General features: G+C 41.5%; 1 protein-coding gene across 1 annotated transcript; it reads right to left on the bottom strand.

The window, feature by feature from the left end:
* Positions 1 to 23,677: 23,677 nt before the first annotated feature.
* On the bottom strand, positions 23,678 to 130,730 carry DCHS2 (dachsous cadherin-related 2). Its single transcript, XM_081021325.1, has 20 exons — positions 127,649 to 130,730; positions 82,222 to 82,413; positions 78,556 to 78,787; positions 69,560 to 69,796; positions 66,074 to 67,093; positions 64,095 to 64,282; positions 63,221 to 63,320; positions 58,241 to 58,398; positions 53,674 to 54,514; positions 52,042 to 52,281; positions 47,836 to 47,970; positions 47,339 to 47,548; positions 45,801 to 46,658; positions 38,783 to 38,893; positions 34,357 to 34,568; positions 33,335 to 33,486; positions 31,841 to 31,971; positions 29,383 to 29,669; positions 29,142 to 29,280; positions 23,678 to 28,119 (listed from the first exon to the last, which is right to left on the bottom strand). Exons 1-20 carry the CDS (start codon positions 129,455 to 129,457, stop codon positions 25,475 to 25,477), a joined length of 9,897 nt encoding a protein of 3,298 aa, XP_080877451.1. The 5' UTR covers positions 129,458 to 130,730; the 3' UTR covers positions 23,678 to 25,474.
* Positions 130,731 to 144,179: the final 13,449 nt, after the last annotated feature.

Raw genomic sequence — 144,179 nt, 5'->3', positions numbered from 1 at the left:
ACACACCAACCAAACAATACATTCTTTCATTAAGGGGTACATTTGTGCTTCTAGGTATGCATGCATCGAATGGACCAATGGGAGCAAAAGAGCCTTCACTAAGGGCTTCCCGGACCATTTCTCCTCTGGAAGACACACAACACTAATTCCTGTTGCCATAGACTTTCAAGAGCTTGAGACCTTTGAGTATCTTTCAATCTCAGTGACTCAGGGGGAAAATACCCCAAAATTTGTGCTTGTGATGTGTTCCGCCCCCACCATCAGTACTTTTATGCATACCAACTCCATATCTTAATGTCTAGCTATGTAATGTGCATCCAACGATCTGATTTTGTTGTAAATGGAAATAGACATAATTTTCCATGTTCACCCTTCCAAGTAAGTGCTTGAGAATGTAAAAAACATGAGCTCTGGGCAACTATTGCCTTTTTCATGCTAATTAGTGCAGAGCTTAGCAAAACGGATCGTTGTTGATCATTGGCATGGTGGTCTCCAGCATTCAGTCCAATTTAGAAAAAAACCTGATTGATGTGATGCTGAGAAGTTGGATGCGTAGGTTGAAAATTCCTCTGATGAAAAACTACTGCAGGTTCATGTTGCAAGTCTTCATGATTATAGTCTTACACATCTATAAAAAAACCTGAAGAATCCTTACAAACCCATTATCCTTTTCCATCTGTTTTATAAAACTCATCTTAAATCCGAAAAGCCATTTTGCAAGATAAAACAGATGAAGAAGAAATAGTTTGTGAGTTTAACTGCCTAAGCTAGCTAGCTAGCCTGCTTATTTATTTATTTAAATAATTTATTTAACTTTCAGCAGTAACAAGGAGCCTCAAAGTGATTTACAACAAAATTAAATAAGATGAATGAAAAATAAAACAGGTCATTAAAACATTTAATTAATACAGAGCATTAAAAACCAAAAAAGGCAGAGTTAGGCTGGATGTAGACATGTCAAAGAAGCAATTCAGTTAATCGTGTTGTAAACTCATACAGGGAAATAGGGCAGGGAAAGACGAGACTCCACAGCGCCATCTGGTGTCACAGTGTTATATTGCATATACAACACATATAAAACGCATTTTCTCTACCAATCTAGCTGAGTCCTTAATTAGGACTGAAAACATTTAAAAGCCAAGTGGAGTACAAATGTTTACCACCATCTGCCTAAAAGTTAGAAAGGCTGGGGCCAGACTAACTTTCTAGGAAAGGAATTCTGTAAGCGGGTGCTGTCACAGAGTAGACCCTCTTCTGTCTTTTCACCTATTTTGGTGAATCCCCTAAACATAGAACTCCTTGTCTAGGGATGGCTAGGGCAGCTTAAAAGGGGGTTAAAATAATCATTTCACCCATCAAAATGGTGGTTTTTGTGGGGTGGCCAGCTATCTGATCCCAGGTTGATACCCTGTTTTGATAGCTGATGGTTCCTAGGTTGCTTATGTAGCCACAAATATTTGGTAGAAAGAAAGAAAGAAAGAAAGAAAGAAAGAAAGTCACTTTTTAGAAGTCACTTGCATATGTGTCCCCATAGCAGGGTCCTGACCAGTGCCAAACCAAATAACAAACATGGTTCAGGGGCAAGTAAACAAAGGCTGGAGAGGCAAGCCATCAAGTGACTGAAAAAGGAGTAGCATAGAGCATCTTTCTGGTGGCATCCCCAAAAGTTGGACACCATGGGCATGCAATGCGCACCCAGTTATATGAAAAAGGTCAATATACAACTTCGCCCTGAATTTGACAGGCCTCTTTCGCAAAGGGTCTGGGCTTGGACTTGAGTGTCTTTACGTGGCTTGCATTAGCTACGTTATTGGATATGAGAGTCAGGTGTGATAGAGTGCTACCTCCTGGTATGCCAGGAGTACCCAGTACTAACATCACGAAGAGTCAGGCCATGACTAAACAACAACAACAACTAACATCACAGGGGCTTTCCTTAGCATAGTGACTCACTCATTATGACTTGTAAACTCTGCACAACACTAATTGATAAAGTTATAGACCACTGATATAGCATGATGCCCCATAAATTATCACCAGCTAACAGCAGCATCACTTAGGAGAGGAGCACCTGGCTCCTGCCTAGAATAACATTCAGGTGCATTGCAATTTAGCCCTTTCCTTGAAGCCACTCTGAGCAACCACAACTTATTCAAGCAAAATGCATAACATCTGAAGTGTATACAGTGGTACCTCGGGTTACATATGCTTCAGGTTACATACGCTTCAGGTTACAGACTCCGCTAACCCAGAAATAGGGCTTCAGGTTAAGAACTTTGCCTTCAGGATGAGAACAGAAATCATGCTCCGGCGGCGCGGCGGCAGCAGGAGGCCCCATTAGCTAAAGTGGTGCTTCAGGTTAAGAACAGTTTCGGGTTAAGTACGGACCTCCGGAACAAATTAAGTACTTAACCCGAGGTACCACTGTACAGCTGACTCTCCAACTTGCTTCCTGCCGAATTTCTACAGCCTTCAGTGGGAAGGAAGGGGTTTTTGTTTCCACACAGAAACAGAAGCAATGAAAATGTGAAGGCCAGCAGGGCATGTTACTAAACGGTCCTGGAGATATGTGGCAGAAATGCCTTGTGCTTTTGAAATAAATTGTGGCTTCCTTGCCAACAAATTGTAATCCATTTACTTTAGAACTTTGAAATGGCAGAACCAGAACACTTGGTAACAAAACATGTTAGGTCATTTAGTGCTTTTAAATGGCAGTGGTTTAATGACCTTTTAAATGTTTAAAATGAAAGGAAGTGTGTTTATATATTCGCTAGACCTGCTTTCCACAATACATTACATACGCCCTCCTCACTTTTACTGGACAAACATGTTTTTAACTTGACTTCAAGCATTTTAATTCTCTTAAGTTTACTCCCCTTGATATCATCCACGATCGGTCATTCTGCTCCATTATTTAAATTTTTCCCAGAACTAGTAACAAAGTTACTGTCCATAAAATATGAAAACAGCCCCCATGTTCTTAGCTGGGTGTATTTATTTATCCTTGGCCAGCCTTCAAGAGGGTTTAATCTAAGAGTCTCTTTCCAATGTTAAGTCTTAGACATGGCTGGTGTAAAGAAGAAAGGCTAACCATAACCAGCTGAGGCTAGGGAAATCACTTCTAGGGCTAGAGGTATGATTTCTAGGTTTGGCCTATCATCTATATTTTTAAATTCAGACCTCTGCTACACATGTAGTGTAGGATTCTGGTAGAATCAATAGGGGCTTCACAGATGCAAATGTGAGGTAAATATAAAACTAGAAAATATGTTTTATATTTAACCCCCCCCCCCACCACATTTGCATCTATGAAGCCCTCAGAGTGGTTTATAATACAGAATCTCATAAAATACCAACACCCCTATAAATGTAACAATAACATTTGCAACTATCCTTAAAATAACATAACAACAGCAGAAAATGGCCATGACTCTACAGTACTCTGAAATACATATATGGGACACATTCTGAATTATCACCTAGAAGCCTGAATGGATAAAAGTGCATTCAGCTGGCAATGGAAGGTCACCAATGAGGAGGACATTCTAACTTCCAGAGGGAGGGAATTCTGTAGTTGGGATGCCACTTCAAAGGCGGCCTAGACTACACTGCCCCTCACTCGCTGGTGGGGCTGAATAAGTACCACAGGGGGCCTCCCCCTGCTGAAATTAGGCTTGAAAGAAGCATTCTGTGGTAGCCAATAGAAGATCTTATGGCGGGTGTGTGGTGCTCAGCATACACAGTTTCTCTGATTGGCAAATGTGCCTGTGAGCCCCAAATATTTGTTGAACAGTAGTAGACTGTTGACACGGGAGCACTTTCTTACTTAGTATTTGACCACATGCTGGGTTTTGTATGGGATGGTTTTGTTAGAAAGTGGTTCCACGTCAACAGGTTAAGTCTGAGCCATGAAACATGCAATATTATCCCTGCATGAGAACAGAACCATTTCTTTCTGCACATCTGAATCACCCCTTAGGATACATTCGAAAACAGCAAGGTCAGGAATCTGGCATGAACTCAATACTGTATGTGTACCCTGATCCTAATCCTGTTCTTAGGAGATTCCAGTGAACGTTCAGGGACTTCCTTTCGAACAATACTTTTTAATATTTTTATATAATCCACTATTTCATGCATCTTCATAGCCTACTTCTCTCCCAAAGAAGGTGATGTGACCCAAAGCTGAAATTAAAATAATTGCATGGAACAAAGTTTACTGACCTCGATTAAATTTCTAGAGGTTAAGTTCAGTTCAATTCAAATTCTGGGTGAAACTTTAACATGGTGCCAGATTGTTATCTGCAGTTTGCCTGTTCTTCCCCAGTGTGGATCATATGGACAGAGAATGTGATATGCTGTTGCCACCATGCAGGAACCTCAGACATAAAAAGCAGAATTCACATCATATTTCATTGCACATTTTTATGTGAAACTGAATCAGGCAACAGATATTAGAACTGATGGAATAACATTAACCCTGTCTAGACACAATAAAAGGTACACTATATAACAGTATACATTTGATGACAGGGAGAAACAATAGATGTAAATACTATCTGGCTAACGTCTCCAATACATCTGTAGCAGACTTTTGTGGACGACGTTGATTTACAGCTTGTGTACCACTGTTGAGGATGTTCTTGCCATTTTTGATGACACATTTGAAAATAAGAACAAGATTACCTGCTAATGATCCTGGCTGGACCAGTTTTGCAGCGATGAGTAGGGTTAAGCATGCCGTTTCCAGGACTGAACAACTTCTCGTTTGAACTCCTTGACCCTTTGATCAGTTACCTGGGGCCGGGATTGCACTACAGATGGATCTGGCTAAGAAAAGCACAAAAACAAGCCTGTATTTTGCAACAGGGATAGCATGAAATTATTTGGACACTGAGCAATGGAACAAGTGTGACTAGGCTAACTGTAAACTGTTTTGTGCTATGTGGCAGCAAGCAGTTACCAGAGTTCATCTGGCGAGGACATGTGGTTAATTCGAAAAAGAAAAAAAAGAGGTTCTCGCATAGCCATCCTGCTCTAACCAGGAAACCCCAGGAAGCTCTAATCTCACGTGGGCTAATGTCTAGACACCAGGGCCAGCCCAGGACATTTTGCTGCCTGAGGCAAAACATAAAGTGCTGCTGTTCCCCCACCTCTGTGGACCCCCATCACCACAACCTCCTCTTCTGCAGTGCCTGCACTTCGTAGGTGATGGGGAGTAAAAGGAGACCAGAGAGAAGCAGGCAGTGGTTGGAAGCAGGCAATGGCCAACAAGCACAGGAGGAGGCATGTGGTGTGCTCCTCAGAGGCTGTATCTGCTGCCTGAGGCGACTGCCTCACCACGCCTCATTCGTGGGGCAGCCCTGCTAGACATTTTGCAATCCAGTGTTGAGAAAATCCAGAACATCTAATTCACTGTGTAGTTTCTTGAGAATGTACTTTGTTTTATGAGGTAATGGCTATGAAGCCTGTTTGTTTTTGTTTTTTTCATTTTGTACTTTCCCCCTCTTTATTTTACATTTCTCCCTGGATTGTTATTTTAACTTCATAATGAAGTTCTCAAAAATTAATTCTTTAAAAAGAAAAAAGAAAAGCTAGAACATCACTTTGTTGGGCCCTGGCAGGTTTTTGTTTTTTTTTAAAGTTCCAAAGCTGTTGGAAAAGGTTCAGAAAAGGACAACCAAAATTATGAAGGAGGTGGAGCAACTTTCCTATGAGGAAAGGTTGCAGCATCTGGGAATGTCTAGTTTAGAGAAAAGGCAGGAGTGCTTAGAATCACCCTTCAGACTTTCATAAATGTGGAAAGATTGGGGTGGAGTAGACATAGTGAGAAGGGCCAGTACGCAAGGCCTCATGCTCCATACAGGCTTGACCCTCACAGATTCTTTTGAACATCTGATTAGGACTTATTTCATGCAATAATCTAACACTGTAAGTCATTACATTCTGTTGCATGTCATCTATGAAGTATTGTCTAATAGTAGAATACATTACAAGTAAATTATAAATGTCATCAAATATTAAGCAGTGTAATCCAATGTAATACCCAGAGGTTTAATGCTTGCTGAACATGAAGCATGAATTTGAGCATCAATAAAGTATACAGTGCACGTTAAACAACAACATTCACCAAGGAGATTTTTGAGGAGAACTTTCGGGAGTAAGTTCGTTTCAAACCTAATTTAAAGAATGTTGTACTTTTGTGCACTAGGTAACTTTGTCCAAGAAGATGGCAGTAATTTCCTTTATTAACTTGTGTGATTGATTTTTAACAAATAGATCAAAAACATTCAGATCTGTTTACGTCCAGTGAAGTAGTTCACAAAGCAGCCATACATCTTCTCAAAGGTAGCTGTGCTGCTGTTGCTGTTAAAATGTGGGTTAGAAATTGTGGCTAAGGTCCAATGAGCCTTTCAAGGCAAAATAATGAAAGACAGATTGGGAGGCAAAGAAAAACTATCTTTTTTGGCAGTCAAAACCCTCGCCTGTGTAACTTTAGTTCACTAATTTTCTTCCTTTAAAGGTTTTTAGGCAAACTGTTGTCCACAAATGGGGTGAATGCAGACAACTCTTTACCAAATGCTGGGTAAGTAGCAATTTATACACTTTACATTTTGTGTACTTTTTGTTTCCTTTGTTCTTCTCCCCCCCCCCAACCCCATCCCAATAGTAGTAGAAGTAATACTGCAAATTCCTGTCAGAACAGCTTTTCTGTATAATGGTGCCCTACAAATTCAGTTAATGAAACGCACGATATTCCTTCACTGAGATAATCTGAAGAGGCTCGCTTAACTTTTTTGAGACAGGGCCTTCTCAGTGCTTACACTTTAGTATCTCTTCCTAGATAGGCTGGCTTCACCCACTCCCCATTTGATGGCTTTTAGCAGCTGTGCAAAGACTTTTCTTTTTTGATAGGCATTTAAAGTGCTTATTTTTAAAACATCCCTGGTATATTATTCTCAGCTGTGTTCTTCTCCTGCTTTTGTATTGGTTAGAAATGTTATATTCTGACTATATTTATTAGCTTATTTTTATGCTGAGCCTTTTTAATGGCTAGGCGGACTATTTTAAAATATATATATATATTTATAAAAAATGTTGGGCATGGCAACCTGGTTGTTGGGGTCCTTTGACAATTTTCCTTTTAAGAAAAGTTTGCCACACAGAAATCTGGGGAAGTAGGGGAACAGTAAAATTCTCCTCAGTAAATAGCAGGATAAGCCATGTATTTGCTTACTATATTTTTAGAATGCCTGTTATTTCAGAAGGATTTCAAGGTTGTTTCCAATCGATAAAACCTATAATAAAATTAAAATGAAATTAAAACTAGACTCATAAACACAAAAAATAATCAGAATAGCATTCTATTACTCTCCTCAAATGTTTGTATGAAAAGGTGAGTCTTAAGATGATGCTGGAAGGCCACCATCATGGGAGAAAGAAACACCTCCAAGAGAAGGGAATTCCACAAATGGGGGACCATTACAGAGAAGGCCTTATATACCTATTGGTGGGACCCTGCGATGGATCTCAGATGCAGAATGCAAGGCCCAGGTCAGCGTTCCTTTATTGCCCTCCGCCCATTAGATCTAATAGTAGCTTCTGAGGATTGATTGAATGAGGCAGAGATAAGATACCACCTCCCCTCAGCATCACTGCACTAATCAGATTCTGAGCCTCCTGCACCTGTACTGAAGTTTTGAGAAATGCTGGGAGATGTAATCCCATATTTTTCACATAATGAGTAGTTGGGTCTTTCAGCTGCCTCCCACACTGACACCAGCTTCAGCAGTTGACCTCAAGATGAAAAACACATAGTGCACGTGATGTACTGGCACATGGGGGAGGGACCCACCTTTCCAAGGCCAAGGCCGTTACTGCTTACCTGTGTGGGTGCATAGGCAGAATTGCCCTGGGATCCGCTGGTGAAGGGTGGGTAATAAATTTCTTATCAACAGCAGCAGCAGCAATGATAATAATAATGCCCAAACACAACCCTAACTTTTTCTGTATCAAAGGTCTTGTCGCAAACGAAGCAAATTGAATTTTGTACATATGCACATGAAGAGTACCAGATTTGCCATATTAACTGATGATGTGTTATTCTGTTAGCTCATCTTTATGCTCAAAGCCAGTGAGGTGTCTGGTTTTTATCATACTCTTAACGGACTGAAAGAACAATATGCAGTGCATGTACTACATGTATTTTTTTCTTTTTAGAGTGATCAAAAAGAACTTTTTATAGGGCCAAACAAAACTGTCAACATGTCCGTTGCTCTGCAAGCATTCCATATACCAATGAGCTAAATTCTTCCTTGAGTAATGCAGGTAAAATGCCATTTTATTGCAGCAACTTGTACTAGTAAATGATTGACCCAGGATGTTGTTTCTGCTACCATGCCATGTAATCTCTGTTACGTTGCATAATTGGACTGCTTAAAATATGCCATAAATGTAAGTTACAGCACTATAATTTATGAAAAAATGTGTGTTCATGGAATAAGCAAGGTGAATTATAACTATCCTTCCTGTAAGAGCTTTAAATCAGTGGAGTTATGTGAACTATGAATATGCCCAATTATACTTGCATTTTGAATTAATAGGCACTAGGTGCTAAATAAACTAACTCAATAAAAACAGATTGTATAGCAAATGAACTTTCACTGGAATGCCCACTTAACTACATTAAATTGCACAATTAAAGAATAAGAAATAGCAACCAGTGTGTCATGCTTAGTATTGCCTGGGGAACATGCATTCACGTTCACACACACACGCACATCCTTAGTCCATTTTAAGTAGAAAAAAAATATTCACAAACTGAAGTTTACTTCCCCACTTGCTTTGGGAGTGTTATTCAATAATATTATTGGCCTTTTAAAATTGAGATGATCAAAATCCTAAATACAGAAGAAGTTAGTCTTTGTGATCAGAATTGTTAACTGTGCTGACTGTAAGTGACTACTGTTGTGCTAAATTCACTAGGAAGAGATGGGAAGACATTCTTTTGTGAATTTCCAGTGGCCCCAGTATTCTTGAATCACTGGTCAAGAGTGTAAACTACAATGCTGTACTTCTGTGGCAGCACCAAGAATGTGTGTTTTGATATGAAATACCGGTAATGCAAGGGCAGCATGTGTAACAATCAATCTGTACTTCGTAGTTCTGACAAACATTCGAATAGGAGCCTTCATTTTTTCCTTCTTACACACATTTTTTCACCTCTGCAGCAAGAAAGGAGATGCCCAAGCTGGCGTTATACTTGGGGAGTTTATTTCTCCAAGATGAAAGTTCCACTTGGATTGTTCCAGTGAAGTGCAAAGAACTGAAAGCATAAGTGACTCACATTTCTTGTTCGTTTTATATGATGCTGTTAAAGAATTCTGAGCTCTTGTTCAAAACAATGCACTTCAGGTTCTAAGGTATAAACTTTAAAACTTGTCTATATTTAAGACCGTAAGAGTAGCCCTACTGAGTCATACCAAACACCTATCTCATCTAGTATTGTCTTCTTACATTGGCCAACCAAATGCCCATGAGAAACAAGCAGCAGGACATGAACACCATACCAACATCCATTTGTGGTTCCCAGCAACTGGAATTCAGGGCCATATTGCCACTAATACTGAGGGAAATGTAAAGCTACCATAGCCATTGATTGCCTTATCATCCATGAATTTATATAATTCCCTTTTTAATTGTCCAAGTTGGTGGTCATCACTGTATCCCGTGGTAACAAATTACCACGGTTGAACTATGTGCTCTGTGAAGAATTTCCTTTCAGCTCTCCTGAATCTCCTAACATTCAGCTTCATTGAATAACTTCAAGTTTCTTGAACTATGAGAAAGGGCAAACGTTTGTAAAATGGGTGTTCCCAAAAATAATCATTTACCTTGCTCAGACTTTGTCCAGAAGTCACAGTGGATTATGTGTTAGCTTCTGTAGCACATCAGGTGCAATTTGTTTACCAAGACTGTATTTCACATACTCTCTTATATGCAAACACTGAATGGGACAGCAAACCTGAACGCCATTTCCCACACATTGAGAGATTATCATAAAATCTCACAAAGACTAGTCAAATTTTGAAATTACCGGTACATGTATTTCTGTCAAAATATTTGGGATGTCAAAATACTCTTGCATCAGAAAATAAACAGTTGGACTATAAAAGAAAATCTTATCTACTCATTAGTAAGTCTATAAAGCTAAGATGAAACCAACCTCATGCTTTAGCGTCATCTACATTAGCAGGCTGAGCAACTTTGCTCCCTTTGAAACTGGTTTCAAATTACTTGCAGATGGCTGGAGATAGATGAAAGACTCTATAAAGGTGTTCCTTATTCTATTCTTTGGTCCCCAGACTATTGGACTATGTGCTGACACTTGGATGCTTGTCTTACAATATCGTTTGACATGTGGGATTTATGTGTCAAAATTTCAGTTAAAGCCAAGAAAATGTCAACTGGTAAGTATAGTGAAACAGCAAAAGGGCTGTGTGTGTTGTTGTTTTTTCAAACAAGGAAAAAAGGCAGAAGACAGAAGTTGGTGAGTGCCAAGTCTCCTTAACCCAGTACCAAACGCACGCAAATTCGAGTTGACTGCCAGCAAACTTGGATTCCTTTGGTGTGCTCTGCTGAGATTCCATTACTGCCTTTATCATTAAGAAAATATTGCAATAAAAATGGTACCTTTTCTCTTGAATCCATTAATAAGATAAACTTGTTGGTCCAACTCCAAAACCACTGGAGCCACATTTAATTTGCTGCTTTTTATGGATCAAGGTTTTGGTATGCTGAGATGTTCACTAACATAATGGGAAATTGCAGCAGCTTATTTGAAGAGGTTTTGGGATCTATAAGCCAGCCTTTACAGCCCCACCGTTTTTCATATATTCACAATTAAATGCGACCAAATTATTCTGTAATGGTTCACATGGTGGTAGACCATCCTCAGATGAAAATAATGAAAAGAGAAATCAGCTTACCTTTCAGCTTCTTGTATGGGGGGGGGGCAGAGCTCAATTCTGTATTAAGCCCAGGACACACACCCCTCTCCCAGCCAATGCTGATGTGCTAAGGAATGAGCCCCTGTCGGCTTTAGTGTTTGTTTTTGCTGGGGTTGGGGCATGGCTCCCACCTGAGTGAGAGAAGGTGGAGTTCTGCCAGAGTCTATGTGTGCATTGCTTCATAAAATATTAGGTGACATATTTCTTTATTCAGAGACAAAGAAAAGCAGTGAGCTAAGCAAACATGTGTCTTGCATACTGCAACCTTCACATGGTTGTTCGGAAAGGCAGTTCATTTGTCAGCGTTGTCCTCTGGCTTTTCAGGAGCTTCTCACCAAGAAAAAGAACCTTCAAGGAAGCTCTGCAGCTGTGGGATTTACCTGCCAAATAAGATGGAGTTGAGAGGCTATGAGGACCACCCTGATGGATCTGGCTCCCTATAGTTCAAGATCCACTTTCCAATAGTGGCCAGAGAGATGCTTCTAGGAAGACCACAGCCCCTTCCCTACTGTTTGCTCCCCAGCAACTGCTCAGAGGTTCATTGCCTTTGAAACTGGAAGTTCTGTACAGCCATCACAGCTAAGAGACACAATCTATCTTCTCATGAATTTGTCCTTTTGCAACAAAGTATTTTTTCTTTTCTGGCAATGCCAGTTTAAGATTGTGGATGCCACAAAAAAATGTTCCTTACCAACTTTAAGATACTTATGTCTCAGGTATTTCATAACATAACTCTGCTTTATTTCTATGGATTTAGTACAGAAACCTCTGAGATCTCAGATGGAACAAGTGAGGGTCATATTTCTGGGTCTTTTAAGGCCAATGGGGAAAATAGGGACATTAAATTTAGATGCTGTGTCTAGTTCAAACTAAACTTTTGTCCAAGATGTTCTTCCTATATCTATGTCATAAATCGAGGATCCATTCTGGATCTTATATGCCAGAATTTTGTTAAGTCATGCAATTTGGCTGCCATTTCTAATTCTTCTATGATTACTTGATGAATGCCATCTTCTTCTGTTTTAGGAGCTGTTTATAACTACAGCAGGCCAACATGGGCTCCTTCTCTTTACAAGACTTCTCTTCATGAGTCCATGCCAGCTTATGTAAATATTTTTGTGCCTTTCCATGCTCCAAATGAAACCCACTCAGGGGTTCTTCTGGTTTTGTCTGTTAGTTTTGTTGCAGCAAAGAAGTCACTTCAGCTTTTGGACTATACCTCAGAGGTTAGTAAATCTGTCACTGAACACAGCCTCTTAAATAAGATACTACTTGAAGATACTATACAAGAGAATTACTGTCTGTCTTCTCTGCACTTTGATTTAAGTCACTCTGGCTGCAAGTCTAATCCTGTCTACTCAGAAGTACGTTTCCCTGAATTCAATTGGGCTTTAGGAGGAGTTAGGATTGCAGCCTCAATCTATCTTGAAAGATACTCCTCTTTGGTTGCATGTTTGACTTTGAGATTGAATATGAACGGTTCCATAATTCACTTCCTCCACAGTAATTTTGTATATCCATACCACCTATGGAAGTATTTTTTATTTGTTTTGTATCTTTAGATATATGTGAAGGAGCTTCTTCTGCCTGTGGTCAACCCTTGAAGGAAGTGGAAGTGAATCAGGACTGATTCCAGGTCAAAGGCACAAGAGATGTCAACTACCCTGGCACTGTGACCTGTGTTGATGTTGGTTGTTAGGATCTGGTCTTTAGAACAGGGCATTATGAAGTGGATACTTTCTTATCAGCTGCTGAGCATTTCATATAAAAAACATTAGAATACATGGTTAGGCTTCTTCCAAATGAGAAAGCTACCATTACAAAGAAGGATGGAGAGAAAAAGAGAATATGTTTGAAGATTTTTCTCTGAGCACAACTTTATGCCAAAACTACTTTTTTAGGGGAGGTTGAAGTATGCATAACATTTGATGCAACAACAAGAGAAATACTGGAGTCTGTATGTCAGTGTTTGCTGCAAACAAGAAGCCTTTGCCAGAAAGGAAGATCTGACTATGTGTTTCTTGACAAAGATTCAATGGGCCTGCTAAATGTGAAATCATATAAACAATGTGAGCAAATAAAGTGCTATTGATGCCGACTATTTTGCAAAGGGGACAATAAGCATGAAAATCAAGATAACACAATGTATCAGTTTCACGGACACCATATATTAGAAACAGAGAATTGACATGGTGTTTTAATTTGGTGGATAAAATACTTTTGCTTGCCTCAAAGAAACCCAAGTTTATTTTCAATAACACTCAAAACCTATTCATGTTCGTCATCTGAGACACGTTCCCAAGAAAAAGTAGCAGACCATCTTGCTGCTAAATGGGCTTCCTATGGCATAAGAAGCAATTTTGTTAATATTGGAGATGGTTACAGAAGGTATGCAAAACGCTTTTCCGCACCAAGATCAAATTCACATTTTTCTATCAATTGCTTGCCCTTGGCAAGTAGTCTTGGGAAGCTGCTGATGAAAGAGAAACAGGATACAGAGTCTCCTCTTACTGTCCTTGCCTCTTAGTTCTATTCGTCAAATTTACTGCAAAGGGCCTATCAGCATAGTTTGGAAAAGAAACAGCCTCTGTGGCGACCCTCATCTCTTTACATAGGCCCCAGCCTTGAAGATATCAGTAGGATTTGAAATAAACTGAAGCCTATCATCAAACTCCGTGTAGTTACAGATTCTTGGCAGTTTTTCTTCTTCAGGATGTTTTAACCATCTGTACAAACAACCCAAAACCTGACTGTAAAAGGTCTTGGGGTATTGTTAAAGTAGAAAAGAAAGAAAAGAACTCATGGTGTGAAAGTCTGAAAACATGAATTTTATATTAGCCCAGTATTTAGAGCCACACAGATCCCTAAGATAGTAATAATAGCGTCACCATTCCTGTCTATAGAAAGGGCCTCCCAATATGTTTATTTCCTAGAAGTTGTGGAACTTTGCTGTGTACACACAGCTTCCTGTGGCAACAAATGTCCCACTGGCATGCATATTTCTATGGTGCTACCAAATATTTATAGGGCATGTATGCAAATGCTCCGTGGAGACATGGCTTGGCAGCAGTAAATGTGAAAATGGTCTAGATATCTTAGTTGATTACAAGCCAGAAGAGATTGGGAGCCAGCATTGCAATGCAGCTGCTGGAAAGGCTAATGCAATATTTGGCTGCATGAGCAAAAGCATAGTGTCCAGACCATGAAAAATAATACTTCCACTCTATTCTTCACTGGACAGGTCACATATGGAGTACTGTGTCCAGTTCCAGGCACGTTGTTTTAAGGAGGACATTGACAAACCAGAACATCCAAAGGAGAAGAACCAGGGTTGAGCAGTATGACAGAAGATAATAATGGGCAGATACGATAGCTCATCAGATATTGTAAGGGCTACCATGGCAAGCAGTACGCTCTCCCTTGCTGGAGCTGTTTTAAGCAAATGCTGAGCAGCAGTATGTGTTTTTGTGCATTGTTTAAAGACTAATTAAGTAGTATATAAATTGTAAAACTACATCCTGTATTGCAGATCCTGTCCAAGGTTGGACTACATGACTGCCTAGGTCCTTTCCAACCTATTCCAAGTATCTTCCATGTCCATTTCCAGACACCATCTTAAGCAGAGATCATTGGCCTTTGTCAGCTCAGTGAAACAGAGATGAGTAGATTGCACTTTTTCCAGTTATAGCAAATAGATGAGGAACTTGCTTCTGTGGAATCTCTCTTTAGTTTGTGTAGCCCTTTGGAACATCTGACCACCTTAGCAAAGTTTTGGAGCCGAATTATTTCTGGGCACCGGCGATTCGTTTTGCTATGCCAAACCAGCCTTTCTCAACCTTGGGTCCCCAGATGTTCTAGAACTACAGCTCCCATAATCCCTGACCACTAGCCATGCTGACAACTCCTTCTTTGAAGCCTGCATAATTCAGCACTTGGCTTTGACAGTCGTTAAACCCTATGCTTAAGGTCTGTGCTTAACACTTATTTCCAGCTATCTTTAATTTACAGAATAGTCTTCCTGAATTTTCTGGCAGTTGACACTACTACCATTTTTTTACCATTCGGAAGAAGTGTCCCAGGGGTTGATTACTCCAATGTGGGCACATATGGAAATCTGTTTTGCAAAATGAATTATCCCTGGGAGTATATTTCTCAAAATGAAAGTTTTGGAATAAAACAAGCACCATACTTACATGTCCTGAAGCTGCGCTGATGGACCTAGACAGTTTTGTGGACAGAGCCCAGAATTGGCAAGCCATGAATCCCAGGAGTATAGTTTGCCTGTCCATCATGGGTTTTCCCTACCAGAAACCACCAGGTCAACACATTGACTATTTTCCATTGAAGCTATTTTAGCTATCATTCCCCATCTAAGTCAGTTTGAATTACATTTTTAAATAAAAAATATTATTTTCTTAAACAATTTAATAATCTTTACTTCCACCAGGAAAACATTTGCTGCCATATCATCATAGAACAGTTTTGTAGTTTTATGGACAGTGACATTTTTTTGAACTCTTTATAAACTTCTACTGCTCAGCAGTACTGCTCCTGCATCCCAGTCTCACCAAATGTATGCCTGTATAACCTGAGCAGTACTTCTCTCTTCTGCCTATCTCTCTCCTCTCAAATGCTTGCTGGCCAAGATCCAGCAGACTATCCTGCCATCCTATGAGGAAGAGACAGATCCCAGTAAGTTTTTTAGGAGATAGAAAGATTATTGGTCTCATATCACAGTCTCATCTTGGGAAATGATGCTAACATATTTTAGCATTCTCCACTTAGCAAAGTCTTTCTAATAACTTGGGTGTTTGTGAACATATTCAGATCTCTAGATCCAACTGAATTACAGTTTAAATTTGGTTGGGTAAAGAGGAATTGCAAAGTGGGGGAAGATGACCCCCCCAAAGTCACAAGGTTTTCAATTTGAGTAATTCCAGTGTGACTGTGGTTGTCCTCTATGACCAATCAAAGCATGCCTGACCCACATTTTGGCATTTGTACAGTGGTGCCTCGCAAGACGAAATTAATTCGTTCTGCGAGTTTTGTCGTCTTGCGATTTTTTTCGTCTTGCGAAGCACGGTGTCGGGAAAGTTTTGGAAAAGCTTCAAAAATCACCAAAGTCTTTAAAAACCTCAAAAAAGGTTACCACACCGCGTTCTATGAGTTGCTCCTCGAAGTCAAGTCGCAACTGTATTAACGGTGTTAAGAAAAAGGAAACAAACTTGCAAGACGTTTCCGTCTTGCGAAGCAAGCCCATAGGGAAAATCGTCTAGCGAAGCAGCTCAAAAAACGAAAAACCCTTTCATCTAGCGAGTTTTTCGTCTTGCGAGGCATTCGTCTTGCGGGGCACCACTGTATATGCCAAGAAATCAAACTTAAATGATATTTAATCATCATATATGATGATGATGAGATTCCTGATGTAATTAGCAAGCCAATAACAAAAACTGATTTCTACAGTATGGGATGGACTCTTCAGACTCACATTGAATATGAACTTAATAAATAATGAATGAAATATTTGTAAATTGTTTGAACTTTGTAAATAGTTATTTGAGTATGAACTCTTGCCTGATTTACTGCTTATCAATTGGTAGTATAATTTTATTGAGCTTTACTACCATTATGTCCCAGTTTGTGATCAGTTCACACAATGAAAGGTGAGTAACATATTTATTTATGAAGTAAAAGAAATATACTATTCCCAAAACAATGCTCAATGGGGTGTATTCCTTGTAAGTGCATTTAGGGCTGCAGCTTTAAATACTAGCACAGAACTTTCAAACTCTTATATTCAGAGTCTTAAGATTTTTCAAAGCATGCAATGCAAATGTTAGAAATGGCAAAGCAGGCAATTTATGTTATTTATTTACTTTATCATATATCTCCCATGTGTGACCACACTCCAGCAATCAGTTATTAACTCAGTCAAGAAGATGCTGAACACTGGAATTCAAGCAAGAAATATATACCTGATTCAGGACTGGTGGGCCTTTCAGAAAAGAATAGCAATCATAGTTCAGCTTTGAATGTATGGGACTCATTTAAAGACTATAATAAGAAGCAAATTACCTCTGTGGCATCAGCTAAAAAGGACAGCCGAATGACAGATTAGAAGAGACAGAAAAGGAAATGAAGGAGTTGGAAGCTAAATAAGCAAGGTCTGAAGACCAAAAAGAAGAGGATCAAGTTACTGGAATTAAGAAAAGAATGCAATTTTCCAATTATATATGAAGCAAGACTTTTCTGCATAGTCATAGGGGGATAACAAATCCAGCAAAATAAAAGCCCACTCCAAACTGAATTACAATGAAGTTGTCTCTATGGCACTTATTCTGATTCCTATAGAATATGCTTTATTGTTAGAAGTCTCATCCAAAGGCCACTAAATCTATGGAAAGACTCTGCACCAACTGCATTTCTCTTCTCACTGCACTGAGGAAAAACCTTTTGATGTTGTGTTTGAAACCTATTTTGAAGCAAGGTGGCTTGATAAAAGTGCACATGGCTACCATATGCAATTTTATTGGGGGGGGGGGCAAAGGTGGGTTGTTATTATTAGTGGAGACCCTATTCTAGATGACTCCCAGTTGGGCACTTTCTGTATCAGTATACATACAGAGGTCACATCCATGCTATAAAGTCAAAGGACTCTTATACCATTTTAACAATCCTGGCTTCCTCCAAAGAATCTTGGAGGGACCTGCAGTTTCGTCAAAGGTGCTTGAAATACAGTGGTACTTCAGGTTACATACACTTCAGGTTAAATACGCTTCAGGTTACAGACTCCGCTAACCCAGAAATAGTACCTTGAGTTAAGAACTTTGCTTCAAGATGAGAACAGATATCGTGCAGTGGCAGTGCAGCGGCAGCAGGAGGCCCCATTAGGTAAAGTGGTGCTTCAGGTTAAGAACAGTTTCAGGTTAAGAACGGACCTCCGGAACTAATTAAGTACTTAATCCGAGGTACCACTGTAGTAGCTCTGTAAGGGATCTTCTAACAACTCTCAACACTTTAAACTACCTTTCCCATGATCCTTTGGGGAGCCATGACTGTTAACAGGGGAGTTCAAAATATATGGCACTGGTGCGACCTGGAGAGTGTAGCGATGTGGAACCTGCAGCCTTCCCAATGTTGCTGGATTCCCATCAGCCCCAGCCAGCCTGGCCAATAGTCAAGGATGATGGGAGCTGTAGTTCAACATCTGGAAGGTCAGAGGTTCCCCATCCCTACAATAGTAAACAGGGACATAAATTAAATATTCAAGGTCTCTGGTGTATTAAAAATTAGATCGAAACTACAGTTCTTTCCCTCTGAATGTCTGCTTGCATTTGAAAAATGAACCAAGTGCGCTCACCTCTCTTGGTGCGGCGATGTTGCTGGTCAGAAGAGGCTTCACTGGGGCCCTGATGGTGGAATTCAAACGGCAGTGCCCTTCCTGATAGGCGGAGGGGGCATATGCCCCCGCCGCCTATCAGGAGCTGGATCTTAGCTTGCCCCCTGCACTGGCGAATAGGGATGCAGGCTGGGACATGGGCAGAGCCAGGGGAAGAGCCAATAGAGCAAACGGTGGGCTTCCCTCGGATCAGCCCCCTGCCCATTTAAGCAGCCCACACCTGGGGCACGGCCTGTGTGTTCCTGCGCTGGGTTCCCCCACCCCATCCCACCCACCCACAGTTTACGCTGATAGGCAATGACTTTGCTGTGGCCACAGTGGTCGTCGTTCTTACGGGGCCGGGTAGGAATTTGCCCACCAAGCTAATTGGCACTGACCTGGTGGTTCTGCCTACCTCATAGCAATTCGCCACAACTGGTTGAGCATTGGGGCAATCCCTTGTTTCCGATGGAAGGAAGGTTGTAGCCCCCCGCCTGCCCCTCCAAACACTGGGGTATCCCATCAAAGGGATCCTGGGGGAGTGGCCATGTCTGCATGCCCAGGGGGGCCAGGGCCAAAGGCACTCCCCCAGACAACTGCCCCTGCGGGGGTCACCCTATTTGGTGTAAGTTTTAGGAACCCCTGCGTCACTTCTGGCAGGTGGGCCGGAAGTATTTAGATTGCCCCATGCCCAAGCCAAAACTTTTTCATCTGTAGTCAATAAAGCTGTGGACTGTTTTTACCCAAAACCCAGTCTGATTGGTTTTGGGTTTGGGTATGGGAAGTCCGATGCCTTATCCTGCAAGAGATTCTTGCTAAATCATAAGGGAATTCACTCCAATCTTGGCATACAAATGTGCACGCACACTCACATTTTTCTGTGTTAGATTCCAGGTTCTTGATGTCTCTTCTTCTGAAACACATTCCCCGCTGTTTTATATCCACTACACTGAAGGGAATCATTTCAGTGTTGCCAGTTACATCACTGGTACTCTGTTTCTTCCAGGTGCTGCGTATGGGCTGAATCCAAGTCCTCCTGCAGCCTGTTTGTCCTGGCAGGGTTGGTTCAAGCCACAACACTATTCTGTTCTTTGATTTGAATCAATCTTCAAGTTTCTTTGAGAGAAGATTCTGGAGAAATGTGACCATTTAGCCTTTAAGGATGCAGCAAGTTTAAGTTTAAGAAAGTTTATGTAAAACATATTTTTCTATATTACTTAAAAAAAAAAAAAAATCAGTGAAGACATTTTCCTCAAAACAAAAGACAGATTCTTTACTCTGAACAGGCAGAACCCCCTAAACCTGGAGTAAGGAAGCTCAGCCTGGTTCAGAGCATTCTGACAAGGGAAGGGATAATTACTATGAACATTCTGCTACCCAAACTTTTGCAAGGGGAGAAGAAGGATGCAATGCACTCATGTTTTGCAGCACATGAACTTACTAAACAAACCCCTACCAAACAAAACCTAAATGTTTATGGTCAATAAAATATGCACAGGAATAAGTCATCAGTGAGTAGCTATTGCACTAGTTGATTCTACAGCCATCACCTAGAGGGTTGGCCTTCTTGGTGTAAGACCAGCACAAAATGCTGCTAACAATTCATATGTCAAGAATGAGTCTGAAGCCTTCTCGTTTTCCGATCTTATCCTTAACAGGTGAAATTCAACTAAGTTTTGCTCAGAGTAGATGCATTAAAATTAATGACTAAGTCAGGTCCATTAATTTCAATGGCTCCACTCTGAATAAAATTTAGTTGAAACACCACCCAACAGATTTATTATTATGGTGTATATTTTTGTGAGGCAGAGCTCATGTATTAGACGCATAAAATATCACTTGAATTAGGTTAATATATTAGAAAGAAGAAAATGAAAAATGTATATTTTTAATTGAGGCCAAAAGGATAAGCAATGTAAAATAAATAAAAGAAAAGCTGTATGTATGTCACTGTACTAAGCAGAGCACTGTGAAATACTCATTCAGTTTGGAAACCAATTTTAACATCGGATGAAGTGGGTTCTGGCCCACAAAAGCCTTTGCTGCAATAAATTACTGAGTCTCTAAGTGCTACATGTACATTATGCTGCAAGCAACTCTTTGAAAATGACAGTGCATTTAAATCTGAAATGCAATAAATGCAGCTAAACTCTTTATTTGAAGCAGAACACAACTTATTTAGGTTTAGAATTTATCCTATATAGGCTATATATAGGGAAATCCCTGTGGTTATTGGCAGTGCTCTAGAAAAGGTTTACCCTACCTATGTCCTTTAGGAATTAATGAAATGTGCAGCACAAGCCTACATAGGCTAACTATGAATTAAAGTTTGGCATACTCACAGGCTCACTTCACTGCCTTAGACATAACCAACTTTCTTTAGATCAGCGATATGTTTTTCTTTGTGCAAAAAAAATATTATGACCAATAGATCACATTTTCTATTCATTTGGCCCTGAATTACACAACTATAATTCACTGGCTGTTAAGCAAGTCAATTCAGAGTGGCAACCCGCCAAAAACCCCAGCAAACCATCTTATTTTATAGTTTTTGCACTTTGGGCTTAATATATTTTTCCACTAACAAATCCTGCTCCTCCATCACTAGTATATACTGATCTTTTCTCTCTCTCTCCACTGATCAGACAATAGACTTTTTCAGGCAAGTGAAAACTAAACTCACAATAACTTAAACAAATTACATTGTTTACACAGAGAATAAAAAAGTGAGGTGAAAAGAGCTGACATATGATTTACTGCAGACTCTTTCCTTGTATATTCACATTTTTCAGTCCAGCCACACATGAGACAGAAATACATCTGCTTAATGTAGTTCACAGTTTTGGACACAGAATTAGTAAATATATATATTAAAAAGAAAAATGAAATAAAAAAAAACCTTGACGGAACAAAGTTTCTTAAGTCTGATTATCCCATGCAGCGTGTGGCATATATTTGCTAAAAAGGGGGGAATCGGCTTACAGCTAATGTTTTCAAAAAGGAATGCAACAATGACAACTAGATTCAAAGTCAGGAGGCAGACTGCAAGGGGCACCAATGCCTTGTTGGCCGATACAGAAAATGGCCATTTTGTGATGAAGATGACTGGATAAGTCCATTGTTTAGTGTACTATCACCTGCAAATACTAATCTAGAACATCTACCTGAAAGGGAGAACAACGAACCTTTAGCCTTGTCGTATCAGTTTTCCACCCTATTCTATAAATCAGATTTTTGAGGATCACAGCATGGTAATTCTGGGAAACAAAAAGAGCATGGGTGAAATCACTCACTGATTCCTGACAAACGTGCCTGGATATGACAATGGCATATGATGTTCTATTGACATCTTCTGTATACAAGAACTGGTTTGTTTCTGGTTTCATCCTCATGTGTTCACACGATAGAGAAGATCTCGGGGACAGATCGCTGTGCATCCACACTGGTATTCAGAATGCAAAAAGGGAGACAATGATAGTGGAAAAGAGAAGTGCAAAACCCAAGGTGCTGGGATAAGATTTGTTCATTTAAAAGTTCCAACAAAATCTTAGGTGTCTAGTGAGTTTCTAGCACTTGTCACCACTGACTGTTTACAGATGGAAGGTTTATTTTATTTTATTATTTATTTCAACAATGTACGTACAGCTGAACAGCTGTGCAGTCTCTAAGCAGTGTACTATCAAGTAACAAAAGATTTTAAAAAATTAAAAATATATATGCTGAAAATAACTATAAAAATCAGAGGACCTTACTGAAAATGACTGCTAAAATGAAAAGGTCTTAGGACTGCAGATCCCATGATAGCGGATGCCAGCCGTGCAGTTAATTAAGGATAATCTGGGAGTAATTATCCTTGCAAGGCCCCCCCCCCCCGGGTCGGGGAGCTTTCACTAGCAAATCGTCCGATGGAATGCGGGGGCAGGGACGCAGAGGGCACAGCACTGCATATATTGGAAACCCCCCAACGCGGTCACCATGAGCGGAGGTACTTTTGCTTCTTTTAAGATGGATCTGAATTTGGACTTAAGAAACAGACATGCTCTAAAGGAGAAAGATAACCTGCTAAATGAATCAACTGAGTGCCAAGGTTTTGATCTGGAGCGGACTCTTGTTGTAATTGGATTGCTATGTAAGTGAAGGGGAAGCTTTTGTTCTCTTTTTACATTGTATTTGCTTTGCTATGATTTGGCAAGCCTTCACTGAAGAATTAATTAATTACTAATGGAATAAAATTACTAATGAATTACAACTATATATAGAATGCAAGAGGGATTCAACAAGAACTATAATTTTCTTTACGGAGTACTGGAAAGAATAGACTGTGTGAAATACTGTGATGATTTGTGACATTGCCTACTAAAGAGGGCTCTGATTTATTTACGATTTTGGCGAGACACCAGCTTGTTAATAGATTGGAAAGGACTAAAGGAGATAAATGCTAGAAGTAAGCCAGGAGTCACGGCTGGATGCTGGAAAACTTTTGGTTTTGGAAAGGCAAAATGGAAGCTGTGGCATAATGAGAATAAAGTGCTCGAGGGAGGGGCAATGTTGAAGAGGATTGATTGATTACAACATGAAGGAAAAGAAGAATGTAAACAAATATTTCACACAGAAAACTACAAGAAATAAATTCCCTTTGCAAGTTAATGGATATGGATTTGCTAAATACGAACGAAAGTCATCACACCAGCGGCTGTTAAAATAAAGGATCAAGAGCGGAATTGTTGTATTTGGACTAATTAAGAGAAATGGTGCAGGACCAAGGAATAACATCAACTCCTGATAGCCGGAACATGAGAAGTCATTAAAAAATGTTGACTTCGGAACTGATTAATTGGCTCTTTTGATTGTATTATGATTTGGTATGATTTGGTATGGTATTAATGTGGATTGGATTGTTATTAATGAAAAATTAATAAAAAATATTTAAAAATAAAAAATGAAATGAAAAGGTCTTCAGCAAGCCTTAGAAGTAATGAGGTCTAGAAGAAATGATTAAAATGCATCAGGCATCTATAAAATGGTTGCATTTTAAAAAATAAATAAATCCATGTCCAAGCACCTAGGTTTCCTCCCCCTTCTCTTTTTTTGGGGTGGTGGTGGTGGTTAGAACATGTCTCTAGAAATCAAATTGCTAAATAATCTACAGAGGGTGATTATTTCAGTATGGCACATTCCAGCTGTGCAGAGATCTTCCAATGGTAGCTACTAGGTGACCTAAACTACATATATATGTGTATTTAAAAGAGTAGGTCTGGGGATAAGCTGTGACTGGAACCAGGCCTTGCTTAGAAATGAAAAATGTGTCAATTCTCTAAAATCAGTTTCCAATCAGGAGAATTCAGGACCATCTTCCTCTCTTACCTCTCTTCCTCAACTGCTTCCTTTAGTAGGGCTGGGTCAGGAAATGCCCAGTAATCCAAAGCCCTGGGCATCCTTACAGTTTAGTACCTTTTGTACATTAAAACCAAGAAAAATAAAAACTAAGTGTTCACAGTAGAAAAAATATAAAAATTATATTTAAAATACTGTTACATTATTTAGTTATGCAATTATACAAGTCACTGCCGTGACTTTACATTTTTGGTTATACTTTGTTATATACCTGTATGTATTTTGCAAATACAGAATTCATAAATTAACATCGCCCATTTCCTTTCTTTTGTTTGGTATGCTTTCATATCATGGGAAAACAACTCTGCTATGTGAGGGAACTAGTGTGGCAGATCTTGATAAGCTTTCATGCTTCCTATAGCAAGTCAGAAGTTACAGCAAAAGGTCCTGGCTATAATCCAATAAACCACACAAGTAGATGGATCCCACTGTGGGTATGGAAAGCAAAGAACCATGAGTACAAGCCAGTGTATCCCTAAAAGCCAGAAAATCCTGGCTGCACTCATATATCAGATAAATGTCACTCTGTCACTTTTCAAAGAGGTCCAAGGGAATGTAGAATTGCACAGGTCAGGGGCCTGAAAGAAGGCACTCCAGCGACACCGAATGCTTCTTTCAGACAATCTCAGTGTAAACTGCATTGGAGATTCACTGAAATCAAAGGCAAAAATACCAGATGCAGTAGTCATTCTACATCCACTAGGAATGTATCTTTGATTTGTTTTGCCATTCTGAATCTCTGTGATTCTACCATTTACTTCCAGTGTTATCTGGAAACAATGTTAATTCTGCTTTTTTATTCCTCCAGCCTTTAGTGGTGCCACTTCTACACAGAAGTAAAGAGGATCAAGATATTTTGAACCTTGAGCGCAGTCATTCAGAATAAGCAATCGTTAAATGTGAGCCCAGAGGGTCAGTCTAGCAAGCATTTTGTTCCATTGCTTGTTTTAGATGAGGCGGGGGGGGGGGGGACCGAACCTTTGTAGGGCCTTTTCGTATTCACCAAATGCCAATTCTAACTTATCCTGGTTTCATTCGAGGTAATGTAAACGAAGGTGCAAAGACATTTACTTATATACTGAAGCAAAAGAAAGCTGTAAAAATATTGGTAACTATATGCTGATTTGATACAACAAATATGCACACTCCGAAATGTGTGCGTGTCTGTAAATATACTTCTACATGCACTGAATATTACATAGCACCAACTTTTTTCTTTTCTTTTCTTTACTGCAGCTGAAGTGTGCTTGGCTCAGGTATCAAGAGTAGTTTGGGGGAAGGGACAAAAACGGCAATGCCTGTTGTGCCTTACTAGCAGCACCAGAGCACATGTTAGACCAGCTAAAATAGAAACTCTGTATGCTGCATGGACATCCAGCAAGTTCTACACATCCTCAACTATTCACCTGAGTTTAAGAGTAAGCATTGCGTGAAAGTTTCCCCCTAGATGTCTAGAACATACAGAACACAAACAGCTAATGTAGGTAAGTTCATAAGGAATGATCAAGGAGGTCCCTAACAGATCTGGAGTACATCCTGCAGTGAATTAATTAGGCAGGTAAAATGTTTAACTTGTAAAAAATATTTTTCTCCCTCTTACAGATATAGACATGACATGCAATGCTCGTTAAGGAATATGGCAAAAACATTTAGCCAAACGTTCATGTAACGCTTTAAGTCAATGATAAATAATCTATACTTGAACTTCTTCATCTGCTGAAAGTTCACACTTTGCCCCACCAGGGCATATCCCCTTCAGGTTAGGATGGGAGGCCACTGGAGATGCTGTCGGGGTCTGCATGGTAAGCAGAGACAGAGAAGGTGAAAAACTTGGAGTCATAGCAGATGGAGGATACCTCAGGTAATGGATGAGGGGTGAGCGGGGGTATTTCTTAAATGCCTGACCAGGCAACAGATTTGGAATTCGCGGGGGGACTGTCTTTAAACCAGGCTGAGCTACAGAAGTAATTAGAGGAGGAGGAAAGATGAAAGATTTCTTCTCCTTAGGAAAGCTATGCATTTTTAAGCTTTCATCCTCCAGTTCTGCAATATCACTGAACACAGATGCGAGAGGCTTAAATCTGGGTTCCCAATTAAGCAAGTAATCCCAGTTATAGCTGCCTCTGAGATCCTCATCAGAGTCAACTAGGGTAGCAAGAGATCCATAATGGGAGTTCTGATCATCAGGTATGAAGATATATTCTCTGGTGATGTCTGTCATGATGTCTTTTTCCTTCATCCCCAGGTTGTGAAGTGTTTCGGACAGCATTTTATTGCAAGCATACTTTGCATCACATTCTCTTCCCTCTCCTCCACTTCCATCTTGGAAAGGGTGGGCAGCCTCTATGCTTTGAGAAATGGCCACGACATCAGTCTCCTCGGACTGACATGAAAGCTGGTCAGAGTCTCGAGGAATTCCTGAGTCGGGTATACGTGAGCCTCGGTCACTTAAAGCTGATCCGGAACCCTTCCTGCAGGGATGCTCATTGATCCTCTTTATTTCCTCATCTTCTGCAGTTTCTCCTTCTGCAGAGCCATGGCCGCTGGAGTCTGAATGCCTACAATGGTTGCCCATGTCCCTTCTCTCTCTGATGCCTACCAAACTTAGCCACTCCGCTATGGTGCCTACTGGAAGGTTACCGGTTGCATGGATTTGGGATTTCCGGACGTCTTTAGGAGCACTATTCTCATGGTCTAATTTCAAATCAGCAGATGAGGGACATGGCATCTCTTTCTTCATGCTGGAGTTTGCAGTGTCTTTTCGCCTGAATCTAACAATAAGCACAGCAAGACTGATGGCCAGAAACAGGAATGCTACAGTAGAAGCGGCGATGCTAATAGACACCGTTTCCACCGGCAACATGGAATAAGTCTCTGGAGCTTTAGAAACGTTCACCAGAATTGTGCACGTGCTAGACTTCGAGTCTAGCTTTGGGCTATGAGCTTTTACAAGCAGTTCAAGAGTATCGCCTGCTCTCTTCATGCCGATTCTCTTCCTGTGGAAAGGTCTGGTCAAGTAGAGGGCACCACTGCTGTGGTTCACAAAAAAGAAGGGTGACTGTTTTAGCAAAGTGTAGTGAACAACACCATCCAATCCTCCATCATAATCTGATGCTGTGACTTTGCCAATCAACTGCCCTGCTTCATTCCTTTCAGGGAAATCAAAAAAATATTGGTCTTGGTTAAAGACAGGGTCAAATTCATCTGCCCCCTCAACCTCCACTTGAACGGTGATAGTGGCTGTTGAGTCGCTTCTGTCTTTGGCCTGAGCTATGAAGCAATACTTGTCCTGGTCTTCAAAATCAAGCGCCTGCTTGGTACGGATCTCTCCTGTCAGAGGATCTATGAAAAACATGTCATGATCTCCAGGAGTTCCATGACGAGACAAACATGATGACTGGATGGAATACGAAAGGTGACTGTAGGGGCCGGTATCAAAATCCAGTGCAGAAATTCTGCAGACAAAAGAAAAAGCAGGCAGATTTTCATGGATTCTGCAGTCCTGGGTGGGAAATACAAATATTGGGACGTAATCGTTAGCATCAAGGACGCTGATAAAAACTACAGTGAAGGCCACATTTTGTATGCCAGCTCCTCCATCAGAAGCTTGAATGGTGAGACTGAAATTCATTGTTTCTTCATAATCCAAAGCTCTGACCAGGTCAAGGGAGCCGGTTTTCCCATCTAAACGAAAGTGCCCCTTGTCATTTCCAGAGGTGATACTGTACGTGACATCTCCATTAGGTCCAGCATCACAATCACTAGCTGAGACAGCAGTAACATGACTGCCTACAGGGAAATTTTCCCTGACATGAACTTTATACTCCAAACTGGTAAATATAGGTGGGTTATCATTAATATCCAAAACAGTGATTGACACTGTAGCTGTGGCGTTTAAAGGAGGAGTCCCATGGTCAGATACAAGAATTAATAACTGGTAAGATGAACTGCTCTCGCGATCTAGAATGCTTCTCAACACAAGGTTTCCGGCCATTTTACTTGGAGATTCTGGCCCAACGATGCATTTTTCCACCTGGAACTTATTACTACCATTACCACCAATAATGGCATATTCAACATAGGTGCTGTCATGTGTCCTGTCATTGTCAATAGCTGAGAATGTTAGCAGCATCTCTCCAATAGAGACATTTTCACTGATACTGAGATTATACGATGGTACAGTAAATTGAGGGATGTAATTATTCACATCCTGGATCTGTATGAGCACTGAAGCAACAGCAGTCAAAGGAGGATTCCCACTGTCACTGGCTTCTACATGGAGTCGAATAACTGGATTCTTTTCCTGGTATGTCACTGTCTTAACCAGATATAGTGAGCCTAAAATAAAGTTTTAGAAAAACACATTTCAAAACAAACTTTCAGTAATAGAAGCATAATGGTTCAGTTAAAATCCCCCCTCCAGCATTTCCTAAAAGAAACAGTCGTCATTTGAAATGATTTTAAGGCAACAATCCTATACCCAACTGGGAGTAAACCACAAGAGTTTAAAACAATAGCAACATGTCACCTAATTCAGCAAGGCTGAACATTTTCTTTTCCAGTTGGAGCATACCTAGGCTATAGCGTAGTTGTTCCCAAACTTTCTTCCCCGTGGATCTCTTCAAAATTACTGAGGGTCTTGGCAGGCCATTTAATGCTTTTCCTGCTCACTGTAGCAATTGTAATCCACTGTGCTAAGTACTGTATGAATCTGAACTGTACTTTTATTGTTTCTTTTATTTCTTATACTTTTTTATTGTATTACAATTTGAATTTCATAGAAATTCAAGTTGTAATACAATAAAATACAATATAAGAAATAAGAGAAACAATAAAACTACATTTCAAAATCAATATGAATATTTAACGCAATGGATGTGTTGTCTGCCATCTTTAATTACAAATCCACAGACGTGCCAGGGACCAGAGTTTGGGCAACACTCCTCTAGTAGGCTTCCCAAAAAGTGTGTGTAAATTCTTTTGCAAAATTATTAAATGTGGCAGATCTCTTTATTCTTTATATTTCTGGAAAATCCTGCTTCTACTTGAATGCCTAAAGGTATGCTGTAATTTAATGTTTTTCTCGTTTGAACTCTTGAAGTAAGTAATAGCATGGCATGTTCAACAAACAGGTAAATAAACAGACTGCTAGGTGCTCATTACATGCCCTCTGTTCATCACTTAAATCTTCCCATCACCCGCTCTCTCAGTGCTGTCAATGCAATTGTATTGCAGATATGGATGACAATTTTGGCTGTGTTTGATGTGTGGATAACAAGAAGCTTCAATAGGCATCCCAGACAAAGCACTTCATATTGTATGTTCCACACTGCAAATTATTAAATATACAATGAACTCACCATTTTGTGGATCAACAGAAAATTCATCAGAGGGGGGAAGAATTCTGTAGGTTAGCTTTCCATTGTACTCTGAATCTCTGTCTGTGGCATAGACAGTCAAAAGAGCAGTAGCTACAGGCCTACGTTCTGGTATCATCACCTGAAAGGGGGTGGGGAAAGTCCACAGCATCTTAAGGTCACATGAAGAGATGTCTTCACAACAAAAGCTTTAAATTACTTACTGTAAAGTTTCTTTTCTTACCTGATATGCATCCTGAGTAAATACTGGTGGGTTATCATTAATATCAGATATAAATATCAGAAGTTGTTCTGTAGTTGCGTGCACAGAATCCGAAACTCTGACCAACAGTTCAAGCTGAGTGATTTCTTCAAAATCTAATGCTTTCACCAATGTGATTGTTCCATGGCATTGGTCAATTGCAAATTTCGTTCCAGGATTTCCATTCTCAGCAAAACTGTAGTGAAGGGGTGGTCCCAGGTCCGCATCATCTGCCAATACTTGCATCACCAGGGAGCCAAGTGGAGCATCTACAACCATCATATTTAAGAGTAAGACTTATTTATCACTGTTGTTCTTGCAAGCCCTCCAGAAATTTTCATCAACAAACTTTATGTGTACAAAAACACACATGCATAGTTGCCAGAAATCTTAGGAATATTTTAAGGGTAAGGTTAAATATAATGTGGATGACAGTACTAAACTGTGTATATGCTGTTAAATCCTCTAGCAAAGTTTTGCAAGAATCCCATCCCCACACTGCAAATAAGAAAAAACACTTGCTCAAGAAATAAATGGCATAATCTTCCCTCACTTCATAAAATAGCAGTTAAAAAGGTGGCTTATTACCTAAATGTTTATGTTGTGAACTGCTAGCTCTTCCCAGCGTTTTTGTATTTAGCTGTATCAAAGCTATTCCATGGCAGGGCACACATCTCTTACCCTTTGCAATCTTGGTCACAGGAAATGAAAAGCCAGACCTTTAACAATATACTGGCAACACAAATACACCCATGTATGTTTGGTGTTCATATGAGACCACTATTAAAAGGAGGAAAGGGGAACTAGTAGGAATGAAAAGCCAAAAAAAGAAGAAGAGGAAGTTAATAGCTTACTGGATGGAACTACTCTCTTCTTATGTCAGGAGTTATTTTGGAAGAATATAATTTTGTCCAGATGTTTCAAAACTGGTCCTTGTTTGACGCCTGAGTACAGTAATGAATATCTGGCATGCAAATTGCAGATTTTAAGGTCTAAAGTTCATCTCCCAGTCGATTGACAATTTTCATCCAGGTGTGTTCTTCAAGGTCAATTCGTCTGAGTGAAACTATAATTCTGGAGGAATAGCTACATAAACCAGATACGGATAAGCCAAGCTATTTCTGGATTATTGGCAACCCCATGTCTGGCTGGTGGGTGGCAAATGCATAAATGTTTTCCACTTCTGGGAGTGACATGCATCACCGCTGTGAGTGAAAAATCAAAACATAGGAAGAAATCTCAAAATGGACTTTATTTTTAATGGCTGATGTGTCATAACTCCTTCTTGTGCTGCTCTTTAAAGGCAGCAGTTCCAAGTCACATGGAAACTGTCCTTCTCTCAGTTCCCCAAAGTGGAGATGCTGGCATGGGGAGCCATAAGGAAGAGCCATTCCATGTGACCTCAAACATGTGGTAGAAAAAGAGGCCCTTGGAATAGCTACTGTGCCACAAAATGTAACATCAGAAGAAGGACGAAGCACTGGAACAAAATTGCTGAACATTCCAACACAAGCCAACAGCTTCAGTTGATTCACTGTGAAGTTACTTAACTTTCATAACACAAGTGCTACTTTAGTCAATAACAATAGAATTGAAAAGTTAACTGTTGGGAACTCTGGCTTAAGAACTGTGTTTCTTTCTCCAAAAGGGAAATAGAAATTGAAAATAAATCTTAGGAATTTGACATCTGAACCTCGCAGCAGGGTCTTTTACCAATGTTTTGAGATTTAATGCACCAGACCACATTCTTTTATATGCTGTTTTTAAGTTGCTCACAAATATAAGCTTCCCAGCCAGCAGAAATATGCCACAGAATATGTGCTACTCATAAAAAAAAAAAATTCCCATCTGAGAAATTTCCCCCTATTTATTACAAAGGCATAAAAAGACAGTGGCCCCATTTGCACAGAACTCTAAACCATGGCTTGACATGACAAACTGCAGCGTGCCCCAGGATCAAATGCTCCTCCCTCCCGTCTCATTCTATGGCATGGCTGCAAGTTCAAATTCTGATTCTAATTTTGGTTGACCACATCTTGTGATACTTCTGAGCCTTAAACTGTGGTTAATTGTAACTATGGTTTGTTAAAACTATGGCATGAAGTTGACTTTCAATAAACCATAGCTAAAATTAATTACGTGACATGCTGTGGTTAGTTTAAAACATAAGAGAAAGCCCTTGAATGAGAGGGAGGGGAGGGGAAAATGTGTGAGCACAAAGCTCCCTGTGGTTTATTCATGTAAGCATGAGCTAGCATTTTCTAACTAGGTGCCCTACAGATGTTTTGGAGTATGACTCCAATTATTCCTGACCATCCTAGCTGCCTGTAGTCCAAACAACTGAAGGGTGCTGGGTTGGGGAAAGCTGCAGTAAACTATGGTTTAGCAGGATTAGGTCCAAACCAGCACAATCTCTTTACTTGGTGTTTGCCATTCTTACTTTCAGGCAGTTCAACGATGCTGAACGGCTGGAGAGTTGGAGCATTGTCATTGATATCCACAACTTGTATCTCTATTGTGCTTGTAGCAGATAGTCTGGGGGTTCCTCTGTCAGCAGCTTGCACAACTAACCTGTTAAAAAGAGAGAGTAAAAAACATGTTCCGTATTTGTAAACCATGACTTTTTATCTAATTAAAAGTTACCCCAAAAATGATAAACTATTTCCAAAATTATCCTTCTGAAAATGGGGTGGGGTAGGGGAGAAACCTTGTAACTTTTATTTTTTATCATTTACATGACACTTCTTTTTTAACATGTGAGGAAGGGATTCAGTTCAAGAACGACAGAGGGTTAAACGGGAACTAGAACAAAAGGAGCGGGACTCAGGGCTGGCATTAACGCTTCACGGATGTCATGTGTTTTACATATTGTAAATAGGTTTAAATTGGTAAGCAGTATTTTTCTCTATCTCCCTTTGGAAGTATGTATTTTGTAGTGAATGTCATTATAATCCACTTCAAAGCTTGGGACAGGGCGGAATATACATTTGTTAAATAAATATGCAGAATTCATCTTCTCTTTCATCTCTGACACAATAACTTCCTTTCAAAAGTGACAAACAGCATTGTTTCCCATTATTCACATGACGGCGCTGAACACAAAAAGCTGCAATTTGATATGTGGAGTCTAATGCCATTCATCTACCACACCAGTTCTGCTCTTGAGTTTTTGCGGCTTCAAAATTGTCAGAACACATTACTTGAATTACAGACTTGCATTCAAAGTTTGTAAACATGCATAATTTCATATTTTGTCTAGAACATATATCAAGAAGGTACACATGGAGATATTTACTAAAATAATCGGTTTCTTAAGTTTCAGTGTGCAAGCACACACACACACACATCCACACACACCAACTTTCATAAAAAAAAACCCCAACGTTATATTCAAGACATTCAAATTTAAGCTTCTGTCAGCAGTTCCCTCCGAAGCTCTTAACATTTAACATTTCCACCCAAGTTTATTGTGTAGGTCAAAGAGGAGATCATTTAAACTTTGAAAAAGCAAAGTTCATAGCCCTATTGAATAATTTCCAAGACAATAATGCATACTCACACTACAAAGAGCTTATAACCCCCTATTTTCAGTAGCTAGGAGCATCATAGCTAGACACTGGAGGGACTTGTCAGGAGTGAACATGGACCAGTGGTACCGAACTGTATGGAACACAGCCTTACTAGAAAAGCTAACCAACAAACTGAAACTAAATTAAAGGAGGACAAATTAAAAGAGGATACCTTTACCCCGGGTGCTTCCTCTTCATTACATAAACAGACCAACAATACAACAACAAGAACCCACTGACAGCATATGAATTGCTATGGCTAACTTGACCCAACAACCCCTTCTTCCCCACCCTACCCCACACAAACAAACAAACACAAACAAAACTCACACCAGCTATAGATCTTGTATTTGTTATAAACAAACCTATATGATGGAATGTCTTCACGGTCTAGGATTGCATTTGTTGATATAATTCCTTGTGCTGAATCAATAAGAAATGCTTCATTTGTGTTGCCAGATAAAATGGAATATTCAATTTCTCTGTTAAGTCCAGCGTCATCGTCTGTCGCGTAGATCTGTATGGAGAGAAAACCCATCCTTATGCTAAAGCACCTAGCTCTACATGCTGGAGTAGAAATGAATCTCGGATGCACATGTGGCGCTTCCTGCAGTTTGTTTGTGTTGCAACTTTGCTTGTATTGGCCGAATGTATTATTTTCCCATGTATGTGACAATAGGTGCATGTAGAGTTCAGAAGGTATCCAACACAGCCCTTACAGCCAATCCTTAGAGCCAATGAAACTTATTCTCAGTGTGGCATAATCCATACATGGGTCAATGTCCCCTCATGCTTAAGGCTGCTGCAATGTCACATGCAGTAGCTTGCCTTGCATACGGAGAAGGATCTGAAAACTTAGAACAGCAGGGGAAATTACAAGTGTTGGTAGTGAGTGTGTGCATGCAGTCCCATGGCTTCCTAAATGCTGGTTCCAGTTTTGAATTCAAGTAAGACCCATGTTTTCTCATATATGTTCATCATATGGCTTTCTTGATTTTGTAGCGACCACAGTTGTTTTTATTGCTCCTTGTTGCAGATCAGTGCTGCATACTTCAGAACTGAAATTTACATTCATTTTCTTTACAAGATCTACATTTCCTCTTTTTGTCCCATCAAGACGAGTGCCCCCCCTCTCTCCTCCTGCCCAAAAAGAGACAGAATGTTCAGCCACCAGGGACCCTTGTGAGAAAGGATGCATTAAAAAATTGAGAGGAGTAACCCAAAATAGGTATTTCAAATGGTCCTGTCAATCTGGAGAGTTTGGTTAGATAAATTAACTGGTTTGTGATGACTGGTTTGTAATGATGATAAAAGTGGACAAAAAAATACAGTATTCATTAAGAAGGGAAACTTCAGACAAATATAGTTTAAACACGTTTGAGCTTACCTGCATGATGTATGTGTTGTAGACTTGACCTTCCCACACTGATGTTTTGAAATAGTTTTGCTCAAATCGAGGTGCATTATCATTCACATCCTGTATAAATACTGTCACCCCACACACCGCTGAAGTTAAGCCATTTCCAGCTAAGACTGCAAAATGCACTTTTTTCCTCACTTCATAGTCAAGAAATTCAGCTCGTTTCACTGTGATGTCACCTGTTTTGTTTGATGAAAACAAAAAGATGACTGTTATATATTCAGGAATATACATACATAGTTAAAACGGCAGTGCAGTCTACATAAAAAATTAAGTAAACAAGGTAAATAAATTTGTAAATGAAAGAGAAGACAACTGTATGCCTGATTATCTATTTTAACCACTTTAAATTGTAGATCTAGAGTTTCTTCCTTCACTTCAATCACTCTCTAAAAAGTGCAGAAAAAAATGAAAACCATAATGGCAATTTGGCAAAAAGCATTTTTTATTTTTTAGAGAATCTTAATAAAAGTAATCTAACCAAGCAATCTACATTAAAGTGGGACTGCATCTGCTTTTTATTAGTCCAATTCAGGATCCACAGCAGCCAAAGAAAGGCTAATGGAAGAGGTCCAGATGAGGACTGGTGGCACACACTTATCTTGGTGAATTCTTACTACCCCAGAAGCCAACATTTACAAGGCAGGACAATCCTACCCTTCTGCCACAAATATTTGTCTATGCCATTACCAATGCAATGGGTACAGTTTAGAGCTCTCTCTGTGAAGGAGGCTGCATTTCAAAGGCCTAATTAATGACCCACTGCCAGTTTTTCTGATGTCTTATTTTATCATTTGCACATTCCTTTCTATATTACCCTTGCATCAAGGTTGCACAATGGGTATTTGAAGAAAAAGAAAACTCCTTATTTATGTACTGCATTTATTCCAGCATGATATTCAAGGTGGTATACAAAGGACTCCCATCTGGGAAATGGACCAAACCCAGTCCTGCTAAGCTTCTGCAAAACCTGTCATGCTTCCAGCGGTTCTCAACCTGTGGGTCCTCAGATGTTGTTGGACTACAACTCCCATCATCCCTGAGCTCTGACCTTGCTAGCTAGGGATGATGGGAGTTGTAGTTCAACATCTGGGGACCCACAGGTTGAGAAAGGTTGCTTTAGACCATAACCTTGGACCTAGGTATCATACTCTGCAGCTGATATATGTTTCCCCTAGCCAACATCTGCAGCATGAATTTTGTACGTGACCTGGCTTTTAGGCCTACTTCTCACCATGGTTATAAAACTATGGGCTGTGCCACATCAGACTACAGGTGAGAGAAGGAACAGAACTGATAGGGAACTGTGCATCATAACAAGTATTTTTACATCTCCCTCTTTGTCTGTCACAGTGAAAACAATGAGGAGTCTTAACACTTTGTTCTTTTTTGTATCAATGGTTGGGTCTACAGTTCCCTTCTATCAGAACCCCCTGAACACAGCTATGTTCCTGGTGCTTGTATGGGTAGGGGAGGTGGGAAACAACTTTTCCAAAGTACTCTCTCGTTCTTGGCTAAATGACACTGGGAGCTGCAAAGGGAATGGGAGAATTGGCAAAAGTTACTTCCCTCCTCCAACTAGTGGGACTCCCTCCACTGGATGAAATGCCTCCCATGGATGGAAGGACTCTTTCTGTCTGCAGTAGGTGAAGTCTAGATTCAACCACATTAATTTTTTTATCTTTTCATAAAAGTATCAAAAACCGTGCACTGTTGGAACTTACACAGCATCTGCTTTATTTACATTTGTATCTGTTGACCACCGGGAGAGCATTTTGAACAGGTGGTTTATAAATCACATCGAAATAAATATAAATAAATACTGGCCCACTAGGTTTATACGTTACAAGAAAAACAACTTGCTGACAAGTTTACTTCCTGGAGCAATCAAACAGAGAACTGGGGCTGGGTAGCTTGATCTTACTCCAATAAGCTGAGGCTTCCTAAAGGAACATCCTAAAAAGGCAGAGTACTTATAAAGAACCCCGATAAACCTTGCCACTAAGTTCTGACAGCTGAAATGCAAGAATGGACTTAGGATTTCTGTCGCCGTGCCTCTTCTCTCCCACCTGCCGTGAAAAACCACTTGGATGCTGGGGGCTGTTAGGAGCATCCTACTCTTGTGTAGGACCCTGGTAGAGACACATGCCCGACTGGCATGATCTCTCCCTCCTGGTTGGTCATTTGGGAGCTTCAAAAGCTTTCTCCAACCCAAACATCACAGCGACTGGTGCACACGTACGGATCCACAGAGTATTCGCAGTTTGCGTAACAGAACCAATAGCACAGCATTTTGGCTAATCTACGTTTATTTACATATAATACACTTGGAGCATTCTGACTTCACCCCTTCTCATCAGACTTCAGAGAGAGAACAAAGGACAATAGTCCCACTTCACGGAACACAGTAACACAAACATCCTGTCTCTGTCACTTCCCACACTGTGGAATGAAAACATATGCCGACATGTGGTAGACAACAATCCTATGACTGCAGACACGGGGAATGAATCTCCAACAGGGGTTTCCCTGTGCTGGATTGCAGGCACAGCAGTATCCTGGTCAAGAAGAATTCAGTTATGTTCCTATAGTACACATGCTGGTACCCTGGTGCCACATGATAATCAAGGCTTTACTGCACAGCAAAGCACAGGATGAGGCTGTATATGCGTGTAAATAGTGGCACTGAGCACCTATAAGCTCCCATCTCTCTAATCATGCCTCAGAATCATCCCAATGGAAATGGATCTTGGGTTGGCTATGATTATTCTGCCAGCACAAGTAAACATATGTGTACACACACAGAGACAGACATATAGCTTGACTCTCCTCTATTAACAATCCAGTTGTTGAAAACATCTTATGTAAACGTTCCCAAATGCGTACTTGATTGAGATTAAATGAGACAGTCATGTTAATAAAATAATTGATTATTAAAAACATACTTGAGGTTTAACTAAGCAGTAGATCTCTTTCCACAGCCAGAAGGAAGTTCTTTTCAGCTATCAGATGGTATTCATTTAGCACACAGCGACTTTACTCATAAAATCTAGCCAGTGGATGGTTTATGTAAAAATCTTTTAAAAATACATACTTTTATGTTTCAATGGATTTTCCACAAATATACAAAAATGTTTACAGCCCTTTTCACATCCATATTTGAAACACTGTTGAAGTTAAATATGAAATATGTCACATTAAAGCTGGCTAATTAAAATTGATGGGAAGTTTGCAATCACTTTGCCTGATCACAATTGATGTTCGATGAATTTACTTTCTGATTATTTTAATGAGAAACATAGCGAACCTAAACTGCAACCTCCACCCAGGAAAACAGCTGGTATTATCACAGATCAAGGCCATATTCTAGTCAGGCAAAAACATTTGAGGAGTTGCAGAGCAGGCAGGACCAGTAGGGGATGTAGCTTGGGGAGGGAACATAACCTAGTGAGGATCCTGAGGGTCAGACAGAGGATGCCTGGAGGGCTGCATTTGCCCTGGGCCTGAGGTTTCCTACCCCTTGCCTAGGTGATAGAAAGGATGACACCTGAAGGCTAACAATTGGCTGTTACTCCATATAGTTAAAGCTATGGTTTTCCCAGTAGTGATGTATGGAAGTGAGAGCTGGACCATAAAGAAGGTTGATTGCCGAAGAATTGATGCTTTTGAATTATGGTGCTGGAGGAGACTTTTGAGAATCCCATGGACTGCAAGAAGATCAAACCTATCCATTCTGAAGGAAATCAGCCCTGAGTGCTCACTGGAAGGACAGATCCTGAAGCTGAGGCTCCAATACTTTGGCCACCTCATGAGAAGAGAAGACTCCCTGGAAAAGACCCTGATATTGGGAAAGATGGAGGGCACAAGGAGAAGGGGACGACAAATGGTTGGATGGTGTTCTCGAGGCTACCAGCATGAGTTTGACCAAGCTGCGAGAGGCAGTGGAGGACAGGGGTGCCTGGCGTGCTCTGGTCCATGGGGTCACGAAGAGTCGGACATGACTAAACGACTAAACAACAAAGTGTGTTACTATTAGCAAAAATAAACCTTGTTTCAGAGGATAACTTTGTGAAAATCTATTCTGATCATTTTCTCACCTAGGGCAAGTAAATAATGTTTCAGATCTCAGTTCCGCTGCTAATATTACCATGGAAGAATGAATCAGGCCCTGAATTCGTTTTGTAGAAAAGCAATCCTAAGAAAGTTTGATTTTAGCAAACACATCTTTGTTAAATTTAAAGGCCAAAAGCCAGCTTCCACTGGCACTTAAATAAACTAACACTAACCACTGAGATAATGTTTATACAAAAGCAATCATAATTCAAGTGTGGAAAATATTTTACAAAAGCCTCAAATGGTTTTAGAACAGATGCAGATAGATAGGCTGATTTACCCATGATGGGATGGATGTAGAAAATATCTCCATGTTCACCGATGATTGTGTGTTTTAAATTCTTTCCCATCAGACTACGGTCATATGCAGCCACAGTGAAAACAGAGGTGCCTAGAAAAACAAGAATATGTTGCAGTGACTAAAACTTGGAAAGATTTTATCTTAACCAGTTATTAATTTATTCCATGTGAGGTCGAACTATGAAAGTTTAGCCATCCGTCTCCTATCTGGAGAATTTTTGCACATTGTTTATATAGTCACATAATAATGACAGGTATTATTCTGTTCTCTTGAACAGCTCTTGTCAGCCTCACCAACCGGTCAAACCTATTCATCACACTAATTCATGAACATTACCCATCCACATTTTGACAGTGTAAGAAAGTGGTCTAAAAACTGCAGAAGACATTGGAGAGTATCAAATATTGCAAAGGGGTGTGGAACTCATTTATTCTAAGAACAGGACACAGTTATGCTTAAGAACTTAATGAGAGCCAGAGGCCTATCTCATTCAGCACTCTCTTCTCACAGTGGTCAGTCAAGTGGCCACAAGCAGGACATTAGCACAACAGCATGCTCCTACTCATGATCTTCATGAAGTGGTATTCAGAGACATATGGCATCTGATACTGCATACAATATAGACACCATGACTAAAAGGTAAAAGGACCCCTGACCATTAGGTCCAGTCATGACCGACTCTGGGGTTGCGGCGCTCATCTCACTTTACTGGCAGAGGGAGCCGGCGTACAGCTTCCGGGTCATGTGGCCAGCATGACTAAGCCGCTTCTGGCGAACCAGAGCAGCGCACAGAAATGCCGTTTACCTATTTATCTACTTGCACTTTGACGTGCTTTCAAACTGCTAGGTTGGCAGGAGCAGGGACCGAGCAACGGGAGCTCACCCTGTCACGAGGATCTGAACCGCCGACCTTCTGATCGGCAAGTCCTAGGCTCTTTGGTTTAACCCACAGCGCCACCCACGTCCGACACCACGACTAGTAGCCATTAAAAGTCATGAATTTGTCTAACCCCCCTTTAAAGACACCCACGTTGGTGGCTATCCCAACATCCCATAGTTTAACTGTGCGCTGCATGAATCAGGTCTTCACTTTGTCTGTCCTGGGTCTCCCAATGTTAAGTTTCATTGGAAGACCACTGGTTCTTTTATCATGAGAAAAAGATGGGGGGGGGGAGTCCTCTTTATCTACTTTCTCTACACCATGCACAATTTTATAATGCACTATCATGTTCCCCCTTACCTTTTCCACAAACCTCAAACTTTGTAACCTTTTGTCATATACGTGAGATGCTCTAGCCCCCTTTATCATTTTGGCTGCTCATTCCTGAACCTTTCCCAGTTCTACAATACCCTTTTTGAGGTGCAGCAGCCAAAACTTTAGACAGAAATTTGGACAAGGATGTCATAATATCATATATTTTTTTCCAAATTACAGTACATAAGCAGCAGGAATGGGTGTATTTCCTTGGATCTATTCCTCTGTTGATCTGTGAGTTCATCTGGCCCTGTATTCTGCTTATCTTCCTTCTTTCCAATTTAAAATAGGGAGGTGCTAAAATTAATTCACATCCCTAGTTTGTTGCAGATTTATTTCCTTTCATTTATCCTTGCCTCCCTTCTCTTTGTGAGTATGTAGAAGCATCCTGTGATGAAAGACAGCATGTTGAAACACATGATTGTAGGGATAGAGGAACACACGGGGGCACAAGGTAATGATCAGACAAAGATTTCCATTTTGTACCATGTTTAATCAATGCATGCGAATGTACCAGTAGAGTAGAGGGAATGTTCCAAAATCAATATGAAAGAATGGCAGTTTCACAATGTACTAGTGATGATCCACAAGCAAGACCAGGTCATTTAGAATAAAAAATATAGAGCAAAATTTGTATGATGTTCTAAACAACCTGATCTTGCTTGTTTTCTGGTGTTTGCTTCAAATCCAGCTTGTTCTTCATTTCAAAAAGTTACTCACTGTCACCTAATTTGTGCAACAAGTACCTCGCATAACGTCTGTTTACAACGCTAATAAGACCAACTGGTCCTTTTGAAGGAAGCTTGCAGTCCCTGATTTCTTAAGCAGCCCTATGCTTTCTTTCTTAAAAGAAAGAAAATGTTTCTCACAGCACTACTGAGGAAAAGAAAGGAAAAACCCAAATAAACAAACAATTTAAAAAACCAAAATATAGTCATGTTTCAAAGAACCAAACTAAACACATTTACTTAAGTTTCTCCCAAACAGAAGACCCCCACCACCATATACCACATGGCAAATGCCTTTTGAAAATGAGGTATTTCAAAGTCATTTTGTGATATGTTTTGGGTGAAAGGGGTGTTCAAGCTGGTCAAAGAAAAAAGTCAAACATTTCAGTGGGTTACACGTTTTTAGTGTTGCAAGAATTAGCCTCAAGATGTTTCACAAAGATTTGCACAGTTTGTTATTAACATCAAAGAGAGTATACCGTTGTTCATTGAGATCCCGAATCCAGAAGAGAACTGATCTATCATAGCAAAAGGCATGAAATAAACAACCATTCTGTTTGTAGCAAAAGTAGGAAGAACAAACAAAACACGAGGCATTATCCTAACCAAACACATCACATCTAACTGTGATTAAGTTTAGAAAACAGTTACCAACATAGGTTTTTGTTGTTAAGGTTTCCTCAAGATCTAACAAGATTAAAGCTATGGGAATTTTAGCCACTTGTGAAACCAATTCTGTAACATGGCAATTGATTTTAATCAGTTGTGATGGATTCAGGTTACTGTATATTGACCTTTTCCAAATGAGATTTTATTATATTACAGGAAACATTCTGTAAATACAAACAGACCCAGGGGTCAGGAACATACCATCTCTATAGTTTGGCTTGATGCTAGTACAAAATTCTCATGTTTGTACTTTACACTGTAATTTCTAAAAACAGGAACAAAGGAAATGTTAACCGCCTTGTTATTTGCTGCCTACCTGGCCACAGAAGCAACAATATCCACGTAGAAACTACACATGGTGTTATCGCAAGGGCTCAGCTGCTTCTGGGAAGTTCCAAACAAAGCAGGAATGTTTTGAAGTTCTACAGAAGTAAAAAGGTGGAACTGACAGGTATGCAAAAGCCGAAATTAATCATGGGAACAGGAGTTCTGATTGCTGGTCATAGTCATAGCAACTACATTCTTAGAGTCTCGCACTATCACATAATAGAAACTTTCAGACAAAAATGAAATAGGGTACATTCAAATGTGGTGATTAATGCATTTTCCTGATAATACTAGAGCTTTTATCCCAGATTCAAATGTTCCTTTTAAGCTGCATCACCTGTTGTGTTGTAAAACAGTGGCTTTTTGATCAATATATCACCACGTCACACTAAATTTAAATGTCATCACATGAAATTAAAATGCATCCAATTTTTCCAGGTTAATGGGGTTGCATTTTTTTTTTCAGGAAGCAAATAACCTGCTGGATTCTTCTAGTTTTCCAGAAGTGACTTTTATGTTGTGTGAAAGATCACATGTTGGCATCCGTCTGTCTTGGGAGACAATGGAGGAGTTGGGAGTGAGGTCCAATTGTTGGAAGGTTGCAGGACCTGCTGTGGCTGTAGACATATTTTGTTGCAGCTGGGGCAGATGAAGGCATCTGGTTGTGCTACTGCAGATGCACCACGGCGTTTCTTCTCTCTGGACGCCTCCCAGCAGTCATTCCTCCTTTGGTAACTGCTATGGCTACACGGCCTGACTGTCTGTCTGCAGGCACTGCTGTTGTCTGCAAGGGATTCACACATGGCAGGGTAGATGTTGTCACATTTGCAGACATCTTTGTAATACAGAGTTGGTCTGCCAGTGGGCCTGGGGATCCTGCCATCTTCCATTCTGTAGACATGACCAAGCCTGAATAGATGTTGCTGAGACAGTTGTGTGAACATGCTGGGCAATATGGCCTTGGGAAAGCACATATTTGTTTGAAACTCTGCCCTGCCATGTGATACCCAAAATCCTCCTGCCATAGGACATTTGGAAGGCATTGAGGTGCCGTGCCTGATGGCTGTAGGTTGCCTACGGCTCACTTCCATAAAGCAGTGAGCTAAATACGCAAGCCTGGTAGACCTTCATCTTGGTATTGGACATTAGCATCACATTTTCCCATACCCTTCTAGAGAGCTGAGCCATTGCCACAGCTGCCTTGCCGATGCGCTTTTCTAGCTCAGCATCAATGGAGATGTTGCAGGTTATGGTGGAGCCCATGTAAACAAAATCACCTACCGTCTCAAGCGTCTGGCCACTAATGCTGATGAATGGAGTGCTGGCGACACTCTCACCCAGAATGCCAGTCTTTGTCAGGCTGATGGTAAGGCCATTTTCCTAATGTTGCCCTGCCTGAGAATTTCCATGCTGGATATATTTGGGAGAAGAAAAGCCTAAGGAGTAAACCCTACACAAATCCAGAGTGGAGTCTCTAAGATGGTTGGATGGCATCTTGTACGTCTTCTTCTGGCTTCTCCCATGGTTAAAGTGTGCCTTTTTGACTAAGGTTCTGGTTTGCTCAGAAAAGCTGTAGTCTCTCCCCCCCCCATCTCCTCTGCTGCCCATCCAACCTTAATAATAATAATAATAATAATAATAATAATAATAATTTTTTATTATTTATACCCCGCACATCTGGCTGGGTTTCCCCAGCCACTCTGGGCAGCTTCCAACTGAATATTAAAAACAATACAGCATCAGACATTAAAAACTTCCCTAAACAGTTGTCTTTTAAAAGTAGAATAGTTGTTGATTGCCTTGACATCTGCTGGGAGGGCATTCCACAGGCACCACTACTAAGCAGGCCCTCTGCCTGGTTCCCTGTAACCTCACTTCTCGCAGCAAGGGAACTGCCAGAAGGCCCTCGGCGCTGGACCTCAGTGTCCGGGCTGGATGATGCAGGTGGAGACGCTTCCTCCCCGCCACCTCTGCTCTTGGTTTTTGCTTTTTCTTCCCCTCCTTTTGCATCTTTGTCTTTCCTCTCTCGCTTGAGCTATGCCTCATCCATCATCTTCCAAAGCTACATTTAAAATCTTGCATTTCTCCACTGATTTCTTATAGACAGGCCTCACTTCTGTTCCTGAAGAAATTTTAAAATATGTGTACCCAGAAATTACTTCTCTAAATAATGAGATATTTCTCTTTGCTCTTTTAAAATATCTAATGCATCTCTTTCTCCACCCTCTTTTGCTGTTTCGACTCTCTTCTTTGTGCTTCTTGCCTTTTCTTTCAGCTAGGCTGCTGGCATCTTGAAGATTACCAGGAGGCTGTGACTATGCATCTTGTCCATTCAACTGCCCAATTTCATCTCTCCTTTCTCCTCCAGCAGATGCTCAGTGTTCCATAGCTACTAAACAGCTCAACCCTTATGAGGCTGTTTGTTTGTTTGTTTGTTTGTTTTACTCTCTCAGTTCAGTTTCTGAACCTGTTCTTCTGCAAGTATCTTTGTTTCCCTCAAGCATGCTGGCTACTTCCTTCTTTTTGTTCAGTGGCCCCATTTGAGATCAAGCTCAGCATTAGAAGGAGTGGTGGTAAAAATAAATGAATGCATGTCGGACTGGGATGATACTGCCTACCCCACTACAGTACACATTCCCATGAACACAGTTTGCCATGTGTGGGAAAAGGTATAAAGAATGATTTTCTTAATTGCTGACTTTCTCCCTTTTGGTTGCCCATATGAATGAGGGCAAACCAAGTTCAAAACAGAGCAAATAAAAAGTCTAAATCTCTTCAGAAGAACTTCTAGATCCTATCCTGCAAACTGTTTCTCTCCAAGAGCCAATTCCCAAGTTAAAGCAGGCAGACTCCCACATTTCCACTCTAAATATTCCCTCAGTGTGGTTTAATCAAAACTATCCAAATTTATTCTTATTTATGTTTATTACTATTTAGCAGCAGGCTGTTTCTATTCTCTTACCACAACGCCTTAGGGAATTTCCATAATGTCAAACTACACCCCTTACAAAGCCATATTTGTAACAGACCGTTTCAATAACAGATTATCTCATTGAATTTTAATAATCACATGCATATTTACTAAGAGCCTTGTTTTTAAAAAAAACCCATGAAAGATGAAAAAAAAATCATTTGTGAGAGAATGCTGCTAGCATTGAGCTTAGGAAAGCACCATACATTTTCACCACACACATGCACAGAGATTAAAGAACCACAGATATCTGCAATCAAGAAGTTGGAAATCCCAGTTAACAGCACCTTGTTTCAAAATGAACAAACTCACAGACAATCTGCTGATTCAGGCAGGTAAGGTAATGAAGCAAATATTGTGCTCAACTGATGTATAGAAATGCAAAACAAAATTACTGCATTTAACAGAGAAAGTGAAATATATTTGCAAACTAAGAAGGGCCTTCAGTGACTACCACTTTTCTAGATGACCAACACTACTAGCTCCAATTAAAGCTGCTTAGACAAGCTGTCAATGGAAAGACACTGAGCAAATAATTTTCCCAAGTGCTAAAACTTACACAGCAAAAGGTACGATAAAAATTGTACCTCCTATCAACTAGGTTATTTAAATAATACAAGATCCACCCACTTTTTTTGTTCATAGGTACACCTACTGATTACTGGTACACAGTAACTTTAAACCATGATTGCGTGATCTCAGGCAGTTATGCAGTCTAATTTATTTCTAACCTGGTTTGTATGAACACAACTCCCCCCATGTTCAGTACTTAAAATTGGAGTCTGTGTGTGATGCGACACCTTTCTTCATCTAGAATGAACAGTACACACACAGAGAACAGAAAAATAAGATAAAATACCTGAGCAACAACTCAGGCATGATTCCATTCAGACTCAGTCCTCAAGAACATAAAGTTCCTATTCAAATATCAACAATTAACTCATGACTGCATTTGCTGTAAGATGTTCTTCATGTCCCTTACACAAACCCCCACAATGACACATTTTTGGCTGTAGAACAAAAGCAAAGATCATGCTAGGTACCCACCTATTTCACTATTTTCAGGAACTGCTGTTTCATACTCAGTACGGCTGAACGAAATAATCTCTGCCTGTGCTTCCGAATAGATGGCCAAAAGTGCAGTCGCTGTTCTAGCTGGGACTCCTTGATCAGAAGCCACTATCAGGAGGTGTGAAACGAGGCCTTCATGAGGTACAGGTTGTCGAAGAAAAATTTCTCCCGTGCTTGGGCCCATCTGAAACATGGTTTGTGGTTTCAGGAACCTAAAATTCACAATTCCATTTAGTCCTAGGTCAACATCGCTGGCTCTCACAGTAGCCAATGTCTGATTTATAGGTGTGTGAGAAGATACATGAACTATGACAGGATTCTGTAGGAAAAAGGGACTATTGTCATTGAGATCCTCAATATGCACAATTACAGTAACACTCGTGCTTCTTGGTCCGAGGATGCCAGAGTCTGTTGCCAAAGCCTTAAATTCATACTGAGATTTTAATTCCCGGTCCAGCGGTTTGGTAGTAAATATCACACCAGTAATCCTGTCAATGGTGAAGGCTCCAAGGATGTCCTCTGTGAGAGAGTATGTGACCTCGCCATTGGGACCCTCATCTGCATCTGCTGCAAAAAGTTCAAGAACTGCTGACCGTTCTCCGATATCTTCTCTCACTGACACTTGATACTGGTTTCTTGCAAACAAGGGACTGTTGTCATTTTCATCCAGGACTTTGATATGCAGTTGGGTCACCGAGCTTTTTGGTGGACTGCCCAAGTCGAAACACTCAATAACCAGGGTAAAGTTACCGTCAGTTTCTCTGTCTAAGCTGCAAGTGGTGAAGAGGTCTCCTGACGTTTTGTGTAATGCAAAGTATCCTCTAACATTTCCACCTTTAAAATGGAGCAAACATTAAAGAAAAAGAACACTTTGGTTGAGCATTCTCTTTAAAGGACCACTTAAAAAAACCAACACCAATCCACCTTATAGTAAAATTTTTGAAACTATGGGCCCCAGGTATGCTTTCCTGATACCTGCATTTCATTTAAATCAGGTCACGGTAGAAGATCCAAAGCACCACCTGAATTTAAATAGCAACTATTCTGCCAAATGGATTCTCTTCCCCTCTGTCCTCCTCAAATCAAACTTGCAAGATCTATTGCTTCTGAGCAAAGTACTCTTTTGCCAACTTCAGTTACACAACGGAACCTACAAAAATTGTTAAGCAAAAGGAGTTATTTTGACTTGCTACTCTACCAAAAGTTTACCTATGGGAAGCAAAGATGTTTAGTGTTGTAATATCTATATCTATCGTTTCTTATATTCTGGGTTGTTACTGTTTATGCTTTGGCTACTAGGGACCCTTATAGTTATTTTTCCTTATCCAGACAAGAAGAACACCACCCCTACTTGTTGCAGGCCTATTTCCCATTTTGTTTAACCATGCCATTGCAAGATAAACACCAAGTGCAAAACAATTTAAATAATAAAATAAATTAAAACCTCTAAAGAGATCAGAAAATATTACACTGCAACATTTTTAATATTCAGAGTATAAAGCAATTCAGCCTACCAATGATGTGATATTGCACAGTCCCATTACCACCAGCGTCCTTGTCTACAGCCAACACAGTCGATACTGTTGAAGGCTCTTGGTTCTCCATAATTTGGATCTCAGAAACTGGAAGGATGAACTTGGGAGTGTGGTCATTTTCATCCAGTACTCTGAAGATTATTGTCGCTGTACTGGATAAAATGGGAGTTCCACTGTCTTGAACCAGCACTAAATAGAAAAGCACATTTGAAAGCTAGTATACAAAAGCAAGGTACAGGAGACTGCCTGCCAACAACGTGAAAACAACAAACTTTGCATGCTGTTCCTCCTAAGACACAACACAACTTCATGTTTCTGAACACACTGCACTGCTTTTGTTTCATTAAATTTTGTTGCCCTGGTGTAGAGACAATAAATAACAACTTCTATTAAAATCTCAGTTTTTTTAAAAAAACAACCACTGATTTACTTGCAAAATTTTGTGCAACACCCATTAAACTGAAGTAGATTCTTACCTTTAATAGTGAATTTATCTTGAGCCTCCCTGTCAAGCGAGGTGACTGTTGTAATCTCTCCAGTATCTGGGTTTATTTGAAAAGTTTCATATCCAGGACCTGGTAAAATTTCATACTGGAGTAGAGAATTGATTCCTTAAAATACAATGGGAAAACCAATAAATCATCTAAGTGTATCAAACCTCAGTATTAATAGTCCAGGTACTGGCTTACTAGCTATTTTCCTATGGAAATATTTTGGTACAAAGGTAACTGAATTCATTATTACTTGTATAGAATCCCTTGTATAAAACAAAAAAAGCTCAGCACAGCTTTAGCAATGAACTGAAAGACAAACATAATCCTATTTATAAAAATCTGGAGAATTCTTGCTGGCTCGCACCAAGGACTTGTGTGAGTCTAGTGCGAGTTTTTTCTTGCCAAGTTATACTGCATTAGACATCATTCCTAATTCTCCAAATATTAAAAGGTGCTTGCCATGTAGCTCCCCAGGTGACCGTCTAAGAAACCCCTACCTAATCAGGCAGAGCCAATGTTGTAGTTTTATGCAATACAAACCAGAATACTGTAAACAACACAGGGTTTCTGGTGTACAAGATCTAGTAATCAACAAATCTCAGTAAGTCAGAAGTACCCAGTAAGGAGAACATTTATGTGTATGCCCTAACCAATTTAAGAAAGTAAGAGGGAATTCATACAAGTCTCGTTTATCTCTTAATGGAGGGAAACTGTAGCTCTGAGATAGAGCACATGTTTTGCATGAATTCCCAGGACCTCTATTTAAAAAGCATCAGGTAGATAAGGAGGTGAATGATCTCTGCCTAAATTCAGCTGCAGCCATTCAGAGAAGCCATATTGGGCTGGGCGGCCAATATTGGGCTAGGCGACCAACTCTGTATACAACAGTTTTCCAAGTCGTTATGGACACGTAGCCCCTGTGTTTATGCATTGCCCACAAGCAGCAGACGTAGCCTTAATAAAACAAACAACCTCATACTAAAAATAGGGTAGTTTAAATACACTATTCTTATCACATTACGAAGTGATATTTTTAACTACTTTGTGGTGAAACCAACTGAAAATTGGCTATGGAACACATGGTGTTGGCAACTACAATAAGAACCACAAGCCAAACATACCGTTTGTTTGTTTGTTTGTTTGTTTGTTTGTTTGTTTGTTTGTTTGTTATACGATATACGATATCATTACTGTCATTGTCCCATGCAGAACAATGAAATTGAAAAACTACATAAAATTACCACAAAACTACATAAAACTACTACAAAACTACATAAAACATTCAAAAACCCCTAAAAACTCTAAAACCCCATTTTAAAATACACTATACTATAGAGACCCCTTATGCTGCGTTTAGAACGTGTTTGTTTGATTGACTGATTGCACTTATTGATTGCTCCAAGGAGCTCAAGGTGGTTCTCCCCTCATTTAATCTTGCCCCCTCAATTCCACTACAGATTCAGTCTTTCACCCTACACAAGGACCTCAGCATGAAAAGACTGATAACTCTGATCTAGAATGCCCTTGTCATCATCCAGCAAATGCCCAGCCAACTAAAGGAGGTGTGTTTCGCTACTTGAGAACCCAGCCTTCTTGATTGTTATTCGTGCACCTTACTTACGAATGGGGTAGCTGCAACTACAGTTTATATGGCGTTCTGTAATACTTCGTTACCATGCAAAATCAATACCACTCTCCTCAGTGCTGCGGGAGAAAATGTTGTTTATGAACTTTAGCAGCTGTTTGCTTCTTGCTATAGCTGTATGCCTTCTGTAGTGGGAACTCTGTTTCCCATTCGCATCCTTTATTGCTTCAGAATAAATTGTTCCCATATTTCTTGTGGTTTCAGTGCTCTCCCGAGGAAAGCATGGCACCATTTTCATAACGTGTTATACAGCAAAATAACTGGCGCTATTAAGTATAATGGATTTAATCCTACATTTTGCAGAGAGGATAACAAGTATACATCTCAGGTTATTGTATATGACTTGCAGCTAGGTAAAAGTTAAATATTTGTCTGTATTACAGATACAGACAGACAGATTCAGTTTGGGGACCAGCTTGCTGAATGCTACACTGGGTTGGAGGAGGTTTTCCAAGGGAGATACTGAGAAACCCCACCTCTTGCAAAGTACAAAATGGCACAATTAGGCCATTTTAGATTCTGGATTCAATGCAGCTTATTGGTATGGTAGGGGTTCCTCTTTGGAAGTTAATTTCAATTGCCTCACTCAAAAACTGGTAAGTCAGCAATGCTGTGTCTGGAACCTGCCTATTCTTTTAAGTGAGACCCTGGAGACCTGTCCAAAATCTTGCCCTGATGAAACCACCAGAAAATGCATCTCTTTGTACTCAAGCATCCATCTTTTAAGTAGTCTTGCTTATACTGCTGTAGTTAACAGCAACATTAAAAACAATGCTGGATATGATGATCTGGAACCACACAGGTCCACCAGGTAGCTGTTCCACTTTAAGTTTACTTGTACATAACTTACGATCCAAGTCTATGTATAAAGTTGTGGTGCAAATTTTTCTGTTATCTCTGCAAGCATACATATGAAAAACATGACTTAGGAACACTTCATGGGTAGTGCTATTTCATGGAACCCCAAGAGCAATTTCCTAGGTCCTTCCTGGATTCTTGTAATAGCATCACCACACAAACATTTTCATGGACCTCTAATTCCAATATAATGTTTTCAGGTGCATGCTTCTGTGGGGGAAATTACAAAAGCATTCTTCAGCAGAAACGGTAATATTAGACATGAAGCTTACCGGACAGGAGAGGAGCAGAGAGGCAAATACTCTTTGGCTTGATTTACTCAGGAATTATGAACACCTATAGCCAATTTCCTATCAAGTCCTCTGTCACTCAAGCTTCTTTACAAGACCAGTAAGCTTCTTTACAAGACCAGTGGATGCTCTGCCGTCACTGTCATTGCATGCCCAGCTAGGTAAACTTAAATCTCACTAAAATCCATGGAACATTAACAGATGCAACCGATCCTGTACCCAAGAATTTTGGAAGTATTTTTGCTTAGGGAAAATTCCACAGGAGCTGAACCTCTCCTTTTACTTCTAACGTTAGTATTTGGGGAACATTAAAATGCAAAGGAAGTGTTTGTGCTGTTACTTTTTATGTTTAGAAAAGGTTTGCTCCTGTAGGTCACAATCTCTTTTCAGCTATAATGGAGAAAAAAACAGATGCTGGGATTACAGTGCCCCACTCTGGCCAAATGATATTAATGCATGTTTCCAATTTCTATTAAATGTGTCACTTTTTTAAAAAAAATGCTTTTGAGATAGAAAAAAAATAAATGGCCAAGAAGAGTGCTCCTCAAAACACTAAATACCCAGTTATGCTCGGAAATTTAGTGTGGCTCACTAGTACTCAACTGCTGGAGGCATTCAATCCATCCAAAGCTTGGGTAGGTAAAGGTAAAGGGACCCCTGACCATTAGGTCCAGTCGTGACCGACTCTGGGGTTGCGGCGCTCATCTCACTTTATTAGCCAAGGGAACCAGCGTACAGCTTCCAGGTCATGTGGCCAGCATGACTAAGCCGCTTCTGGCGAACCAGAACAGCACACGGAAACGCCATTTACCTTCCCACCGGAGCGGTACCTATTTATCTACTTGCACTTTGACGTGCTTTTGAACTGCTAGGTTGGCAGGAGCAGGGACCGAGCAACGGGAGCTCACCCCGTCACGGGGATTCGTACCGCTGACCTTCTGATCGGCAAGTCCTAGGCTCTGTGGTTTAACCCACAGCGCCACCCGCGTCCCAATAAAGCTTGGCTACTGGTGGATAAAAGACAAAACCGTCCTCCAGATCATCCCACTCTTCTTCATTTACTCCTTTCCACAAATGCCTGGCCTGTAGTTTAACAACTACAGTCCCTAAAGGATGGGCTATAGCAAAATGGAAAGCATATTTTGCATGCAGAAGGCTCAATCTTTGATTATTTGGATCACTAGTTAAAAAAGAATCAGACAGCAGGTGATAAGAAAAACCTGAGATCCTTGAGAACCACTGCTGATCACGGGGGGAATCAATCTTCAACTTAGGAGCTTGTGAGCGCATATATCAAAGCACAAGATTGTTGGCATTGTTTCAGATTCAAAGGTTGATGTCAAAATAATGTGAATTTGTCATTTTTATTTTATTTTTTTGTAGAAAGCAAACTACCTGAATCTTTATCTATGGCTTCAACTTTAATGACAACTGCTCCTGGATCTTCATTTTCACAGATGAAAGATTCATATAGAGATCTGGTAAACACTGGAACTTCGTCATTCACATCGACAACAATTATTGTCAGACTCTGAGTTGCAGACAGAGCTGGGGTACCATTATCAAGGGCCACAATAGTCAGGTTGTAATATTCTTGGTGTTCATGATCCAAAGCAAAGGCTGTAGTTAGCAGTCCTGTTGTAAGAGGGAAAATTGTCGTAAGGATATAAAATTTCTCCCAATGCAGTTGGTGTTTCAGTAAAGCATTGCTATGGCTCAGTTCAGCTCTCGTGTCAAATTGATGGTTTGTGCAAACTATAGTTCAGATGCCAAACCAAGGTCTGAGTTGCTAAAGTACAGAGCAAACATTACCATAAAGAATTGCCTTTGCCTGCTATATCCGCAAGGAAAAAGTCCCCTTTAAGGGATCATTTCCATTTTCATCAAAATGACACCCCCCTTCCTTGAGCCACTCATTCTCCACTGCAGCAGAAGAGATATTACATAAGACTTTCTGCCTCAACTTCTCCAGGTCAGCTGGAAAAGCTGGCCTCAAGGGAACAAACACCTATGCCTTATTTTCACACACCCTGTGCGATACGCTAGATAGCTCCCATATCCCTGCTGACCTTCTCCATTTGTAACCTGCTTTTTGTTTGCACAAATCAGAGCTCAAAGCATAGTTTGCAAATGTGCTTCAAACCATTGCTTCCGATTCTGCATTGTGGGCCAAGTGCTGCTAAATAAATTACAAGTATGATATAACTGAGCACCACTAAACTTAGATGATTTTAAGAAAATAAGTGAGACTGAGAAAATATAACTCTTTTTGAGGAGTAGAAGATTATGAAACATAGAAGGGATATAAGATTGCAAATAAGATAATAAATTGCTGACAAAATGCTATAACGATGAAAGTGGGAGCGGGAGATGTGAGGAAGTCCAAAGAAAATGTGAAATTATGTCAAGATATATGTTACATTGTTTATTATGTGTATTGCTATTTGTAAAACCCAATAAATTTCTATAAAAAAATAAAAATAAATTACAAGTATGTGCCTTTTCCCTTACAGAGGTGCTTAACTTGCCTGTTTGCTTCTTTCCTTGACACTTTGTCACTGGGGCTGAGACTGACACTCAATTGGACCATGCATTTCTACAGTCCTTTAATATACCATATTTTTCGCTCTATAAGACCACAAGACGCAACTAGTTTTTGGAGGAGGAAAACAAGAAAAAAAATATTCTGAATCTCGGAAGCCAGAACAGCAAGAGGGATCACTGCGCAGTGAAAGCAGCAATCCCTCTTGCTGTTCTGGCTTCTGGGATAGCTGCGCAGCCTGCATTCACTCCATAAGACCCACACACATTTCCCCTTACTTTTTAGGAGAGAAAAAGTGAGTCATGGAGCAAAAAATACAGTATGTTAAATTCTGTGGAAGCTGGTGAATGTTTACAAGTTTCCACAACACTTTTGCTCTATGTTCAATCAAAAAGTTGCTTTCAAGAGTTCAATTTTTAAAAAGGAGATGGAAAGAATCCCCAGTGCGACTTCTATGGGGCTAACTTAGCCCTTTTTACCCTTACCTGCAGTTTTATCTATTACAAATGGATGGTCTTCGTTATTCGAGAGAAGATGGTATGTGACTTGTCCATTCCTTCCTTGGTCTAGATCTCGTGCAAGTATGTGATGCACTAATGAGCCTACCTCTGCGTCTTCTCTAACATAGGCAAGAGGAGATGAAACGAAGCTAGGGTGGTTATCGTTGACATCTAAAATGATGACTTTTGCTGTCAATGAACTCTGCCTGCGATCAGTCATGTTTGCAGCCTGATCTGTTGCCGATACTGTCAGGACAACAAATGGAGTCATCTCTCGGTCAAGAGGAACTGCTGTGATTAAGCTACCATAAGAGGGGTGAATGAGAAATGGATTTTCAGTAAAGTCATTCCCGTGTATAGAATACTGAAGGTTGCTGTTTAAAAAACTTCCATCTCCATCTTTTGCATTAAACGTGTACACCAAGGTGCCAACGGGCACATTCTCCTCTATCCCAATTACAACAAAGTCATCCTGGAAAGATGGTGAGTGGTCGTTTTCATCTTTGACATCAATACTGAGGAAAAAAGTATTATTCTGTGGAGAACTATTCGGGTATTCATTCACAACAACTCTAAGGAAGTAGTGAGATACTGTTTCATAATCAAGTTCCTTGGAAAGAAACAGATCCCCAGTAGCACTGTTGATTTCAAATGGAGCATCAGAATCTTCTTCAAATATGCTAAAATGCTGTTTTCTGTTGGAATATGGGTGCTGATGAGGCAATTTTAGAGAGCCCAGCATTTGCGCAGGCCTAAAATTTTCTGGTAGAACAAAATGTCTGATGTTTGGGGAGGGAACAGATCTTCCTTGGGGAAGTGGGATTACCTGAAACAAAAGAACAAAGTTTGAAAAGCAAACAAGCAAACAGCACTAATACTGCTCTTATTTATTGAAAATATACTTTACTTTTTCTAGGACATTCATTGTTCACAGCCTGAGCGCATGTACTTCAGCTAATGCCAATATACCTCAGGAATTCAACAAGCAGCACAAGTGTTTACACTTAGAAGAGGCTTCTTGTCGACGCCCATTCCTCAGCCACAAATTTATCATTCCCTAATAGCCAAAAGAGTTCCTGTGCTTGTAAGAATACAGCCCACACAAAACACGATAAATGGTTTAATCTATCAATTGATTTTGCAGAAAGGTTATCAAATCACAGCAGGAATTGCTTTGGTGCAAATCTTTCTAACAGTCTCAAGCACTTCCAAGAATCATAACCCAACAGTCGCATAATCAGGAAAAACTACTAGAGGATTCTTTAAAACTAACTAAAGTTACCTTCTTTTTGGCAATGTGCTATGAATCTTATATTTATCTGGCAACAGAGGTCTTGATGAAGGCCCATAATTGAGGAAGGAATATTGGGAAAAGGAGGCTGCACCATTTAAAAAACAAATTAAAAGTGGCAAACTACAAAAGGTGTAAATCTCCTCAATACTATGCTCCGGGTTGGCGCCTCTGGCAATGGCGGATTTCCTCCGATCGGGAGGAATCCGCTCCGTGGAAAACAGGGTCTGAACCGCCACGGCGAGGCGGAGACCCATCAAAAACCACAGGCGGGAGAAGCCTGTGGGTGTGGGATTCGGCTGGCACCTTTGCGCCTCCCCTACTTGCGGGGAAACCCTGTTTTGGGGATCCGGAGCGACGTGGGGTGAGTGGCGCGGTGCTTTGAATCGACCGCTTCTTTCACGGAGTGAAGCCGCATTGCTGTTGCTGGAGAGCACTGACTTTTTCCTGTGAACAATTGGATTTTAAACAACTGGCCGTGAGTAGAACGGAAAATTGGATTTAAGAAACTTTTTTAATTTGGCACTGAAGCGGAAAGGTCTAAACAGGAAGTCCGCCTTCCGCTTTTGTAGATAGATTGAAGCAAAGACACGGCAAGCTAGGGTTTAGAAAGTCGTCTGTAAAGGATCAAATTTTCATCATTTAAAATTATTGAACCCCCCTTGGAAGCAGGAGAAGAGGGGGGAACCTTTTTTAGACTGTTTAAACCTGCAGAAGAGAGAGTAAAGGAAGGCAATTTTCCACCGTCTTGAACCTGGGAGCGGGGTGTCAGGACAGACGTTTTGGGAAAGTTCATTGACTATGGACAAACGTTTTTGACAGATAGTTAAAAGAAGAGAAACATATTGATTCCATTGTTCCCCTTCGCATTTAAAAGGAACAAAATATTGACAAAATATCCGAAAAAAGAAAAACTTTGTTGCTAGATCTGTTTTTATAAAAAAAAAAAAAAGATGGATACAAATAGAAATTGTTTCCCCTAGAGGGAGCCTGTGAAACTGTTATTAAAGCCGAACTGGGGAGCTTTGAAGCTGTAATAGATTAAGATTGTGGGACCAGACTTCGACCTTGAACAAGAATGTGCTCGGAGGCTCTGGTGTTTGCCTTTTGAAAGACAAGTGCTTTATTGGAACAGTTACATGAGAAGATGGATTTGATGACTGTTGCGATCGGAAATTTTGGACAGGCAGTGGGTACCTATATAGAACCCACTCAGGAATTAATCCAGGAATGTGTTTTGACAGATCAGATGAGGGAGGAGGTTGTTGCTGGACCTCGGGTGGCAGAGATGGAGGGAGCTGTGGCCCAGCAGGAACATGAGTTGTTGGATTTGACGAACGACCCTGGAAAAAGTCAGATTTGGAGAGATGGAGTCCAGCTTGGCTTGGAGATGGGGGGCTGGATAGACCCCCCCTATGCAGGGATGTTTTGACCCTTCAAGCCTGGCTTTGGGCCGGGGGGAGCTCGGAGTTGTGGGGGCCTTTAACTTTGGAGGGACCTTGAAACATGCCTTTAAATATCACATGGACTTCAGTGTTGACTATGGAAAAGGGGCTGACTTGTCGAGAAGGGACAAAAATATTGTTAAGCTGGAGTCTCTCCGAGTGAAAGGAGTAGAAGACAAAGTAAAGTACAGGTATAAACATGAAGAAGACCTGCAGAAGGGACATGGAAAAGACTTAAGAGCCTCGGATATAAGGTCACCAGGTTGATGGACTAGATGGATGGGACGGAAAGGACTGACAAAACCCGAGACCAGGAAGAAGAGACAATGGATGAAGATTGGAAGAAAGTTTTAAAAAATTATTTAGAAAAGTATCGTAAAATTAATGAGTATTAGAAAAATGTTGGAATGAAATTATTTGGCTTTAGCAGAAATGTTAAAAAGAATTATGTAAGAATATGTTATGGTTAAGAGAATTTGGTATAAATAAGATTTAAGTTTTAAGTTTTAGGGTTTTTTATGGTAAGATAAGGTTAAAATAGATTAAGGTAATTTAATGACAGAATATTGTGAAAGATGGAAAGGATTTGCTGAGATAATTAACAACTAGAATACAAAAAAGGGAGGTGTGACGAGGTCGATGAAATAAGTTAATGACAGTTAAGGATCTGGGAATATTGGATTTGTTTTTAAATTTTTTGTTTATTTTTGCTTTTTGCTTTTGATTTATTGTGTGTTTTGCTTTTGCTTTTTGACTTTGGTTTATACTGATTTGTATTGATTAATTGTTACTTTTATCTATTTTTTTTCTTTTTTTCCTCTTTTTCTCGTTTTTTCCTTCTTTTTTCCTGGTAACCTTAAAATTCTCAATAAATATCATTTTTAAAAAAAATCTCCTTAATACTATGCAATCTTGTGCATAACTTGCACAGTACTCACTGTGCAAACCACAAATGTTATCTCAACACAGTGTGTGTGTGTGTGTGTGTGTGTGTGTGTTACAGTGCTCCTACTAAAAAACTTAAAGGTATTTATTCAAACTTTGTAAGGTATGGTCTTTCTACACAGGGGCCAGCAAGTCTCCTTTACTGAAGCTAATCAGTAAGTATATCCCCTGACAGAATAGCAACTGTGGTTTGAAATGCACCAGGTTAAATCATGCTCAACACTGCCTGCATTTGCACAATTCCAATTTGTCACTTTTGTTTGGTCATAATGGCACAAACCAACAACAGTGATGATAAGTGAGTGTATTCAGAAAAGCAATCTCAGGAGGTTCCCAGGGTTGGTTCAGAGGACAGTAAGTTCTCTTTAAAAAGTCTCTGATCAGGCCAACAGTGTCAGGCAAAGGAACAATCTGATAAAGACAGAGAGTTGGATCCTGTCTAAATTATTCATAATTAGGTCCCACTGATCACAAGCTGTAATTGATTACAATGAAATTTATTTCACATTGCTTTCAATGGGACCCAAGTGCAACTAACTTAGTTTGCAACCAAGACACACACACGTGTGTGTGTGTGTGTGTGTGTGTGTGTGTGTGTTTCAGAGTGTTTGCATGTTTCCCACTAATTTCTCTTTTTTAAAAAGTGTATTGCCTTTCTCACTCTTGCTGATGGCTTCCCCTTAATGAGGCAGAAATGTTTGGAACAAAATTTGCAGTTCCTATATTTAAAATTGAGTGAAACATTTTCCCTTTCCAGTATTGTCTCAGCAGAGAAATATATGGATTGTGGGGGAGAGGGTGCTCCAGGCATGTTCTAACTGGTTTGTGCTCCAGATACTTCAAGAAAACAATGTCTGTTTCAAATCAATACCTCCACAGTGATGACTACTTGTCCTTGAAGAGGAGGGACTCCCTGATCAGCTGCAGTGATTGCCATTTGGTAGCTTGAACGCCAATTGTACAAAAGAGCTTCAGTGGTCCTTAACTCACCACTGCTGCTGTCAATCTGGAAATGGCCTAAACTTTCTCCTGAAAAAGATATATCACTATTAATATACTTGCACATTAAGAAGTGCTATAGAAACAGCACATCACAGAACAAACTTAAGTCCTGAGGTGGTATCAACAAAGTAGTCCCATTAGTTCGATTTCTGGCTGCACAGTGGAACTGCCCCTCATATTCCCCTCCATATGAATCCCCTAGACATGTTATGGGGGTTCCCTGAGCCAGAGCAGATCTGGGGAGGGGGAGAAAAGTAGCGGGAGAACTTCTATCACAGAACTACTTTGTCTAATACAATCCTGAGTGACTGCAACAGATGACTTCAATAAACATTGGGTGTATACTGAAGATAGAACAGATTGGTTACACTGCATAACTATCAATATAAATGCCCATGTGTATACTTACGGACCATAAAACAAGATGAGAAACAATTTTGGTGAAAAATTGGCACAGAAACTACATAAAAATAGTTTCTGTTGCTTTGGAATTATTTCAAGTGGTAACCAGAGCCGAACAAAAAAACCTGACAATGGGGATAAAATATAATTTAATGCAACCATTCTGCACTTGACTACATTTTACAACAATTCCCAAATATTGATTCTGCACTATTAAATATTTTCATAAATTATCTCCTGCTAAATGCTGAGTTTAGGCTATCGGCATCAACTGACACCTACAACTTTTCTTCAGTCTGCGAAGGAACAATTCTTGTCAGAAAACCTCCACTAAACAAGAGATGGGAACCAGTAAACCAGTGCAGCATGTTCTGAAAGTCACTGGCTGCAAAGGCTAGAGTGAACTGAACTTTCCCCCAAGCACCTTATGGATGTACAGTACTTCTGTCTCTTGTCCTAATAGCAAGTACATGCACAGTTCAATGGACAAGACGCAAGGATCACAGCTGTAGAACACACATAGAAATAATCCAGAGCAGCTGCAACAAGGTGTGCTTGCATTTGTCCCTGCAAAGGCACTGTAAGAGCCACTCCAAAATACTTGTGTAGCATCCATATGGATTTTAGGCCCTCTGGAAACACAGAGGATGAGGTAGCAGCTTTGTTGGCCTTACCAAATATTAAGGGACATGGCCTTAAGAGCAGACAGGATGTCTGAGTGAGGCCTTCATTATAAACCTTTTAAGTTCTAGGCAAAAACGTTCCTCTTCAGCCAACCTTTTGGCTGATTAACACCTGATACTCTTTTAAATGTGTTGTGAGAGTGGGGGGGGGAGGTATTTGTTTTTGTTTTAATTATGTATTTTGTGTTTTTTATCTTGAAATTTTAATGCTGTGAACCACCCTGAGATCTATGGATGAAGGCTGGTATACAAATTTAATAAATAATGATAATAATAACATCCTACTGCCCAAGGACTCTGCAACACATGTCTAAGTCAAAACCATTTTACTCGCCTAACCCAGAGTCAAAATCAGAAGGAAAAGTGAATGGTAATTGTCAGTGAGTTACGTTTATCATGAAGAACAATGGATATTTCTCCCTTTTTTAACCTAAGGGCCAGAGGGATTTCTTGACGCCTGCACCCAAGAATAAAAACAGGAAGAAGCAGCACCAGGATCTGACAGCCCATTCCCTCAGGAGCCAAACAATAACGCTCTGCACCAGCTGTAGTCTCTATTTTATAGCATACCCTAACCCTAGTGGTTCAGGGAGGCAGTCTCCAACTTCCATGGTTTACTTCCATGGAGAGGCCCAGAAAACAGGTTTCACGTATCCAGTTTCTCACAATTAGGAATGAATGAGCTAGTCATTGTGGGGTTAGTGAAGTCTGGATTTCTTGCTTTCCCCCAAGATATCACATGCAGTATGTGAAAGTATGTTAGGCTACAAGTCTTCCTGGGAGGACTTTAGGAAGTAGTAACTGTTCTTTCTCTGTTAAGGAAAAGAGGTAATTTGGTCTTCATGGTACTTTAGTTTGAGTTCATTCACCAACAAATAATTATGACAAGTATAAGCTGACTCTGGGAGGCAAATTGGAGCTATGTTGAAGCATAGCAGTTGAGAAATGTAAAATTCATCTGTATTAAGATTGCATTATTCTCTACCAGTTTTAAATTTAGTGACACGAGTTATTCTCGATTCAAATGGGCTAATAATCACAACTTTGCTAAGAAAAAAAAGCCAACATTTAAGGATAAATAACAATGATATTTGAATGTGAATAGTGTAAAACATAGTTGTTTCAAAAATGAAGCTCGGCCATTTGTTTTATGTTGCAAAAGTGAATAGTCATGTTTCAAAGACTACTATTAATGTATCAAGCAGTATTAGAAACTGAGATATGAAAGCTAGGAGCTAAATGGCACCTCAAACCTAAGTTATGGGCACAACAACAGAATGTCTAGGCAAACTTTTTTATAGCAAGAATACAAAGCTGAAAATGAATGAACTGCAGCTAAAATGTTATGTTCATTTTTCACATGGTCTGGTCCTTTCGCTGCCCATCCCCCTAATATTCTTCAGAGTGTCTCTTCTCCAGTGACAGAACAGGCCCAACAGGAATATGAGTTTTCGGATTTGACAAATGAACTTGGAAAAAGCCGGATTTGGAAAGGGAAAGTTTGGTTTGGCTTGGAAATGGGGGGCTGGATTGACCCCCCTATGCTGGGACGTTTGGACTTTTCAAATATGGCAATGGGCCGTGAGATGTTTGGGTTTGTGGGGGCTCTTAATTTTAGAGGGTCTTTGAAACATGCTTTTAAATACTACATGGAATTCAGTGTTGAATTCAGTGTTGAATATGAAAAAGGGGCTGATCTGTCAAGAAGGGTTAAGAACATTGTCAAGCTGGAGTTACCACGAGCAGGAGACAAGGGAAAATACAGTTACAAATATGAAAAAGAGCTGCGGAAGGGACATGGAAGAGACTTGAGGACCTCGGATATAAGGTTGCCAGGTTAATGGGCTAGATTGACGGGATAATAAGGACTGACAAAACCCGGAACCAGGAGGAAGGGACATTGGATGAAGATTGGATTTGTTTGTATCTCTTTTCTCTACCATTGGAACTGTTTTATAAAATTGATGAATGTTAGAAAAATGTTGGAATGAAATTACTTGGCTTTAGCAAAGATGTTTAAAGAATTATGAAAGAATATTATGGTTATGAGAAGTTGGTAAGGATAAGATTTAAGTTTTAAGCTTTAAGGTTTATTTTATAGAAAGATAAGACTAAAACAGTTTAGGGTAATGTAATGACAGAATATTATGAAACATGGAAAGGATTTGCTGGGATAATTAATAACTAGGATACAAAGAAAGGGAGGAGGAGGAGGTCTAAGAAAGAAGGCAATGACAGTTAAGGATTTGAAAATAATGAATTTGTTTTTAAATGTTTTTAACGGTTTGTGATGTATTTTTGTATTTTTCTTTTTTTCTGTCACTTTTTTTTATTTTGAATTTTTACTCATATGGTGGGAAGGGGTTTGTTTTTTTTGTTTTTCTACTTTGTCAACTATTTTTATTTGTACTTTCTTCTGCTTCTATTTTATTTTTTATTTTTTGTAACACTTTGAAAATTTCAATAAATATCTTCAAAAAAACAACAACAGTGTCTCTTCTCCAGTCTTCAGAGAGTAGCTGGAAGTGGAGAGGCAGAAAAAGCTCCTCCTTTCCTTCCACTCTGCAGTTTTAATCCAAAATCTTAGGCGTACTAGTGCACTCAGAGCTCAGAAACTGCTCACACTAATGAAATTCCCTGCTGCAAAATGCACCTAGAACAATGAGAGTTTCGAACACTGGTATCTAGGCATGAATTTTAATAGGCTATAGCCTAACTCATAAGACAGCAATAAAATATTGGTCTGTTAGGTTTCCATGGGACTTTTTTAAAAAAAAAAACTTCCTCCTTTTGCTCTTTTTAATAAGGACTGTAAAAAGCTGGAGGCTCTGTCACTGTTTTCTGTTCAATGACTCCAGAATAAATGTGCAGTGCATGATCACAGAATGTTAGCACTAGAGAGGGTCATTTTAGACCTGCAATTTTTAATTTTTTTTTATAAATAAGCCAAAACTAGGACCTAGTAAAAGGAAAGATAAGAACACTTCAGGATTAGACCAGCATACTGCTTTCAGAGTCCAGTGTCCTGTTCTCAAAGTGACCAACCAGAAGACTGTGGGAAGCCAATGAGCAGGACATGACTGCAAATACAGTTTTGCTGCAGAATTCTCTCCAGCAAACATTCGACCCAACAAAGGATGAAATAGGATCTACACAAGCCCCCATTGTTTGCTCCCATTATCTTTTGATCCCTGTCCCAGACTGTCATGGTCAATTCCTATAGGAAGAAGATTTCCAGTTAGTCATGGGAAAGGAAAGGTCATTTTCCCACTGGGACGGTGAAAGCATCTGCCTATAACAGATGAAATCCTAAACTATACTGAACATATTTTACTTAGTATTACCAACTTAATCCTGGGTGTGCTAAGTCAGAGCTTTCGATTAAGAATGCTAAACGCAACAAAAACAAGCGTGGAAGGATAAAAAGGTAAAGAGAGCTACTCCCGATATTACAAAGATCATGAATGCATGAAGAGAGACATGTCAATAATAATAAGTTTGAAAATCGGACATTTTTACAACTCTCACATTTAAAACTGAATATACCTCATAATAAACAGGAAGCATGCCACATGTGATGGAGAGACGTGGGAATTCCACTTAACAAACTTGAATCAGTGTTTGATTCAGAAAAGAGAAGTTTCCAAGAGCAGCCAAGAACAGATCTTTGCCCTCAGTTTATGTTGTATGGTTACAACTTTGCCCAATGTATCTGGATATCGTGCACTTTCTTATCTGTACTTGAGAAGTAAGGATTTTTTTACCTGAGGACAATGAATATAACACGATCCCACTGTTCCCAGAATCAAGGTCCTTGGCAAACATGGTGGCAACCAGCGTTCCTGCTGGTTGCCCTTCCAAAACCTAATAGCAAGCAGATTGATTAAAATTAGACTTTCCACAGAAGAAAGACCAACTAAATTAATATACATTAAAGAAAGGTTCAAAACTAAGGCGCTAAGAAGGACTGGCAGAGTGCAAAAGGAAAGGCTTTTTAATGGGCATCCAGACCCCAAAAATGGGCTTTTAGAGGGTGGGGGAATGGGCAGTTCAAAAAGAACATTTGGGCAGTTCAAAATTCCAAGTCATGCAGAAGTTGCATTACGTTAGGCAATGTGAAGAACTAATTGATAAAAATGTGAAAAGTAAATTAAGTAGTCTGGGTCCCACAGACCCTGATCAAGCATTCCCATTGTGTGGGATAAGCAGCTGCATATAACCAACATGTCTATGGGCTAGTAGCATGTGCAGCAAATGTAGGCTACAGTAAACTGAAAATTAAGTTTAAACAGATTTTATCTCAGTAGTTTGATATATTAGAATCATGCTTACCCTGATTATGTGCCAACTGTGCTTTTCAGCCGTTTCCCCATATTCTAACCACAAGATGGTGCTCAAAACAAATTTTTAAAAAATTATTGTGTGCTGCAGTAAGACACTATGAGGTTTAAAAGGCCTTTTTGCTTACAATGGTCTGTAAAACGCAAATTTAACACCTACACTGGTTGGAACATGCGTTTCATTTAAAAACAACTCTTTCAAATTCTGTCACACATTAATAGCATTCATACGCGACACAAAGGTGCTTCTTTAAGTTACACGTGGATAAGAAAGAAAGGGATTTCAATCTGTTCAAACCTTGACATGTAGGTCTGCTCCAGACAGAAGCTGCGGGAAGCATGGGTGGTTGTCATTGAGATCGGTAACAGAGATATAGACTGTTATTGTGGCATTATGTTGCGGGACCCCGTGGTCAGTCACCAGAGCAATCAGGTAGTGGTGAGCTTGCTGTTCATAGTCTAATGCAACCCAGTTTATAATTTCACCTGGTGGGGGGTTGGGGGAAACAGTGATAAAAAAAGAGCATTATGGGCTGCATATAACAGGTTTTAACAAGCTGCGCACGCTTTATAGCACACTCTGTCTTAACCACGTCAGTCACTTGATATGCACACTGCATACTACAGAAAGCCAAGAGAGATCCTGTCACTCAGCATATATTTGTGTACCCTGGGGTCATTATAACTTCGCTGGACTCCAAGTGACTCCACTTCACACAGAAACAGCTAACTTTAAAGCCAGATGGCTGCTCTAAAGAAGCCAAAATATTTCCTTCTTCCAGCCAGCAGAAAAGAGCGAAAATTATTTTAGTTGTTAGCCAGCTGGACGAGACATCATATACCAGGGACTTCTCATCACAGACCCTTTGGGGGGACCAGCAAGCATTTTCTTCACTTTGCTGTAGGGGCTGAGGATATTCTGCAGCCTTGCAGCCCCTTACCACGACCAGCTGGCCTTCTTTATCGCAGGATTTTGGGTGCTTCGTAAGAAATCCATTCCTATGGAACTGTGCTATATTTCTTTGATCTCCACACTATCTCTCTAAACCCAGCTATATTAGCCATTCTGCTTTCCTCGTTTTCCAGACGGCAAGCAGTGGAGAGTAGTCTCAGATTCCACATCTGTGTAGTACAAGGCCTCTCCCGCCAGCTAGCTCTGTCACTCGTGCCTGACTTTTTATTACACAATCCCTTCTGATTGATTTTCAACGTTTCATTTTATCTTGTTAAAATACCTGTCTTTGTGTATCCTGGGTTTTGGCATTCGAATCATCCAGCGACCTTCACCTCCTCAAATGCTAATCCTACATTTCACATACGAGTTGTGATACAAAATTATTAGACATTTTCACACCAATGTCCTTGAATCGTGTCCAAAGCCACAAGAGTTCCAGCTACGGATATAGTACAGTGGAAGGGAGCAAGCAGTAGGTATAAATTGAGATCAGGGTAGATCCTTCACCAGGAAGAACAATGGAGTCAGCTGATAGCAACACAACAAACTGAAGGCCAGTGGATCAGTTAAAGGAGAAGAGATGTCAGGTATGGTAAGGATGGGATAGTATTAGGAAGAGAAAGACGTAGGCAGGTCCCAGGGCAGGCCTGGGAAGATACAAATGGAAGATTGCAAATGTTTTAAGAAAATGTTTTAAGATTCAGAGATGGGCATGAAAAAAGAATGTAGATATCAGACTGGTAAGTCTGACCAGCATCTGTCCTGGAAGTCATCTGCTCAGACAATATGTAATGTATGTGTGGAATGGTGGAACTGCTTGCCATCCAACTTTGCACTTTTGCAGGGGTTTGAGTGTTGTCCCTGACAGTGATATGTAACCATCTTTGCTAGCAGTTTTCACAGATACTTGTGATGGCATCAGCAGTACCATGCTCGTTCCTTTGAGCTGCTGATCACTGCTCAATAATAGCTTGAAGGTAAAAGAAAGAAAGAAAGAAAGAAAGAAAGAAAGAAAGAAAGAAAGAAAGACGATTATGTGACCTGCAGGTAATATTATTTACATATCTGACTTTTTAATATACTGACAATTCACTTTGCAAAGCCTATCATGAGTTTTGAGTGCATGCAGAAGCTAGATCCACCAGTGGAGAGAATTCAGTTGTTCTCTCTTTTGTCTGCCTGTTACATCCCACTGTTTTCACCCTGAATTTGGACATGCAAATTATATTCATACACACAACACACACACGACAAGCACTCTAGTTTAGCAGAAAGCTTAACATGCCGCGAGGAGAACAGGGAAGATTATTAAAACATATTACCTGTATTGGAATTGATTTTAAAATATTTTCCGTCTGATAAGAGGAAATAGGAGAGCTGCGCATTTCTTCCAGAGTCCTTGTCAACTGCGGCTATTGTGCCAACCACACCTTGGGCTAACGAACTCTCCTCCACGTCAAAAAAATAGGCATCACGCAAAAACACGGGAGAATTGTCATTTTCATCCATTACGTTAACTATCACTGATGTACTTGCATTCTGCCCTGACTTATCTGCTGTGCTGGAGACAAAGGCTCTAAAACTATGCATTTGTGTAAGTTCGTAATCTAAAGGATTCCGTAGGTAGATCACACCTGCTTCTGGATCAATTCTAAATGAAGCAGAATCCGTGTTATGCTCCAAAGAGTACACAACATTCCCAGGGGTATGCTGGGGATCTAACTTCCGGGCTTGGATTTGCAGAATTTTGACACCTATGGGTGCTGCTTCACTAACTTCCACCTGATACACCAAATTTTCAAAAGTCAGCATGGGGCGTCCCTTATGCTCGTCGATCACCACTCGTAGGATCAACAGAGAACTCAAGGGAGGACTTCCATGATCTTCTGCTGTAATGTGCACCACCGTGTGTTCATGCTGCCTATCACTATCCAGAGTTCTGGCAAGGTACAGTACCCCGAGAACGGGATCAATGGTAAAAATACTTGACCCGTTGCTTACAATGGCGTACCGGACCGCACCATTTAGCCCACTGTCTTTGTCTTCTGCATGAGCGATGTAAAGAGCTGCGCCAGGCACCGTGCTTCGCGATATATTAATCTGGTCAGATTCCGACACAAACACTGGAGGGTTGTCATTGACGTCAATCACGGTTATGTTGACCTGGGCGCTGCTGTAGACAGGGGAGCTTCCCAACTGGGACTGCACTGTGAGAAGGGTGTGATAATGGGCTTCATGGTCGAGCTGCTTCGTAGTGCGGATGATTCCATACTGCGGGTCAATGGAAAACCTTCCGTAGGGATCACCAGAGGAAATTCTGTAGGAAACCGTTTCCAATAAATCTGTAAAGAAGATTAAAAACAAAACACACGCCCGTGTCAAAGAAGAGGCATCCAATTTGTTAGAAGATCCACTTAGCTGAATATGCTCTAGAGCATTTGAGAAATGTATGGCACAGCAGCATTAAGTGAGTTGAACAGTTTAAACGCCTCTCTGGATGTTTGTTTCCTAAGTTTTTTGCGTTTTATTTCTTTCTTTTTTGCTGTAATCTCTAGGGTGTAGTAGGAAAAAATGGATGCTGTGCAGACTAACTTAAAGGCACGCAGTTAGCCCATTTACGAGATCTGTATTTTCACCCCATAGGTGTGATTAAATTTTATGAAGAAATAAATATCATTTCTCACATTTAAAATTATACAGGAACTCTTTCCAACTAGGTCAGGTTGAACAGAGGAATTCCACTCTAAGCAGACACATAAACATTCCAGTATAGCCTAATTTTAAGATTCTAGTATAACTTTTGTGAGAACTAAGGGTCAAAACCTCAAACCACTGCACAAACCAGGAAGCTGTAACATATAGAGAGCACGCACAGAGTGGGGGAAGGAGAGGCTCTCAAAGCCTAGGGAAATTGACTTTTCCCAGGAAACCATGGAGAGTCAGTATCAAACCATCCTAGGCTACTGCCAGGCCACATCCTGTAAGGGTTGCAATGTATTAAGTAATTAAAGCATTTGCTTATGTAGAGGAGAATGGCAGATATGTGAAGCCACAGATGCATCTTTAGTCTCTCACTGTGCTTCTCAATACATATAGTGTTCAAGCTGCTTAAAAAAGAACAAGAGTCCCATGGCACCTTAAATACCCACAAATTTATTGCTAAAAGCTGCCATTTCAGCTCACCTATTCAATTCAGTTTTAACAGGCTTGTTTGAACATAACACTAAGCCGCTGTTTAGCAGCTCAGTCTTTGCCAACCTGGTGTTTTAGACCACAACTCCCATCAACCCTGACCACTAGTCATGCTGGCCTGCGATGATAGTAGTTATAGTCCAAAGCATCTGGAAGGTTCTAGGTTGGGGAGGCTGATCCAGGTTTGTCTGAAAGTGCTAACCCAGCCCAGCAGACTAACCATGGTTTGTTTTCTGGCATTAAACCATAGCACAAACCCACGGTTTGTTTTTTGGCTTATGAACCATGTAATTTTTAAACTATAGTTTGGTGTTTTGTTTGAAAACAGCCTTGCTTCATCATGGTTTATTGTGTGACAGAAATTCCTTTAAACATTCAGACTCATTTCCCCCAATTTTCATATATGCCATAAAAGATAAAGGGACCCCTGACCATTAGGTCTAGTCGCGAACAATTCTGGGGTTGCGGCACTCATCTCGCTTTACTGGCCGAGGGAGGCAGCGTACAGCTTCCGGGTCATGTGGCCAGCATGACTAAGCCACTTCTGGCGAACCAGAGCAGTGCACGGAAACGCCGCTGGAGTGGTACCTATTTATCTACTTGCACTTTCAAACTGCTAGGTTGGCAGGAGCAGGGACTGAGCAACGGGAGCTCATCCCGTCGCAGGATTCGAACCGCCGACCTTCTGATCAGCAAGCCCTCCTAGTATTTGAACACTAATTGTTTCAAGCAACTTTGCCTACGTATAAACAGTACTCATCTTTCACTACCACAATTTTTCCTAGTCCATTTAGGAATACACACATAGGGCACAATCTATTTGCATGCTAGTTACAGAGCTCACACATTGAGGATTCCAATAAAGCCTCCTTCCCTCCCCTCCTAAACCATGCACACATACAGCATGACAGCACATTAGGAAGCATGGAGGAAGGGGGCCTGCGAGCCTCCCCATCTCCACCTAGCAATATCCTACCTTGATATGGCTGCATGACTCTCCATGCGTGCAAGTGAGGAAACAATACATGAGCCCAGGGTACCTTGTAAAGTTTAACTGTTATAATGGAAGTACTTATTTTTTAAACATACTGTATGTATGTATGTATGTATGTATGCATGCATACATGTTTGCTTATATCTCTTTTAATATCGTCTCCCAAGAAACCACAAGGAAACACTCAAATGTGGGAAAATGCACTAGTTTCTTACTATTACACTACAGTGGTACCTCTGGTTGTGAATGGGATCTGTTCCGGATCTTCATTCGCAAAATGAGGAGAACGCAACCCGCATCTGCGGGTCGCAATTCGCCACTTCTGCGCATGCGTGTGATGTCATTTTGAGCGTCTGCGCATGCGCGAGCGGCGAAACCCGAAAGTAACCCATTCCGTTACTTCTGGGTCGCCGCAGGATGTATCCTGAAAGAATGTAACCTGAACCAAACGTAACAAGAGGTATGACTGTAATTCAAAACCTAGTTTCACATTTAGTTGTGTGCTTTTCTCCACTGAAAGAATAAAAATAACATTTAACACAATACTGACTGCATATGTTTGTAGCCTGTAACAAATCAGGGGGCACTGGAATCTGTCTGAATGTTTTCCAAGGCCACTTACTCAAGGGCTCCCTTGCTTTCACCGTTCCGACAGCACTTCCTTCAGGTGCATCTTCAGGGATGGAAAAAGTGTAACGTGATCTCTCAAAAACAGCAGGAGCCACAGCTGTCTGCAGGATCTTCACAGTCACAACTGCATTAACAGTGGAACCAAGGCCACCTCCATCCCGGGCAGAAACAGCCAACAGCACACTGGTATGTTCCACGTTACTGAGAGATGCTATCAGGTAGACGATTCCTGTAAAGGAGAAGAAAAGGTGAACAAATGGGACAAGAAAATTATTTCTCCCTGTCATTTCTGAAGTTCAGAAGTGTTAGCCACAGAATTGATGTGTACTTAAAAAAAAAAGTGTCAAGAGCACCACTGCAAGAGTAGAAAAAATGAAAGTTCACCTATATCGTTTATATATTTTGGAACACAGTTTCTGTTTGCTGTGGATTTGGACACCAATATAGCTTCTTTGGAAGGGCAAACCATTATTTCCATTTTGGAGATGTGAGAAGTGATTTAAATCCAGTTCCTCCATTTCCCAATACCCTATCCATGGGACAAGGGTGGCGCTGTAGTCTAAACCACTAAGCCTCTTGGGCTTGCTGATCAGAAGGTTGGCGGTTCGAATCCCCGCGACGGGGTGAGCTCCCGTTGCTCTGTCCCAGCTCCTGCCAACCCAGCGGTTGGAAAGCATGCCAGTGCAAGTAGATACAGGTACTGCTTTTTATTACTTTTTTATTCTGTCATGGTGTTCTGTTGCACCAGAAGTGGTTTAGTCATGCTGGCCACATGACCCGGAAAGCTATTTATGGACAAACGCCGGCTCCCTTGACCTGAAAGCAAGATGAGCGCCGCAACCCCATAGTTGCCTTTGACTGGACTTAACTGTCCAGGGGTCCTTTTTACCTTTTACTCTATCCATCCACAGGGTCACATGACAGACCCTCATTCCATGCATTCCCTCAGATGGAAAAAAACACGAATTAATTTTAGAGAATCCAAGTTTGTTTGTTTCGTTACAGTCCATTAAGGGATAAAGTTGTTACTAAAAACCTAGATTTCACCCATTTTCATAATCAGGACTATCGACTGCACTTCAGTATCATACCATTCACAAAGATACCAAAAGGAATAAACTCCGGGCGGGGGGTAGTGAATGCCAAGTTGGTGGAAACCACAGGGAGGCAGAGTGTTCTTGTGCTTGAATCCTGTTTGCGGGTTTCCCACAGGCATCTGATTGGCCACTATGAGAACAGGATGTTGGACTAGATGGGCCACTGGCCCAATCCAGCGGGCTCTTCCTATGTACTTAAGACCACAAGCATATAAAAAGCACTTTACTTTTTCTTCAGGATATCCAATATCTGTCTCATTTTGTTTAAAACATAATCATACACATATGCTTGATTCTAGGTGGTGTGTTTTCTAGCCAAACGCTCTTGCGCGTGTTTTTCACTTAATGCGGTTCAAACTAATACGCTATTTCTTCTGTTTTGAGCATTATTGCAGAAGATACCGCGTTAGGGTTGTTCTGCTAACACTTGCCTAAGAGTTCACCCTGTGCTAGAATAGGCAAGTTTTCACACTTCTGTCTGTGCAAGGGAATGTGTAAGTGGAAGAACATATTTCAGCTAGGCTCTACTTGCGCAAGCAGCCCATCCATGAGTGGGAGATGCCTTCAACATCTGAAAGGGCACTTCTGGAACCAACCTATTACCTTTAATTCTCATCTGTTATAGACTGAGGCACAGGACCAATGACTTCATTTATTAAAGTTTAGTGCAACTCAAGGAGGCAAGATGCTCACAAGTGCTTCTCTCCAATAGCAAAGCACAGAAGGCATGGAAATTCCATGAAGGATCAGGTGTAATGAAGAAGAGGAGGAGGAGGAGGAGGAGGAGAAAGCCACCCTATATGTACACGCTGGAGATCAAGACCACTTCATATGCCTCATGCAGTCAGACCATCAGTATTTTCTATACTGACTGACAGCAGTTCCAGCATTTCAGACAGGAGTAGGAAAAATGGTGAATAACAAGATCTGGCTTAACAATGTAGAATTGTTTAATCAGCTGAATGACTAATTTGGGATAAAGCGTTAAGGAGGAGAATGGAAAACAGATGAAGCAGATAAATACTTACAGACAACCAATAGGTGCAGTTCACAAAATTTCCATTTTACACTGCCAGACCACTACAAAAACAAACTGCCTCTTGATCACTTTAAGTGTGTGTGTGTGTGTGTGTGTGTGTGTGTGTGTGTGTTTTATAGCAAACACAGAAAACAGCAAATATTGTTTACCCAGCGTGAAAAAACACTGCAGTAATTCAGCAGAGATGGAGTAAAAACACGGCTACCTTTGCTTTTCCATGCCTTGGAGAGTAGCAGAAAAACCCCTGGGCGGCATGTGCAACAAAGGGAAGGTAATCTGAAGAGGGACTTTGCACTTTGAAGATAACATCCCACCCCCAACCAGTGGGTAATACTACCCAGTTTGGCTTCAATTGATTCTTTCACCTAGTGCACCATCCAAAACTGTAGTGGACACTACAGTACACATACTGCTAGTGTATTTGTGTCATTCTGCATCTAGTCTATTAAACCATGGAAGAGGCATGTCAGCTAAGGCGCAGGTGTGCCCAATGGCTCTCTTGCTCCTGCCAAGATGTGACCTCAACACCTACAGCCTTTGCTGCTTCTGCCACTCATTTTATAAAGGAATCTCAGAGATCTTCTGCTGCCCTGGTTCCTAAGGTTCCCCTCTCCCCACCCCATCGACCACTTGAAAATTGCTGAGCATCTTGGTGGAGCACTTAACTATTTTTCTGCCTGTTGCAGCAACAATAGTAACGCGCTGCGTCAGATGCTGTATGGTTTTTTATTGTATTTGTATTGCTTCTTTTATTTCTTATATATTGCATTTCATTGTACTCCATGGAATTCAAACAGCAATACAATAAAATAGATAATATGAGCAACTAAAATCAGTCTATTGAATGCAATGGATGTGCTGCCTCCCATCTTCAACTACAAATCCACAGACAGTGAACCACCTCAATGAAGCTCACAGACCACTGGTGGCCCATGAACCAAAGCGTGGCACACCCTGCTCTACTGAGACTTCCACATTCACTTCAGCAGCAGCAGAACTTCCATTCTGAAGGTAAGGAGAAAGCTGTGGCATAGAAATAGCTCCATTTGCACATTGGTGCTACTGAGCACATCTGTCTTGTTCATGAGGATGTTTGAAGGTGAGGGGTTTTCTTGAGCATATAATATTGAAGGAATTAGATCTGTTAAACAAGATCTACATAGATCTTTCACTCAGAATGGGAAACTTATATTTCATATTCAGCTGCAAGTAATCAGAGAAACCCTATACTAATAATAGGATTACTCTCAGTGCATATATTATTATTTTTTCAGCACCTGCTGCACAGAAAATGAGATTTTACCCTATGGTACATGCACAGCCCCCGGTGTGCTTCTTTCTGGTTCAAACTGTAGGGTGGATTAGAGCGAATCAACGGAATTACCTGTAGCCTTTGTTAGGCATAGGCTTGCATTTACCTGGATACAAATCTGCTTACCTCCAGGTAAATAACATGCTGATTGCTATACTAAGTTAAGTACTGGTAACCTGACCTTTGAGTAAATGCAGAAACCACAGCCCACATTTCCCAGCATGAGGCAAGCTGACAGATGGCTTCTACTTTGCCACCAGCAATTAATACAATGAAGGGCACAGATCACCTTAGTTCTGAGCAGGCAACTCATCAGTTCCTTCCTGGTACAGAAACCAAGAATAAACTATGAGGTACACCCAAGCCATAACTGGGGAAGATTCTTCAGGTGCTTGACTGGTGGGTGAGACTCTCAGCTGGCTCACAGGGAAGGCAGATTAGCGATCCAGCCCACCCACCAGATCCCCACCCCTTGTGTAGAACTTTGATTCATTTTTACCATTCTTGCTGTTCCAGAAGAAACTAATTTACAGCATCCTCTGGCCAGCAGCCCTGTGGCTGGCTGGAAACCAAACTTACTGCAAACCTCAAATTCATCTGTGCCTGCTCTGCCCACCACCCTGCATCATGTAGCATTGCATTCTGGGCATTCGGGATTTGCTTTCAATCAGCTGCATGGTGCAAAACAGTGGCCATCTGCCTGCAGCTTCTAATTGGTTGACTTGCTTGTTCTGGCAATTTATTTAACATTTCTGATACACAGCTCTTTAACTACAGGTAACTAAAGCATGTGTGAAGTATGCATTTGTTAGTAGTCAACAGCAGCAGGCAGAATGAAGTAGATCATTCAAATGGACTGGTTTACTTCGAACCATTTAAAGGTATAATTTTCCAGATTTCTAGGCTCTTTCCATTAGTAATCACCTGCAGTAGAGCAAACCTGCACTGAGAGTGTTGGGGGGGGGGTTGTGTGTGTTTTTTTGAAAAAATAAGCTATTAAGAGGAAAAATATAGATTAACTATACCCAGATGGCTTCCAACTAATACGATTTGACAGCCAACTCAGACAGCAGGCAGATGGCTAAAAAGGTATGCACAGTTCGTCACCCAAACTCACCTTCAAATCTGGCAGCTGAAGCAACTTAACACTCAGGCAGGTCAATGCTCATTTCCAGTGACCTATTCAGAATGAATTTTTCTCCAACCTGCCTATTTGTCTGATCTATGAACTAAGAATTAAGTACAAAAACTTCAGTCTCTTGAGAAACATGAGTCAGCGATGCACAAAGCCTTTAATCCAGTTCTGTTATTATGCTGCTTTGCTGTACTGTTTTTTAGCGTTGCAATTTATTAATGCTTTAATTACTGATTGTATATTTTACGTTGTACATCACCGGAAGGGCAGCTTATCTTGGTTTACTGGATTTTTGCTGCCTTTACGACCTTATGCACTGGATTGACTAAGGCCGCTTTTCCTGATGGTAACCACAGCAACACACAGAAAAAGGCTGGACAAAGAATACAGAACAGAAGCTTTTTGTGTTCTTGAATGTTACGAAAATCCTGCTTTACCTCTCTTTCTTATGGCAGACACAACCCAGTAAGATAGTTCCGTTCAGACAACAAGCCAAACTCATGGTTAAGGAAGCTCATCTACCTATTAGCATATTGGTTTGCACACCATAAATAGGAGTTCTCAGTTGGTAAATCATGGTTTGTGTTAACTATAGTTTGACTGATGTCTGAACTGGCAGACCAAGGGGATCCACAGATAAGCGATCATGTAGATGCTTTGTATAGTGGTACCTTGGGTTAAGAACTTAATTTGTTCTGGAGGTCCGTTCTTAAACTGAAACCGTTCTTAACCTGAGGTACCACTTTAGCTAATGGGGCCTCCCGCTGCTGCCACAGCACCACTGCTGCACGATTTCTGTTCTCATCCTAAAGCAAAGTTCTTAACTCGAGGTACTATTTCTGGGCTAGTGGAATCTGTAACCTTAAGCGTCTGTAACCTGAAGAGTCTGTAACCCAAGGTACCACTGTACACCAAATGTACTGGGTTCAATCCCTGGCATTCCTACTAAAAGGCGCAGGTAACAAGTGATGGGAAATGTCTCTGAGACGCTGAGGAGCTGCTGCCTGACTAGACAATACTGGGCTAGATAGATGGACCAATAGCCTGACTCAACAAAAACACTTTTGTTATTCCTATATACAGACAATGTTCCAACTCTGTAGGCTACTGAGTCAAGTGGTTGGAGTGCTGTGTAGACACAAATTCAAAGTAGACAAGTGGTACTAAGCCTCTATAGTTGGAAGCTCATATCATGGTTTGGCATGATGTCCATCATAAAGGAATGGAATATGTACATCAAAATATTAAATCATCTCACACATTTGTAGTAATTGATATACAGTGGTACCTCTAGTTACGAACTTAATTCGTTCTAGAGGTCCGTTCTTAACCTGAAACTGTTCTTAACTAGAGGCATACTTTCTCTAATGGGGCCTCTTGCTGCCGATGGGCCGCCGGCACACGATTTCCGTTCTCATCCTGGGGCAAAGTTCTCAACTCAAGGTAACTCTTCCAGGTTAGCGGAGTTTGAAACCTGAAGAGTTTGTAACCTGAGGCGTTTGTAACTCAAGGTACCACTGTATTGATCAATCCCAGCAATTTCTATACAAAAGGTCAAATGCTTTTCCTTCCACCTATCTCAGGAGTCATTGGCCTCTATGTGAAACATTCCTTGAAATGGCTACTTTATGTATTCACTTATTTATTTAAAATAATGTATGCTGTCATTCCAGGGCAGATTGCATAACAATTAAATGATAGAAAACAAAATACTGAAAACTTAAACAGCAATTAAAATAATCACATTTTTAAAGGCCGAAAGCATCAAAAAAGTTTTACCTGATGGCAAAAGGAAGAGATCCTCCCTGGGGAAGGAATTCCACAAACAGGGTGGCACCACCAAGAAGGCTCTCCTCCAATCATAACCCACTTAATTTAGACAGAAGGAGCCCTCCAGACAGCTTCTGAAGAATATACCAGTGATCCTAATGCACAGGTAGGCTGTTGTGGAAGCAGCTGCTCTTCAGGTAACTGAGCCCTGAGTCACGTGAAGCTTTAAAGGTAGGCACCAAAACTCTGAATTGTGTTTGGAAGAAAACCACTCTCCAGTGAAATTCTTTGAACATTGGTGAGATGTGTTCCTAATCACCAGTCTCACTTGGCTACCTGTATTCTGAAGCAACTGCAGTTTCCAGAGAGTCATCAAAGGCATCTATTTATACAGGAAGTCTGGTTTTTGAAAAGGAGATGCCAATCTGGAAACTACCGACATTTGTTCTTACTGCTTAACATTTGATATTAACATACTTAATATTAGTATAACTGTGCTTGGATTCAGGAAAACTGCAAAATGGAGGAAACACACAGATACTAAAGCCATAAGGATGATGCAAACCTTGTTTTCATGTGTAGTGTTTTATTATGTTTTGATATATGTTGGAAGTTGCACAGAGTGGCTGGGCCAACCCAGCCAGATGGATGGAGTACAAATAATAAAATGTTGTTGTTGTTGTTGTTGTTGTTGTTGTTGTTGAGCGATACAAATGCAGTGTCCCATAATTTGATCCATGCTTAGAGAAAGGACTGAGAGAGAGAGAGAGCGCAAAATCATTCTTGAGGAATCCTAAGCTAGCAGAAAGAAGGGTAGCAGTACACATTTTCTGAAGGGTTTTGAGCTGTGATTTGCTCAGTCAGTTAGGCGAGCTATTGGATCATCAGAACAAGTCCCCATCCTCCAAGGTGCTCAGTTACTGGGTCAGGTTCTAGCCAGTACTCAGTGAATAACTCTCATACACAAAAGTGCTTTGGATTAGTTACAGAAACCTCTACTGCAAATTCCCCCCTGAGCCATTTTAAACCCTAATTGTTCCCAGTATTCTCCATACCTGAAAGTTCCACTCAATCTTACTTAGGTTAAATTCTGTGGTGCTTTTTAACAGAGGCATGAATCCATTAGTGGCTAAGTTCAGACCACGAATAGGATTTCCGTTACTGAACAACTAGTTCTTAAAAGGTCAAAGCCAAACGCATTAACCTACTCCCATTTACTTTCAGTGGTCTCAATGTGCTATCAATTACTTATGCAGATTGGACAAAAAACTAAGGAAGGCTTTCTTCAAAAGGATGTGGTTTCAGAATGTTCCAAAATAAACGATTTCAATCTCACAATCTGTCTTTACTCATGTCAACCCTTTCATGTGTGCATTGATTTTGCTTTATTACACACCATATAAAAATGCCATGTGCAGTTTAGAAATTAAAATAGATTAATTCTTCCTGTAATAAAGAGTAAGACAAAATCACATTCGCAGTCAAATTGGGATTAAAAAAAGAAAACACACAATCCAATGTTATTTTACTGCTGCATTTGTCAAAACCTGTGACAGAACAGGTCTTCCACACCAAATGTTTGCTTTGCTAAGCAGAGCCAATGATACCAGCCACTACGACTGAGGTAAACCATGATGGGCCACAAATAATACCTTATATCCAGAATGTTTTACCACTTTAAACACCAAAACCTGTCCTGAAGCAAGCTCTTCTGAAATGATTTCAGAAATCCAAGCTGGAACAAGCAACAAGCTACATGTTACATGGAAGCAGTCATGACCCACATGCAGGAATTTCCAAGCAAGTTAAATGCTTTACTGGAGAAGATTAGCTACAAAGATAAACAAAGGAATCACTCAAAATATCTTTGCCATATTCATGGCTGCACTCTTCATATTCTGTGTGTACTTTCACAAGCTCATCTTTAGCATATGTTACGATTTCAGCAGACCAACTGTCTCCTCACAAAACCCAGGGAAAATCCATTTATATGCTGCATAAATGCATAGGGAGAACATGATTTTTCACTTGATGAAGAAACAATGTTCAATAGGACATGGTGGGGGCCGGGTGGGTGAGGAGAGACAGCACCTTGAAGACAGACTTCATCCAACACAGAATTTAACTTGCTTAACCCCACTGAAACTGACAAGATTAAGAACACCTAATTCTGCGTTGGGTTTAGGCCTAAAGTCACACTCCTATGCACACTTAACTGGAAGGAAGCCTTGTAGAAAGCAGCAGTAACAGAAGAGTAAGCACTGTAACAAGATTTATTCAAGCCCAGGTTTTCACGGTCTAGGTTCCTCTTCATGAAAGGCATTCTACTGAAATACATTCTATATCATTTGAAATAGTCAATTAAGGCAGTGTTAAATACTGACATTGTCTTCAGTGGGAGGGTAGCGCGGAGTAGGTTGTTCTCACAAAAAGTGTATATTCCAAAGACATCATTGGATACAAACACTAAGCGTGGAATTCCATGTAGTGATATGGTCCCATCAGAGACCATTTCAGCTTGCCCAGCAAAACCATCAGCCCTCTCCTCCCTTTGCGCAGTGTTCTGGGAGTTATCCTGATCTGTACCAGCAGAATATGATTTTAAATTGTGGGTCTCATGCACCTTGTATCATACCTGTAGATGTATCCACTGTGAACAGGGAAGAGAAGTCGCCCGGCAGCAATTCGTAAGTCACAACTCCATATATTCCAGAATCCTTGTCCGTAGCAACGACATTGATTATTTCTGTTCCTGGCTGCGTATGACTGCTGATGCTTGTCGTGTAAGTCGCTGGGTCGAAGACAGGGTGATTGTCGTTAATGTCTTCTATCTCTATGCGGACGAAAGCTTGAGCACTCAGGCCACCCTGTTGAATGAATCACAACAAATGCCAAGTCAAATCGTCAGTTATAACAAAGCACGGAAGACATGAATGCAATTAGACCTGTTTCACCTTGCTGGAGCTCAGCCAATCCCAAGAAAGCCGAAGGGAAAGTGTACTGACTTAAAGGACCTCTGGGTAGCAATGTAATGTAACTGAACAGTATAAAAATTATACATCTGTTTACTTTAATGTATCTTGTCACTAAAGAAGCCATCATAACCACTTGTTAATTTCAAGTTACTCTGAGTTCTGATCATGCTGTGCTTTCTAGATCAACTGGCTGGGGGCTATTTCAGCTATGTCAAAGGAAGTCCCACATCTCATCTTCAGAGCTGTAGAGGAGAAAAGGGTACTGGGGGACTTGGTGGTGTCAAAGCACTTGGAGTTCTCTGGAAGCACAGAGCCAAAGGAAAAACCAACCCTCTTCCTCAGCTTGAAGCTAGAGCTGAGGCATGTTTTCACACGGGCAAAATTCAAAGGAAGGAAGAATTGAAAATATACACTTTTAAATTATTTTTCTGCATCCCTTTCAGTTTGAAGGTCACTTTGTTACTTTAGGAACATAACAAGTACTATGTATAACTTAGATAACCAGTAATTTATCATGTCTGGTAGATTTAAATTTGTTCAGATAATAATTATAAATTTCATTTACTTTTTCCTTTGTTTGATAGAGTCAGAACTAGTAGCTGCTTTACTGAAAGGATCCTAACATATATATTTTTTCATGTTTACAGTTTATTAGTAGGCAAAGAACAATAAAAGCAGAAAAAACATCATTATAGTAAAAAAATAATAATTTATATATTCTGAAAATATATATGTCTCCTTCAGTCCTTCACCGTGTCAAGCAGACATAAAGCTCTCATCTCCATACGAAGATCATAGCAAGTACAGCTAGAACCCACATTTATAATGCAGGAACTTGGAGGACACACCAATCAATTTTCCTGCCACATGGGGAATGGACAGAGATTCTCCCACTTGCAGTTCAATATCAATTAACAGTAAGTTTGCAAAGCTAAGCGGCCAGCCACTCATAAAATCAATAAATTATACCATTGCTTATTTGGGAATGTCCCTTAACGCAATTCAGTAGATACTTCATCTCTGCCATGAACAGTGACAACCAATCATGTTTTGACTCTGCCACGATCTTGCATCATTCCTGCTTCAAAACTCTTCAATACAGTGGTACCTCTAGATATGAACGGGATCCGTTCCGGAGCCCCGTTCGCATCTAGAGGTAAACATAACTAGCGACGGCACGTCTGCGCATGCACGCGTTGCTTTTCGCCGCTTCTGTGCATGCACGTGACGTCATTTTGAGCGTCTGCACATGCGCAAGCGGCGAAACCTGGAAGTAATGCGCTCCGTTACTTCCGGGTTGCCGAGGAGCGCAACTCGAACGTGCTCAACTCGAATCATATTTAACCCGAGGTATGACTGTATACACAAAGTGTCATTTCTCCTACAGATGTCAACTTGGAAGTAAGACTGACTATGTTAAACAGCCTTGCAGGAGTGTTTAGGATTGATGCCTAATTGCTGTAAGAGACTAGAGTTCTACCATCCTCAGATACGCAGTTCTTCTACAACTTAGCATTGAGGTTCTGCTACAACAGCTGAAACTGCTTCTCATTACTCTCAACCATGAACCTCTGCCCTGCTACTCAAGCAGAGGACTTCATACAAAATCTACTGTATAAAGCAACATCACCCAGAAAATTATACTGGGTCTTTTGTTTATTGTTTGTACATCTTGAGCAGTGATTGCTGTGGAGTTGAAGCATCCATCAACATTATTTCTCAATGAGCCTTTCATTTCTCCCAAGAATAGCTCATATGGCTGTATTGTCTATTTAGGCTGGCACCGAGATTGTCATGCTGCAGTTACAAGACAGCATCATGAAATGCCTGGGAAGAAATAATGGGAATTAATGTACAATGAAGGCAACTTGAGTCTGTGCATGCTATGAATATATTCGGTGCTGGGCTTCACAGAAAAGTTTGTTTAACACGTGAAGGAAGAAGGAAAACGATGTCATTTCCTTTCTCCCAAAAGAAGTGACCACTACTGCTAAAAGCCTAATTCTTGGGAGTTGTAAACCTTTCCCATCAACACTAGTCAGATGCAGTGCTTTACATTGCTGGTCCAAAGTGTTTGGTGTTTGCTTTTCCAGATGATTTTTGGAGTTGGGAATGGGATGAAAAACGATGCCAAAGAAAGAAATGTGTTTTCAGGAGAATGGGTGAATGCAATGAAAAACGACCTCCTTCCTCCTTCTTTAATACCTCAAGCCTAGGAACTGACAGCCAGTAGAGCCTCATTCCACATTCAAATGTTTGTGGACTACCCTCCACTTCTCTCACACAAGGACTCAGCAAACTATTAATTAACGAAAATGTAGGAAACACCTTAAAGACACATGGTCACTTCAACCTATCCGATTGCAGCGTGTGAATTCCCACCTCCTATTGATTAGTCTATAGTCTACTGCGCTCCCTAGAAACACCTTGCCAGAATCTAGATTGCCAGATTCTCTTTGGCTTTCATGCCATCAGTGAAGAATCAAAGCCTGGCTCTGTTTCTACAAAAAACAAGGTAAGTGTCCATTTGCTCTCAATTGCAAGCTGCTTGGAAATGTCAGTAACCAAATGTTAGCTATCCTGATAAGGAAAATGTAGCTAGTTAATTATGTGTTTTATGTTCTTTTAAAAGAAACTTTCCATTTATAAATCTCTCCGCTAAATGCTTAAATAAATGTACTTAAATGGAACTCAGGGGGTGATTAAGTCCTTTTGCAAGGCCTAACAAGGTTTCACAAACTTTAAAAGGAAACCCTGTGAAAAAGTATGTCATTCTCCATAAGTTTAAACCATAAATATGAATTGTCCACTGCTCCACACTAAGGAATAAGGGGTGAACCTTAATGGCTCCACAGGTCAGATCCTTATCAAGATCAGTGTTGCAGGCCAAATTTGGAAGGTGTGCAGAGCTTTCCACCTGTTGATCGCTTGATGTTATTATGTCTCTATGGTGTCACACAAATGACAGTAGGTTTGTCCCACACACCTGTCAAAATCCCCTGCAGAAGTCCCACAAACTCACTGCTACTGAGGTAAATCCTTATATAATACAGCTGACCTAGGGAACTCCCTGTTGCCAGATGTAGTCACAGAAAGTGGCCTGGTTCACATGTAACCCTAAGCTATGGTTTATAAACAATGGCTCACTAAACTATATTTTAAGTTGATCGTTAGAACACAGCCTGGGATTTATAGTTTATTAACACGACTGCATTAATACAACTGATCTAGGTTACCAGATGTAGTGACAAACAGTGAGTATTACCTTCACACCTGACAAACAACAAATGGTTGCTAAAGTGGAATTATCCAAGTGTGAAACTTACCCCATCTACCGCTTTCACCAGGAGATCATATGTGGATGGGTCTTCTTCCCTGTCAATATCCTGTGAGACACATATGTGGCCGCTGCTTGGGTCAATCTGGAACGCTTTTGATTTTTCATAGTTATGGAATCCATCATATAGAAAATACTCAATATGCCCAAAATTCCCTGAATCTCTGTCTGTAGCCTTGACCTGCAGTAGCACAACAGATAAAAATCCATTAATTATTTCATTATTATTGATAGATCCCACAAATTCATTGTTTTTCAAATAAGATGTATATTTTTTCCATCATGACTTAGTCTGCAATCCTATATATACTTATTATGGTCCAAGTCTCGCTGAACCCAATAGGACTTCTTTCCTGAATAGGTATGTCTAGGATTATGCTGTTTATTTTCAAAAGTATCATGATGAAAATTTGAACAGTGCTCTAGTACTGAGACTGAAAAGACTACCATTTACAGGCCTAGGCTGGCTAAATGGTATACAGTCTTGCTTGGCGCGGCCCTGGACCCCGCAGTTCCCGTCAGAAATAAACACACAGACACAAGTATGTTGGGTTAATGGGATAAATTAGGCCACCACTTTATTGGTTACAAATGTGAGCGGTTTGGCTTAGGCATTTAGGTGAAGCCAGACTATATCCTGACTCTCCTGCCTGTTTGCAAGAAGTCTTTCAAGGGTCAACCACCGATAGGGGGAGCCGTATGATATACATCAATTAAGAGCATCCCCCAGGGTCACCGATGGGGTCGTGGCATGGCCCTAGCCCATGCCCAGGCTTCGGACAGGAACCGCACCCCAGGATCCCTTTAATGGGATACCCTTTACAAAGAGGGGCAGGTGGAGGCAACAACCTCCCCTCTGTGGATTAAACGGCAAGTGGCCACACCCCCGGCTAACCCGATTGGTCAGCTGGGGGGGCATGACACAATTGGGAGCCCTAATGATGTGGGCAGCATCCCTCCACCCACTCCTGGGTCACTGTGAGGTCCTGGATGTCTGCCAGCAATGCCACACCCCCAGGGAAGGGGAGTGGCCATAGCAGAGCAGTGCATGTTGCTTGGGGTAAGGCAATCTAGACAGTCAGCTTCCCTTTCACTCCCCAATACACAAGGAAGTGTCTGGCAGGAAGGAAGAGAGAGAGAGATTTCCTCAAGTTGTTGGCATAAAACTGAAGGATTTACCTTAATAACTATAATAGTGCAACTAGAGGAATACTTCTTAGTTATTCCACAAGGCACACCATCAGCTGTGTTACTCTTCCATGCTCTCTCTCCATTCTTATGTGCTGTGATCTTTATCTCTTAAAATCATTAATACCTAAAAGAAGCTTAGGGGCACATGCAGTTACACAGAAGCAGTTAATAACTATGCTAAAGCTCGGGCACATTAATGGCAAATCGTTTAATAATTAAGATTATAAATGATAATTTCTACAGCACTTTTTGGCATACAAACTCAAGGTAGGAAATAATGGATATATGTGTGCCCATTGATTACTCTTAATTCCTCACTGCAGTCCTTGAAATGCAATTAAGTACCGTAATCTTCTACTAGATCCCTCTCCATTAGGAAGGGCTGATAGCCACTGTTAGGAAAAGCACGTGGAGAAAAGCATGTGGTAAAGTCAACCAGCATTAGCACTACACCGCTTCCGAATGCAGACAAGAACTGCATGTTTGATGGAAGAAAACAAGTTATGGAGACGGCAAAGGGAAGACACTTCTTCCCAGCACATTCCTGGTGTACCATGTGGGGGAGGGGGGTTGACACAAGAGGACATTAATTCAGAAATGGTATAGATCAGGGGTCAGCAAATTTTTCAGCACGGGGCCAGTCCACTGTCCCTCAGACCTTGTGGGGGGCCGGACTATATTTTTTTTTGGGGGGGGGGGAAATGAATGAATTCCTATGCCCCACAAATAACCAAGAGATGCATTTTAAATAAAAGCACACATTCTACTCATGTAAAAACATACTGATTCCAGGATCGTCCGCGGGCCGTATTTAGAAGGCGATTGAGCAGGATCTGGCCTACCCATGGTATAGATCTAAAGAGATATTTAGCTACATGCAATTGCCAAAATCAAGAGTGTGCTACTCCCTGACAGCAGCAATTGCATGCACCAATGTACACATGTCCTTCAGGTTCACACCAATATATATGGGACCCTGAATGTGTGGCGGGTAACCTGTCCCACCAACATACCAGGATTTAGAACTGAAATTACTAAACAGCAAAATGGTCAATGAAATACTCCTCAGGAAGCTTTTGCAGCTATGCGTAAAACTTTAGACCTGAGCTACTTTTTCTGAAACCATAGAGATAAACTATGAACCTTTTCTAATATCCCCCCAAGAGCCATTGCAGCTCTTTCAAAAGTGTCCAAAGCTTAACTTAGTACAACTCTCCAGAGGTTCATTCTGAATCTCCTACTCTTTTAAGGTATGAAATCTCCATCTTCTGAAAGGAGAACTTCCCTCCTAAAACTGCTGCGAAGATAAATGCAGTAAGAAGTTCCATACATTATATAAAAATATTGTAATAAATATTGTGATACTTTCTGTCTGCAGTATAACAGATGGCAACTCACAGTAAGGCTACTGTATGCTTATCAGCTTACTTTCCAATTAACTGCATTTGAAATATTGTCTCTAAAACACACTACAAAAGGCATGCCATCGACAAGGAAATTAATATAGTTATGCAACCTTTTGCATGTTACAAATTAGTGTTTTATTATGCATTGAAAGGAATAAGCAAATCCATAGGCATACAGTTTTCTCAAAAATGGGAAAACTACCTTTTAGGTGTCTTAAGGGTAATGTAGAGTGGTTAATGTGCATAACCAATGGCCATTGTGCATATTCCCCTGCACACATGTAATTCCTCAGCTAGAGAAATTTCCCCTCCTTTGCGATTGCCATGGCAACTGACCTCATGCTGCTATTAAGTTTTTACCTTAGCTTAGCTTAATAAGGGCGTGGAAAAAGCAAGAGTTCACCACTAAGGAAATACTGAGAAGATTACCCCCCCCCCGTGTACTTTAGGTTAACCAGAACTAGCAAACCCCTGGTTCCAAGTTCAGAATAGCTGAACCAGATTAGAATCCTTCAGTACATCCATAAGCATCCACCCCAAATCTTAGCTGCCACCACCCCAACCAAAAAACGGTTCCAACAACATGGAAGAACTGGTTCAGAAGACAACTTCTGAAGTCACCACCTTGCTAGAGACTTCCATGGAGGAGGTAGAAGACCTTCAAGAAGAACAATACCTCCACCCTCTGTGTGTCTGAAGAGGTTTCCTGGACCTTATCCTCTGCTTCAAATGACCTTCTTAAAGATCAATTGCAGCTTGGGAGAGCACTGTCTGCTGTCATATAGTAAGTATATTTTCCAGGCTGGCTATGCAGCCCCTTCAATTCTGAGCAGTTTTCTCCTTTGGCTCCAGGCCAGCGCTGAAGCAACGCTCCAAACTCTCTACTTAACAGCTGGTCTTACATCTGACTATCTTGCATCCAGCCACACTGTGAGCTGTCAGCAGACCTCACCACATGCTTATTACCCTGAACTCTTGCATGTTTTGCTATTACACCACTGGGGGCTTCAGCCTGGAGCAAGAGAGGAAGTATTAAAAGTGGCATGAGTCTTGTTGAATACAACCAGAAAGTTCATGGCTGTTAGAGGATAACTAATCCATGTTAAGTGATCTTGAGTTTGGTCTCAATAATAAATTACTGTACTGTGGTCAACACAAGAGGAAATGAAGGGCAGGCTTGCAGGTGTATGGGCAATAGAGCAGAAAAGTCAACTGCACTTTGAGACGTGGGGGGAAGATGGATTCTATCACATACCTTTCATCTAAACGGTTTGGACAAGGATGGAAGTATTGTATTGCAGGAAAATAATGGGGTTAAACTCAAGGTTTCCCTTTCAGCTGGGCAGGGGGTGGGAGGAAGAGAATGAGAATGAAATATATAAAGTACAGACACTCAAGTTACATTTCTAAGTTAAGTTTGCCACACCAGTGTTTGCCCCAAGTCCGACCCTTAAAATAACGGAACCAAGAAGTTGCCTGCTAGAAAAATAACTTTATTCTGCTAACTTTTAGTACCGTAGTTTGTCCCACATTTTGCATAATATATTTGGACAGACAATAGCTTGGTGGAAGGATAGAATTATATTCTGTATGCTTATACCACACTAGCCTATATATACCCAGATGTCAATGCTTCAAATAGCTACATAAATATATTATAATTTTGCCTGTTTTCAATTATGCATGAAGCCTTTGAACTATAATATTTTACAGTAATGACTCCAGAGTCACTGCTTTATTGTCTTAGGCAATAGGGTGAGTGCAGACATAATCCTCTTAACCATTCTTAAGAGACTGGAAGCAGGTCATGGTATCACATGCTTTATATATGGGCTGCATTGCATAGAAGGCCATATCCTGGCTATATGGCTGGACAGGCTGTTTTGTGCTCCTTTGACAACAGATACAAAACTGAATCATGGATATGTGTTAAAACAGCATGCTACAGCAAGACTAGAGCTCACACAATTCACCCTTCCCTTTTCGCATGTGAGGAGTGGAAACAGAACGCTACTGACTGCAGGTTCGAACAAATAGCAGTTTTCTATTGCTTCTGATTAGAGAAAACTGATGTAGCAACCATCAGTAGTTAACAAACAAGAATCTCACATGTGGTACAAACTAGTTTTCCCACATAAAAAAATTAAAAATTAAAAGAGCAGTAAGTCAAATAGAAAGTACCCACAGGGGACTTAACACAAACTCTATTGTCAATACACATCAAAAGGCATGGATAAGCAATCAAGTCATCAGTTGGCATGTAAATGATTTGACCATCTGGAAGTTTCCTGGGAGGGCATTTCACAAATGGGGTGGCACCACAGAAAGTGTTTTTTCTCTCTCTCAAGCATACACACACACACACACACACACCCGCCACACAAGCAGATCACCTCCTGCAGAATGTTAGACTGGGGAGATTGGTATTGGAAGAGAAGCACTAACAGATACTTGGGTCGCAAACTTTTTAGGGCTAAGAGCAATACCTTGAAGTGGGTCCAGTACTAGTGTAAGCTCACAACATCTGTATTGTGGTGAAGCAGTCATCTGCATTGTTCTTCGAAATATGGCTAAGTATCAGAAAATGTAAGTGCTGACACTTTTCCAATATGATGACCACTTGCTTTAGTTTAGAAGTGCTACAGACTTACAAACCACTGCAGGACAAACGTGTAAAAGCAACATATGGCTCCCATTAATCACATTTTCCTCCTTGGCATTCCTTTTTTTAAAAAAAAGTCAGAACTGGTTTTTGTTTTCTACAAACACCAGTGTGGCTGCTGAAGTTAATTAGGACAATTAGAATGTTTTGCTTAAAAGAACTGAAGCCATTATTGCATTTAGAGAGTGATACACAATACACTATACCTAATCATGTGTAAATTATAAGCAGTGCATGTGTCTGCCTAGTACTGAATACCAAGTAGGATGTGACTCCTGCTACGCTGACAGAAGCTGTTGGAACATATTATCCATTGATTTATTCAGTATAAATCCTGGAGGAATACACAACCCATGTGCAAACATCAGGAAGATCAATATTTAAGCAGATGCTGAGAATCTAGTTGAATCGGTCTATGATGGTCTCGTACCATCACTGGAAGGCCTTGACAATGACATGATCACCCATAGCCAGTTGGGTGCTTTCTCCCCGCTTACCTATTCTAACAACACATAGGAATTCACAGATCCTGTGATCCAAAATAGATTATACAATATAGTATACTTTAGTACTTTTCTAGCTGCAAAAACACATGCAAAAGTCTGCATATATATGTTAGTACGAAGTGGGGAGGGAAACATAATACAGGCAACTTCCCATTTACGCAGGGGTTACTTTCCAAAGCACTGCACGTTTCAGTGAAATCCAGTATATTTGAAACACGATAGGTAAAGCCTGCAAACCCCACAATGGCACCCTCAAAACCTCCTTGCTCCAACTCCAACTCTCTACCTTAAAGACCAATGCATTTTTTATAGCACAAACCGCTTCATCAGATGCTTGAAGTGTAATCCTGAATTGAGGAGAGGGGAATGTAGAGCTGTTCCTGTAATATGTGATACTCAAGTTTGATGGAATTTATATGCATCCTGTCTTTACTAATTACTAATATTTACAGGCTTGGTCACATGTCATGTGAAGCCAATCCATGGCTTAGTGCAAATGCATGAGAATGCATGCTCCTCACAAGGAGATAGTGGCTGCTCTGCTCCTCCCCAGCTGCACTGAATTAACAGAGTTTGGCTTGTTGGAGTAACTGGACATGATAAAGGGTTAATTTCCTTCATGAGTGTAAATTAGCTCACCCCATGGATGAGCAAATCGCAGGTGCAAGGTCAGCTAAGCCAGTTGCTATGGTAATAGCCCAGTGCCCTGACTATATGTGTGATTAATGCGTGTCAGCTCAGTGTGTCAGTCTGTGAGTCTGCTGTTAGTCTGTCTGTGTTACTTGTCTGGTGTTATGTCTTGAATTGCTGAACTTGTGTAGAGCAACAGAGATACTTTGTACTTGCATGTATCTGTATATCTCTATCTGCCAAAATCTACAAGCTATATATATCTATATCTAGAACTGTTTTACTGAGCCTTATCTTCCGCAGCGGTAAATTATCTGAACCTTTCTCAGCTTCCGTATGGTGACTGGTATTGGGAGCAACTTCCCCAGGCTTAGTGTGTCATCCAAGCCTGGTCTCATGTGTTAGCTCTCTCCAGGCTAAATGCAAGATGGAACCAAGGTCTGTTCCTATGGTTTACACAGTTTGTGTTTTGTGCAGGAGAGCTAAACCACAAGCTTGGGTTTGGATGGCACACTTTAGCTCAACACAGCATCTGAACAACAAGGAAGATCCTGCACACTCATATGAAGCCATGGTTTTGCTCAGCATGATATTCAGGCTAGACCAAGTGCTTCTCAAATGTGATTCTGTAACTATCTGCTGAAATAACCACATTTGTTTATTAGAAATTGATGCCAAATTGCAGAGAAAGATTAAAGGAAAATACAGAATGATTTAGCAGTTCTAAAAAGATTTGAGGTGGATAGCTACTTTGATGAGCCTTAAGAGATATGGCCTTCTGCATGTATTGATACTTTTGTATAGGAAAACAGCAATAATTTATAAAAACAACAAGTAATGCTTTATTAAGTCTCCTGCCACTATCACTCTTTTGTAGTAAGATTTAATATTTGAAAGTGAAAAAGAGAACCACATTTGTACCTGCAATAGAAGCAGATGAGTTGTAAAAAAATACAGAGTCTGTAAATCACAGCCATAATTACACTAAGAAATCAAGTGTGTCATAAAGCACAGGCTGTTTGGGTTAATCTTTTTTGCCAGGGTGTATGGAAAATTTAAAACATGGCCAACCTCACAGCTTGTCTCGTTTATGCAAACTGCTTTTTAAAAAGCTCTCCCATTTTCTCAACATAAATAATAATGCAGTTGGCAACAGATGATATTTCTTCCAAGACATCTTGTAATCATATAGATTCATTTTCCTTGCCCCTTCCCCCCATGACAAACTTTACCTACATTTGCCCTGACCAAGCATCACGCACATTCTGTCAAAGAATGTGGAGCTGTCAGCCTCTTTTTCTGGATGGGACTGTTCTTCATAATCAAGCAGGGAATGAAGAAAGCTCTGGATGTGTCACAAAGCCATCCTTCACTTCTGCTTCTAAACCAAAGTTTATCTCTGTGAAGCTTCCTGTAGCACGCAAGCGGCAGATCCCAGATTCTCACGCTTCCACTAGAAGCAGAAGTCTTCAGAAGAGCATGCTTTCAATAAAACGAATGAGTGTGGCGCTTCTTTAGCAGAAATGAAAAATTGTTTATTCAAGGGAATTCAGATTAACTGAAGCTGAATGCGACTTGCTGGCTCAAGCTGTCAAAACCCAATTCCCTTATATATATAAAAAAGTCCAAGAAGAGAAAACACACAACTGCAAAACCTGAAAAGAAGGTGACGATGGGAAAAGGTCCATGTGCACCTCCTTTACTGACAACCAGCAGAATAAAAGACATTTGCTGTAATTTACCTGGGCTGTAGGGTGCCGCTGTGGTCTAAACCACAGAGCCAAGGGCTTGCCGATCAGAAGGTTAGCAGTTCAAATCCCCACGACAGGGTGAGCTCCCATTGCTCGGTCCCTGCTCCTGCCAACCTAGCAGTTCAAAAGCACATCAAGTGCAAGTAGATAAATAGGTACTGCTCCGGCGGGAAGGTAAACGGCGTTTTCGTGCGCTGCTCTGGTTCGCCAGAAGCGGCTTAGTCATGCTGGCCACATGACCCAGAAGCTGTCTGCAGACAAACGCCAGCTCTCTTGGTCTATAGAGCGAGATGTGCGCGCAACCCCAGAGTCGTCCACAACTGGACCTAATGGTCAGGGGTACCTTTACCTTTACCTGTGGCTGTAGACACAGGATAGCCATGGTCAAATAAGGCTTGGGGGTGGGATAGGATCTTGCTATACTTATTTTTCTCATCAAGCCATAACGATGAGGATCGCCTCTTTCCATATGAACCTACCCAGACCCTGAGATCATCTTCTGAGGCCCTTCTTCGAACACCTTCTCCTCAAGATGTCCGGGGGGGGGGTGGCAACACAAGAACGAGCCTTCTCTGCAGTGATTCCCCGTCTGTGGAGTGCTCTCCCCAGGGAAGTTCACCTGGCGCCTTCATTATACACCTTTAGGTACCAGGCAAAAATGTTACTTTTTAACCAGGCCTTTGGTTGATTTGATTGACATCCTATGCCCTTTTAAAATGTGTTTTTTTTTGGGGGGTTGGGGGGTTGTTTTTATTTTGATCATGTATCTTGTGGTTTTATATTTTGATTTTATTCTATGAGCTGCCCTGAGACCTCCAGGTATAGGGTGGTATATAAATTCAATTAATAATAATAAATAAACTTCAAACAAGATGTTCTTTACTGACTTTCTGATTGTGGAAAGTAATCCCAAATTACAACTATTGCTGCGCTAAAATGTTGCAGGGTATTCCTTCTCCCCAAGAGCTCCTGTTCAGGGCGCCAACCAGACTGGAACAGGAGTGAAAGCCTTATTTGTGAGTCCAGAGGGAAAAGCAAAAAGAACTTTTGTGTTATAAAGATAGTTCACAAGGTTCTGTAATATTTGATATTCTGAGCTTTGGGAAAGGGAAATCCCAAAGCTCCCCTCTGCTTATTTTGCCCCTTGAGATGAACTGTTCATACATCCCTTATATTGTTAAATAGATTAGGGTATGGCAGGAGGTGTTTCTGCCCTGGAAGCACCTTATTGCAATTCTTTTGCTGGGAGCCGTACATGCAGCGTATAATAGAACATGTAACGAATCACGTTCACTTAGTTGCAATCCTATATACACAATCACCTGGGAATAAGCCCCAAAGAATTTAACAGAGCTCACTTCTGAGTAGACATACATAGGAGTGCACTGTTCGTTTATTTAGTTGCACAGATTGCCAGACCTGACTTATTCATTCCTTATATGTCTTAGGGCTGCTTTACTATTACCGGTTTAGCAGCAGGCAATAAATTAGAAATCATAACTCAATACACTTTAGGTATGTTTGGATAATTAAAAACATCCTTTTGGTTTCCAATATTAGTTCGTATCTGATCATCTTCTGAATACTAAGACAAGACCATGATGTATGCCTATGTGCTGCTAAACCAAACTTTCAGTAACCATGTGAATTGTTCTTATAAATTTTCTTTGTTTCCCCCCAATCTCTAATATCAGCAATATAGCTTTTTCAGCAATTTTCTGCATAGATAGGGAGCCCCCAGAGTATTCAGAATCCATTACAGTATTTTTGAGTTCTCTTTGACTACCTAAGGTTGCTATTAATATATAAAAGTGGGAGGTGAAATTAACATTGCAGTATATTCTCTTTGAGAAGAACTCAAAGTTGCAATCATTCAATCCCTTCAAGAAGGGCTTCCCTCCCCATGTTTTATTTTTCTTCTACATTATTATTATTTATTGTGTTTTATGCTGCCCTTTATCCTGTAAGAGACCAGGGTAGTTAACAAGAAGAATAAAAATACATTCATTCAATAATTAAAATCAACATCAACAATAAAATACAACACAAGCAGAAAGCAATACTTGGGACACTGAGCTCTATTACAAGTATATCCCAAAGACCAAAAAAACTAACAAAAAAACTTGTATGTTTTAAGTTGTCACCTGAATAATAGCATTGTGTCTGATCTCTACAGGGCAGTAATTTCACAACTGGGACACCACCACCAGGAAGGCTCTGCCAAATGTCACCATTATGTGGGTCAAATCTGTCAAAGGAACCACAAACACGGCCTCTTTCCCTCATCTCGGAGCACAGACCAGTACATACTAGCAGAGTATTTACCGCCATCTGGAGTTACCTGGTCTATGCCTTCCTGCTGGATCTCACAAGCCAAGATGTGCAAGGGTCAAGAGGACAAGTGGTCCACAGGACCTGCCTCAATTGTGGCACAGATGTGAAAGACTCTGCCCTCAAATAAGGAGAGAGGCAGAAAACAGGGGAATAGAAGTAAGAGAGAGAGAGAGAGAGAGAGAGAGAGAGAGAGAGAGAAAGAAAGACCAGTAGAGATAATAGATATGATGAAAGGTTGATTTACTGTTTACAAAAGTCAAACTGTTTTAAATCTTCATATATATCATTACAAATCACCATTTATGATACACTAAATCTTCAAAAGCACTTTGTATCCATTAGCCTGTCAGGCTCTCAAAAACCTTCAAATATAAGGCAGCTTTACTGCATATAAAAGCTGAGGCTAGCAACTGTTGGTGGCGAAGTGAGATTAGAACACTGAATGCCAGCAAACTTACAGCGCTGTGCACTTACAATATAGCTGTGAGTTGTTGCTTTTTAGTAGCTCTTGTGTTTACATAAGCGAACAGAGTTTGGCCATTTGTATACTTTTGCTTACTTTACAAATAAGAGGCTGCACAGCTGTTCCGCATTCTTAAACTGCCATTATTTGTCATGGTGGGAAAGGGGTATCTGTTGCATTTGTCTTGGGTTCGACATTGTGTTATTTGAGCTCTGTCCCTTTTCCATTAACACTGCGTACACGATATACCCTGTATACCTTCCGCCTCCATCCAGCCCATTCCCACAGCTGGTTTGCGAACTTGTGTACACACATCATTAGCCAGATGCCACCTGTATCCCAAAGCTTCTGAAATACTGCGTTTCAATGGGTTCCCCCACAAACTGGCTTTGATCCGATTGCAAAACATACACCATATGAAGACATCCATTCTCACTCTCTGCCTGCTAGTGTAGGAAGACAGCAGGCAACTTGGAAACATATCCAGCTATACTGATGTGCACAGGAACGTGCAAATGCAATCTGAAATGCAGCAAAAACAGCCCTGTTGCCCTTTAAGTCAGTAAAGTGAGCACAGCCTGAGACCACAACAAAAAAAAGCAATTTGGGGAGTTATTACTATTATTATTAAGCGGTGTATAAATATATAATCCTCGTTAAATAAAAAATGAACCCTGAGTGCCTTTAGGCATCACATACAAGAAAGCCAATAAGCAAGCTTATGGCAAGGAAGTCCATAGAACTAAATGCTTCATTCATCAATAGAAAAACACATGTACTGGCTCAAATGCAGGCATCTACTCAAGAAAGCAGCTTATTAACCACTGCACCTTGGCAGTTGCTCAGATAAATAGCACTGCCAAGCATCAAAGGACTGGTGCCAAATAGTAGATTACAGTAATTATGCAATGGCTCAAGCTACTAGGCTCAAAAAGCTTTATCAGCAAAGTATAAAGAGTTTACTATCAGTATGTATTTATTCAATATTTCTGCCCTTCCTGCTCTTGCCTGAAGGAGGGGAGACGAAAACTTCTCCATGGTCTAAAAGGTGACTAAATATCTGAATTAGTAAGTCCTGTGTGACTTTAAACCTTTTTGGGGGGTGGGGAGAAGCATAGTGTCTATATATTTTTAATAAAGATAATGCATTGACACAAAAGTTTCCTTCAGCTACTGTTAATAATTGAAATTCCACTAACAAAAATGTATATTATGACACTACAGAAAGAAAATAGACACTAAAACCAAGAAACCTTTTATTTTGGCATGCATTTTCACTTTCCTGAATTGATGCAAGTTTCATCCCCTTAACAACCTAATCACTAACTTGAAGCCCATTAACATTTGCAAAACCTGTATTGCAGGCAATTCTCTAAGGTACATCCCGTTAGGAAATTTCAAGCGCAAGCTTCGAGAAATGACTGCAGCTCAGCCTGACAGCAGAACTCAATTTCAATCTAACCTCACAGCGACCTGCTTCAAGCCCAGACAGGTTCCAAACAAAAAAAGAAAGTAAGCCATTAATTGGAGCCAAGCATGAAGAGGGAGCTCCATTTCACAGCATTATCTTCTTGACTGTACTATTTCGGGACTCCTACGACTGAATTCTCCTCCCCATGAATAAAAGCCCTGCAAAAGGAAAACCAGACATCAAGGAGAAGTGCTCTCTAGCCTTCTGCTCAAAGCAATTGTTCTGAGCAGGAACCTTTATTATTATTTATTTAAACAATTTATATACCTGTTAACCACAAAAGTCACAATAGTTTCTAAAGCAGCTTACAAAGATTTTAAAAAATCAGTTAAAACTACAAAGTCAAACTGCAACTACAGTTTGAAATTACTGCAATTACTACAGTGACTCCCCCCCCCCCAAAAAAAGTCCTCAGTGATTGGGCAGGGATAAAAGGGATTATGTAGTCCTTGATGTATGCTGGACACAAATTAAGGGTCTTGTAAATTAATGGAAGAAACCTGAACATGTCCCAATAGCATATGGGCAGAAACTGCAGACTTTTGAGCATGGGAGTTATGTGCTGGTGTTAATATGTCCATGTTATCAGTCTACCCACAACGTTTTGCACTAGCTGGAACCTCTGAACCAGGCCCAATAGTACCACACCCTTTCTTTTTGGTGGAGAGGTATACCTCAGATGATTTGTCTGAGGACAAATCTCCAAATTCTCTTCAACTCCTGGTTGTAAATCCCAACCTGCACTCTGAAGTGGTCCAAACAAAATGCAGATTTAACAAAGAGAGAGAAAGAAAATATTCATAACCATAAACACAACTGAAAAGTCAAGGACGGTGGACAATACTGGAAAGTATTTCAGTATCAATTAACTTTAAAGGGTAATAAAACAGGTTTGATTTGCCTTGAGAAAGGGGGAGACCACTTATGTATCTCTGCTGGCCTCCTGCCCACAGAGGTCTATTGCATCTCTGAGAAGCCCCAGCTGAGGGCCAGGGGCCCTTCTAAATAGTGTATGTGGTGGTGGTAGTAGTGGGCTGCAGTGGAAATGGGGAACTCGCCCAAAAAAGTGTTTTTTGGGGCGCCAGGTGCTCTGCAAGACCTGACAATCAGCTGGTCGCTGGTTCTTGCAAAAGCCCTTTGGGTAGCTCCAAACACCACTCAGCTGAGCCAGATCTTTATCTGACCCACCTCTTATGTCCTATATGATCATATCAAGGCTAGGGGGCAGGTGATATGGTTTGGCTGAAATGGCCTGACAGGCCAAATAAGGAGGCTTGGCAGGCTTAATTCAGCAAGTGGGCTGTAGGTTCCCCACCCTTGCCTGAACTGAAAGCAACAAATAGAAGATCAAAGAGCAAAACACATATTGACATCATAATCATCTTAAGTGTATAATGGATTGGCTCCAGAGCGGCTGTCAGCCCTAAGGAACTGGTGAGATGAGAGAGCACAGAAGAGGCCAGGGCTGCATTCTAAAAGCTCTCCAGCTGTGACAATGGGCTCCCCAGAAGATTCACAGCAACTCCTCGCTGGCTATGAAGCAGCAAGCAGACAAGACGTTCTGCCAGCAGCCGTGCAGCTGGCACCTACTCAATAAACCTATGCTGCTGTGGGCATTCTGCAGCAACATGGAAGAAATATGTATGCTCAACCTCCAATGCGTTTGTGTGGGAAGTCAGCCATTCCACATGGATGAGGGAACTTCTAACTTGAAGACTGCAAGGGTGGCAAACGGACAAATAGCAAATGGATGTTTGAGCCTTAGGTAAAGGTAAAGGGACCCCTGACCATTAGGCCCAGTCATGACCGACTCTGGGGTTGCACGCTCATCTCACTCTATAGGCCAAGGGAACCGGCATTTGTCCGCAGACAGCTTCCAGGTCATGTGGCCAGCATGACTAAGCCGCTTCTGGCGAACCAGAGCAGCACACGGAAACGCCATTTACCTTCCTGCCAGAGCGGTACCTATTTATCTACTTGCACTTTGACGTGTTTTCAAGCTGCTAGGTTGGCAGGAGCAGGGACCAAACAAGAGGAGCTCACCCCGTCGCGGGGATTCGAACCGCCGACCTTCTGATCGGCAAGTCCTAGGCTCTGTGGTTTAACCTACAGCGCCACCCGCGTCCCTGAAAATTATCTGGAGCCTCCCCGTCGGGGAATCGAACCCCGGTCTCCCACGTGACAGGCAGGGATACTTACCCACTGCTAAATTGTTTAAAAAGTTCTACAAAACATAGTCGGAATATATTGCCTGCCAAACAATACAACATTGTTGTGTTTAAGCTTTCCTAGCTCCAGCTGCTGTTCTTTGTTTCAATATCTTTTCCTCTTCTGTTACCACATTTCCAGAGGGGTTCCCTTGGGCCTCTGCCTTTTGCCCCTTCCTTTTTTCCGCTGGCGTTTTACTATGGATTATTTAATTCATTTACTTGACATCTGCTCCTAGCACTACACCAACAACTCCTGAATCAATTGCTTTGGGTCGCAGAGATCCTTCTGTCCAAATTATAATTGTTTCAACATGTAAAAATCAGGGAGAAATATAGTTTAGTTCACATTCTAATGCATAGTGTAGGTATTCTTCAAAATACGCTCTTCTCTGACTTTTTGTGACGCATCTGTCCAACCCCCAAAATATTAGGTCAAAGTGTGCATTAAAATGCAGAAATTGATGAAAATAACATACAGAAATGCATTCTATTAATTCTATTCTTTAAACAAAGTTTAAAAATCTATTCTAATTACTTATACAGATGTGTAGGGAAAAACGTGCATTAAAATGCTGGCAATTTTTTGTGTAGATTTTAAAAAAATAAAATCCCAACCAGAACTGGAAATGTGGCAGACTGAAGTTAAGTTTTGAATCATATGAAATGGAGAGACACCCAAATTGACATATCCTTCACCAGCAAAACTTTAGGAACATCGCACAGACACCTTACAACAATTTTCTACATGCTACTTGACACATTATTGAAAAGCAGTTTGCTAACAATCTAAGGGGGCGGGGGCGGTTTCCTGGATCTTTTTTTGGCTGAAATCATTAGGTGGCATTTAACTAAGTCATGCCCACTGAAATTAGTGGGTCTACTCTGTGAAATACCCTTTCATAAATTTCATCAGATGCTGGAGAAATAGAAATAGGAGTCACTTCTCTTTTACAAATCCTATGTCACATTTTAAAAAAGGATTTCATCCTTTAAAAACCAAATATGTATCTAAACACCCTGTTCATTTACGTGGGGCAAAATCCTAAGACATAACGTTTAAAGGGATAAGAAGAGGAATCCAATCCCCAAGTTGATAAAACATTTCTTGTAACTGCTTTTGTGCACCATGTTATAGATTACTAACAAACTGAGGACTCTGTGCATTCATTGAAAATGACTGAATGCAATTAATATGTCTAAGCTTTTATTCTTAGGAATTTCATTGTCTTCAAACTGACCACAAAATTAGCTCCTATTAACACGCTAGATAAAACTTTGATCTGTGCCTTTAATTACTCCTAATCACTCAGCATCTTAAATACGGCATGACAAATTGTGTCACTGGTTGTTTAATAGCTGTGTCAAATAACACTGTGATGAGCGAAACATGTGATTCCAATCCAGAGAATTCAGCTGCTACGGGACTTTGTATTTGTCTTCAGAAAATGAATACATCTGATGATGCAAAGGGCAGTTAAGTGAATCAACAAAGAACAATGTGACAAATTGACCCATGATGAAGTTGGAGAAACAGCTCTAGCATAGGATGGAAATATCTAAATGATATTTTGGGGCTTATAAAGTTTGAAAAGTAGTTGTGTGCCTCAAAAAGTCCAAACTGCAGGGAGAGGGGGTGGGGAGGAGGATGAAATGCAGGCATCAAATGAGAAAGAGTTGAAAAAGTGCGCAGAAGGCAATTTCATAGAACTGAGCCTTGGAAGGGACCCTGAGGGCCAGCGAGTCCAACCGCCTACAGTGCAGGAATCTCAGCTAAAGCATCAATGATAGATGGCCATCCAACCTCTGCTTAAAAACCACTAATGAAAGAGAGTCCACCACCTCCCAAGGGAGTCCATTCCACTGTTTATAACAGCTCTTACCATCAGAAAGTTCTTTCTGATGTCTAGTCAGAATCTCCTTTCTTGTGACTTGAATCCGTTGGTTTGAGTCCTACCCCTCCAGAGCAGGAGAAAACAAGCTTGCTCCGTCTTTCATGTGCCTGACAGCCCTTAAGATATTTGAAGATGGCTATCATATCTCCTCTCAGTCTCCTCTTTTCCAGGCTAAACATATCCAGCTCCCTCAACTGTTCCTCATAAGCCCTGGTTTCCAGCCCCTTTATCATGTTAGTTGCCCTCATCTGCACACATTCCAGTTTGTTGGTATGTCCTGGGTGCAGTCTGACAAAGGCAGAATCGAGCAAGACTATGACTTCCCTTGATCAGGACACTATGCTTCTGTTGATGTAGCCTAGAATAGCATGGGGATGTGTTGCTGCTGCATCACTCTGTTGACTTATGTTAAGCTTGCAGTCTACTAAGACCCCCTAAATCCTTTCCCCATGTGTCCTCCATCTTATATTTGTGCAGCTGGTTCTTCCTGTGTAAATGCAGAGCCTTACATTTGTCCGTGTTGAATTTCATTCTATTAGTTTGGGCCCAGTTTTAATAGAGTTTTAATATTAAGAAGTGGGGAATAAATAATCTGCTGTGCACCTCTGACATCCCATCCCCTTCAAACAGCCTAAAGATGGATCACAAACATATGTTCAGATTGGTCCAAATACATATTTTCCCCAACCACCTTTAGGAGACCATTTATCACCCACAAAAATAATGGAGAATATTGGTAATTTTCAGGGGAAGGTGAAAATAAAGAACTCTTGGGAGAGGCAGGAAGACCTCTGTGTGTGTGTGTGTGTGTGTGTGTGTGTTTCTCCCTCATATTTAAAGATATGCCCACACCTCCCAAAAATTGTTCAAGAACTTCATCACTTCTTCAAGTGGGGGCTTGGCTGCCATTCACAACATTCTCATTGGAAGTTGGGACAGAACAAGATGTTCTTGGGGACAGGGATGGAGATGGCTGCACAAATCTTTGGAGAGAATTTTCATCTGAAGATACTAAAAATCTCTGGGTGAAATCCTTTAGCCCAGCACCCAAATACATACATACGAAAGAAAGTTTGGTGAATGAAGCTTCATAATGTATGTTCTTCCTGGTACTTTATGCAGCAAAATATTACTTTGCCGTTGAAATGGTTCTTTGTACGGATCATGCGGCAGCACCAAGCAAACAACAGAATGGTCTGAACCAGAAACTGGCACCAACGCTTGCTCATCCTACGAAAGCACTTGCTACAATATGCAGGTCAGACACACACTGTCTCAAGAATTTGCCAACACTAACGGCTTTTGTGCTTAAAAAACAATATATACAGAATTCTGTCATATACTGTAATTATTTCTGCCATGCTCCTAATCGCAACAATGAACAAAAAAAAAAATCATTTGCACAGTAAAGCAGGGGCGGGCTTTCCATGAATTAAGAAAAATGTTCACTTTTGTAATGTGGACAACAAAGATAACATTGCTTATTAATACAGTGCTTATTATGCCATATTTTACACAATATCCAGTAACTGGTTATCTCATGGAGACCAAAACAAGAGAGTATGGCATTTTGATCTTATGACCAAGCCACTCCGCATGCAAAACCAACGACTGCAAGTCCCCTGGTGGTATGGGAAATGTCTTAGGGCCGGAAAAGCAGCTGCTGAATTTCTCAGACTCTTCCAAGCCCCAATTTCACAGTGAGGTATCCTGTTTTACGATGGAAGTGGTTGTGTGGTTTCCTCTTTCACTGCAGAACCTGAACTGTTTGTTTTGGAGCTTCCCAGATGAAAGCAGTTGGACACGCTACAGCTGCAGCGCTCAGGAAGATAGGGAATGGAATGCCGCAATAAAATGCTGCCCTTGGTTGCTTCGGTGGCATAAGGGTCTGAAGTGGAACTTTATATTTGGGGGGATTGCATAGTCATTACGTTTACATGTTACCCAATGAGCCTTCACAGTTGGCTTTTGACCACTTTCTGCACTGTACAGACAGAGGAATGGGAAGCAGAGGAGAGTGGCAGTTATACTGTGGGCCAAAAATAAACTTTTACAATGCTTCAAGTCCTAAAAAAGAAACACAACAACACAGCTCCACGTTTGGCTTCTTGCACTGTTAAAATTTGGTTTTGGGTAAAAGGTGGCAGTTTATGATACACACAGACTGCATAGCCGCCACATGTTTCAAGCACATGACTTTCCACAAGAATTCTGGGAACTGTAGTTCCAGAGCTACAATTCCCAGCACCTTTAACAAACTACAGTGTGCTTTGAAACGTATGGCACGAATGCTGCCACACACATTGTCACTGCTCAAAACAGTGGCCCAAATGGGTAGTTTTATTTCCCAAAATTATAGCTATGATTTAAAGGCCAAATCAAAGGTAATCCAGTTGAAAATATATATTCTAAAGTAACAAACAAACGTTTAAAATATTTGTTTGAAGTAACGCAAGCATATGAAATTCATATGTTAGAAAAGTGCCAGTATCAAGACTGCTATTAGAAGACATAAAGACTGGGTTTGCATAAGCAAGTTTATTCATTCTGGATAGAACTTTAGACAGTCCCACTCAATGTAATAACACAGTGTGTTCAAAAGGCACAAAATGAAGACAAAAATGACAGGGCAAATTCAGGGGGGGAAAATTTGTCTTATTTGTCATTATAAAAGCACGGAATTTTGAATATTTAGTCTTTTTTTTATTAATCTTTCACAATTTATAAAACAAATTTCAAAATGGATATAGCTTGTGCTGTTATAAGAACTGACAACTCACTGTTTATTTATAGATTGCTTATGTAACCTTTGGGACGCAGGTGACACTGTGATCTAAACGAACAGAGCCTCTTGGGCTTGCAAATCAGAAGGTTGGCGGTTCAAATCCCTGCGATGGGGTGAGCTCCCGTTGCTCAGTCCCAGCTCCTGCCCACCTAGCAGTTCAAAAGCACACCAAAAAGTGCAAGTAGATAAATAGGTACCACTCTGGTGGGAAGGTAAATGGCGATTCCGTGCGCTGCTCTGGTTTGCCAGAAGCGGCTTAGTCATGCTGGCCACCCCAGAGCGCCGCAACCCCAGAGTCGTCTGCAACTTTACCTTTATGTAACCTTTAATTTGTATAAGAACAACAACCACACAGACACTTGAATCCTATGCATGTCAACTCAGAAGTCCCTAGTCCCCTGCAACACAATCAGGCTACTAACCTTGTGCCAACACCTTTCACTGCCAATTGTCCTAAAGTGGCTTAGTAAAGCAACCTCAGGAAACGTGCTAGTCCCTTTGCACAGCATCCTGCAGGATTTTTAAGAATGCTTCTGCACACACAGGAAGAGAGAGGTGCAAATGCTTGGTAGAGAGGCACAGCTGGCTGCCATCAAGAGAAAGGCTCCCTAGTTTCTTGATGTGTATTAAGAAGACATGACTTTAAAGTGCACTCAGTATGGAGGCTTCAGATGGTGTCTCAATCCCTCACTGAGAAGTGAAAGAAATCTCAAATCATCCTACATTACTGCACAACTGCCTACATGAATCAGAGCTTTCTCCGAATTTCATGAAGCTTTCAATAATATACACAGGAGCAGGACAGAAATCTTTGGGAGATAAACAATTGAGCCATTTCCCACTGAAATTATCTCTCTAGTGTGGTAAAAATCTTCAGGTTTCATTGTTTTGTTTTCAACATTATTATTTTTTAACATTCATTATGCCCAACAAAACCCTCTATTTTCCCTCTGCATATGATTCCATTATATTTATTTCAAGCGTGTGATGAGGCCATTTGCATTATTAAAAGCACATTCCTCAGAAGTAAAAACCAGAATATTCCAGTCACCTAGGTTTTACTTTGTACTATCAGAAAAATCTCACAGTGACAGTTGCTCCATCCTTCACACATTTCCCCACCAGCTCTCCTGGGACAGGAAAGCCTTTTTGCCCCAAAGCTTATGGGTCTGCTAAATGTGGGCATAGAGATATGTACTTTAAAATCCTGAGAACTCACTCATGTGGTACCAGACCCAGAGCTGTTCCTGGTGGAGAGTGTGACTCAGAGTTTGGGGGTTCTACCAAGCTGCAGTCATTCCTGGGGCTGACATTGTCACAATCATTACTTGACTAGGAACCTCCTCCAGGCTGGGCAACTTGTAGTGTGTTCCACTCCACATGGAGCAGTGCTAGAACCTCAGATATATAATTGCCAAATAGCACCTTAAACCTAGGTTACAGTCACCACGATGGAATGTCTAAGCATCCTTTCCTGCCTTTTTTTACAATGGAGTCTGTTGTTGTTGTTATTGTTGTTGTTTCTATACCACTTTATATTTTAAAAAACTCAAAGATGTTTACAACACATGAAAACATCAAATAAAACAATCCAGAATAAAACAAATTCAAGCTTCAAGGAAAATATTTCAGATCCTTCTCTAAGCGACATTTTGCTTTCCCCAGTCGCCAACCTGGTATCCAGAGATCTCCATGTGGTCACAACTGGACCTGTGCTCATTGCAAAAAGTGCCAAGGGCCTGGTTAATTTCTAATACTGACATGGGGCTGTCTTTGAAACTTCCCCACCCCAGTTGCCATCCTTCTAATAATCACCCCTCTCCATACAACGCAATTCATATAAATAGGACTCCCCACACATCCTGCAAGTCTAATTACCTCAGAATAGAACCAAGGCAGGGAGGGGGAAGGCCAGGTGCAACAGCCCCCCAGGTTGTCTCCACCCACAAGCCAGCCATTCCCCATCGCTGGTCATAATGCTGCCAGCAGACAATTATCTAGAACTGGCCAGACAAAGCCTACTTTCCATCTTCGTTAGATGCTTATTTGCTTCCAGCTGTAGTAGCTAGTATCTAAAGCCCTAAATGACTTTGGCCCTGCTGCTTACCTTAGGGCAGGCATGGCCAAACCTGGCCCTCCAGCTGTTTTGGGACTACAATTCCCATCATCCCTGACTCCTAGTCCTGGTAGCTAGGGATGATGGGAGTTGTAGCCCCAAAACAGCTGGAGGGCCAAGTCTGGCCATGCCTGCCTTAGGGATTGCCTTCTCCCACCTAATTCCCCACTCCTCCGGGTTGCCCTGCCACACTATCCAAAGGTTGAGTGGCAGGGCCTTTTTTGTATTAACAGGAGTCTCCAACCATGTGGGGCTTGTGGGAGCATTTGCAAGCCAGAGAAACTGTCGTGGGCACCACACTCATACCAGAACCAAGCACTCACCACATGAATTTACTGGCTAAAACAGAATGCTCCTTGGAAACCTAATTCCAGGAAGGAGAGGGGAGGGGACATTGTGGGTGTCAGGAAAGGTTTGTGCTGAGGCCTTGTTGATTACCCCTCCTACAGTGTGGAGGGCTGTGGCCCCAGAATGCCTGTCTGGCCCCAACCCAAAGTTCACCCCACTGTCAGATTAAGATATACTTTCTAGCTAGGCTTTTGGCAAATTTATGCTTTGTTTTGCATAGGTTTATTTTTCCGCTCCTACACTGACAGTATTAGCTGGTCATCTGCTTTTATTCATTCCCCACCCCCTCCTGATCCTGTCCTTTGCTATATTTCCATCTGCTGTTGTTTGTCCACATATATTTATTCACATTTCCACTATTTATATACAAAGGGAGTACCAAATTTACATGAAATAAGTACACAAATAAGGAGGGCGAAAGCATCCCCACCACCTTACCTCACAGCACTTCATTTCTTGAAGTACCTTTATCCCAGATTAAGCTCAGAGATCAGAAGTGAGATCAACTCATCTGTTTGCTTCTTCTTAGATGTTACACATCTCACCTCCTATATTTCACATAGGTTTTGGAACCAATATCTTAGGTACTACTCAAAGCGCTTTAGGTTATAGCAGCATGTGTACAACAATATTTTATATCAACACAAGTGGTTGGGCTGTTTTTATGACAAATGGTTGTTTTTCTTCATGACTGGTTCTTTGAAATCAGTAATTTTGTTGTGATTTAAACAAAATAAAGTCTTACATTGTAACATATGCTTCCCAGATAGTTGCTCTCTCTCGCTCACTCTCTCATTTGCTTATATGCTAAATTATTTGCATAAGGAGAAGAAAACACGATCTTCTTGTTCTAGGAAACTGCCACACTTTTTTGGCAGCTACAAAAGTTCCCTTTTAATCCCACTAGTTTAAAATGTTTACAGCTATGAATATTAAATACTGTCAGCATGTATTTAATTATATATTCAGTGAAGCAAAAAAAAACCCCAGCTGATTGAACCAATATACATTCAAATTTAGACCTTTCTTGAGAAGGCTCTTCATCGCCTATGTTAATAATAGCAACCTCATCAAATGCTATTAATAAGCAAATAAATTAATTCAGGTTATTTTTTTTAAAAAAAATCTGTTCTAAAGAATGGCCACTATCAGTTTGGGTATAATGTATTCAAATGGATCCATTTATGTATTATTTTCACTGCAAGCTTTTCCAGAGTTCCCGTTCCTTTCGCTTGTTAGGGAGTGAACAGCTTTCCTACCTACAGATTTAAATGACCTCCTATGATGTTTATAATTGCAGCGTGACCTGGGGAAACTCGCAAAAAGCAAATCAGGAAGAGACCAACCAGACAAAGAGCAGCCAAGGAGAAAAATGCTGTGGTTCCCAGCAGCAGCAGCACAACGCATTTCACATGTTAGGCATTACCCTTAATTCAACTATATTTTGCAACAGATGGGGAAGGGTGGAAAGGTGAGGGATTAGGTCACAACATTCATTTAATTCCCCCATTTAGAAGCTCAACAACAAAAACTGACAGACCTGAGGGCGCATGTGAGGCATCATATATCTCTCTACCCACCTCACCACAACCCACATTTATGTTGCATCAGAAACCTCTTTTGGCACTTCTGAGATGCTTGTCAAGCGGCTCGGAAGACTCCTGTAAAAGAACTGGGAGAACTCTCTCACACACTCATACACATGACTCTCTGGATCTCCAAAATAGTACTTAGCTTCCCAGTTGTAGAAGCAGAGCTGTTCTCCCTCAGTTTTTTACCTGTCAGTATCTGGAGGTTTCCAGCTTGTCAGTTTCTAAAAGTTTCTACTTATGCCGATACCCAGGCGGAATGCCAGATTCTGTGAGAAAGCATGGTGTGCTCCATGAATGCAATCAATAACTCTTATTAGTGTTTAGAAAGGCTACAGTAAACTAGGATCAATAAGTGTTTCATGTAGGCCTTCATTATTCACTATGTCTGTGGGCATGATTTTGAGAAACAGTGCAAAGTAATGCTACTGTAAGTGAATCTTCAGATATATAAAATTATTTTGGCAATTGTTGATCATGGTTCCTTTTCCTTACAGGCTGAATTATTTATGGGAGAAAGCACCAGAAGAAGGAAATATGGTCCCCGGCATTGCACATGTACCCACAGAGGCCTTTTCTGGTACCCAGAGGATGCCCTCCCCCTGCTGAAAATAGGCTTGAAAAAACATTCTGTTGCAGGCCACAGAATCACCTGCAGTGTATGCTTGGATGCTTTGTGTGTGCTGCCCAGAACAGTTTCTCTGATTTGCAAATGAGCCAACAGACCCAAAAAAGGTTGATACTCCCTGTTTTAGTCTGTACCAGTCATTTCTGTAATCAATTTTCAGTCATGCAACAAGAGGTTCATATCATATGAAATGATCCTCTTAAACCTACTGTCTACTTCCTTATGTACCAAGCCTCTGTCTGGTGGTGGTGGTGGTTATCGTATTTTTCGCTCTATAAGACGCACCAGACCACAAGACGCACCTAGTTTTTGGAGGAGGAAAACAAGAAAAAAAATATTCTGAATCTCAGAAGCCAGAACAGCAAGAGGGATCACTGCGCAGCGAAAGCAGCAATCCCTCTTGCTGTTCTGGCTTCTGGGATAGCTGCGCAGCCTGCATTTGCTCCATAAGACGCACACACACTTCCCCTTACTTTTTAGGAGGGAAAAAGTGAGTCTTATAGAGCAAAAAATACAGTAATTGAATTTGTTAGTCGCTTTATCTTGTCCAGGAATTACGGTACATCCAATGAGACAGACAGAAAACCTCACACAGATACATTAAAACCAAGAAGAGAAAGAAATACATTAAAAACATCCTGCCTCAATCTAAAGATAGTTGCTAAAAGCCAAAGTCCTGGTTATAGAGGAAAGTTTTTGCCTAGTTAGTTTTGCAGTGGTGATGGCATGGACAGGACTGGCACCTCTAAGTGTAATAAATATGGAATTAACTTGGCAGAGCTGGATTTTCCCATCTAGATCCTGCTGAACTTGGAAATGCATGCCAGTGTCCATTTTGGAGTTTCTGTGTCCTGGCTCCAGCAACAAACTCTGCGTATACTTGCTGGCTGTAGGAGTAGCAGAGACTTTGTGTAAGTGCTCAACATTTTTATCACCTGGACCTGTGCAAGCAAGACCAGCCACAGCAACGAAAGCTTCAAATCTGTGAAGTTCTCCAAATTCTAGGTCTGTTCTGGAGAGTTTTTGTCCCAGGGCGAATCATTAAAACTCCCCACAAAATTTGACCTGGTTTCAAATCCGCCAGCATCTGAAAAGGCACTCAAGAAACCAATCTAGGCTTAGACAGCTCCACATTTGACAGATTGCTTTCACACAACTAGAACAGCTTATCAAGTGCAGATGGAAGCCAGCAGGAGCTGGGGGCTGGGTTAATGTACAGAACATGGAATGTAAATACAGAGATGATGGTCTACATTTGGCTTGGGTTACTTTTGCCACCACCTGACCCACACTAGGTAGACTCCAGTTACCTGGGTGCTTTCGCTGACCATGCAAAAGACCCTACAAAATGAGCTTTTGTTGAAATCAGCACATGAAGGTAACGGGAGTAGCAACCTAGCGTTCCGCTTATCAGATTGAAGCACGTGTAGCTTAGTTCCATGTCGCAGCCATTTAGCGTGAAAACGCCCCATATGCAATTTTTTAAACTACCAATGTAAATTGGGAGATCACTGGCAACACCACATTAATGACATGCACATTTAAAACTATGGTTTTTAATTTAGAAAATCCATAGCACTCTCTTGTTTTTGACTTGCTAAATGGAAACAGAATGCTCAAGCAGCCTAGTAGCAGCATAAAACCATTATTGGAACTATAGTGACGCAAAAACAATACTGCAGGCTGGAACTTCAAAGGCATCTTTAAAAAGAAAATGAATAAACAAAAACGTTATCCTGGAGAATGGAGCCTTGCCTCGAGTGTCATCAAAGGGAACAAACAAAAATACTGACCAAATATATTTTTGTTTTGCATAAATGTTTTGGTTTTGAGCCACTGCGAAAAAAGCTCAAACACAGCTTCGAAGGAAATTATCTGTGTAAAATCAAACCGAGAGACCAAAGACGTTACCACAGCATGAATTAGTTCTCCTCTGCAGTTTTTAGGAAAACATCTTCTTTCCGCTCTCATGCCCTTTTTTCCATGCATACATCGTGTTTCTACATATGGGGGGGGGGGCAGGTTAATTCCTTTTCGTTTTTCTGCTTTGCTTTCCATGCTACTAGAAATCAAATGTGCATCACTTACAGACTTGCAGACATGCCTCCATTGGACTATGGTTTAAACCTAATGCAATCAGATAAATGTTTCCTGAATACTGCAGCGACTCGAGATAATGCTCATCCAACCCAAAATTAGTCCTCACCATCATGTTTCGTGCCAACAGCACATAGCCTTAACACTACTCAAACTGGGAAATATTGATGCCTTACCTACCAGTTACATACCAATGTAAGTTAATCCACTCAGTAACCCCTAGATGGTTGCAGAGTTCAGCAGGTTACACAGCAAGGGGCATGCAGTGTTATTTCCACATAAGGATCTAGGACAGCTTCTTATGGGAGCTGGAGGCAAGGCTAAAAGTCACCTGCAGGGCGTAGATCAGGTAATAAGGAATGTTGCTTCAGCTTTGTTCTGCAGCTTCCAGAAGTCTATGGGAAAATGCTGCAGAGAGGTACATCTTCCAGGCCTTACCTCACTGGTGGAGTTCAGGTGAGGTCTGTCAGTTAAAGCAGAAGCAGCCTGTTTCTGAGGCATGCAGCCCAATAAGACTATAGGCATTTAAATGTATAGATAAATACAGATGTATAGATGTATAGATGTATAGATAAATACAGGCAGTCCCCGTCCACATCTAGGACTGTTGCAGAACATGCTGGCTCCTTCAAGCCAGAGAAATTTCTGGGGAGGAAATTATCATGATCCAGGATGATAATTCTTCGTCCTTAGAGGAAGAGTGAATGAATACAAAGGACATCTTGGACTAGGCGGGTGATTTGTCCTCAGATCCAACCTTTGATATCTCCACTTCTTTGGGAGTTCTAGGATCAGAGGCTGCCAGCACTTCTCTGGCCAGAAGAGCTTGCGTTGCCTTCCTCAGACTCAAAGGACTTCCCTTAGAGGCCATAATAGAACTGTGGTCTCTGTTGCACCACCAGAGTCAATCACTGCTAAAACAAGCTGAGCTCCTTTAAGAACAGAGGCTTCCCTTAGTAGGGCCAGGGCTAGCTTATCAGAGGAAACTGCTATCCTGCTTAAGGCTCAGTCTGGTTTGCTGGCTGTTGGAGCAACATGCAAACCTGCCTTGTCAGACTTCCAATTTAGACACCACTTGGAGCTCTCCATGGTGCTAATTTGGGTTGCATGCCACACATTTAAAGCACATTGCTTCTTCCCAAGAATCCTGGGAACCATGGTTCACACCTCACAGAGCTACAATTCCCAGCACCCTTAACAGGATTCCCAAATGCAAGCTGTATGCTTTAAATTTATGCACCTTTTTATTTTTATTTTTGACCTCTTCTTTACCTGGCTATGCTTATCTGGGCCTAACCTCCGCTTTTGTTTGATTGACTTCACTAGCATCTAACCTCTGCTTTGTCTGATCCTGTTCAATGGACTCTGACTTGTTTGACTTTGCCGTGCTACAACTCAGCCTCAGATTGGCCTGATTTTGCATATTGGTTCCTAAACTATGATCAATGGTACATGATCTTGTTCCATGCCTAGCGCATGCCTCCCCTCAAGCAAGAAACCCATCTCCCCAACTGGGACCACTGTAGAGGACATATTGTATTCATCACTATGATGATATTAGCAAGCAATTATTCTCAAAAATTAGAGACTATCAGTCCTCTGTAGGTTTCAGACCAGAACTGCAGCAATGGGCCATTATGATTCTTTTTCTTATACAATGATATCTGATGCCCACTCCTGATTAAATACATTATTACCTGCCTCTGTCAACCCTAAACTCTTCTTTGGGAATAGCCATAAAATAGCAATGCCTGTGAAAATATAGGCATTTAAATGTATAGATAAATACAGGCAGTCCATCTGTCCAAAGAGGTATCTAAAAAAAAATTGAGAATTTATAAGACATGTGTTCAAACGTAGACAGGGCAGTGAGAAGTAGATGGTGGGAGTTTATCCTTGCAGCATAAGTCTTTTAGATACCATAAGGCCTAGCAGAATCCAGGCTATTATGAAAAAGCAGGGGACTGGGACTTGCTAGACCAAATAATTTATGAAACTCCCCATCACTGCCTTTGCCGCAAATGGTGTGTGCCATCCATCCACCCTTTTCACTCCTTCCCAACAAAATGTATGCTTGAAAGCTATCTGGCCCTTGAAAAAAAGTGAGACTTTAAGATAAAAGTGTCCCTTTCTTACCATGTGCTCACCTGATGCAGCTATTTGAGGCCACTGCCTAACAACGTGGCCTGCACATTCCTCCTACTGCTTGCAGATATCTTGCAAGCAGCAAAGAGCACAAGAGATTGTTGCTAAGCAACAATCCCAGGTGCTTATAGCTCTCCCTGTCTCAACACCACTACCTACCGAAACATGCCATGACAGCAAAGCAGGTCCAATCCTGTCCTCAGATTTAAAGTGCACCAACACAGAATTAGAGCTTTTTGCATCAGTCTACGTCTTGCACCGTATCACCCAAAATCACTGCAGATTCCGAGTTCGGTATAGTGATAGTGAATGCTATAGACAATTCTATTTAGAATAATTTCTGGACGGCTATTTTCAGGTCTATCGGCACTTTCAAAGCAAAGGACAAATGGAATGTACAGAAAAAACAACTCAATGTGCAACAGCTTTAAATAGTTTCTGTGCGTGGAAATGTACATCCAGTACTTTGGAAATTACATTGAACCATATGCATTTGTTTTTATTGGTAAGAACAATAAAGCATACACAAGTTGTTTGTCTCAAGCATGTCTAGGAGGTTTAAATAACTGCCCTTCCCATCACCCTTTTCCAAGTACCAGATGTAAGTACCGTCACTGGAAGTGAAGCAGACACAAGCATGACAATCCAATTCTCTACATAAGGGGGGAAGAAAAACATGATAGAAAAGCCTTCCAAGGTCACTGCAGGAGACTAAGACATGTGTCAGGTCTGGAAATTCATACATTTGCTTGTTCTGTATATAAAAAAGGAGTTGCAATACTATTAACAGCTTCATGCTTAAAATAATCCAAACTTCAAAGTGAAGGGACTATTTCAAGTACACAGGTCTAAAAATATTCTGACCTTTATGGAAAAGTTTGGATTGTAAGCAACAGAAATCTTAAGAATTAGCAAAGTCTGGTTTACATTTTTTAAATGTTTTGTTTGGCCCCAAAAGAGGAAATGGAAGAGACAAGAAAACCAGCGATGAATGGCCACAACCATTTTCAAACTTTGATAAGGGACAATTTTTCAAAAACATCTTTTTTTCTTAAGAGGAAGTAGTTTTCAAAACTAGGGGTCTTAATTTAGTTGCACCCATGGTTCTTCAAAGCTATGAAGAAAGTAAAGGGTTTCCTATCAGCAACGGTGTTTAGATGGCAAAGTTTCCAATAGACAAAAGTACCGTAAGAAAAGCACTGTAAGGATTTTCACGGCTGGACAAAAAAAAGGTAAAAGAGAGTTCTAATCCAAGGTTGCTATAGCAGGATAATGTAAGGTTGGAAAGAAATCTCCCAGGACAAAACTGCAGTGCTAAGGACCACACATGTCCAGGGTACATAGACTTGTAGAATATAAATACTTTTGTTTTATACTGATCATTGCAGTGGGTGGTGCTGAAGTCTAAACCACTGAGCCTCTTGGGCTTGCCAATCGGAAGGTTTGTTCGAAGGCAGTTCGAATCCCTGCAACAGAGTGAGCTCCTGTTGCTCTGTCCCAGCTCCTGCCAACCTAGCAGTTTGAAAGTATGCCAGTGCAAGTAGATAAATAGGTCCCACTGTGGCAGGAAGGTAAATGGTGTTTCCATGCACTCTGGTTTCTGTCACGGTGTTCTGTTGTGCCAGAAGTGGTTTAGTCATGCTGGCCACATGACCCGGAAAACTGTCTGTGGACAAACGCCAGCTCCCTCAGCCTGAAAGTGAGATGAGAGCTGCAACCCCATAGTCACCTTTGACTGGACTTAGCCGTCCAGGGGTCCTTTACCTTTACCTTTTAGTCATCATTTTTGGTTAGCATATTTCATAATTCCATAATCTTTACAAGGCAAAATACAGTGGTACCTCAGGTTACAGACGCTTCAGTTTACAGACTCCGCTAACCCAGAAATAGTACCTTGGGTTAAGAACTTTGCTTCAGGATGAGAACAGAAATCGCATGGTGGCGGCGCAGTGGCAGTGGGAGGTCCAATTAACTAAAGTGGTACTTCAGGTTAAGAATGGTTTCAGGTTAAGAATGCACCTCCGGAATGAATTAAGTTCTTAACCCGAGGTACCACTGTACCTGTAAGATGGCATTTCTAAAACAGCTTTTTTTAATGAAACAAAACAGGTCCAATCCCACATCCCTATTATGAAGATACAATTGTACCATATTCACTTGACATCTAAATGAATAATATTAATTTTTAAAAACCCATTAAAATAATTAAATAATAGCAGCATTGCCTTAATTAAACATCGTTTGGCAAGATGCCTAGGGTGTGTGAGTTACAGGTTTCTTCTGTCAACATCTGCCTTACTGGTGGTAAAAGGTAAAAAGATCAGAACTACTTTGGGTGTTGTTGATTTTTTAAGGCCTAAGTACCAGGCAGATTGAAAGGGAGCAGACAATCCTTCAAATAATCTGAGGTCTTGGCCATTTAGAGCTTTTGGTTAATACTTATATCACCACCACACTACACAGGTTAAACAGCATCCTCCTGACCCACTGATCCCTGCATCGGATATCCATTGCTCTCAACTCTGGATCCAGCGAAAAAGAGAAACAAAATAGAATGTAATCAGCATATTGATGGCACCACTTCATTCCAAATCCCGAAGCAACTTCCTCCTGAACACAAATGCGTGTGAAATAGTGCTGTTAGAATTCTTAAGAGATCCAATACTCTTCTCTGCTAAATCAAAGCAAGTACCTGACTCGGTCCATGAAATGTGAGAGGCAATTAAAGGGGGATAATTCCTGAGCTGGAGAAGAGTGACTTTAAAGGCTGAGCAAATGATCCAAACCCCACACTTGCAGAGCTAATGGGAAATGGGTGGGGGAGGGTAATTAAAAGCATAGCATTAATGTAAGGATCCCTCTATTTTTCCTAACCAAGTCTACTGGCACCTCCAGATAGGCTTGAATACCCCCATCCCCTCCCCAGAAATAAAATACTTGCTACAATCTCTGAACTCATCCACCCCTGAACTCTTCTAAGGTACATGTTGCTAAGAGCTCATAGATTTGTTGTTTAGTCGTTTAGTCATGCCCGACTCTTCGTGACCCCATGGACCAAAGCACGCCAGGCACTCCTGTCTTCCACTGCCTCCCGCAGTTTGGTCAAACTCATGCTGGTAGCTTCAAGAACACTATCCAACCATCTCGTCCTCTGTTGTCCCCTTCTCCTTGTGCCCTCAATCTTTCCCAACATCAGGGTCTTTTCCAGGGAGTCTTCTCTTCTCATGAGGGGGCCAAAGTATTGGAGCCTCAGCTTCAGGATCTGTCCTTCCAGTGAGCACTCAGGGCTGATTTCCTTAAGAATGGATAGGTTTGGTCTTCTTGCAGTCCATGGGACTCTCAAGAGTCTCCTCCAGCTCAAAGATTACAAATGTATATATATATATTAAAAAAAAACCCAACAGCTTTTGACTGCCTATTATGCCTCTTGGGGAAAATATAAATATAGGAAAAGAATATTATCACTGTTACTCAGTTACAGAATTCAGCCTTCTTTCTTTAAGGCAAATCTAGGAACGTTCCATACTATCCATTTTCTGTGGTCTCGACTGCGCCTGACATTTATGGCACACTAAAAGAATGTGGAATTCTCCAGGGAGATTTGTCTTTTTTAAGCGCTAACTGTGGAAGACTCATCATCCATCGTATTTCCTCTTCTTCACCTAATCAAAGCCTTTCCTGCCCACTGCTCTCAAAACTCTATTTTTAGCCATTAATCTAGATTCACTAAGTCAGCAAAATATTTAATGGACACTGAAAACTTTTGTCTTAGGAATACAAACGAATATGCTTTGCAAATTCAGGCTTTATCTGTCCTTTGCTTCTGCGGGCAGAAAAATAATAATGATGATGAGTTCAAGAATTCCTTCATCTCCAAAAAGTCTGAAGAGTCTAATTGCTAAAAAAATAAAATAAGCACTTTGCACTCTCAGAAGCACAGCAGAAGTGATAAGGAAGAAGAGTACAAAGAATATTGGGTTTGGGTTGACGTTTTCAGGAAGAGAATTCTCTTAAAACATTCTAATTTCATGAATAACTGAACTTTGCTGAATCCATTCTGGTAGTGCACACACTTGCAGCATATTTATATAAATAACAGTGTCCTAGATGCCATGCATTAGAGGGGAAACAGTGTGAAAGCTACTTTGTGAGAAGCACGCCAACAGTAATGGTAACACATCATCACCAAAACTTGATGTGACATGGGCTGCACAGTGACCTTGTGCTTATGTTATGAGCAGACATAACAGAAGTCACAAATCATATACCATGAACTGAAAAACATGGCAACCTAACAGGGCTATGTGAACAGTGAGAGAAATGCATTAACTTATCCCGACCGTTTTCGGCTCGGCCTTTTTGACTTCTGGACCCTCAAAATAGCAGCTAATGTCAACAACTTCACTGTGCATAAAGCAATCCTTCCATGGTCTAGAACAGGGGTTGGAAACTTGGGAGTCCAATAGCAACTGAAGGGCCACAACTCCTGCCATTCCTGACCACTGGCAATGCTGGCAGAAAACAACTGGGTGATTATAGGTTCCCCAGCCCTGGCCTAATGCTTTCTTTGCCCCCTGCTCTAGAAGATCTGACTGGCTATTGGAGACACATATAAGCCAAGGTCAGCGAAAGTACCAGCAAATGATGGGAAAAGGCACTTGTGCCTTCAGCTCCCTTCACCATAGTGTAAGAGCAGCTAAGCAAGAGGCTTTATCACTACCGATACAAAACCCCTTAGCTATGTATAATATAAACCAGGCATAGGCAAACTCAGCTCTCCAGGTGTTTTGAGACTACAGTTCCCATCATCCCTGACCACTGGTCCTGTTAGCTAGGGGTGATGGGAGTTGTAGTCCCAAAACATCTGGAGGGCCAAGTTTGCCTATGCCTGATATAAACTCTATATGCCTGATATAAAATCTATATAAACACAATTGGCAAAAGAAAATCATACCAAAATAATAAAAATCTTAGGTTTATTATAGAGGAGAATTGCTCCGTCTTCCTGAAATGTAAGAATGGATTGGATTCAGAAATATACCAGTGGAAGAAATTCTAGTGGTGGGGCTGGGGAAGAGCCATAGCTCTGTGGTAAAGCACATGTTTTGGTTGCAAAAGATCCCAGGTTCACTCCTTAGTGCCTCCAGGTAAGCCAGGGAAAGACTGCTGCCAGAGAACCAGGAGAATCACTGCTAGAATCGCTCCCTATACAAACCCGCCCAGGTGCTAAAATCCTCCGTTGAGCACATTCTCTCAGTCTCATCAACATCAGAAGCATGGCTGGTGATGACACAAGGGAAAGCCTCTTCTGTGGCTCATCCTGTACGATGGAATTCCCTCCCAAGAGAGGTTAGAATGGCTCCCTCTTGGTTATCCTTCTGCCAGCAGCCTAAGACTTTCTTATTCAGACAGGCCTTCGACAATTAAGGTCAGGCAATGCTAATTTTTAAGTGTGTTTTGATGTATTTTAATTATTGTTTTCAGCTAGATTGTTTTTGTTGCTTTGTGTTTTACACATTGCAAGGCACCTTGAATCCCAACTTGGGAGAAAGGTGGGATACAAATATATTAAATAAATAAATACATGATTTCTTGACGGGGATGGTGCCTACACATTTTCCTTTAAAAAAAAATCAAAAACAGATTCTGGAGCAGAGCTAACCCCATCCACATTTTTATACCAGCTCATAGGCAGTTTCTCCAGTCCTGATCTCACATGCTAATAGTTCAGCTTTAACAGTTTTGTGGGCTGGATCCTATATAATACGTCTATTCTATCACAGAGTTTATGATTCCTTAAATTAACTAAACCAGTATTAAAAATCCATGTGTCATACAATACATTTTATGGTTGCCTTCATACAAAAGCTATCACATCACCACATACGTCATTAGAATGAGTGGTTATTGGCATAAGATAAAACATGTTACTTTTTACTGTGTCTCATAACATTTCAAAGGCTATTCAGAAGTGAAAGTATATCACAGCCTGTACATAAATTACTTTACAAATGTATAGTAAACATCATTTTACCAAGCCACTCCATACAGGATTTTGGAGTATGGAGGAAGAACAAGATTCCCAGATGCTGGTTTTTAATGGGGGCAGGGGACCTGTGAGCATGAGCTATTTAGTTTAGAATTTATTTATTTTCTCAAATTTTTAAGAAGAAAAAAAAGTATTTTTTTGCTATTTTACTAAATTTGTTTTAGAAATGAAGCAAAATAATTTTATGGCTTTGTTGCTGGTTTAACATGCTCGACTTGTGACATCGTTATGACATCACGTGATTGATAGGTAGCCACCCTCACCTGTCATACTTGACCTGCAGGAGATGGGGGAAGATAAGGATCCAGCCCACCAGCCAGATCTACTTCCCTACTCCTGCTTTAGGAATAGAGGTGAGATGCACAGTCAAACTTACTTAATGAGTCAGTCAATGTGTCCTCGTGCTCATCAAACAAGTCACCAGAAGGACATTGTTTTCCTATTGATCATACACTCTCTGTCCCGCAGCTGCAGAACAGCTACAGCAAATGTTCTGTAGCCCTCATTTAGAAAGAATAATAGCTTTGGGTTTCTGCTCAGGCTGTCAATCTATAACAAATTTCTAAGATAAAAGGCAAACTTATTACCCATGCTGACCTGGCTGACATTAGCATTATGAACATCAGCTGCCTTTATTAGAAATGTTAATAAAGTCTTATTTGTTGTTTCTGTGCATACCATGAAATGTTCAAGAGACCATCAATTTCTGTTTATTATTTGGTGCCATTGCTGTTTTTCCAATTCCTCTTTTTTATTTCTGTTTGTTTACCTTCTAAAGTGCTGGGTTTAATTTGTTCTTAGTTCCTTTCCTCAGGGATGAGGTTTATCATAGCTTATTTCAGGCACATGAAGAAGAAAAAATGAAGCACTTCTCTCTCACACACAAGCCTGCAGAGGTTGCAAGGACACATGTTCAAGTGGAATGCCTGTCTCAGATTTGGATCAGGTAAATAATCTTGAGGCAATGAGGACATAAACAGTGTACAAAAGATGCTCAGGAACCCAGGGATGGATTCTGTTAAATGAAGCATACTGTTAATCAGTCCAGTCCAGCAAATACCTATGGTCCAAACTACAAACACTTAAAAAAAAAAAAAAATCTACCCATGGCTCTTCTCTCTTTCCCCAGGTTATGACAGACGAAGCCAGAGGTTGTCATCAACTGGGGGCAGAAATCAACTCAGAAAAAGATGAGGGGAGGAAAGAGGCCCACCATCTGTGTGCCTGTGAACTCTCCAATCTGGAGTAAAGATTAAACAGAGATAACTGGAGATTAATGAAGGTAGCATTGTGCCAAAAATGTATCCTACATTCTCCCCACCAACCATTCTGCATCAGTTAGTACACAAATAAATTGCATTTTAAAAGTATCAAAGAGGAGGGGAAAATTCAGTGAAATTCTCATGAGTGGAGAATTTGTGAGTATCCTTTCTTTCATTTTACAATTCATTCCACTACTCTGCAGCCTTCACAGGTTCTTTTTCTTTCATTATTATTATTATTATTATTATTATTACATGCGTGTGCAGATCATCCTAGTTTATGGTTCATGGAGTACTGCAGACAATTGTCTCTGCCTCTTGAACCATGATTTTGCATCTGATCGTGTTCATTTGTACCTGACTTAAGAAGGTGCCCTGTATAGCTTATCAACAGAAGCATAGCATAATACTGTTGCAAATCCATGTAGTAATTACTGCCCATGAAAAACAGAGACAGAAAGAGAGGTAAAAAAATAGTATCAACTAAACTGAAGATCAATCCTGAATCCTATTCAGTTTTCCCATTCCCCTAAGCTGCATTTTTTAAATCACTGCTCTTAGAAATAGAGAACATTTAACATGAATTTGTTGCCACGGTAGGAGTGACAATAATGGCAAAGCTTACAAAGTGTAAAGCTGAAGTTTCAGGAAACAGGCAGATTTGGACTAACTTGTGTTGTCAGTAATTGCCAAAAATTACTCCTTTAAAGAGCATCCCAAGAAATGAAACTGTCATACCTTTTGCCAACACCCAGCTGTAGCAGCCAACAATCCAACCTGAAGTCTCCCAGACCTCACTACCCCCCAATCCAAACTAGAGACGAGGATGTAATATCTCTAAACCAGTGATTTCCTTCACTGCCCATGGACCACTTGAAAATTGTTGGCAGACCACTTGATGAATTTTCTGTCTATTGTAGCAATTGTAATGCACTGTGCTGAATGCTGTGTAATTGAATTTTTATTGCTTCTTTTATTTCTATTGCATTTTGTTGGACTAGAATCTGAATTCTGTTACACTGATGCCATGAGTTTTTACTTGGAAGTAGGCTCCACCAAGATCAGTTGTAGGTGTGTATAGGACTGCAGCCTTAGAAGCTTGATCCCATGCACATTTCCTCAAAAGGAAGCCTAATAGTTGTTCTATAGTGCTTACTTGCAAGCATCATGGTTTGCAGCTCTGAAACCTCTCATTAGTTTTATCCCTTGTTATCGTAGTCCCTTGACGCAGACAATACCATTCACATTGAGAACATCCAGACTCTTGAGGAAGAAAGGAGATTTCCACTTTGAAGTGCAGGGGGAGAACCACGATATCTTAAAGGGGGCTACAAAACAAAGGGAGGACACTTTGGAGATTGGAGCAACCACAGTTGCAATTGGGAATTAACAGCACAGTTTGTCAAGCCCTTGCTTGTCTGAATGACTGACTGACAGGCCCCTGGCACACATGCACCAACAGTGAAAGGAAGAGTGGGAAGAGCCACCAGAACCACCAGAACAGATGACAATCATGGAGAGAACATGTAAGTGCAACCTTCTTGAATGCCAGCTACCTGCCTTCTAGAGTTAGATGGCAAAGGACACTGCTACCATTTTTGCTCCTCTCAGGGACTTTCCACATCCAGTTATCTTCCCTGCCTCCAAAATGAAGTAGACTCAGAAAGAAAAGGCAGCATGAGACAAGGGGAATGCAGGCCGCCCTGCCAACTGCAGTGGGGAGGATGAAAACCTACTTCTATCCTGCAACAACATACAGTGTAAAACCTTAGAATGGTGGGGCTGCTGATCCTCCCACCGTTCTTCACGGACACTTCACAGACCACCAGCATGAGGCTTGCAGACCATGAACCCCTGCTCTAAACCAACAATAACATGGTATGATTACATCTGATGAAGCAGAGCTATAGTGCAAAATAATAATAATACTCTTGAATATATAAACGTAAGTTTCCAGCACAGCTAACAAAGTAGTAAGATATAACAGAAGTACCATAAAAATAGCAAATAATTAAATAAATAATACATAGTAATACAGCGTACTAAATAGCAACAGTCCATTCAAACTGATAGTAAAAGATAAATGCTGCTCTCAGTTAAAGATGCAAACGTTAACCATACTTAAAAAGCTGGGAAAACAGAAATGTGTTCTCCTGGCATCTAAATGATAGTAATGAGGGAGCTTGGTGGGCCTTCCTGGGAAGGCCATTCTGAAAGTGAGAAAAGTTCCTTGCCTGGTCACCACCCACCATACTTAGGTAGCAGAATTTCAATCAACAGGTGGATTAATGTAGGAAAAGGTGGCTCAACAGGAAATTGGGTCCTGGGCAATGTAATTAATATTTAAAGTACAACAAGACTTTATTGTTTTTACTGCAACAAACTACCCCTCTGGAAGTTGTAACAATGAACCTGAAATCATATCACAACTACTCCCATTAAATTTCTTGTATGTTTTAAAAGAACACTGCCTGAAACAAAATGAATCAGCTTCAGCACTTTTTCCTCAATACACGGTCGCTAATGCCAAGCTGAAACAATGGGTCAAATGTCCATGTACCCATATAAAAGCACCACAAGAAAGATTTAATGCAGACGTGGAAGATTTATTTAAATCTGAAAAGGCACATTAACTTCAAGGGGCGGAAATGCTAATGAGATATATTTGGCTGTCTTTTAATTCCACTTCAAAATGTGTGTTTATCAAGACTACGGTGACAAGAAAAGATTGGCTTGTAAGCAGAAAACAGAATGACCTTGGGAAGGTCATATTGCCGCAGCCAATTGATTGAACCTTAATTCAAGTCATGGACCAGGGAATTCAGTAAAATGTAAATTAGGGTACCAAGTGACACAGCATAGAATGAGCAATGAGCAGAACATTGCCCCACACCCATTGGAATCAATGATTTCTCCCTGTTTAAGTATTTGCATTAGTTTGGCAAAAAAAAAACCAACACCCAGATATTTCATTATTAATCCGATTAACATTATTAATGTAATAGTAATAGCATGGAGCAAGTTCAATGGAATTCTGAGATGCTCAGGGGGAAATTAATAAATTTGCCATTCATCCAAAAGGCTTGGTTTTTTTTAAGTATAAAAACTACAAAAACAAAAATGCTCAATTTTTAATTATGGAAATCTACAAACAAAAAGAAATCCCTACGCCTATGGCAATGTTCAAGAGGTACAATTAAAACCTTATTGCACAAAGGCATGGCACAAAGAGGATACAAAACTGTTACCCAGGGCTCTATTTCATATTCCATGAGTCTCCCAGATTCAGACACCTTTCCAATACATACACATGCATAATGACAGGAGCAATAAACACAAGTATCTATGCTGTCTGTCACTTAGAGGTTCAACAGGTTCTTATGCATCTCACAAAGAGGCTCTGGACAGTTGTCCAATCACTAGGAATAGGGGTGACGAAATACATTTACAGTGGTACCTCGGGTTAAGTACTTAATTCGTTCCGGAGGTCCATTCTTAACCTGAAACTGTTCTTAACCTGAAGCACCACTTTAGCTAATGGGGCTGTTGCCACACCGCCGGAGCACGATTTCTGTTCTCATCCTGAAGCAAAGTTCTTAACCCGAGGTACTATTTCTGGGTTAGCGGAGTCTGTAACCTGAAGCGTATGTAACCCGAGGTACCACTGTACTGCTGCGCCTGGGCATAATGGTTTTGACAGACTAGGAATACCTTGAGCGCAGGCCACCTACAATCATCTGCTTTCTTGTCTGGAACATTTGCAGCCTTTCAGCAATTAAAGTTTGTCCAGTTGCTTTTAAAGGAAAAAAAAGTACTTTAAATCTCTTACACCATGGAACCCAAATGAAAATAGATTATATCAAAATTGCATGCAGATGGAATCTTTTCTGATCAGAGGTTTCACCAACAGCAAGCACTATGCATAATTTGAATGTTTTTATTTTATTTTATTTTTAAAATTATTTCCATTGGTGCTGCTGGAAGCTCTGAGCACTGCCTATTGGTAAAAACCCCACACTATCTTCATGCTGAAAGACATGCCTTCTTTTTCAGTAGACTGCAAATGTTCCATTCTTATAGGAGGAACAAGGGTGGATGCCAGAGCAGCTTCTCCTTTCCTAGAGTTATAGAGCTGAATCTTAACAAGATTTCAAGGTCTGCTTACAAGAAATGCTGGCCTGAGTGGCTTCAGATGTTCTAAACAAGAGAAAGTGAGAAGGAGCGAACTGTCCGTTCTGCACGCTTATTAAGGCTATCCCAAGCTGAGACCGTCTCCCCCCATAAAGGACTGTGCTTATAGCATTTCCACATCTGTAGCACACACATCTCCCCATGGAAATACAACACTTCGGCTTTGGACAACGAATGTGGGCAGCAGCATCTGAAGTCACCGAAACTCTGGCTTATACCATAAATTAGCAACTGGCTTCAATACTCCTCAGATCTACAACACTGATATTGATCTCTGGAATCTACATCAATTCTTTTGTTTCCACACGTAGATCTAAATCCAGCATTTAGAGACCTGGGGATGGTGTAAATTAATTTCCTATTCCTAGCAGTTTCCCTATAAGCAGGGGAGAGGAACCTCAGTTTCTGGGCCTCCCTCCCTTTAGCGCTCAGGACTCTCCTCAAGCTAAACCCCTCACTGGTCCAGTTTTGCATCTTCGTCAAGTGCTTTTGCCTGGTTGGAAATGTGTCAACCTGTGACAATGTGCCTTGTGTAACAGCACAGATAGATGGGGGGGGGGTAGAGAGACCTCTGGCTTTTGTCCAGCTGGAATGCGGCCTAGTATAAAAAAACTCACAGTTGTTGCCCCTCCCATCATTCGCCTCTGGCCTCATCCACTTTTACCGCTGTCCCCCTGCTCCAACAGCTGGCATGCAGCCCCTTGAAAGTTGCCCATCATAGAAGGATGCCCTCAGGCTGAAATGGGCTCCCCACCACTGTGCTATTAATCTATATGGCAACACACTTCATAAAATCAAACATAAGATTATCTACATATCATCAACACAACACACTGGATCCATTGGCGAACTTAGAAAACATTCTATCAGCTCACACAAAGCAGGAAAAGGGCTTGGTACATTAAATCATAGAGAGAGTTTTATGGGTCATGAAAGATCTACAAAGCGGTTCTGAAAGCAAAAAGCTGAAGGATCTGCCTGGGGTTAAGCACAGAAAATATTTAACAATTTGCTAACAGCTTATGGCAGCAGCAGGGAACTTCTTTCAATCCAAGGGCAACATTCCTTTGTGGGGAACCTTCCAGGGACCGTACGCCATTGGTTGGAGAAGCCAGAGGCAGAAGTAGGTGGAGCGATGGATGTAATGCGTACCTTTGTACAATATGAATCTGAGGTTTATACACACACACACACCTCTCTCCACCCAAACAAGGAAGATGCATCACTACAGCTCAAGACCACATGACAATCAGGCAAAAGTTTTCAAGGAAGGCATGGAGCAGGACTGGCCTAGAGAAGGTCCCAAGAGATGCCTGCAAAGCCACATTTGGCCTCCAGGCCTGAGGTTCCCCACCCCTGGTTTATAGAAAAATTAAAAGCATATTAGAAGACAGAACAACTGGTTGCTGGATTCACTGATGGCACAAGAAGCAAGATTGAAGTTAACAGCCAGGTAGATATGGGTTGTATGTTAAGAAAGTTCCTGACAATAGCAACTAAATATGTAGATTTTCAGGGAAAGGCTAGAAAGATCGCCAGACCTACATTAAGGTAGGTGAATCCATACATGGAGGATACCACATCCACACTAACAAACAATACAGTTCACCTGAAAAGATAAGGAAATGAGGCTCAAATGACATTCAGAGGCTCCCAACAAACCTTTCAAAATCTGAAAATCTTATCGCATTTGTCTGGCTTGCTTTAGAGCAGTGCTCCACCTTATCAAACTTAACACATTAGGAGAACACTGTTTCATAATTCACAGCACACCAGAGCCTAATTATTCAATTACTACATCTGTATTTGTTTATATCAGTTATTTGTTAAATTTGCACCCCACCTTTCTGCCAAATGGTGCTCATTAATTACAGACAAGGAAAATATCTGGCCCATTCAAAATGCGTAAGAACAACTAGCATGTGGCTGTGCTTATAGAAATTACTCAAACTTTCCCTGTGCAAGTAATGTGTTCTTCTACTGATGAAATATTTCCTTTAGAGTGCATTGTTGGCCTGGCTTTCTGCTGTGGTAATAACTCCACTCGGTTTGGAGCCTGTCCAGTCACATATATCTGCTCCATTCATGCTGTTGCTGATGTAGTTTCTACTCCATTCTATTGATCCAGTGCCCTGCACACCTCTTGCCAACCACAAGCTTAAGGGCAATTCCGAAGAAGAATCTGATAGCCATACATTAAGGGAGACCAAGTCAGCAACCCGATACACACTTACCAAGGAGTAAGTCAATAGGACCTGCATACAATGCAAAGGGACGACCAATAATAGGAATGCCTGTGGAAGACCTCCACAACCAAACAGCATCATTACCATCAAAGTAGTGAAGACTGATAGCAGAATAAATGGCAATAAGTTCCGTAACGTCACCTGTACAAGTGTTTAGCTTCTTCAAACCCCAAGTTGTTTCTCTGTATTTAAAACTTCAATAAAATATTTTAAAAGAAATCGATAGCGTAAGTCACATTCTTGGCCAATGCACACCTGCAATGTGGATCTTGTCCAACAAGTTCCTTACCTGCTAGGATCACACTGCTGCTGGCATTGTGACAGAGCCTATTTAATTCAGCATCCTATTCCCCACGGTGGTCAATGAGAAGCTTCTGAGAATCCCGTAAGCAAGACAAAGGGGCAATTGCCCTCTCCTGCTGTTGATCCCCAGCAACTGACATTCAGCGGCATGCTACCTTTGATTCTGGAAACAGTATTCGGATAACATGCCTAGTGGCCACCGAAAACCAATGACATATCCTCTGTGCAGGAGGGTAACAGTGCGTCCCTTGGTGAATGGGCCCCTTCTCTAATTCTCCTCATCCTCAGATTGATACCACAAACTCTAATTCTCCTCATCCTCAGATTGATACCACAAACTTTTTCCAGGCCAACAACCTGGCCATCTAAGGGAACAAATTTGTCCCCCGAGAACCAGGAGCTCATTGTACCAAGCCCACACCTGTAATTTCTGTCCACCAGACAGGTACACTGGATAGCCTTCATGCCCAGTGCTTGCTTTCTACCTTCACAACTGTTTGTTTATTAGGCTTGTTCACGTGCAAAGTTGGGGTCTGTAAGATGGGTTACCTCTTCTTGGAAAGGGCCTTAACTTGCCCATTTGCTAAACTGTTTGCCTTGACACTTTGTCAGCTGCGGCTTCCCTTAAGCACAGTGAAGTACAGTCTCTCATAAGCTTGCCTTACTTTTATACCCCTGGATACCTCCCCACAACCTCTGCTTACCACCAGTTAGATTAAGAGGACCTCGTTTAAAAATAAGAGTGTGATCTACTGAGCTGCTGACACCTGTGATTAGAAATTTAAAGGTGGCTTTAGGTCAGCTGAGTCCTGTGGGGATAGTGATTTTTATCAAAGCAGAGGACAATGAATGGCAATTACATAGAGCATCTCTGCGAATGCAAGGATCTGACTCAATGTACTCTTATTCAAACTCACACCCTAGATTTTAACACTGAACTAAACACTGAGCTTTTAAATGGAACTGAGGTCTACACCTCCACTTCAGTTTGTAAACTGCATTTAAAGCCTAATTCGAGTTTAGGCTGAGCTTGAACTGATGGCTACACTTTTCGTTTATAAACAGAGGTTTCCACAAGCTAGGACCGAAACATTGTATGCAGTGCTGATACTGTAGTGCATAACAGGAGAATAAAGAGAGGCAACAGTAGGTAACCATCATAATCATCATATGAGCAGAACAAACTGGGCCATTTTGACAGCCACAGGACTCCCCAGGGATGCACTAAGGATTCAGTGAATCGTCTGAGAGCATATAAGTGAACAGTTAACACTTGCATGTATCTCTTGCAAATTGTTTGCCTGAGCTTGTAGGAGGTGGGAAATGTAAATGCCAGTACAGTACTGAACTTCACTCATTCAGTCCAAGTCCCTGGGACTGAGCTATTCATATGCAATTAAGTCAGTTTCAGCATTTTGTACACTTAAAAGTCCACTACAACACACATTACAAGCAAGGCCAGAATTTAGCCCTGAAACTTTGGTTTTGTCAATAGAATAAGATGGTCTCACAGCTTGTAAAGGTAAAGGGACCCCTGACCATTAGGTCCAGTCATGACCAACTCTGAGGTTGCGGCGCTCATCTCACTTTATTGGCCGAGGGAGCTGGCGTACAGCTTCCAGGTCATGTGGCCAGCATGACTAAGCCGCTTCTGGCGAACCAGAGCAGCGCATGCTCTGAGGAGCTTACAAAATTTGAAGATGGAAAAGGGAGTCATGATACTTTGATAACATAAAATTAGCTGCAAGTGGCGACCACCCTACCCAAATATAAAGTCACCTGCTCTTTGGCTAATGCAGGAATGTCAATTCTCACTCCATAACCAAAGTTAGCCAGACAATTTATCAAGAGAGAAGGGTATTCAGGAATCACAAAGGAAAGGAACAGCACAGAAGCTATAACTGGGGAAAACTATTCTTCCTTAGCAATGATCTTTTTATTTGAAGACTCAATATTAAATTATGCAAATAACTAGGATGTAGTGAAGGAATCACTGTGTGACTTAAAAGGTAAAAGCTATTTGGCCAGACCATGGTCCAACAGCAAGATCATCACTACCTAGAGAGAAAAATCTTTTTTCCAGGAAATGGTCACTGCTATCTCACTTACAGTGTCAAAGAGGCTGTCATCATGCCAAACCAAATCATCCCCTGGAGACGTCACCCTTTTCTCCTCTTTGTTTGAATCCAGCTGAAACTGTTGCATCACTGTCTGCAACCATTCATCCAGGAGTGTTGCTAGGTACCTCAGGGGCACAGGCCCACAACACAAATGCCAGTCAGCTGTGCTTCTCTGCTGCCATACATGGGATCACACTTTGCACATATCCCTGCACAGACAAAGTAAGTTTGGGCTGCCATGCAAAAGGGGCAATCTGCTCTGCAATGGCTGCTGCACATGACGAGGGCGGGCCAGCCCTGCCAAGAGGCAGATTGAGGCAGAACGTCACCTCAGGAGGCTGATTTGGAGTGTAATGAAAGGGCCAGAAACAGTTGCAGTGGTACCTCAGGTTAAGTACTTAATTCGTTGCGGAGGTCCGTTCTTAACCTGAAACTGTTCTTAACCTGAAGCACCATTTTAGCTAATGGGGCCTCCTCCTGCTGCTGCGCCGCTGGAGCACGATTTCTGTTCTCATCCTGAAGCAAAGTTCTTAACCTGAGGTACTATTTATGGGTTAGCGGAGTCTGTAACCTGAAGTGTATGTAACCCGAGGCACCACTGTATTTGTTTATTGTGGTTTTTGTATTGCCAGGGCCCCTGAGGAATTTTCTCCCCAAGCTGCCAAATAACTCCATTGGCATTGGGTACCACATGCCGCTTGAGGCCCCAACTGGCTGCTTATGAACAACTGCCCCTAGATTTCCTTTGTGGAGTTCAACCTTGCAAAGGCTGCTCAGATGCAATGGAGAGAAAGGCTTCTATCCCTGGACTCTCCACAGCATCTGAGCAAGACTTTTAGGGCCTTTATGTATTTCATTTATTTATTAAATTTGCATACCGCCCTATACCAGCAGGTCCTCTTCCTTTGCAGAGGAAGCTATTTCAACAGGTGCACCTTGTCAGGCTTCAGGGCCTTGCACCCCCCCCCTTCCCCTCCAAACAACCAAGGAGCCAAGGCCGCGCTTTCTTGCGCCCCGTTACCTGCAGGAGGCAGTGGCCGGCCGGGGCGTGCTCGGCCAAGCTGGCGTTGTAGACCTGGTGCTGGAAGACGGGCTCGTTGTCGTTGGCATCCTCCACGGCGACGCTGACGACGCACGAGGCGGAGAGCGGCGGCTCGCCTAGGTCCCTGGCCAGCACCAGCAGCTCCAGCGCCGCTTGGCGCTCGTGGTCCAGAGGCGCCCGGACGCTGAGGGCGCCGCTGAGCGGGTCGAGCTGGAAGAGCGCGGCGGGCGCCTGGTCGGCGGGGCCCAGCGCGTAGCGCACCTGGGCGTTGCGCGAGCCCGGCTCGTCGGCGTCGGCGGCGCTGAGGCGCAGCAGCACGGTGCCCGGCGAGGCGGCCTCGGAGACGGCGGCCCGGTAGCGCGGCTGCGCGAAGGCGGGCGCCTGGTCGTTGAGGTCGGCCACGCGGAGGAGCAGCGCCCGCTGCGAGGAGAGGGGCGGCGCGCCCCAGTCGACGGCCACCAGGCGGAGCTCGTAGGCGTCGCGCCTCTCGCGGTCCAGGGGCCCCTCGACGCACAGGAAGTAGACGCCGCCGTCGCCGCCGCCCGAAGGCCGCAGCGAGAAGGCGCCGCCGCCGCCCTGCAGGCTCAGCGCCACGCCGCCCGGCTCGTCCGGGTCCGAGACGGACACGCGGGCCACGTAGTCTCCCGGCTGCGCCCCCTCGGACACGCTGGCGCCGCCCTCGGTCAGGTAGAGCAGGTGGATGGTGGGCGCGTTGTCGTTCACGTCCAGCACCTCGACGGCCACCAGGGCCGTGGCCAGCTCGGGCTGGGCGCCGCCGTCGCGGGCTTCCACGGCCAGGCGGTGGAGGGCGCGGGCCTCGCGGTCCAGAGGGCGCCGCAGGCGCAGCAGCCCGCTGCGCTCCTCCACCTCGAAGAAGGAGGCGGCCGAGGGGTCGCCCTGGCGGCGGGCCAGGCTGTAGCGCACCTCGCCGTTGGCGCCCAGGTCCGGGTCGCTGGCCCAGACGCGGCACACGGAGCTGCCCACGGGCGCGTCCTCCCGCACGCGCGCGCGGTACTCGCTCTGCCCGAAGGCGGGCGCGTTGTCGTTCTCGTCCACCACCTGGATCTCCACGCGCAGGCGGCCGCTCCGACGGGGGCTTCCGCCGTCCCAAGCCTCGACCAGCAGGCGGTGCGTCTCCGCCCGCTCCCGGTCCAGGCGGCGCAGCAGCACCAGGTCCAGGGTATCCGGCGGGGTCCCGTAGCGCAGCTGGAAAAGCGGACCTTTCTCCCGATCCTGGTCCTGATCCAGCGGCAGCAGCGAGTAGCCCTGCGTGCCGAAGCTGTCTGCGTCGGGATCGCGCGCAGCGGGCAAGCGGAAGGCGCTGCCGGGCGGGCTCAGCTCGGAGATGTTGAGGCGCACCCAGTCCCGCGGGAAGCGCGGCGCGTGGTCGTTCACGTCGCTGACCCTGATCTCCACCTGCACCATCTCCCCCCGCAGCGTGGCCGCCACGAAGCTGTAGCGCGCCCGGCGCTCTCGGTCCAGCAGCCGCGCCGTGCGGATGATGCCCGTGTCCGTGTGCACGTGGAAATCCGCCAACACGGCCGACTCGCCGCTGCCTTCCGAGAGGAAGAAGCCGCCGGGGTGCCCTTCGCCGGGGGGCAGCCCTGCGCTGATGTCCCCCACCAGCGTGTCCGCGGGCAGCCCTTCGTCCACCGCCAGGCTGAGCTTATACACCTGTCCCCTGCAGCTCCCCGCAGCGCACACGCAGAGCCAGAGGGGGATCAGCCACTCCCGGGCCCTCCTCCGGCACCCCCTTCTGCCCCCGGGGGCAGGTGGCCGGGGCTCCATGCTCCTCTCACGCCGCCCGTCTCACCAGCAAACCCAGCCAGGGTCCCGGGGGGTGGCTTCTTCCTGGGCGCAGCGAGTCTTCTTCCCAGCAGGCAGGCGCGCCTGTGGCTGAGCCAAGTCACAGTGACCACAGCCGGTGCCGGGCGCTCCTTTGCTCCTTGGCCGCTTTTCTTATGCCTTGCCCAGCTTCGACCGGCCTCATCGTTTGCAATCAGGTGCTCTGCAGCCCTTCTGCTCCTCTAGAAAGAAACCTCCTTCCTCACCCTCCTTTCCAGCACACCCATAAAAGTTCAGGCTGGGAATAACAAGTGCCGGAGGCAGCCAGGAGAGAGGACAGCTCCCTGCCTTTTTGCTCAGGCTGCTGCTGCTGCTGCTGCTGCTGCTGGCTTCTGCTTGCTGCTGCTGCTGCAGCCTTGCTCCGGCTGCTCCCCTCCGCGTCTCTGAGCTGCTAACACACCCCCTCCCCATGTGACAGCAGGCAAGGGCAAACTCCGCGCCTGGGAGAAACGGCGACAGCCACTTTGCAGCAGGGGGCTGTCCCTAATTACCCAGCCGGGAGCAGCGTGACGCGCGGGGGGAGGGGGGGCAGGCGCCCAGCCGGTGAGCAGGCAAACCCCAGCTCATAATAATAGCAACGCAAACGCGAGCCGGATCCCCCCTGGATCCCCCCTCTGCGAAGCAATGGTGTGGAATACTAACAAACAGCGGTAGGTCTGTAGTCATTCCTGAGCCCATTAGGAACTTATGGATTAGGTAGGAAATGATGACATGTGGAGGTACATTGCAGTGGCTGGAGAAATGTACCCTCTCTGCACACACTGTACATACACTCCATGAATTTCCTGTGCACAACCAGTTTATTGAATCATTATTAACATTTGTAAAGCACTTTCAAGGATTCAAAGCATTTTAGATGCCTTGGCTAGTTACTAGCCTTAACAATAGCCCTGTAAGCCAATTTAGAGGAGGGAGAGGAGAGGGCTATACTTACATTCTTGTAAGATTGAATACTGGGGATGGGCTGCCTGGAGCAACAGAACATCTGCTTCTATGCAGAAGGTCCCAAGGTTGGCCAATCCCTGGCACCTCCAGGTAAGGCTAGAAGACAACCTGACCTGAAACCTGGATGAGCTGTTGCCAAGATGGCAGTGTTGACTTGGGGAGAATATATGGGATTCATAGAAAAGGAGTTTTCAAAATATGGCATTCAGTGGTGGGAAGAAATATTGTGACGCTCCAGGTAAGAATCTGGCTCTGAGCAGCTTCTATTAATGAACTACAGTGGTACCTTGGGTTAAGAACTTAATTTGTTCTGGAGGTCCGTTCTTAACCTGAAACTGTTCTTAACCTGAAGCACCACTTTAGCTAATGGGGCCTCCTGCTGCCTCTGTGCCGCTGCTGCACGATTTCTGTTCTCATCCTGAAGCAAAGTTCTTAACCTGAGGTACTATTTATGGGTTAGCGGAGTCTGTAACCTTAAGCATATGTAACCCGAGGAACCACTGTACAGTGGTACCTCTGGTTATGTACTTAATTCGTTTCGGAGGTCCATTCTTAACCTGAAACTATTCTTAACCTGAGACACCACTTTAGCTAATGGAGCCTCCCACTGCTGCCGCGCCACCGCCGTGCAATTTCTGTTCTCATCCTGAAGCAAAGTTCTTAACCCGAGGTACTATTTCTGGGTTAGCGGAGTAACCTGTAACCTGAAGCATATGTAACCTGAAGCATATGTAACCCGAGGTACCACTTTATACTCAGCTGCTTTTGCTGGTGAAGAATGTGAAAAATCCTATTACACCTTGGGAGTTGTATCACTGCCTAGTAGTAGAGCATCTATTTTACATGCAGAAGGTTTCAAGTCCAATCTCTAGCATCCCCAGGTAGGGTTTGGGATATTCCTTGCCTGAAACCCTGAATAACTGCAGCCAGTCATTGTTGACCACCCTGCATTAGAAGGTCCTGTGATCTGATGGTGTAAGGCAGCTTCTTACAGTATTAATCCCCATATTGTGGATGTGGAGACTGAGGCTCACAGAGTGGCTCACGTAGCGCCACCTAGTGAGTTCATGCCAGAGGCGACATTTGAACCAGGGACTTCCACTATGTCTAATAATAATAATTTATTTATACCTGGCCCATCTGGCTGGGCTTCCCCAGCCACTCTGGGCGGCTTCCAACCAAATATTAAAATACAGTAATACATCAAACATTAAAAGCTTCCCTAAACAGGGCTGCCTTCAGATGTCTTCTAAAAGTTTGGTAGTAGTTCTCTTTGACATCTGGTGGGAGGGCGTTCCACAGGGCGGGCGCCACTACCAAGAAGGCCCTCTGCCTGGTTCCCTGTAATTTGGCTTCTCGCAGTGAGGGAACCGCCAGAAGGCCATCGGCGCTGGACCTCAGTGTCCAGGCAGAACAATGCGGGTGGAGACGCTCCTTCAGGTATACTGGACCGAGGCCATTTAGGGCTTTAAATATCAGTTCATTAAAAAAAACAAGATGTAGGTTAAATGTTTAGCCTGGGCTATTTGTGCTTTAAGCTCACATCTCTTAATTCTGCTGGAGAAAAAGCCACACTTAATGTTAGCTATGTGAAGGTTACTAACCGTCTCTGAGTCCCGTCCCGTCCCGTCCCGTCCCGTCCCCCCCCGGTACCTCAATTTCATTGAGATGTAGTTGGTCTGTGATTTCTAATCCTCCAGACTAAGCATGTCCATAATGATAAGAATCTTGCATTTTTAATATAACCTCTCAACCACATCGAAGCCAAAGCACTTTACAAATTTTATTAAATCATTGTACAAAGCCATTAGCAGACTCAAACTGCAGCTCCCTCCCATAGTTAAGATCTCTTCCATCCTTTTAAGTGATTAATGTGGCCCATATTGGCATGGTTTATTTATGAAAACCCTAGAAAGAGAAACTCCTGCTGAGGATCCGAAACTGCACACTGAGGTAAGTGTGATATAACAGTATAGTTAACCGAATAATAGTCCAAACCACATAAAGAGAATATATGTTCCCCAGCTGGGAAATTACAATACTTTAAAAGGAGGGGGGGTTTAGGGGAGGGTTCTGCTTGACTTGTATAAACACACCATTGAAAAATTATGCGTTCTGTAATATTAGACTGCCATTGCAAGCCCTGCAGTCCTTAAAAGCGTGAATGATGCTTCATTACAGTAATTAGTTCATTCAGCCTTGCTAGTACAGGTTGTTGTCCCATTTTAGAGATGGGAAACTGAGGTCAAAGTTGCTGCCCTTTGCACATTTCTGGGAAGTAAATTCAGTTAACATTGGCAGGACTTGCTGCTGAGTGAATGTGCTTAAGTTTGGGTGGCAAGGGATTTAAAATGCAGCAGGAGGAGTATCAGGAAGAGTGGATTAAATTTAATGATTATTTAGTTAAATATGTTAAGTTAAATTAACTGGAAACAGCTTGCAGATACTTAATTGGCTTAGGATTTTATTTATGTTAAGTGTTGAATTAATATGTTTAATTTCATAAAGTGAAGATTTAAGGATGTTAACGTTTAAGTTAAATTTTTTAAGAATTGTGATTTGGGAAAACCGTTAAAAGGATATGCAATGAAATTCAACCAAGGGGAAGTGGGGGAGTCACTTAACAAAGTTAATAAGTGTAATTTTCAATAAGGCTATGATTTATGTTTGTTTGTCTTATGTGTCTGTTTGTTTATAATATTGTGAAAACCAATAAAAAAAATTTGAGAATAAAAAATAAAATGCAGACATCTGTAGCGCAAATCCATTGTAGCAACTTGTCAGTATTGTGTGTTATGCTGTGTGTTGCATAACTCTGTCATATTTTCATGAACAATTGAAAATAAATATGATCCATCCTACACATTTTGTTGACCAGAGATAACTTTCTGGAAGTACCAAAGAAGGTATGTACGGATGGAGAACTGCTGCAAATCAGTCCAGGCAATACAGAGCTAAATGAGCCAGCCTCCTGTTTTCCTATCAGAGCTTCCTGAGAGTAGATGCGCACACACACTTTGGCAGACTGTAGCATAGCACGCTGGGCAATGATTGCTTGTTCTTTTAAAAGGCAAGCGGTTATTTGGTTCACTCTAATCAGAAGATACGGGTAGCTTGTAAGGCAGAGGGCATTGCAAATAAAGCCCTTATATTAGAAAGGTGGGCAATCTGTTTTAGATGGTACAGAGTCAATATAAGTAAAAAAATTACTTTATAGTTGGAGAACATATTTTCCCCTCAAGACAAATCCCACCACCAGGTGATGGAAGATTATATCCCTTCAGTTCTCCCGGTTTGTCTCTTGTACAGCTAAATCTGATATTTTCCCAAGGTCAGTAGACATTGTAAAGCATTATAGGGAAGCATTTACTAGCAATAATAGCCACATTAAGTGAAATCCAATAACTAACACAGTCCTTTTCTTCTACATTGGTTTTCAAATCCTGGGTAGGATTCAGTAAAAATGATTCCCTTGTGTGAGTTGTTGTTTATATCAAAATATAATTTTAAGAACATTGATTTAGGGAATTATTTCCTATTTATGTGCCACATATATGTGCTACAAATTTCCCATTTATGTGCTACATATACAGCACATTCAGAAATGGCTGCATTAGCTCCAGATACTTTATTATCCTTTCCAGACACACCACGCACATTGGGGTGCAAGCATTCCTCCTTTCTCTGGTTTTGCTCCCATTGCCTTGGGAGTGGAGATCCATCTTTAAAATGCAATGCAATTGAACGCCAGTTGCACCTATAAATAAATATAGTGGCAGGATCCAAAGTTAAGATGAGTTCAGTGATTTAAATTAGGAATATAGAAAACTGCCATATACTGAGTCAAGCTATTGGCTAGTCCAATTCAGTACTGACTACATTGAATAACAGTGACTGACCAGAGTATCTTTCTGAGCCCTTTCAGAATTTGAATCTCACAAAGCATGTTTTTTGTTTGAGGAATGGTTTTCTGGAATCCATGTAGACTGAATACTTGTTTTTTTTCTACCTATATCTATACACAATCAGATCTATTGCATATTTTTCTGCCCCTGAAAGATGCTTATTGAGGAACTGGTTTCATTCCAAAAATAGAAGGTCATTGCAGATTGAGTCTGTGTTACCATTTAGTGTGTCCTTTTGAAAACAGATATGGGTGGTCCCAGAAATGAGTGTGTGTGCAGCCACAAGGACATTATGAATGGGTGTATACCAGGCATAGGCAAACTCGGCCCTCCAGATGTTTTGGGACTACAACTCCCATCATCCCGAGCTAACAGAACCAGTGGTCAGGGATGATGGGAGCTGTAGTTCCAAAACATCTGGATGGCCGAGTTTGCTTATGCCTGGTGTATACCAAGATTAAAATAATCACTTACTTCTTCAGTCACCTGGGCAGGGAAAGGTGTGCATCACCTATGGAGGGGTGTGTTTTCAAATGCATTTCAAGTAACTGCAGCCATCCTTGTGGATGACAGGATCTAGAATCCAATCTAGACTGAAAGTAGCAAGTTGATGGCAAACGGGAATGGTTCCAGACTGAGAAAAACTACGATTTTTGATACAGCTGGGTCAGCGTGTACTCAGCCATAATAAAAACTCAGCCATACCTTTAGAAAGTAACCACGATTGCAACGCTGACACATTTGTGAACATCTTAGTAGCACAGTTTGAAGAAAAGTGCACAAGGTTCTAGAAATTGTACTTGCCCTCCCAGTGTTCAGAGCTGGATACTTCTTTTTGTAGAGACGAGGGTTTCAAAGAGAAGAAACCCTTCTCTTGTCTGGCTTTGTTAGTTGTGCAGACCCAGAGAGCAACTATGTTGTGATAATCCTAAGCAGGAAACAGGCCCTTGGCAGGTTTACTAATACAGACGTGGGTTGTCCCTAAGTCGCAGATGTTTGACAGGAAAGTACCTGGATCATATTGGTTCATAACATCATTGGGGGGGTGGGGAAGCCTCACATCCTGCTTATTCCATAATCGTTATGGAAATAAATGAAACTTTTTTTTTATCAAGATGTGGTTACTACGGAACTTAACTTAAACCTCCTGGAAGCAAGTGCAGCGAGCCTCTCAATAGTAACCATCTGCATTTTTATTTAATCAGTGCAAAACGCAGGGGTCACTGCTGAGGAAATACACAAAAATGGCTGGGTTAGCTGGATAATCTCTGGGTCCATTAGGATTTATCTCAATTTTACTCACACTCTTGTGTATCTGGAACCATTTATGTGTGCAGAATTTCTTAAGGAGCTGGATGTTTCCTCGAAGCTGTATTTATATTCCACAAGCCCCTGGTAGGTAAGGAAAACTGAACCTATATTATAATGATATCCTAGTTACTACACTATTTATCCATGAGACTTTTTTGTTTTCAAGAAATACCAAATCATGAGGGGCCTTGTCACTGCTTCTTCATAGCTGGACTCCATGCAAATAAGGAGTTGGAGGCCTCCGTCCACCTGCCCTTGGGTATAGTAAGGTCTTCAATAACCTCTGCTTTCCCAGCAAACCATAGTTAGCCATTGCATGTCAATGTGGAAAACTGTGACCATTGATTTCCTGAAAAGCAGGATGATGAACGTAGGCTTAACTGTATGAAGCGTGTATGAAACTTGTGTGGTGGCCTTAGTTGATAATTCCACCCTAGAATTGTGACCCATCTTGTTCTCAGATACCTTTGTGGTTTGTCAGGAACCAGACTGCAAATATTATTCACCACATTTTTAACCAATGGACTCAGGGTAGCATACATAGATGAGATTGCTCCATCTTCACAACACCCCTGTGAGGTTACTGATTGAGAGAATGGCAGGCCCAAAATCACCCATTAAGCTTCATGGCTGAGTCAGAATTTGAATTTGTGCCACAAGTTCCCCACTCCAAATTTGACTAATCTAGGACGGAGATACACCCAGAGGTCAGATGTGGTCCTTGGCCTACTTTCATCCTATGTGGCCTAATTTGTGTTCCCAGACATTTGCTGGTGCTTAGTTCCAGCAAATAATGCTAAATTTGACACTGGCCTGGATTATCAAGATTTTTGGTGGAAGGTGATATAGACATGTTTTCATAAATAATTGGCAGGCCCCTGGGGGAAGGGGAGAAGTCTGGATGAGTAGAGTGATTTAATAATCAATCCCTCTTCACTGGAAACATCTTTGAGAGGAATAGAGGTCTCCTAATGCTGGTGGCACTGTGGGTTAAACCACAGAGCCTAGGATTTTCTGATCAGAAGGTCAGCGGTTCGAATCCCCACGACAGGGTGAGCTCCCGTTGCTCGGTCCCTGCCCCTGCCAACCTAGCAGTTCGAAAGCACTTCAAAATGCAAGAAGATAAATAGGTACCACTCTGGTGGGAAGGTAAACGGCGTTTCCGTGCGCTGCTCTGGTTCTCCAGAAGCGGCTTAGTCATGCTGGACACATGACCCGGAAGCTGTACGCTGGCTCCCTCGGCCAATAAAGTGAGATGAGCGCCGCAACCCCAGAGTCAGCCACGACTGGACCTAATGGTCAGGGGTCCCTTTACCTTTTAACAACTCTCAATACCCTCAACGAACTACAGCTCCCAGAATTCTTTATAGGAAGCCATGACCATTGGATGTGGTATCATAGTGCTTTAAATGTATGGTGTGAATGTGGCCTGACATGCAATTGGATTGCACTGTTAAGGAAATTCACAGAAAGAACATTTTCCATATAATCCTCCCACCGCCATCATCCTATATTGTTCAGGAGGGCCCCCAACCCTGTGGACAGTCTTCTGGGGGTACAAGTGGCTGCAGGCGGGATCAGACAGCATTCCTTCCATGAAGTTCATGAAGCTAACTTGTCTTCAGATCCCAACCATAGTGACAGCATCTGGGAATCACTATATTACTGGCTTGCGAGGATAATAGGCTTGCATATTTGTTGGAAGTGAGCTGTACTGATTTTAGTGGACTGTCCTTCAAAATCATGTCGTTTTAGTAATTTGCTTTAAAGTACAGTCAATTCCTAATAAGGAGATAGTTTTAAAAAGTAGATTTCAGTTATATATATTTTTTTTTATTCAGTGTCTTCTCCTGCACAAAGACACATTTCCCAATGTAAAGAAGTTGTATCAGATTGGATTTCTAGCTTTTTTCGAAGCATTAGATAACCCCAGCTTTGCTCGTTTTGGAATTGTGTAAGTAACACATCACAACCAGATGTTGAATCTGAAGGGAGAAGAGAGAAAACACCACCCAATCTTTTTCCATATAGTATACAGCATAGAGTAGACCACTGGATACCAAATATTCTGATAATGTCTAATGAATATTCATCTTTTGCAGTGGGGAATTCTGAGCAGCACATTTGTCTCCCCTCTAATTCAAACAAACCTGCAGACTGCTTTGAAGTCGACTGAGCTTTGATGGGAGCCATTCCCTTTTTAACTGCAGGTGTGTCCCGCAATGCAGAGCCTTATTAGACGTCTTCATGTCTGAAGCTAATGGAAGTCTCTTTGATTTGGGCTCCAGTCCAAACCATGCATACTTGGAAGTGAGTTCTAGTGAAATTAGTGGGACTAGCATCCAAGCAAATGTGTTTAGAATTAGGCTGCTTATTTATTTTTCTGATCCAAATATATTTCACACACTTTCAAGGACCATGCGGTTGAGGGCCAGAAACCGTTTTCTGAAGATGTAATTATATGTGAATGCACTTGCATTTCATTATTATTGCTGATAAAACTGACCTCGGTCTTTGAAGCAAATAATCATCCCTACTTTAAATTCTCAGAGAGCCAAGGCAGACGTGAAGTTTGTCACATAGTTTGTCTTGCATAGGTTTTACTATCATCATCATTATTTTAAAAGCACAGGAACCCCTCAGCCTGATAGGCATGGGGACAGTGGTCTTTAATCTTTTGCAGCCCACTGGCTAGATCGTAGCCATGGTAGGTCAGACATCTGAAAGAAGCACGCAACACAGAAGATGCACACATGGCCCGCATTTTTGCTCGAGTGTGCAAAGTAGATGCTCAAGCACTACCTTACCCCAATTAATGGTGGGGCCATCTTGAGTGATAAGATTACTTCTGAGCTTTTACGTTCTCCAGTTTTCTAGTATGCAGGCAGTCCCTTGTTTGTGCCTGTTCAATAAGTGCACGACCATGTATATGCACTGAACTCTAAAGTGACCCAGAAACATCATAAAGATGTCACAGAAACATAATGAAAAGGGCTAGGGTGGAGCGGGGTGTTTGCAGGCTTTTTCATTGGGTTTCAATTATACACAATTTCACCAATGGGTGCGGTGCCTTGGGATGTAAGCCCCGTGTAAAGGGAGGGCTGCCTGTATACACAACTCTGACTTTCAAGCTTCTGTTTTCACCACGCTGAATATGATGATCAGTCACTGCTGAGTTCTGATGTCCTTGCTCTTTTGTAATACTACTGATGTAAAACAGGGCAAAATGTTAACAAACAGGACAAATACCACATTACATTATCTCCTTTGCAAGAGATTAGTCTTCTTTTCAGCAGAACACTTCACTGTTATCTCAGCCAGGCAGGCTTAGACTCTCCTACAAAACAATTTTCTTTTCTCTTGAGATCTATATATCATTTACTACTCCCACTATCGCTCCTTTGGTTGTGTTCCTCCTGACTGCTTTTGTTTTTATTACAGGCAGCTATGCTCTTGGAAGATGCCCTAGGGATTGCCTTGAGAAAGGGTATTGGCTCTTGCGCTATCCATCCAACTTTCAGGTTAAAAAAAATGCAAACTTTTGGAAATGGCAAATTCATCTTTGTAAAAATGTTCAAAGACTCCAAAACTGCCTGCTGCCTCTGGCGCTTCTGCCACTGACATCAACTCAATATGATATTATTATTATTATTATTATTAGATCTTTTTATGATATTAATGAAGTTATTTTGATTATATCTTGTATGTCACACACAATTGCAGGAGAGTATACCAAAATGGTGCTGGAGGAGACTCTTGCGAGTCCCATGGACTGGAAGAAGATCAAACCTATCCATTCTTAAGGAAATCAGCCCGGAGTGCTCACTGGAAGGGCAGATCCTGAAGCTGAGACTCCAATACTTTGGCCACCTCATGAGAAGAGAAGACTCCCTGGAAAAGACCCTGATGTTGGGAAAGATGGAGGGCACAAGGAGAAGGGGACGACAGAGGACGAGATGGTTGGACAGTGTTCTCGAAGCTACCAGCACGAGTTTGACCAAACTGCGGGAGGAAGTGGAAGACAGAAGTGCCTGGCATGCTCTGGTCGATGGGGTCATGAAGAGTCGGACACGACTAAACGACTAAACAAACAAAAACAAAACATACCAAAATGGCACACAGTGCACATCCAGCCCAACTTCACAGCCTTAGGCAGAATCATAGATAGCTCCTAAGAACATACTGTAGCCCATATTTGTATGGTAATGTATGGCAATGAACACTGTGAAGGAGTGAGCAGATTTAGCTGAGGTTTAGTAAACTTTAGTTGGTTAAAGCATGGTTAGGCAACAGGTAGAGAAGGGCAAAGTGTTAAATCTTTGGGTGTAGATCTGAAATAGATTGTTAACAATGGCAACAAAATGAATCTCCCCCTCCCCTTAATTATACTGCTGAAATGGAAGGGGGGAAAATATGGGTGGTGGACTAACAGGAGTGGATTTGTGTGTGGAAAATCTGTGATCTTAATGCAGTTCCAGTATTTGTGCCTTCAGTAGTTCACCTTAAAGAAACTTGCCTCCATCTTGGATGCATTCTCTGAGTATTTCTGATCAGGTGATCTCACCCAGTATTTCCTTCAGCTTTTTGAAATCAGACTTCTTAAAGTCCAGAGTGCATGTCCGACCACACTTAGTTTTCCCTTTCCTTTGTATAATGAAACCCCAAAAACATGATCACTTCCTCCCAAGGTTCCCAGTACTTCCACCTCATTGATCCTTTGCTGCCTGTTGGTGAGGACCAGGTTTCAAGAGGGATGACCCCCTTGTTGCTTCTTCCACCTTCTGAGAATAGATGTTCATTTGTCATATTTAAAACAGCTATTTTAATTATTTAATTCCCATCATGGCTTATATTTTAAAGAGAGAGAGAGAGAGATTTTAAGCTTTATTCTTATTAGTCTCCCCGGATTGCCTTTTACGTGTACTAATGACTTGAGAAGATTTACATTTTAATGAGCTAAATTAGCCATTTTATGCTGCTAATTGTGCCCTTGGAGATAATTCTCCCATCTACAATATCCCAGATAAAATTAACTAGTTCTTACATTTACCCCTTCCCCAGCTACCTTCACCCATTGGACTCAAAGGGGAGAGAGACACTGCTGAAAACAAGGACTGGGATGCAGTTAGGGTTTCTGTTGCTCCACTGATTCCTGTCACCTAGTCCAATTAATTTCTGGTTTTTAATGAAAAATATACAAAAAATGTTCCTAGTATAATTAGGAATATACTAATTCCACAACTGTAGCCTAACAGGAACCAGTGCAATGATAAAGTACTTTAAAAAAAATGAATCCAGGATAAATGTCTATATTGATACCTAAAGAAAGTAATATTGTACATCGGCAGAACAATCAGCAACGAATTCTGAAACACTGCCATCTTGTGACAACAGGCAAGGAAATAGAATTAAGCATTGTTTGGTTTGTTTGGTTTGTTTGGGTTTTTTTGCCCCACCTGTTTAATGCTTTGTGTGTCCAAAACGGCTTAGCTTTTCTGGGTTTTTTAGCTACTCATGTGTGGCTTTTAAAGGCTGGACTGGCTCTCATATACATTCATAACCCCAACATTAGAGATCTGTTAATGAGGCTCTGCTCAGTGATGCCATCAGGGCAGAACTTTGAGGCTGAAGTCCATGGCCCCAGGCAACAGAAGAGCAGCAATATTAATTCACACTTTCCACATTTTGAAGTAAGTGAAGTAATGCACATTATCATCTAAAGAAGCCCTTCCCCAGGTAAGACCATCAACTCTAAAATGCCTTAATTGCACCACTGGCCCTACAGAACATACATGGCTAAAATTTACATTCATAAAATGGGTATTTTGTGCTACCCAGAACAGTTTCTTTGATGTGTCCCTGGTCCCCCAAAAAGTTGGGGACCCCATTATATAAATGAGCCAGTTCCATCCTCTCCCTTTCAATGACATAGGGGGCTCCAAGTCATCAAGTTGCTCTTAGTTCCAAACTACCTCGAGGAAGAGTCAGTACATTCCTGGGCAGCTGCCATTAGTGCTGGACCAGTTGATAAATTTACATCCAGTATAGTCCCATTAAAGGTAAAGGTAAAGGGACCCCTGACCATTAGGTCCAGTCGTGACCAACTCTGGGGTTGCGGCGCTCATCTTGCTTTATTTGCCGAGGGAGCCGGTGTACAGCTTCCGGGTCATGTGGCCAGCATGACTAAGCCGCTTCTGGAGAACCAGAGCAGCACACGGAAATGCCTTTTACCTTCCCGCCGGAGCGGTACCTATTTATCTACTTGCACTTTGACGTGCTTTCGAACTGCTAGGTTGGCAGCAGCAGGGACCGAGCAATGGGAGCTCACCCCGTCACGGGGATTCGAACTGCCGACCTTCTGATCGGCAAGTCCTAGGCTCTGTGGTTTAACCCACAGTGCCACCCGCGTCCCACATAGTCCCATTAACACATAGCAAAGACACTTAATAACATGTGCGTATTATATATGTTTATAGGCGTTCTTGTGTGTTTAAAGAGGAGGAATCAGACCTCAAAATCTTCTATTTCCTCTTTGCAGGGCAAGGAGCTTTTCCTTGATCTGTTGCTGCAGATCCACTGAAGATCTTCTCTCCATTGTAGCCAGTACCGCAGTGCCAGCACTCAACCCTTTTAGAGAATCAAATCACCAGCCCTGGTCTGTTTTCAGCAAAGCCTGCAGCTAGATGTAGACATTTTAATTGAAACACCAAAGGATGCTACAACAACCCCGACATAGAAGCACCTCAATTTGCAGCATTCCTTTGGTTTTAAATAACTAGATGTGGATTAGATTAACAGACATTTAATAGGAGGAAACAATAGTGCTTTCTTCCAAATGAGGATTTAGAGAATGGTTCTAATCCTTAAAAAGCTTATGAATTTTACTGCAGTTCCACATTTAAAAGTTATTGTGGAAAATATCTGGGGCATCTTAACAGCTATACTTAATGTCCTAAGATTCTACACTTATTAGGATATTGATGGCTGTTGCTAGAGATGTTGTGGGGCTTTTCTTGTGGTTTCTACCACAGCCAGTCCCGCCCCTCGAGAGATACCGGACTCGCTTATGGCTCCTTCACTGGATAGAGGGAAGGGGCAAGCAAAAACCGCCTCCCTGTGTGTGAGCCTATCCATTCTCCTCAGCAGAATGGCGATTTCAAAGGAGAGCTGCTTTGCCAAATTCATATGGTCACAGCAAAGACGCAGAAGAATTTTCCTTTCCCGTAATGGGAATAGCTAACAGCACTGCGCGACCCCAACACATGTGCACGTCGGTTTGCGCAATCTTTTGCACAAGCCAAATTAATTCCAGTTGAGAAGCAGGCAGCTCAAGGCTCCAGAGCACAGAGCACAGCAGGCAGGCTGTCTATATGCAAAGAGAACCATATTATATCACTTTGGTAGGGGCAGCAGACAGCTGTAGCCACTCCCTACCATAAGCTATGAGGAGGAGCAAGGGAGTTTAGAGAAAGGTTCCATCAGAACAGCTGGTAGGTGGAATGATGTTTGTTTGTGTGTGTGTGTGTGTGTGTGCGTGCGCGCGCGAATGGAAAAGAAATATAACCATGCAGGCTAAACCTGCACATATTACTTGCAAGTAAGTCACACTGTGTTCCATGGGACTTAGGCCCAGGTTACTGTGCATTAGATTGCAGCCTTAGTATTTCAAATCCAGCCCTGTGTTTGGTTATTAGAACTACTCTATAACAGCAGAAGTTAGGAAACCATCACCTTACCCTTTGTTTGTGGAAAAAGAAAAAGTTTTAAGAATTTTAGGCTGATTGTTTAATTGTTGTATGTTATATGTTTCTCTATCTATCTATCTATCATCTATCTATCTATCTATCTAGGGTTGTATGTTCTACAGTGTTGCTCAGCTGATAGTAGGACTTCCTTCAGCATAACAAGGATTGATACAATTTCTGACAATCCTTTCCTCCCCCTTGTAGTCCCACATGCCCCTAGATGTGCTTGGGGGGTGGGAGTGGTCCCCCAAACCTCTGGAATAGATTTAAGGGAGTGGGAACTGCAGGAGAAGGGGGTGAGAATCATCAAAAATTACTTCCCTCCCTGTTTTATTGATGGAAGCTTCACCATCAGTTGAGCGAAACTGCACACACAGTATTGGATACATTGCCAAAACACATTGCAGTATTTAATATTACAGAAAGAAGTTGGAAAGGCCACAGCATGTTGACAATGATCAAAAAAGTTGTCTTTGTAATTCTTTGACCTGCGAAACCCCATGAAGGCACTGATAAACCAACTTTTGTACAAAGAGCTTTGCAGAATCTGGGTCTGTCTAGAGATGGAAAAGCAGCTAGATTTGCTAAAGCCAAAGTCTAGTCATTATTTCATAACGCTTATTTGAAAAAGCCCCTTTGAGAATTGAGTCGGTTTTGCCGTACTCTAGTTGCATGATAATAACTAGCAAGTGTTTTAGCAAAGTTAATCCTCTTCATTATCCTAATAACTGTACTTGGGAGGAGATATCTTCACCAATA

Source organism: Podarcis pityusensis, assembly GCF_964106645.2.
Source record: "Podarcis pityusensis genome assembly, chromosome: 9".
Classification (NCBI taxonomy): Eukaryota; Metazoa; Chordata; class Lepidosauria; order Squamata; family Lacertidae; genus Podarcis; species Podarcis pityusensis.
Note: the sequence above shows the minus strand (reverse complement) of the source record. Positions and strands in the feature narration are given on the sequence as shown.

Coding starts and splice junctions, on each gene's coding strand:
- DCHS2 (XM_081021325.1), bottom strand. CDS start 129,457: ATGGAGCCCCGGCCACCTGCCCCCGGGGGCAGAAGGGGGTGCCGGAGG. Junction 33,487..34,356: donor ACAACACATACATCATGCAG/GTAAGCTCAAAC, acceptor CTCTCCATACAG/ATCTACGCGACAGACGATGA. Junction 28,120..29,141: donor TTCTGTTGATCCACAAAATG/GTGAGTTCATTG, acceptor ACTTTATTTTAG/GCTCACTATATCTGGTTAAG.